Source organism: Ciconia boyciana, chromosome 3 (assembly GCF_034638445.1).
Source record: "Ciconia boyciana chromosome 3, ASM3463844v1, whole genome shotgun sequence".
NCBI classification, from domain to species: domain Eukaryota; kingdom Metazoa; phylum Chordata; class Aves; order Ciconiiformes; family Ciconiidae; genus Ciconia; species Ciconia boyciana.
The window spans coordinates 16,087,716-16,215,809 of NC_132936.1; the positions used below are offsets into that span (position 1 = coordinate 16,087,716).

Sequence of the window (128,094 nt, forward strand, 5' to 3'; positions counted from 1 at the left end):
GTTCTGTGGCCGTCTTCATGGGCTCTTACTTTACAAGTCTAACGCAGCTGCTGGAGGGGAGCAGAAGGGACAGATGAAATGAAAAATAAAGCAAGCTTCCTTCTTCCATCATTTTAACTTCCTTCACTTAATATTACTTTTTACATAGGAGGGGGGGAAAGTATTACTGTGTTTATAACCTGTTTCTTAAATGCATTACCCCTCTTTTATATACAGCACAGCCTCCATGAATCCCAAAGTCTATTACAAAAGATGTTATTAGCATAATCCCTTTTTAACAGATGGACCAACTGAGAAAGTTGCAGTGGATTATTGAAACTCATCAGGCAGCACAAGGGCAAATAGCTTCATCATCCTGTCTTGGGCCAGCGCTGCACTGATTAGGTCAAGAGCTACAGTTTATTTCTCAATCTTAGCTGAGAGCCAAGTCTTACTTGACTTACATTCAAGTTTTGGCCTCTCTTGCACACACAACGTAAAATTTCCAGGGGAAGGGATTTGAGTACCGAAACATTTTTACCAAAGGTCATGTCTGTATTGCTTTAAATTACCTCAATTGCAATGACTGTTGCATTTCCACTGACCTTCCAAAAAATGCCAGGACTTGGCCAGTGAATCCAATTTCACTAAGGATATAAAGACGAAGGACATCTAAATACCTATGGGAAACTCTTCTTCAAGCTTAATCTGTTTTATTTTAAATTAGGTTAATACAAATTAAGGAAACTGTTGTTTTTCAAGAGAGTTTTCATACAAATATTTCTTGCAATTTATTTATTTATTAAAGAGTATATTTCCACTGAATATCCTAAGTGTCCCTCTGCAGGAAAGCCTCCCTGCAGATGCCTTTGACTCATAAAAACCTCTAAGCAAAAGCTGGCAGACTGGAGGTGCTCAGACATTTATGATGAAAGGAGATCCCTGAACTCTAGAGATTTCTCAGAGATATTTACTGGGATGGAGATCCCACAAAGCCCCGACTTACACCTCTGCCTCATGTTTCTCTGCCTTCAAGCATCCAAGAAATCCATGGGATGCTAAAATACTTAGGAAAAGATAGGGCAATCCATCATGATTTCCAGATTTTTAAGGAAAATTAATGATTTTATTAGTAAAGCTATGCAGAACTCCTAATTACTTGTGTAAGTAAAAATTAACCTTGAGATGCTTGATGATATATTATTTGCTTTTTAAAAGGTCACCTCCGTCCTGTAGCAGATTGCTATATGGAGGATGTTAGCGCCAAAGCCGTACTACGTGCGGACGGTGAGCAAAGAGAATGGTGCATTTTACCCCAACATAATGCAGAAAAAACCACCCCTGAGGTGTAAAACACTGATGTAAAGGTAAATAAATGAAAAACTTTCATACTGGTTAGCAGATATACAAAATAGCTGGAGGTAAGGATACATCCAGATTAACTGACTTTTTTTTTTTTTTTAAAGGATACATCCAATTTAATTGACCATGCTTGCTTTAGGCTGTTAATTATCACATTGCCTCATTTCTAACAAAAGGAAGATAAATACTAGGCATCAGCTATAAATAATGTGTGTGACCACTGGAGGTCACTTTTGGTTTAGAAATCTTCCACTTTCAAGGCCTTTTGGCAGCAATACAACTGCAAAAGCAGAAAGGAGCACAACTGGCATCTGCAACTTGTTCATGAAAATTCATTGGAAAATATTTATTTCATTTTAGGATATTTTGTGGCCCAGAAGGGCTTCAGGGAATTATAGCAAATTATCTTTATGAAACAGCTATTCTCACTAAATTTTTTCCATATTACAGAATTTTGCAATGTAGCTATTTTGGCCTGAAAGACAATAACATTAATAAATCCATTAATTGAAACACCTACTATAGGACTGGGTTAGAATGAAAAAGAACTTTTTTTTTTGCCTTTGTGGCTATGCAGACACATTACTGGCTCTGTACTTAAAATAAGAAAATGTTAAAACTATTCACCTGATCCGTGGATCAAATATCTACCCCTTAGCTCAAAGGCTTCATGTTTCAGGCTTTTGCCACTGAAGAAGTAAAGAAGGAACAAAGAGAAGTAGCGATATTCTGTGTACTGGATTAATTTGTAGATTAATCCTGCAAAAATCTTACTCCTCTGAGGGGGTCATCCTCAGATGATTGATACAATTTACTTCAGAGGCAGAGTGTGGCTGAATAAAAAAGGTTTTTTAGACCAACCTCCATGTTCAGCCTCTTTCTTTTTGCAGTTTTTCTTGTTTGCTCAGGCTCTCATGAAAGGGGGCTGCTTCCTGACCTCTCTTGCTTGGGAGCAGCCTTGCAATCCCTTCATCCCTTGTATTCCCTGTCTCTGTTGGGCAGAGGACAATTTGCTCATCCATTATAGCAGTGCATTTCAGCAGCGATGCCACAAAACCAGCATTACTCCAAGATCAGACCAAGGCTTTTGCGAAATTCAGAAGACAGAAGGGAAAAAAGGAAGAGAGGGCAAGAGAATGTAGAAACCACATAAATCCCTCCATCTTGGCCTTTCAGAAGGAAGGATGGAGAATTTATTGTGAATAGGCATCTCTATTGCCTGGTAACAGTGCCTGTAATATAGTGCCTGCTGTGTTGGAGTAAATGATTGCTCTTTTGTGCTGTGGTCTGTGGTTTTGATGATGAACTTCCTGGGAGACTATAAAGATAAAAATCACAGCTTGCCACTTGTTGAAGATTTAAAGAGCTATAACTTCTAAGTGGTACTACTGAGGGATAAACAGGCTCTTGACTCCTGCCCCTGAGCACCATGGCAGTGCTGCAGAATTTTTCAAGACACTGAAACCTCATCTCCCCAGAGGCCTTATCAAAAATACATTTTTTTAACATTTTTTACTTACTTCATTTTTTTACTTCAGTTGCCGAAATCTAAACAAAACTCACAGAATCACAAAATCACAGAATCACAGAATCACAGAATTGTATAGGTTGGAAAAGACCTTTAAGATCGAGTCCAACTGTAAACCTAACACTACTAAGACCACCACTACACCATGTCCCTAAGCACCTCATCCAAATGTCTTTTAAATACTTCCAGGGATGGCGACTCAACCACTTCCCTGGGCAGCCTGTTCCAATGCTTGACAACCCTTTCAGTGAAGTAAAATTTCTTAATATCCAGTCTAAACCTCCCCTGGCGCAACTTGAGGCCATTTCCTCTCGTCCTATCACTTGTTACCTGGGAGAAGAGACCGACCCCCACCTCTCTACAACCTCCTTTCAGGTAGTTGTAGAGAGCGATAAGGTCTCCCCTGATCCTCCTTTTCTCCAGGCTAAACAACCCCAGTTCCCCCAGCCGCTCCTCATCAGACTTCTGCTCTAGACCCTTCACCAGCTTCGCTGCCCTTCTCTGGACACGATCCAGCACCTCAATGTCTCTCTTGCAGTGAGGGGCCCAAAACTGAACACAGTATTTGAGGTGCGGCCTCACCAGTGCTGAGTACAGGGGCACGATCACTTCCCTAGTCCTGCTGGCCACACTATTCCTGATACAAGCCAGGATGCCATTGGCTTTCTTGGCCACCTGGGCACACTGCTGGCTCATATTCAGCTGCTGTCGACCAACACCCCCAGGTCCTTTTCTGCCAGGCAGCTTTCCAGCCACTCTTCCCCAAGCCTGTAGCGCATGGGGAAAAACTCACGCGCATGCACGCAAAATTCCTTCCCACAAGGGGAGTGTCAGGCCCCTATAGGACACAATGCAAAGAGGCTCTGCAAAGCTGACTGGAGACTCTCCTTTGCTGTCAGCTTTGCAGGGAAACCATCCCAATACAGCAACAATGGGAAGTGGCACAGGTGTACAGAGAGCTCAGGGCTGGCGATGAAGGTGCAACAGCAGGTACCAGCTTCAGTTGGAACAATCCAGACCATAGGTTAAATGAGAAATGGTTTCAGGAACTTCTTTTTCCTTCTGCGCTCACATATATGACATTATACTGGTAATCTCTCAGAAAAATGGTGGCTGATTTTCCTGTAAGGGTGGCTACTGTTACCACAAGACAGAAAATTAATTCTGAGGATGGTCTCAGGGTCACTTTCCCTCCTCATTTCATGAACTGCAATCCCAGGAGGGATGTGCCTCATTTTGAATACATGGTGCATTTAAACTGGGAGCGTGGGGGCTTGAGCTGTAAGGCAACATGCCCTGTCATGTTGGGTATACACAAGGCTTTGCGGTAAAATGTGCCCTTCTCTTCTCTCTGCTCCTTTACTCCACAGGCAAGCACAGCTTTGCTTTCTGCTCCCACACTCACTTCCACGCCCATCTCTAGCGCTCGACATATGCAGCTCCATTTGCAATTTCTTAATTATTTCTAGCTCTGTAAAAGCAATGAGATCCACAAGACCATTTACTTCCATTTCCTTAACACCACCCCCATATATATAATTTCAAGCAAAGTAGAAGACAGTTCTGCATTTCCTGAACCATTTTGCCATGAATGCTCTTCTCCAATGATCTCCCCAGCTTGTGCCCATTAAAACCAGAGGATGCACATTCTGGGGTGCCAACACGATGGTCCCTTTTCGTGCTCACCCTGTTATGGCACCCATGGCCTCGTGGTTCCCTGGGTGACAGTGGTGCAAAACTCTCAGCTGACAACAGCCCAGCCCTTATCTGCTCGTTGATTTGGAGTAGAAGCTCTCTGGGAGCCTGCCGTGTAAGCGCCAGACTTCTGCTGCTTTTCAGGAAGCTTTTTCTTATCTCCCAGAGACAGGGGACTTTAAATGGAAAAAAGTTTTAACCTTTCCCATGACTGGTAAGAGCTTGATAAATTTTTAAATGCAAACATCTGAAAGTGGGTAGCAGGAAACAAATATGTATCACTGCTTTCAAAAATCTCAGATTGTAAGGCAGCCCTGGTTCTTGGAGATGTGTTTGTGCTTTCTGCTTGTTTGGACTGGGTTTTTCTTATGTGCTCCACTTTTAGGAGTGTTTTGCACTTGCAGCCCAGATCTCAGTGTAGGTTTTGCTTAGCCGCTCGGTCAGGGCTGCTGACACTCATGCCTGGGCTGACCAGTCCTTAGGCCATGGCCTTGATGTGGTGCAAACTCCTGCTCCAGGTGAGATTCAGCTGTCACAGACCACTACAAGGAGCAGGAGAGTCAGAAACAGAGAGGTTAACACTCTGTTGGCATTTATGGCAGCATAAGATAAATAACTGTTACTAAAGCATTACTCATCATGCAAAGAAAGGTTATCATGCAAAGGCGGTGTAGGCGACAGGAACTGGGGGCGAAGCAGCTGACAGCCTTGATACTATTTGCCTACCACTTATTGCCCTCACAGCCTATCGTCCCTATGGACCAAGCTGAACTTTCAAATCTATATTAAGACAGAGCAGGCTCTCTGAGACACGATCTCCAGATACAGAAGGATTGCTGACCTCCAGCAATCTGCTGTAAATAACATGCAAAAGGACTCAGTCTCCAGTCAGCTCCTCAGAGAGGTGCTCTGGGAGCTCCGGGGTGAAGCACAGCGAAGGGCCCGGGTTCAGTTTACTGTTTGTTTTTCAGTAGGCGGGAAGGCAGCACACGTGCTTGATGCTGAAGGAAAGCAGATCTGCAGTGAATACCTTTGAGACTTATTTACCCTTGAAAAAATACATCCTCCAGTTGCTGAACTGTCAGCCCTCCGAAATGGGAGCAAGGGGCTGCAAGCGGGCAGCACCTGCTCCCCGGGTTGCAGCTGCTGAGCTGCCGGGCATGGCGGGGTAAGGCCACCGTGGGAGAAAGAAGCTCCTGCCTTTGAAAAGCCTGAGGTCTGCTCAGCAGGTGGCTGCAAAAAGGCCCACCAAAATAAAACAGAACAAGAGCCCACACCGTGGACCCTGTGCATAGGGCAGTAGTTGAATCCTTGTGCCTGAAGTGGTACAGATGAGCCGCAGGTCAGAAAGGCGGGGGGAATCAGGCCTCGTGTGAGAGATCCTTCGCTGGGGAAGGTCCATGGCATGGGGCAGTCCCAGGGCCCAGACCACTCCCGTCTGTGGGGACAGCTGGGAGCAGTCCTGCTGTCAGAGCAGCTGGGGACATCCTTGCTATAAAGGGCAGGAGACTCGAGGTGACCGCGGCCACCGAGTAAATGGGCTCTGATGTCCAGCTGGTCTGAGCCGGCACGGCATCGGTGCGGTGAGAGCAGCCACTGGCCCTACCCTGCTCTCTCCGATTTACGCAGGATAAGTTTTCTTGCAGTAAAACTCTCACAGTGAGAGACACACAGATGTTTTTAGCTTTCCAAAGAAAATGATGCTAATTAAATTGTTACCCCCTACTAGAATCTGGTAAATCCAGGACTGCCTGCAGCCCTGGAGAAATGACAGTGTTTTATCAGTGACCCAGTGGTGTGGCCTGGGACTGGGCAGAGACTGATAGAAACTTGCCCTTGAGCAGCCAACCAGTCCCTCTCCCATGGCAGCATCAACTGCAGCTGTAGCACTGGCAGCAGATGGCAACTTAATTGCAGCAAGGCTTTGCATTTCTAGAAGGCTTCTCCGGAGGATCTCAAAATACAATATAACCTTCAGGTTAAATTAACCTAAAAAGGTTCCGGGGAGGAGGGAAATGAAGGTTACAGTTTCCAAGTGTGCCCATTTACTTTGGGTACCCGCTACAAGCAGCTCAGGGGGGATTTTCACAGATGCTCAGCGCTCGTAGTTCAGGTGAAATTTGCAGAAATTCCTCTGAACATGAAGGTCTGCAGCCAGGATCTCAGAGCAGAGCCACCTACAATAAGTGGAAGCACTGGAAAATAAAACCTGAATTTTGCCTAGGGCAGTATGGGAAGTTTGTATTTTATTCAGGAATTTGCACAGATCTCCTTGTGTCTGCTATGCTTTGACAGGCCCAGTCCTGCTCTAAAATTTGGTGATAACAAAGGGGGGTGAATACTTTCAATGTCCCTTCTAGATATTTCTGTAATTGAGTGTGAACAGCATTGACAGCACCTGTTAGCTAAGCTACACAGCCCACAGTATTTTCTTAGTTATCAAGTAAAAAAAAAAATCTTTATGGGGCCAAATTGAAAGAAATGCCACCATGTGGAGAGCTTGGAGGTGTTTTAATAATATTCTCTTTTCTCCAATGTGGTTTTTTTTGCTAAATATGTTACTGGTTTTCAATGCCCACCCACCACAAAGTGTAACTCAGAAAATCACCCCATGGTTCAGCTGCTGGGGCTGCTAGGGGGAACACAGCACGAAGGCAGCAATGCCCAGGGATGCCAGGGGGCAAGTCAGGCCAGGCACCGTGTCTCCATCCGAGATAGTCCCGTCGCCCTGCTGAATACTATTGCTCTTTGCCCCAGGCTGGACGAGCAGAAACGTTCTCCACACATGGCCCAGCAGTGGCCATTTTGGGCAATATTTGGTTGGAAGAGAAGCTGCACAGCCACCCTGGGACTCCTCCACTCCAGTTGGTGGCTCTCCCTGCAAAGCAGCAGCCATACAGCCCGCTGTACAGCAGCCATAGAGCCCGCCGTACAGCAGCCATAGAGCCCGCCGTACAGCAGGCACACAGCCCGACGTGTCTCCCCCAGAGCAGCCTCACACCGTCCTTCACTGCCAAGACGGCTGCTGACCCAAGGCACAGGGATTTCAAGCACGTTCTTAAAAACAAAATAAATAACCCCTGACCGAACTGGCAAAACAATGAAAAAGCTGGAATCCAAACAAACTAATCACTGGAATAAAGGGCCTTCCTCCGTGTCCCCACCACCAGCCTCATCCCCATACATCATGCTTGTGCCCAGTTGCCAACAGCACGTGACACAAGCCCGGCTGCCACCGCACGCCCCACATCTGCCTGTCCCGGTCACAAAATGGGAAATCAGGTTTCCATGCCCAGCACACAGCCGTCCCGACCATGGCACCCCTTCACTGCTGTTGTTATTTATGGCCTGGCTTGGCTTTGTGGTGTTGTGTGGGCAGAAGCCGTAGTGGCTCCACCACCTTGCTGGGTTGCCCCAGCAGAGCAGAGCAAACAGGGCAGCCCTCAATGCAGCAGCGTCTGACCCCTGGGACCGGGGGCGAGCATGGTTTCAGGGAGGCACAGGTGAGCGCAGGAATGGTCCCTGGCCTCTCCAGCTCCCCCAGCCCATGTCGTTTGGCAAATATGCTCAAATGTGGTTGCCAGTCCCAGTGCCAGCCCTATGCTAATGGTGAGGCTGGGACGAGTTCCGCACCAGTAACACATGGCCCAGCTTGTCAGACACTTGCAGACACTGTCACTGCCTGCAGGTTGGTAGTGTCTGTCACCGAGGGTTTGTCACCAGTGGGAAGAGGGGAGTGGGGAAGACCAGCCTTGTCAAAACACCGGTGGCACAGCGCTGCCACATTTGACTCCACCGTCACAGCCAGACCATTCCCCCGAGGTGGACATGCTGTTTCCTACCCCTTTTTCTGTACATCATGACCTTCTCACCTCCTTGGCCGTCACCTGCTCCCACCTTTGCAGGGTGCAGTCTGGGGATATTGCCAGTACAGTGCTTTCAGGGGGCAGGGATGGACTGGGGAGGCTTTAGTCTGCCCTTCCCAAGCTATCCAGAACTGTGAAATAAGCTCTCCCCAACATGAGAGAGCACTGTAGCATATAGCAGCCTCTCCCCAATTTAGATATGGGCTAAACTGGTGCAAGAATGGGCTAGAGGCATCTACCTTTGCATTATCCTTACAAACTTGTGGCAATGCACTATAGCAATTGCAGAGGATTTATAATTATCTTACTTTCACAGGAGTTCTAGAAAGGCAAATACTTAAGGACAGCATAACCTAAATAGTCCAGCAGCAACCTGGGCTTCAGGTCACACTGCTCCAGCAGAGCCCTCCCTTCTGAACATTCCCATTTCCAGCAACACAGGTTAGTCACAATTTTCTATTGAAACTTCACATGCCATCACATTTCCAATGACTGGTCAAAAGTGGAAAAGAAACTGGACTGATTATGCAGGTTTTTAAGGTAATTTTTTCTTGCTGCTTAATTTGTGTAGTTACCATAAAGCTGTCTTCCTAAGTATCTTTCTGTTTCAAGACTAAGTGCACTTGTGTTTAAATTCTAGTACCACCATCCCCACTGTGTAATATCAGCTTCTCTCAGTGGTGCATAATTTATTTGTTATTTTTTCTTTATTCCTCCTCTGAAAAGGACAGAAGTGTACACTCTCATTCATATCCTTAGGGAAAGAAAATGTCAGTATGAAATCATATTTGTGTGGTCCTCTTGCAATGTGATGGTAAATCAGAGGAAGTGTTTTGAGGTCTAGATGCTTACAAAAACAAACTTTTGCTTCTGGAAGCATGTAGTTTTTTAATCACATGCTACATTTCAAAGCCTTCGGCTCATATGTTTATTTATGCATACCTAGGGAATCTTTTTCTCGAAGAGCTCTCTAGTATGAGCTTTTAGTGTTCTCAAATATATGTATTCTGTCATCTTCTCCAAGGACCACAATTTCCTCTGTACTCTCCAACATACTGACATGCAGAAGCACTTCAGTAAATCTATGGAGGGACATGGTCCTTCTTTTCTGAAGTCCCTAGCAGAAGCCCAGAGTTAGCAACTCCTAAAGGCCAATAGCAGCAGTTTCAAATGATCTTTAGCACATCTATTTCTATCAGAAATCCAATATGCTTTATATGCTGAATAACACTGTTTATTTAACTTGTAATGAAACTTACACATTTGTTGCAGAACAGATTGTTCCATGGAGCAGTGGGATCTGCGATTTCCCTTGGCAATTTAAGAGACTTATATGTGAAGGAAATTCCCAGAAGGAAACTTAAGCTAAAGTATACATCATACAAATACAATAGTCAAAATGTTGTGTAGCACATCTTAATTTTTAATAAAACTGATAGCCAGAAATACACTGATGTCTGAAGTTTAAAAAAAAAAAATCCTTGTCTTCTTTGTTTATACTCAGAGTTTGGTTATATTGAATGTAGTTTAGATGTTGCTCAGCACTCCAACCATCTGCTAACTATTCAGTACCTGTCTCTCCACACCCAGCCTGCATTCTGCTCAGTCTGTAGGGAATTTTCAGTGGAAATAGAAAGTTTCCACATATGTTTAATTAAGAAATCAACATCTATAAATTATCTTCCTACCCATCAAAAATAGACATTCACCAACACACAAATACTGTTGCTCACCAGGAAACCTGTGTCCTGATAGTGAGAACAACTGGTATTCCTTTTCATCCTCCCTGCACGTTCCTCCAAAGGTGAGACTATTTTAAATCCACATTCCTATCATCAGCTAAACCAATTTATTCTATGCCTTTTACCTTCAAAAAGCAATTGTCTCCGATAAATCCTTGGGTACCTGCAGGAAATATCAGTTCCATGCTTACACACATATTTGTGCCTGACCACAAACACTTAGAAACCATTTCAAACGTTGACATTTCCAGAAAAATCATAGATGTGTATGTCTATAAAAAGATATGGAAATTTAAGGTTATGAAATGAAACCATATATACTGATTTCAAGACATATAATTGTTTTTTAATGGCTTTAATGCTTTTTAAAAAGTAATTGAAAGCCTTGGTTGTACCCCCCCGTCTTTTCCCGAAACAGAGAATTCCCAGACCATTCAGTAGGGCTGTTCCTATTTCCACTTGAAGCCCTTTCGAAGTGAAGGCATCCTCTATCTTTCCATCAGAAAACCATACTGTCCCACATCCTCTCTAGCGGCATTAGGCATCAAGCCCAGATCTTAAAACACAGGACCATGCAACCACTGTTAGGGGACCGTCAGTGCAGATTGTCTTTCATTAAGGCAGCTTCTGTATTACCAAAAAAATTATGGCAAGAGATTTCTGTATTTGTAATAGGGGTCTCACTGGCTCTTTTCTTAATGCAGACCTTCAGAGCAAACATTTACACTGTTGCTTACATCATTTTCCCTCCATTATACCTAAAAGGTATCTTTCAACAGTGCTGCTTTACACAGCCAGTGAGACAGCAAAGCAAACAGTACAGAGTCAGCCAGGTTTTCTTGTAGCATCTGACATACACAGCAGAAGCAAAAGGAGGTTTTCCCCATTCAATTTTTTTTAAAATGTGCACAGGTAGAACTAGAACAGACAATCTAACCGTTAATGAAACACAAACTTCAACAGGAGAGTAAAAAAGCTGATGATACTCAGTTCTATCTAGGTTCACACAGCACAGCTTGTTACTTTTTTCTAGAGCTTTAAGTGTTATTTATGCAACCTTAGGGCATAAGCTCTTACCCATGACCAAGGGGAGCCGGTAGGGATCTCTGGCTGGTCCTCCTCCTCAGACGACATCCTGAGCTGATCATTTTCCCCCATTCTTTGCATACACTACTAAAACCACTCTTGGTTTCGGCCATATACAAAAATGCTGCCTTCCAGTTTTAGCTGTTGACAACAAAGCTCCAGAGAATATAATTTGCCAGCGATCATGTTTGCTTGCTAATTTTACCTGCTGAAGTTCTTGGAAGCACAGTCAGAGCAAGAAACCTGAGCTCAGGAAACCAGAGCACACTTTCGTTGCAACTGACTCCTCAAGTATCCTAATTAAGTCATAAGGTTCAGTGAAAAGTTTGAGCCTGACAAACACAAATTCACTTCCAAACAGTCAGTATCCTTACTTTTGTAGGAGATTTTTATGGTCAGACAATTTGATGAGTTATAAATTCTGTGAACAGAATATAAGGAATTTTCACTGCCCACATTTTATTACCATCATTAATCATATTTAGTACGGATTTTAATGGTTTAATTTTGTTTTCAAGACAGGTTCCTAATGTCAAAATCTTATCCGCCATTCTGCACAGCCCCACAACTCCATAACCACAACTGTATGGATGTGAAGGCAGCACAGCTTTTCTGTTCTTCTGTGCAATCAAGTTTGAAAGAAGGCCATTTTCTTTGCCATTTGTTCCTTTTGGTCTTCTGTGGGGTCTTTGGTTTCTGTTGGGTTCGGTACCAGAATGTAGAATCCAATTATTAGAGACCTCACCCTATGTAACTTCAGACAAACTTGCCCTGATACCTGAGAGTTCTGGTTCTGTAAGAGGGGACTGCCGAGTCCAGTGTCTTGAAATCACTTCTGGCAGCTGACAGGAATGGCAGTTTTGTCTCCAAGATCAGGCCTAGGGAAGGCTTCGTGCTTGAACTGACCACTAATTCACAGCTATGATATGCTTTCAAATTCACAACCTTTATCTTGAATTTTAGGATTTATTATTCCTCTGCTTATAAGACATCTGGTTGCATAAAATTGGCAGCTGGTGAAATAAAATTGCTGTCAAAAAACCTGAACCCTTCCGATCCATCTCTGACTTTGGGCAAAGGCTTCTAAATCTTTCCACTGAGTTATGTAACAAAATGGCTATTTATAGCACACCATTGCAGGAGCGTCCTAGCATTAGCTATGAGCTGATAATGAACTATCGAGCCAAATAAATGAACCAATATGCCCAAATGAACCAATATGCCCAAATATGTTTGATAGTTAACCTTAAGCTATATGCAAATTCAGTAAGTAGGAAAATAATTAAGTGATGGAAAACAAAAACTTTGGAAATACAGCATTGAGTAGAGAAATAGCCTGTTGCCAGCACGTGGTTTCTCATCACTGTGAGTGTCACTAAGCTGGCCAGCATGTAAAGACAGAGAGGACTAAAAAGTGACAGCCTTCTCTGATAGCTGGCAGCCCACCAGGCATTGTCAGCTTGAGAATTAGAGTATCACAGTCACACAGGCTTTGTGTTTGTGTTTGTGTTTGACAGTGTGTTTTCAACAGCAACATCAGCATCAGCTGTGCTTGCCGCCATCATCCTCCTTAACCCAAACTACAACATGCAGGGCTTTTTAAAGTCTGAAACAGTTTCCTAAAACAATTTATTCTGGGGTCTCAAGAAGAGCTGTGACATCCCAGCTGAGATGGAAGCTCACTGCTGCATGGAGTTGCCTTTAAGCTTTAGGAGTACTGGGAACGAGATGTTACTCCTGTGCATCAACCAAAACTAACCCAGCTGCCAAACTGCTGCAAATGTCTGACATGGCAAAGGAAATGTCCCTTTGCATCACAGGACAGGCATCAGGTGCAAGCAACACACGCATGGCTCACTCCAGTCACTCACTGGGCCTGTGAGAGTCCGCTGGGCTGCCCTCAGCATCCCTCCTGCGCTGGCACGCAGCCTCGTGCTGCCGTCTCTGACCTGCTCCTGCCCCTGAAACTGCCACTCTGGCCCACTGGTGCCAGTCCCCCCGATGGACGTCCCTCCTGATGGGTGACTTAGGATCACAGGAAGACATCTGGAAGAGACCTAATTGTCAGAAAAATTGATGCTTACTTAGACTCTTTCACGTTTCACATTAGAAACTCAGAATCTGAAGTGGCCCAATAGCCAAGTCACTCTCAAGTTGTAGGCTACCACTTCCAAGAGAAAACAGCACAGCGCTTAAGTTACCAAGATGCTCAAGTTACTCGTTTCTGTTGTTCACCAAATGTTAAGACTGTAAGCACAGAAACCCATTTATTAACTATCTGACAGATCACGTTTTCTTTCTGAAACAATTTCAGGGACGGAAATTCAATACAATTCTTCTCATTTCAGCTAAACAGGGAAATGCCACACCTAATGAATTTCAATGGCATTCCTGCTTCTGCTGAAAGGTCTATTCACTAAACTTAAAAGATAGGAACCACTGTTTATTGAAGTAATTTTCCACTGTCCCACCCATTTCTTCTGTTAAATTTGCTTTCAAGCTGTAATGGAGAAGTATAACAATCTATCAGAAATACTGTTTAAATCATTGTAATACATTGCAAAACGTTTATTTATAAAATTCTTCAAGAAGTGGCTGTGCATCTTTCCCGGCACACTGTATTTCTGAAGCCTTTGTCATATTCTGCACCGTCCAACATCAGGACCTTTCTGCTTTCACCAGGAAGCACTAACAAGTACGAGCATTTCTTCTGTGCAACATATATGAACCCAACAACTGCTGTTCCTAGATCAATGCATCTGATAGTCTGGTATCCTGTGTCCAAGGGTGACCATCACCAAACACTTCTGATCAAGATATCCAGAAATGGGATACTAACCAGATGTAAGAAGAACTTTCTCCATAATTTTCATAAGTTAGGACAGTGGTTCCCAGCCTTCTCCCAAGGTTGCCATTCCCACCACCTGCTCCCCTCCCACCTCCTCTGCTGCCATGCCCACACAGCCAGGCCACTGTCTCTTTGCCTCCGTCCCAGTGCTCCCCCAAGACCCCAGCAGCTGCTTTTCCCTCACTCCCTTCCCATTTCCCCACTCTCAGGACTTCAGGACTTTGCTGCTACTTCCCTGGTTGGTGTTTTCAACCAGACACACGTGGAACACGGGGGCTGACACAAAATTCACAGAAGATATTCTCAGACTCACAGTTCACATAAGCTTCATAAGCTTTTTGGACTCCTGCTCAGCTCATAGTCTCTGTGAGATCCTGCAGCAATAAGTTTCGCTGGATAGTTATGCAGTGTAAACAGAAATCTTGATGTCAGTTTTAAACATTGCCTAAGGATTTCACTGCGTGATGCCACAGGGTAAACAGGAGCCAACTTCTTTTTATAAACAGTGTTTGTAAGTGCTGTATCATGAGAAGGAAAAAAACATTTGTCATCATCCCAGAACATTTAAATATAGTAATATTAGCTCATGGTAACCTTTGTGTGAACTTTATTTTGCTGAACTGATAAGATTATGTCATCTTATTTTTAACAGAATAATTGTTCAACTTCAATATTAATTTAAGATATTTTTAAATACAATCACAATTCTACTGTACTGGGACAGCGTCACTCACCTCAACTAGTTTAACTTCCTCCAGCCTTTTCACATTACTGAAGTTGCCGTGGACAAAGCATATGGAACTGCTCTTCTCTATTTTCTTTCTGTAAAGGCTTTTGTCTCATAAACACCCATGGCAATTTATAGCACCTTGGTACCTGAAATAGGGCTATATTAAGAAAGGAAGAATAAAATCTACTTTACACAGCTGCTGAGTTGTAACTCTGTTGTTTTGCATCTCCTGCAGAGGTAAGATTCAAGATGCTGCATGTTCAGCCCAAACATGAGCCTAGCGGGGGATTGCAGACGGGTACACAGTGCTGCCAGCCTGCCCCAACACCGGTGCCATCTTGTCTGGGACAGATCTATGAGATTTATGGCTGATAAATCAACAGTGTTTACAAGAATAATTTAAGTTCAAATAGAAATCACAGCATCACCAAAAAACAGGTTCTGTGTGTTTGCAAAAGCACATTCTGCATAGGTATCATATGATGCAGAATTAATCCAGTGGTTACTGCAATACCCTATGAGCCAATAACTGTTCTCCAAACTGTTACTGGTCCCTATAGGTAGTAACAAGTAAAAACTCACTTTCCTATCAATCCTGTTGTCTCTAAGTATAAAGAAAATTGTTAAGTTGCTGTTAACAGTGCCACATAACATTTTCTATAGCACCTCAGCACACACTGCCAGAATAATACTCCTTAGTATGTTCAGAGTTTAAGTGCATAATCAACACATTGGTCATGTAACAAGTGTGAAGAAATTTCCTTCTGTTTCTATTACTCCATAAATCTAAATCAAACATTTCAATTTTCTTGAGGATTTTAATCAAAACCACATTTACATATAAAGCAGCTTTATAAAGCCTTTCTTAAAATCATGGCAGTTGACTCCAAACATCTTTTTCTCACTGAGCAGAAGTCTCGCTGTTATATCCGACAACCCATCACTCCCTTTCCAAAAAATATGTCAGCAATGGGCAATGCCAGCAATTGGACTATTGCCTTAAAAATCCCAGAATTGTGTCCCCCACAATCATCAATAGTTATTTTGGGGGCTGTCAAAACAGGACTGGAAATGTTATAAAAGCATTTGCAAATGACCAGAACCACTGAGTATTCTTCAGGTGAAGACTGGAGCAGGGATAAGGGGTAGAAGACAGTCAACAGGATGAGGATGTATGGGACTAGTTTTACACTTCATCAAAGAGCTGTGTCCTTAAGGAAGCAGGAAAAAGGAAAGAACACGGATCTTATTTCACACCAGCATAGCCACCGTATTTCAGTGACAGCTGATAAAATATTAAGGCTGGCTGCTGAGGGGTGGGGGACGATGTGTGAGCAGAGGACTCTGGTGGGAGAATGGAAAGGCAAGGTGGCGGATTGTGCATGGTGCGGTGAAAGGCTGTGTCGTGGGTGTGTGGGTGCCGGCCAGCGTGCGGGACTGTGCTGTCTGGGTGAGCGGCGCGTGGCAGATGGATGCAAGCAGAGGTTGGTCTTTAAGATAATTGCAATGCGTTACCACTTTGAGAAACAGCTCTGGCACGGTCACTTCTGCTACAGACGCCGTGGCAGTGGCTGGGCAACAGACCCCAGGAAGGAGTGATGTTTTCTGATCCCCTGCCAAGCCCTACTGCCAGCCCAGCCCAGCCCAGCCCAGCCCAGCCTAGCCCGGCAGCCCATGGCAGGTGGCCGGGACCTGTTGAGCTGGGTGCTCACACCACTCACCTGAATTTCCCCTCCTGTGGAAATCCTGATTCTTTTGCACTGCACACAGCCCCTGCCCAGCGTCCTTGTGCCCCAGCAAACACTTCCTACCGCAGCCAGAAGCCCGACTTGCCCCCCAGCTTCTTCCATGCTGCTGCCTCCATTCATAGCCCCCACTTCCCTTGCTCTCCATTTTCCACCCTGTAAACCTCTCCCCTGACCCTTCCTTTGGGTTGTTTGTCTATTCCTTGTACCTCTTTCTTTTTGTGCAAGTGACACATTTCACCACAGTGCCACAGATACAGCCTTTGAAAAGCAGCCCCCTCTCAAGCAATATTTCGCAGCTGTTTTTAGATGCAGAGTGGGAGCCAAGATCTGTACATTCCCTGTCACAACAGGAGGCACTTGCTAGGGAAGGATGAAACCCCTTACATCCTCTAGTGTTCAAATCATCTGTAATGCCCAGATCATTAGATACCAGACATTAGTGATTAAGTACTTGTGAAGAGTGCTTTGATAGTGGAGAGAGGATGGCAAGAAGGAAAATAATGTCACCTTCCCAGTAACCTTCTCTATATTTGGATACTGTCTTTTGCAGAAGCTGAATCATAAAATACTTCACTCTCTGACACCAAATATAGAACATGCTAACAATACTATCTGCAGGTGATAATAGTGGATGACTAAACCAGCAAGCATGGAAGGCAGTGGAGAAGAAGGCAGAAGCTGTAAAAAGACTGTAAAAGCATTCAGGCAATGCCTTTTATTTTGTTTGCTACTACGTTATCAAGTCAATCCATGTGATGGAGAATTTTATCTTCTTGCCACGTTCAAAGTCAGAAAGGAAAGACTTAAAGATCTGTGTACATAATGGGCACGGGCCAAGTTTTCTTGCAAAGATCACTGGGACTGAAAGCCAGTAATTCCCTCCCACAAAAGGCAAGACAAGAGAAGGGTGGAGCTGGGACCTGGGTTCCCAGCCCAACACATGCACCTGTGGTAAACAACTACAGCACAAAGAAGTTGCAGCAGAGGATGCCAGTCCCACCCAAACAGATTTGCTTTTGTTTACCATTATTATTTATTTGTATTACTGCATCACCTCAGAGTCCTAGTTGGACATGAATCCTACGTTGTCCCTCTCCCTGAAAACTTACAGTCTAAGGGAGCTTAGCTTGTAAACTAGGTCAGGGATGAAGAAACTTTTGGATGGAGCTCTGGAGAGCGGCTCTCCCTGACTGATCTACCATTACTATTTGGCATCTTGTGAACAAAATGCCATGTTTTTCTACCATGTTTGGTACATAGCTGGTCATAGATGAGAAGTAACTGCATTTTGGTCACACAGTAAGTGTTTATCTGGTCTTATAGCAGGATGTGCTCTATCAGACAATGGGCTGTGCAAGCAAGTTTCACCATATACGTGATTGCTTATGTATGTACTCCATGATGGAGAATGATTGCACTTGGTCATGCGATAGACATACGTCTGGTGAGGCCAGGTCCTGTGACCCCTGTCCTGTAGACAGGATACAGTAGGTAGGTACTCACGGGGCAAAAGGTTAATGGTGAAGCAACACTCAAGAGTATGATGGTTTCAGCCCACTAGCAGCTGCATTTTGTCAAAGTTTTGAAGACTTTGTGGCAAAAGAGGATGTTAAGAAACTATGTGATTTATTTTTATTTGTTTATTATTGTATACCTTAAGCGTTTATTCAGTTTCTTGGAGAAAATGGATGTCTAAAGACTTGCAAAGCAAATCTCAGGTCAAAAACACAGGGAAAGTTTACAGACACTTGGTGTAAGTTGTTTAAGTATTTGGTTACAGGAAAGGAGATTTCAACTCACCATCTTTAGTTCTGAGTTCTTGTAAAAACTCTTACATCTTTAAGGCTGCATTACTCTTTAGGCCATTAAGCAGTACTGTATTTTCTCTTGATCAGTTCAGAGCATTCCTTAATTATATTAGCTCCTTTCAGCCAACCATTTTTTTTCCCGACAAAAGCATGCTTGACGGTCCTGTACATCACCAAGACAGATGTCCATGCAGCATGAACTTTATTTATAAAGGATTGATTAGACATGAATGTCACACTTCTTTAAAAAGGTTTAAATTAATTAATCAACTGGTGAAAACTGAACAAGTAATACTATTTACACAGGACAATGCCTGCCTTCCTTCCCAAAACTTCAACGAAGTGAATTCTCACTCTGAAACAAGGACAATGAAATAAAGAAACACACTGATTTCTAGCAGTTATCTTGTAAATAGCGATCTAAGTCTCTCAAACTTACAGAACTTACCTTTTCCCTGTAAATGAACTTAAATTAGCTCTTTGGCACAGTCATACTGATGTCTGCATTTCAAGGCCAGTGCTGTAATGGACTCAGCCACCTAATGGCATTTCATCAGTATAAAATCAATGATCCTCCCATTGGTGTATCCAGCAAGAAAGGACTGCCCAAATATTAGATGTCTTCTGACAATGTCTATACTCATCATTCCTGCACCTCGACTGAGTGAAGTTAACACTGATTCTTTAAAGACAAACATGAAGTTTGCAACTCAGAGAATATTTCCAAAAACCTCGACAAAGACCGTGATCACTGACTTCACATTTAGAGCGTACAAAATACCATGATGCCTGGTGCCATTCTAGAACATGTTTTTAGATTTCCACCTGAATTCTTCAGAGATGTAGTCTCCATTTTCTCACTCTTTTGAAGCACCTTGGCAAGAAAATATCCCCAGAAAGTGTATTGGGAGTGTTTCAGAACCATCTCATCTGCTGTCTTGAGTGCACTGGGCCCAGCGTGAAGTCTGTAGACAGTGCAACAATTTAATCAGAAACCAGGAAACGCCACTGTTCTAGACGTAATAAGTCACTTGCAGGTCAGTCTCTCCATTTGGTCTCTGCAGTTGCTCAAGGTAATTTCAGTTTTAGGTTTAAATGTTCAAATCTCATTTTAAAATCTACTTTCTTGAGTCTCTTCCTTATGCTAATAAAACCAGACATATAATTATGCTTCTATCCCAAGAGTCCTGTATAGTAAAACTATCCAGTGTGGCACCTGTTCCAAAAATTAAGGCTCCAACTGAGTTCCCACTATTTAAGAAATATACTTTACAAATCTTCATATAAAAAGCCTACCTGGATCAATCAGTAGCAGTATACTACAAAACTGTAACAATGCCTGTAAACTTGTGCCAACTGTTAGATAAATAAGACTTGTAAAACAAAATCTGCTCCTAAATTTACATTTTCTATTTCTGGAATGTACAAAAAGTTTTCTAAAACTCTTGCTTATGAACTTGCATGTGGTCTTTTTTGTCACAGAAGAAGTGCACTCATTGACCTCCCTTCTGATCCAAAATGATTTCCGCCATGCAGAGTAGTAAGTTTCTGCATCTCTCCCAGGAATTAGGAATTACTTCCATCAGACAATTAAATTAGAAAAGTCACTTCAATATTTGGAAATATGAGTGTAAATTGTCTGATTAGATATCATTCTAATACACAATGGAAAACAGTCCTGTTTCTGTTCAGAAAGCAGAGCCTCTCAAAAGTCATTTCATGAGATGGTAGCAATTAGTCTCCTGTATCATTCAGGAAATGTGTCTCTTTTCAATTAAATATGCCGTCCAGTCAGGAAGAAAAGTGGTCTGTCCTCTTTTGCATTGGCAGTCTGGAATTCATCCCGCAGTCGGAACTGCCATTCATCTTCCAGCTCTAGCCGGACAACAGTCTGGCGAAGAGAATTGCGATCTTGACAAATCACACACAGGGTGGCACCTAAGCAAACAGTAAAAAAGAAATCCACATGAGCATCCCCTCTGTTCTCATGTCACCCAGCTCCCACCACCCCTTTGCATGTAGAACTCCACCACTTTCACAGCAGGAGTTACAAATGAGCTTGGGGGAAAATTAAGGCACTCATGTAGGACGGAGGAGAGCTATGTTCAGCTCCCTATTTATCAAGATCTTCTTGTGTAACTTGAGGTACCTAGTATTCATCTAGTAAAGAGGACTAACAATACTTTCCCTACTCTTTAGGGTAAGGAAGGGTAAAACTGTCAGGTCTAAGGAGGTGGTGATGGGTCCTGGCAGAAAACAAGATAAAGCCCTGCATCCATTACTGTTCTAGCCCTACTGATCATTACCTTTTTGAGTGAAACCCTCACTCAGCAAAACACTTACACCACAAGTCAATCACCGTGATAGCTGACTAAGCTCTTTGTGCTTTGCTGACCAGAAATGGTCTAAACATGTCCTTAAGACTAATCACAAACATTAGCGCTTTTCAGGTCGGTAAGCTAATGTTCTGGCAAAGAAGAATCTGGTCTGTATGGCTACGGACACAGGCAAATCCAGAATGCCAAAGTAAGAAATATCACATTTTAGTAAACAATATCAACTGTCTTGACTGGCATGCTGATATCATTTTAACTTGCATGCATGATTTCCTGGCTTCTGAGAAAACTGCTCAATTAAGAGGAAATAATTACCTCACCAGCATCCAATAACCTGAATAAGAGATGGTGAGGTAAGTGGAAATGCCCAAGACAAAAAAAAAGCAGACAATATAATAAAAAGAAACAAGACACACAGTCACGTGGTGTTTAATGCTCATGTGGCAGGTTAGAAAATCAAGTAGACTGCCAAGGGAGATGGAGAAATCTCAAATCAAATACACTTTGTGCTACACACTAGAAAAATTGTCTGGTTTATGCAAAATGAAACTGATTGATAGCCTCTGGTCACTCAAAAAATGCAGTACAAAAGCACTGCTTTTATTTGCAGTTACTCTGATAGCCTTGTTAGAGAAACGACAGGCTGATTAAAATGTGGACGGTGCTCCAGAATGAGCATAGACACTGGCACTCATGGCTTCAGTGCATGTGCAGGTAAAAGCACTGTATACCCCAATTTGCACTTTGCTACACATACCTACATGAAACTGTATTAACTGCAACAAAGAACACAGCAGTTCAGAACAACTCTGCCTGTTTTGAGAAGGCATTTGCCCCGGTGTTCTTCCTCCAGTGACAGTTATAGCTGTGAGCAAAACAAATCCCCAGAGTGCTAAATGCCTAAGATAGTAGCAGAACAATCCAAAAGAAGTTTGCAGTGTGACTGCCTGCAATACAAATGGAAGTTATTTGTCTCCACTGCTATCCACCTTCATAAGGACTACATGGAGAAACTGGTTATTAGGAATAAATTTTAAATGAGCCAGCTTCTGTTTCCAAGGATAATAAATAGATTTTGATGGAGGCTTGTCCATCATGCATTTTCTATCAAAAATTACAAAACCTGCAAGAACACAATAGGCAAATGCTTCATACATAAATCTTCTTAAATACTCAGTTTTCAAACATAAGGTGAGGAGTTATGCATATACACTAGGCATAATGATATAGATCCAACATTCCTCCCCACTTAGAAATCTGCAGAACTTACAGCACTGTTATATACCAGTTTACTACCGTACAGAGCCAGCATGATCAAGCATCAAAGATGGGTGGGACGTATAAAGACAAATATGAATACATGCATATACATATATATGCATGTATATTTTCATATAAAATACATTTTTCCCCAGGTTCCCAGAGACCAGGTCATATAATTCTCTGTAATAAAATTATTGCAGCTCACCTTTAAGAAAATGAAACTTCTTCAAAAAGCTAGCTACAACAAAGGAGTCACAGAGGTATAGCAGGAGACCACTGAATGTCAAACCAGAGGAACTGATATTCAGAGAGTGAGGCCGAGAACTCACGTAGCAAACTGCAATCTGATTGGGAGAGGGGAAAAAAAATTTAACGTTTTTCAAGCTTCTATATAAAGCTAAGGCTTGATATCAAGCTTTCAGTATTTGCACCTGATTCAAATTCAGACTTGCTTTCCAACTCCAAATATTGTGATCTTCATAGTTCCTTCCTAAACGTGCCTCCACTTATTAAAAATCTACATAAAAGCACTATTCATAACTATGTATTAGTCGTTACTATTCATTACTATTATTATCATGAGGTTTAGATGTGATAGGGTTTGAAAGCTGCAGTAACAATAGCTCCCCACAACCATAATCCTGTGACCTGCCCAGCACAGTTTATCTACGCATGAATAAATATAGTAACTGTGCAGTCGGACACGAAAAGAACCCCTTTAGAAATGCCTAATTTCATTTACATTATGATAAGATTACTCAAGTCAGTAGAGTTGTGTGTATACATAAATGTGCGAGGTTTCCTCTTGTCTAGTTTGTTTTTATGGCTACTCCCCAAATCCACTAGGAACTGGGAATATTTATAGCACTCTTTCAGGATTTAAAAATTTAAATTAAAGAATTTTCCACAGAAGGCTTTGTTTCCAAAGTGCCATTCCACTACTTAGTTGGGGGAGACCCTCAACTAGCATAACTCAGCATGATTCAGTGGAGGAAGGCTGGCCCACAGCAACTGAGACTCTGGCCCAGGATGCCTGTATTTATCCATATTCCTTCAATCCTATTGTATCATATTGCAGCTCAGGTAACAATTCCGGAACTGAATTGAACTAATTTCATGTGCTGAATGGGTTAGAGCTGAAAAGATGCAATCGATGAAGACAGTAACAGTACAATGCCCTTCCACAGAGTTTGTTTTTCCAAGCATGGTGGGAATGTAGACCTGTAAAAGCTCAGCCAGAAAGGAAATTAAAAGATATAGTTCAAAATGTTCTGGGAGCAGCATATATGGGAAGGTCATTACACAGCTGTTTTGGTAAAGAAGTTTAGTAAATCCAGCAAGACTGAATTTCATTTAGTATTCAAGTCAGGTGAAAAGGTAAAAACAGTTTCTCTCCTGAACACCACCACCTTAGAATCATACTTCTATCTGACCTACATTTGAGATTAAATATGACCTTGGCTTTAGATCCAAACCCATCAGAGAGAGCCAACAGCTCCTGAGTTCTAATGTCAGCTTCTCCCATTCTGACGGTTTCCTTGGTATTTGCTTCTCTGCCTCAGCTTATCAGTCAAAAGTCAACTAAAACATTTCTATTTTGAAGTGCTTTTTAAGGGCTAGCTAGTATTTGTAAAACACTCTTGTGGAAGAAATTTGCTGTAGGAAGACTTTTTCTTAAAGAAAGATGTGCTCTGTGTTAATTCAGAATAATATAATTCTCAGACTACATTAGGATTTAGGACAACGCTGGTATTGTTCTCCATGTACTTTATTTGTAGCCTCTAATCATATCTCTATGGGACTAAGAACTTGATTTTAACATTATAGGGATCTAATACCTGATTCTTCAAAGGCTGTGTAACTATTATTAAGGAATGCATCAACAAACTCATCCAAAACATAGCCTATACATTTCTAGAGCTGCTTGAAGATTATTTTGTTCAGTACCTGTGGTCCTAAGTTAAGGTAACAGTCCACAGATAGCACTGGATGGCTATAATTCTTCAGTGAGAGAGGGAAGAAGCGATGGCTGTGATACTGGAGGTATTTTTCAAGGAGCAACTGAGCAGGTGCTGCCAAGAAGGTATGCTTGCTGTCAGGAGCACAAATGTACTGAGCAGGTGAGATTGAAACTGGAGTGTCAGATACCTATGAGGAAAAATATTTCTGGTACAGATCAATCCTGATCAATCAAGTTGTACTTATCTGAATTTTGGTTTGTATAAAATATATCTATATCCTACAAATCTAAGATTTATGTAAGAAGCAAAGTCATTCAGCCAAAAACATCTGCTATCAAAAAAGTTTCAGTTTCACAGAATTATATTTGTATGTATAGAGTCTTTGAGGTTTCTTGTTTGAACCCAAAGTACTCCTACATATGAAGTCATATGAAGATGAGCAATTCAATAGCTATAGATAAAAAATCTCGTAGTGAATGGTTACCTGGATCGTAAAGAGACACTTCAGGTGTTTTTAAAAGTTTTAAAGGAAAATTATTAAGGAAAGGTGCATTTATGCCAAGAATACTGTGGATTTCAGAAAGAAATAAAAAAAATAAAACATGGAAGACATACCCCATTACTGGCAACTGGTGATGCACCAAAACACCTCAGTTCTCCTGGTTACAGGGCACAAAAAGGAAAAGAGACTTTTAACAATAATGATACAGAGGTCTCAGTTCCCACCTTAGACTTAATGTGGAAGGATCTCTGTCCTCCTACTGCAATTTGCTTTTTCATGACACTGAAGTGATTGAACCGACAGATGAGAAGGCCAGCACTATGGACGCGCAAGTTGAAGTCAACATCGTCACACGTAAATCTGGAAATAATAAAATCATAGCAGTTCAGAGGAATGTTTTTCATCACACACTAACAAATGCAAGCACTCAGGGTCTTTGATCAGCACCATAGAAAGGACAGGTGTCAAACATACTGACCCTCCACCAGTGCCTATCAGTCAGGGAAAGAGGCTTCAGCTTTGTAATAATAAACTGGGCTAGAATGAGTTCAAGAAGATCAGAATGAGGGAAGAAACCACTTAGGGAGGGAAAGGACCAGAAACACAGAGGAAAATGGAAGGAGAAAGGTAGGAAATTGCCAGGAAAAACACCTAGGAGTTAAAATATTTTCTTTGCCTTTTACTGCAATAACGCAGTCATAGAAAATAGCTACATACATTACTACCCCAAATAAGGTCAAGGAAACTAATTCCTTTGACTTCCAAGGAAATGGATGAGGCCCTACATTTGATTTGTCAAATGGACAGAGGTCTCTCACCACTCATTTTTCACTTAGAACACAAATATCCAGTAAATTTTTTCAATATTCCTCTACAGAAAGAATGTAATTTTACATTAAAGACAAAAACTATTTGAAGACATTTTCTTAATACACCAGAACTGCTCAGACATAAGAAAAAATTAAGCAGAATGAGGCTAAACATCCCTGAGCTAAATTTGTTCCATTTAAAAAATAAGATGGAGCAGAATAAAAGGTAAACTCCTAAAGCTGACTAAATTCAAATTCTCTGGCCTTTGGAAAATTCAGATTCAGTTCTCCATTTTGAATGTAGATATTACACAGCAAACAGGATGATGTGCAGAACTGTTGGATTAACATCCAGGGCCTGGATGTAAGAGAGCTGAGCAATTACTGCAACAGTGATCATCAGTGAGAAATGTGGCATTTAACTGTATGTTTCTAAAATCTTGTCTTTGATCTTAATAATATTTACATAGATATTTGGTAGCCCTGAATGTCAGTGTCTCTGTGTTTTAAAATGTACCTTTTTTCTTGCCAGCCCAGGCTTGGAATGTCATACAATACTTGAGGCCCAAGAGCACCCACACAGAGGATTATGGTGAGCCACACATGGTTTAAGGACACAGGCAGGAAATGGGTGGTGTGATCTGGCATTCCTGACATTTTAACATTGCTGCGGGTACTCATATCATTTTGCTTTATTGTCGTTCCCTTCCTTAGCCCTTCATAATGCTTCATAAGGTAATACAGTTAGACAGCCTGGGAGCACAGTTCTGTACTAGGAGATGCACAGGAGCAAGTTTAAAATGCTCTTTTAAAGTGTCAGGCTGGTGATGATAGAAATTTAGGTCATGTGTTTATCCACAGAATAATGAAAGAAGTGCTTCCCTGCAGTTATAAGTACACTTGGACTTCAAAAGACATCTCACTGAGATAGGAGAGTTCTTCTGAGAAGTACAGTGCCTGGTGTTCAGTTATCTAAGTCTAGGTGTGTAGAGCCATTCGAGCCTGGGGTATCCCACCTAGCTTACAGAAAAACACATGTAGATTTCATGTCATACCTGTCAGCCCCATATGGACATCTCGCATATTCTGAGGTGCCTAAAGACCGGCTTTAGACAAGTGAATCCCACCTCTAGTGATAGCTACTTCATTCTGTTGTAATAAATGCTTGTCCCTCAGAAATGGGGCCAAACCCACAGTTTATTTCACATAGATCAGTGCAATTCTGTGAGATGATGTACCTATGAATACAGTTCTGATAACTGTGGTGATACTGTGTATGGCAATATTATAATCTTATATATCCTATATGGCACAATAAATGAAAAAGTGGGATTTCTGAGAGAGATGAATGTGAGAAACAACCACCAATGTCAACGAGGTTTATTTATTCCTTTCTTCTGATTGTCCTGATGAGCACACATGCAGTAGGCTCCAGTGTGCTACTCAGGGTAAAAATCCCAGCTACATCTCAATTCCATGTCAGAACAAGACTTGGTTAGGCACCATTCACCCATACACCCCTGTTTCCTTTGGAAGGGAGTACAGGTAAAGCGGGCAGGAGGGGAAGTGCAGTGTTCACCCAAAGGCCACTAGACAACTGGGGGACCAATACTGCAGGGCACGCTGCTGAATGTGTCTACCCTGTAATTCAAATATGACTGCTTTATTTGGAACTATGGAAATTAATGTATTTTTCCAACTGCTAGCAATTTGGGAAGGATTTAAACCATCGGTAAGAAAACAAAATCTGTCCGCATCACATTAACAACCTCCCCAGAAAACTAACAAGAGCTTTTGTAAAACTTCCTTTATTTGGTTCATTATCTCAGTTGAAAGATGCTACTGATTTACTTACCTGTTCTGATTGTACTGTACATTCTGTGTCAGATCAACATTCAGCATAATGAAATCATGCACATGGCAGCAGGAGAATGGTTCCTTGATCTCAGCACTGTTTGTTTTACTGGACCATTTCCTCATCCCAATTAAGGCATAGTGAGTGACATTGGGAGTTGCTTCAATATGTTGCAGAATTTGCTTCAAGGAAACATTCCTTTCAGTCCACATATAGTCACTAGAATAATTACGAAAATGTGTTAATTTTAAAGTATAGAGAGAATATTCAGAATCTCATTCAGCTGAGGAGCAATTCTTAACAGTCGAAAGTAGTTATGAGTATCAGGTAGATAACTTCAGTATTGTGTTACTTTACTGCAACTTTTTGTCTCTCACTCTAATCAAAACTTAAAATTAACTAGTGCTTATGTGGTGGGGACTGGTATGACAGATCTGAAACTTAGCCTGGATCTTTGAAAATATTCACTCAGATATGTAAACTTTTAAAGTTACCTGGATAATGTTCCAAATGACTCTGGGGGGGTTGCTGACTTTGTGCCATAACTTAAGTGCAAAGTATAAGATATTCCTAGGCCACCCCTAGAGTCCATAAATCTGTTTTCACTGAGTTTAGTTCTCTTTGAAGGTTTGCTGAAAATCCTGCATAGCACCGTTCTGGGAATAGATAAAAATATCTAGTACAAACAATGTTCTAAGGTAATGAAAACAAAAATACTTGTTTGGGGATTTGGGGAGCTAATAAAGGAGCCATACAGACTGGGACTGACAAAAGAGCCAGAGGAAATCAGTTGCACAATTTGCACAGAAATGTCTTTCAGCTTCCTTAGAAAAATCCTGTTAAAAATGTACATGTGTGAATGCCCATGCTTGCCCAGTGTGTCAGGGATTGTTTACAGAGTCTGAAATCTGCAGTCCAAGTAACTCTAGATTGGACCGGAGCCAAGCTGTACAGCAAAGGCTGCAGGGCACTTAAATCCTCAGGGGACAGGAATGAAAAACAGGCGCTAAACTATGTGCTATGCAAAGGCAGATAGCTAGGGAAAATACTTCTCTCGTTAGGCAAATATTATTCTCTGCTTGTACAGGGTAAAAGTTGTAGTATATAAAATGTAATTTGAAAACTGATATGCAGGGAAAGGTTAAAAGAGATCAGCTGAAAAAGCATATATTACTTTATTTACCTCTTCCTGTCTCCTGAACAATCAACTTCTACTGCATTCCACATAACACAGGAGTCATCTGAAATGACAATGAAAGGCCAAATATCCTGGGGTTTTATCCCCAGCTCCTCCTGCCGATTTCGTTCAAGCTCTAAGTTATGATAAGACAACTCTTTTATGAGGAAGTGTGCAGCACCTGAAACCAAGGACATAAACCATCAGATTAAAAGTAGGGGCAGAAATTGTTTGCTTTTAACTTGGAAGCCTTTTCAAGAGAATATTTCTGCAGACCAGGGTACGAATCACTCCAAAGATTTTAACACCCTAACACTCCCCAGAGCCAACTTACTTTGTCACTTGCCAAGCAAGTGACTTACAGGACCCCACTGGGAATCACACAAAATGAAGCCTGACTTCTGTGGTAAAGATTTGCTAGTGTCTTAAGGGTTTAGCGACCGATTCTTTTAACCTGACAGATATTTGGCTCCACTAGCATCTCTTAGCACAAACATCTAGAGCTGTTGATTGAGCAACTGAATAACATGGGAACAATTTCCCCTGACGATCTACTTTGAATGTTTGTCACTACTGCTGTCTATAAGTTGTTCCAGCAGTAAAAGCAAGGAGCTGAATATTTCACAGATATTATATTAGTAGAACCTACCTAAGAGATGTACCCAATCAGTGCATCACTGCCTATGCAAATAGTACATAGCTTACTTCCATGAGGAAACAGAGTAGGTAACTCCATCTGAGTTAACAGCCTCAGCCCCCTTTAAAATCAATAGAGGAGAGTATTTCTAGGGTGCAATTCATGTAGCTTGTTTTAGGTGACCTGGATTAAGAGAATTGCATCTTCAACTGTGACACATTGTCTTCAAAGAGAATCCAGATCACCAGATCAGATATGCTAGCTACAAGGTGTGTGTCTACATTTCACTGTTGAGTAACAAAACCTCAAGGGCCCCAAGTCATGCGTCCGCATTTGTTAGAACTTTTTGTTGTACTTACCTACTCCTGCACTGTTGAAAATGCTTGGAAGAACAAGCATGATGTGGTTGGGCCAATACTTCTTATATATGGCCATTTCATATTCCTTGACAACTAAAACATGCAAATGACTGGCTCCATCCATTGCATGATATAAATTGAAAAGTCCATGTTCATGACGACCAGTGGTGGGAGTAAAAGTGGGGCTTTTTATGTAATCTTCACTCTGTAAATAAAAAGAAGTGTGAGTTTCTGTATTAAGCTGGAGGATGTTTAAACAAAGAGAACCAGATCCTTCAGGAGAATAAATCAGATTCACTGACACTGGACAAACTGCTACATTTTAAATCAGCTTAACAGGAAAATAAGCAACTTTTATAAGAGCTGGGAAAAAAACCCCTATCACTTAGCTTAACAGACTGGTGAGAGTGTGATGGACTGGATAGGACTGCTAACCTTGACCTGCCAAGTGCACAAGGACCTTGAGGCTAGATCTGGAAAAGGATTTAGGTCCATATGACATAAAATGGTAAGAAACACCTTACTCCAAAACTGCAGTACGACCCTTCTGACTGGCTATCACCCAATCTTGAACGCATTGAAACTCACTAGGTGCTTCCAAGTTTGATTGTACCTCTTCTGAAAGCCCTGTTTCTACAGACATCCAGGACTGTTCCAGTCTGAGCAACTGATTTTAACCTGGTTCCTACTGAGGTGATTAAGGATCCAGAATGAAAGTATTCCTCTTTACAGAGACTCTCCAAAGCCCTCACAATTAAGCACTCCAAATTTAAAACTGCCAAAGCACTAAATGGTGGAGTTGATGCCAGTGGAGTTCATGAAAGGGAATTTAAAGTGGATCAAGAAAAATATTTTATAATGGTTTAATAATCTAGGTTTATATCCCACAGCACTTTTTAAGCTTGCAGCAAGGTTGCAGGCACCATTTTGGAGCAAATGAACAGAAAAAGAAGCAAAAACCATTGGAAAAAAAACCAATGGTTTTTTCCAAACCATTGGTTTGGAAAAAAGAACCAAACAAATGGTTTTGGCAAAGCCTCAAAGCAGGTCAGTGGCAGAAGCAGGAAAAGAATCCTGTCGTGGTTTAGCCCCAGCCAGGAACTAAGCACCACGCAGCCACTCGCTCACACCCCCCTGGTGGGATGGGGGAGAGAATCGGAAGAGCAAAAGTAAGAAAACTCGAGGGTTGAGATAAAAACAGTTTAATAGGTAAAGCAAAAGCCGCGCACGCAAACCAAGCAAAGCAAGGAATGCATTCACTCCTTCCCATGGGCAGGCAGGTGTTCAGCCATCTCCAGGAAAGCAGGGCTCCATCACGCGTAATGGTTACTTGGGAAGACAAACGCCATCACTCCAAATGTCCCCCCTTCCTTCTTCTTCCCCAGCTTTATATACTGAGCATGACGTCATGTGGTATGGAATAGCCCTTGGGTCAGTTTGGATCAACTGTCCTGGCTGTGTCCCCTCCCAGCTGCTTCTGCACCTGGCAGAGCATGGGAAGCTGAAAAGTCCTTGGCTAGTGCAGCAACAACTAAAATATCTCTGTATTATCAACACTGTTTTCAGCACAAATCCAAAACACAGCCCCATACCAGCCACTCTAAAGAAAATTAACTCAATCTCAGCTGAAACCAGGACAAATCCACAAGGACCCAGTGCACAGTTCTGATTGCGTAGCCAAGCACAAGTTTACTGGGTGAGGAAGAGCAGGAGGTTTCATCCTCACATTGCACAGTTGCTGCTGTGTTGCTGCCTGGGTTCTCCCATTTCAAACTTGAACTGGACATAAAAGCCCAAACTGGAGGGTGGTATTGATTGATCATTGTTTATTGGAAGCAGCTTATTTTCTCCAGGATAGAAGTGCTACTGCTTACTACTGTTCCACAAATTGCTTCAATAGTCCAAGCAGTGTGGCCTGAGCAAGGCACAGCTTCATCTTAGACATGGATGTTAGTAGTCACTGTAAAGGCCAACATCAGCGTTTGCATAGCCGGTCAGATGGATGACCTTACAAAGTGTTTTCTGCAAGCGCAACGTGTGATTCTTTGGACAGTCTTGAAGCCATGACAAAGATTCTTTGAAAACCTTATTTTTATATGAAAGCAACTGAGCATTTATGCAGAATAAGACACGATAATCCACTGCCCTCCTCTACAGTAAAAAATTGCTTCCTCTTAGTAACTGTATGATAAACAAAACCATGTCTCTCAGGCTCATGTTGAAACCATTCTCACTTTAACATCTTAAACCCATAATCAAAGACCTTTTGCCCCAGGTGAGAGTGTTTATACCAAAGGATCAACCTTGATAATGAGCAAAAGAAACAGCTTATTGGTGGCTTGACAGTTTTCCTTCATGTCTCACTTTCTGGGAGAAAATACAAGCTTAGTATCAGGACATCTTCATTATCTCTTGGCAGCAGGACCAGAAGCATAAAGAATCCTAATTCAACAAATTTTAAAATTGGTGGTGTCTCTCTCCCATATATGGCCATAAATATAGTTATCCATCTACCTTATCTGTGACTAGTGGTAGCCTCATGCTTTCCAATTGTCTTCCTGGTTGGCTAAAGACAAAATGATGCTCCTTTGACTTTGGGATGATAAAATGCAGCTGGATCTCTTCTCCCAGCATAGAATAGGAAAAGGCAAATGCATGCAGAGTGGACTCATAAAGCTGAGGATGGGAAAAAATAGGATAATTCCAGTCGTTAGAGTCAAACTACAAGGTCTCAGTGTAGTTAATACACATTTATAACGTTACCAAACAGACTACAATCACTTAGTGTATTGCATTAGATTTTACCTCATGATTCACTAGGTGTTAAGCGATACCTGCTAGGCTAGAGCATACACTAAAAAATATATAAATTAAACTTTTCCCTCTTTTGAAACCATTGTTTCAGCTTCATCTTGCAGATGGTACCAATACTTACAGGCCACTCTTGGCTTTCAGAAATACTGACACATAAAAACTAGTATTTGCTTTGCTAATACTTTCTTCCTCACATTCTAATAGTCGGGAAACTGGAGGGTTACTCTGAGTAATAACAGTCTGTGTCCCACATACAGACTATACTGGACTACTCCTGTATCAGAAGTAGCATCTTTTGCAGTTACTCAGGTGAATATGTAAGCAAGTCCCAGTGGGAAAAGTTTACTGGGAAAGTAGTTTTAGCTGGTAGTACACATGTAGAATGCAGATTACAGCACTGAATAAGCTAGTGTAAATGAGGCAAGGATCAGTCCTCTGACGTCTGACCAAGGTCAGTCTGATCAAGGTAGGCAAACCTCAAGAAATAACAAAATCTGTAAATCAGCTGGTTTTAACACATACATACAACTTCTAAGCCAATTCAAATACAGTGAATGTACACAAAATTGTGTTTGGGCTGTGTCTGCTTCAGTTTCTGATCTGCAGAGTAATATCTGGAAATCGTTACCTGGTACCTGGGATTGAAACCCATATACTGATGACACTGTTCACAGTGATGGTAAGTGTTATATGCTGCATACTTGGACAATCTCATCCTAGTTGTTTGACGGCGTGTATACATATCCTCCTGTCTCCTGCTCATTGATCTGTCTATTAAAAAAAGAACCAACGTAAATGCAACATATATTCAAGGCCAGAATGAATTCCCTTGTGACAAACTGTTTCTGTCACTGTAATCAGCTTCTAGGAACAATGGCGGGATTAAACACATGCAAAACAAACAATTAATTCATTCTGAGCATAGCATGTTTTATAAATTATGTACAGCAAAGATGACTACAAAGAAGTATTTGCAAATTCATGATTATGATAATTCTGTACAGATTTCACATAAGGCTGAGGTGTAAACAAAGCCAGATTATTAAAATTGCTATTGTTGCTGTTGTTATTATTGGTTGAATGCTTGCAAAAGTAATAAATGGTAAAAAAGAGTGTTATGACAGACATTTGCTGTCCTGTGACGGACATCACAGTAGACTACCAATGAACTTGGCAAATTTAGTGATGTTGCTCTGTAGCGAATATCCACATTTTGAAAAAGGGTCTTCTTTGTGGGAGACTGAAGGAAGATGAGATGTAATTTCTGCTGAAAAGGACTTCTGTTATGTCATCTGGCCAAACCTTTCACTCAGATTTTCAGCATCAGATCAGACTGTTCAAGGTTGTTCCTTGTCCTGTCAGGTTTTGAAAATCACTAAGAGTGGAGTTTCCACAGTCTCTCCAGGCAACCTGCTCCACGGTTTGACCACTTTTATTCTGGAAATATTTTTCATACTATCTAATTGTAATTTCCCATGTTGCAACTTGTGTCTGTTGTCTCTTGTCCTTATGCTGTGTATCTATGATAGTTTGTGTCTATAAGTTTCCCATTAGGAAGCTGATGACAGCAATCAGATGCCCCTGCTAGACTTCTCCAGACTGAACAAACCCAATTCTTTTCAGTTTTCTATGATGTACATCATGTGCTTCAGGCCTCTATCCATCTTGGTGGCTACCCTCTAGACTCAGTTCTGTATGTCAATGTCTTTCTTGTACTGGGAAGTGAAAAACTTGTCAGAATACTCCAGATGTGGTCTTACAGTTGCCATGCATAGAAGAATAATCACTTCCCTTGACGTGCTTGCTAGATTTTTAGTAATCCATTAACCCAATGGAGAACTGGTGACTCATGTTCAAATTGTTGTCTACCAGGATCATCATGTCACCTTCCTCAAAGCTGCTGTCTATACAGCTGGCCCCAAGCTTGTACAGCTGCAAAAAATTATTCCAAGTGGAAGATCTTGCATTTATCTTTGTTGAACTATATGAGGTTCCTGAGGTTCCTTCCTGGAGGTTCCATTTCTCCAGCCTGTCAAGGTTTTTCTGAATGGCAGTGCTACCTTCCCACATATTGACTGTTCCCCCCAAGTTGGTATCATCCATGAACTTGCTGATGTTGCATTCTGTCCCTTTGAGCGGGTTGTTAACGGCAATCTTAAACAGCATTTGCCTCACTATCGGTCTCTGAGTATTGGCATGCATACCCAGCTGTCAGTCAGATTTGTGCCACTCATCGCATTTTGAGTTCAGTGGTCCAGCCAATTTTCCACCCACTTTACAATCAACCTAGCCAAACCATCTCTCTCCAGTTTTGGCTATATGGATGTCACAGAAGACAGTGACAAAAGCCTTGCTGAAGTCAAGGTAAAACCACTGCTGTTCCTTTGTCCATAGTGCCAGTCATCTCATCATAAAGTGCAATCATGTTTACCAGTCACGATTTGCCTATGATAGATCCATTCTAGCTGCTCCCAATCACTTTCCTGTCCTTCATGGGTCTGGACATGGCTTACAGGAGAGTTTGTTCTGTAATTGTTTTGAGGACTGACAGTAGGCTGACTAGGCTGTAATTGCTTCGATCCTCGTTCTGTCCTGTAGAGGAAGGGCATGGCATTTTCCTTTTCCCAACCATCAGGAACCTCCACCAATTGTCGTTACCTTTTAAAAATGATAGACAGTAGCCTCACAATAATGTTGGCCAGCTCCCTCAGCATACCCAGTCCCATGGGCTTGTGTGTGTCCAGCTGGCTAATTCAGAGAGCTAAGTCACACCTCAATAGTCCAGGAATCTAGATCTGGACATATGCATCTCATGCTTTCCAAACCTAAATCAAAACCTAAAAAATAAACCTATAAACACTTTCAAGCACATAAATAACTTTACCCACATAAGTCACTTCACTACTACAGAGCAGGACAATGCTACTACATAAAAACATTCAAATACACAAACTTATTGTGGAATCAGAGCTTTTTTAATGAAAGACTACCTATATAATATTCCATAAAACATTTATAAGGCTTATACTCTGGTGCTTCATCTGGCAAACTTCAAATCTTTTTTCACTATTACTTAGTCAAGTGCAATTCTGGTAATTTCACTCTGTTTAAAAGTTTAACGGATCCTTACGTTACAAACAAATAAACTCATATATGTGTACCAATCTAGATTTTTTGAATTCTAACCTTCACTGTTTATAGTCTGAAGCTTTGAACAAATCAGACTTGCGTCTTCATACTTCGGGTCATGGATAGTATAGTCAAAAGGTATCTTCTTAAATGTCTCCAAATCTGGCCATATATCTCCAGGCTGATGATAGTATTGATCAGATTCTTCTTTTATGTCTATGATATTTTGAAAAATAAGAGTTAATGTAATTACAATACAATTTTTAAAGCTCTTTGTATTGCTATAGAGGTTTTGCTATGCCTATTATTCCTGCATAATTTTTTCTTTCATCATTCTGAGGAAGCAATATTATTGTGCATCAAGAGGTGCACCTTTGAACAAATGTACGTCATACCTCAATGCAATTCTGGCTTTTAAATCTTTGTTATCAATTTAAGACCTCTGTAATCTTACTGAAGCAGTTGGTGGGATGATGATGAAAACAATGTCAAGGGTCTGGTAAGGCTGATCTACCTGCATCCAGGCATTTGGAGTCTTTCCACTGACCACCACATTTGTGAACTCAGTTGAGGAAAGATATGTTATTCTCATGGAGGAAAAGAAGCCCTTTTAAAGCTTCAGAACTTGCAGTATTAAGTACAGTGCAGAGTTAAAGTCAAATGCCCCTTCTAGTGATAAGACCATCAAAGATAATTCACCCTAGGGTAAGAGAAAAATAGTAAATGGTATTGGTATAATGGGCAGTGAAATCATGCCTTTTTCTGAAACGGGTTAACTGACATAAAACCCCAGAAGTAGGTAAGTCCTTACAAAATACTTTCTACCTTTGTCAAGAGGATGAAAGATCTGACAAGAGTAAAACGGACAGTAGCGAGGAGTTCAGTTTGGGGGTCAGCTGTAAGATGCTGTAAAGAGCCATAACTCCATGTCTATGAGTATAGACTAAGTGATTATTTACAACAGGTGAGACCCTGTCTTTTGGGACCCAAAGTAAATATGAAACTCAGGTGGAATTAGTCAGATGGTGAAATTATCTTCATGTCCTGACTGTGAGTTACCTCTAAAATCCTGCCTAAAATACAAAGGATTGCTTGCACAAACCTCTCCCCTAGCAGACTGCTCACCTTGTCCACAGGTTTTGCCATAAATTTTGGGGGACAACTGCTTCTTTCTCAAGCACAGCTCAGTGTGGAGGAAGACTCCTGGGTACTGCCCAAAAAGCCCGCAGAGACAAGACCTGAGGCACAGTCCCACAGTAAAATGACTGAACAGCTTCCAGCCAGGGTCCGACGGAGGCAGCTAGCAGGCAGGTAGCACCCACCTGAGACTCTCCACGGCTGACTGTGGGCATGCTTTTAGTGCAGAATATTTAGACATATCCCATAAAATATCACCCATATTTTTCTATGTAATCCAGCCCTTAATTACAGAAATACATCTGGAAACACAGGGGAGTAATACACTGTAAATAAAGGAAGTTTGGACTAAAATTATCTATTGGAGAGCAGGAACTGTTTTCCTCCCTCATATAGACTTATGTACTTAGAAAATATGACATTGCTCCTCATGGTATAAATCTGCCAGAATTTCACTGATTCTTTTTATATACTTTACCACAAAAGTTCATTCCAATTCTAAACTCAAAAACAATGGCTGGATATCATTTAATACAGATAAATGCTGTTAATTACTTCTCAAGAAAAACAGAGGTATGTGGTTCTCTTACTGAGAGGAAGACTAACCTCTAAATGATGAGTAAAATAATAAAATATTCTTGAGTATCAGTTGAAGATCACACGAAAATTTTCTTAAAATATTTCCAAAATGTAATTGCAAAGGTGAACAGCATAGAATATACAGACAACTACTTTTCAATTTAATGTAACAATTTTCTACAGTCTCCAGAAGCAAATATTTTTATATCAAATACTTACTAATGTTGATTTCTTCCTCATCGTAAACATCCACTTCTGTCAGTCTAATCAGCATTCGGGACAAAATACTGAGGAACTGCAGATAGGCACCTGTTTTCCCTATCTGTAAATAAATAAATTAGAAAATACAAAAGTAAACTTTCACTTTTCAACATGTTACTTTTCCACATATCTGGAAATTGCAGCGGCAGTGAAACCAAATATTAATATTCAGCATATCCCTGTATTTGTATATTCCTTGGCATAAATGAAATGCTTAAAGGCTCAACAGTTTTGTTCTTTCTATACAGGAACCTAGTTTGGAAAATGCATTTTATATCACAGGTCTAATTACAGGCCCACAGATGAGAATTTTCTCTCCTGATGTTATAGTTTCCACATAGGCAATGAACTTTTAAAAATCCATACAAGCTCATAAAATGTTCCAAAAAACCTCCTCAAGCTACAAGATAACTAAAGACTTACCTCAACCCTTTCATATTTGCATAATGTAGCAGTACACTGACTGCTGCTGAAGTACAGTGACTACCCTGAAGAACAAAGCGGCATGCATCTATAGGAGAACTTGGGCAGGCCACTTCCACTCCTGGAGGACAAGGTATATGTAACAATGTGTCATTCCACCTCTTGTGATGAAAATATATTCTTTCCCTTCTACTGTTTTAAAATTACCTTAAAAAGTCTGTTTTAAATTATCTTAAGATTATAACTGTCTCCTTTTTTACCCCACCAACACACTATATACATTTTCTCTTTATTACGCCAAATAGTATTGCCGCCCTTTTATTTTTTTCAGCTGAAAGGTATAAGCCACAGCCAACAATTTACTCAATGGATTGTTCTGTGTCTTCCACATAAAGTTTGCTGATGATAACATCAAGTAAATAATGCCATATCTAAGCAGACAGCTTTACAAACCGTTACACTTGAACAGGAAGCAACACACAATGGCTTTCAATGAGAAAAAAGAGGCCAGCAAGCTCACGTCACTCTCACAGGAGAATGAACACTCCGTGATTTCTTGTGTGTGTGGGTATAGTTCAGCCTCAGAATGGCACTGATGTCCAATTGACAACTTAAGACTAATGTCACACCTGTGCAGGGGAGGTTAACATGTAGATCAGTTATGACACACTCTCCTCCTGCAACTGTCTGACTTCACAAAGTGGTATCAGATTTTGAACTAAGTCTATATTAGTACTGAATTGAAAACCCAGCTTCACTGCCATTACTGCTAGGACATGTCAGAATTGTAGGGCGTTGAATTACTAAAAGTAGTATTGGATTTACTACTTTCCATGTATTTCAAGTAAAACTTTCATTTTCTCTCAACATTTGAGAGAGAGGCTTTGAAGCTGAAGCAAGAGTAGGAAAACATTTGTTTGGCTCAAAGTTCAGTATCTGTTGTTTTTAATAAATCAGAATGCATTAGAAGCAGTTGCTAGCCAAGGGTGGAAAAGGCTACCATTTTCCCTGCTGAGGGTGAAATAAGCCTTTCAGGTACACATGGTAGACCATGTGTTAGCACACAACTCTGTGTTATCCAGGAGTAACACAGAAAAAAAGTGACTTTGAATAGAGGGAAAGATAGCATGGGCCATAATCAGCCCACAGACCAGATGTTTATAACTCCCAGTCTGGGTTTTTATCTAAAATCCATTGAGACTGATGAAAATCTTTCTATTGATCCTGAAACAAGGTTCTAACTTGGCTACAATGGCTATTTATTAGTGAGCTAAACAAAAGCATCTTATCTTCCCACATCTGAGGCAAACCTGGTGATACTTTGTTCTAGAAGAAAATACTTTCAATGTTTTCTCTCAAGTCTGAGATTGCCTTAACATGCCCTTGTGAACATATTTTATAAAGCGCCTCTGATCATAATTTCATTAAACACAGGGTGGTGTGACAGATTAACAGTTCTCTGATTTCAAACAAATGAGAGATCATTTGTCAAAAGTACACAACCTGTCCCCTTGATATCAGGTATCTGTGTGAAAAACTAATTCCTAATCTGTTTGAAGTATATACTTAGAACTGACAACAGAACAGGCTGAAAACCTTATTTTTTCTTTTTGGTAACGGTTTAAAACTTATTCTATCAAAAGCATGTATTTTTCTTTCCCTGGGGGACCGGTCTTAACCAATGGTTTTCAACAATGTATCTGGGAGTGACTAGGCTACTACTATGTGGTACTTAGAGGAAAGGTATCAGTTGTCACTTGCCTCAAGTATACACAAAGCTGTAGGGTCATGAGTCAAAAATGTTGGAAGCCACAGGACAACAAATACTAGTCCCTAACCATTAAACTAAAACATATGTACTTATGATATTCCATGCATCGTATCTTACCCAATCTCATTATCTGTCACATAAAAATTGTCCAATACATTACTGTGAGCTTTATGAACTGTTAGATATTAGCAACGCTGCATGTAAAATGCTGGTGGGAACTTGCAGGAATCTCTCCACGTTTTCAGAATGTTTCTCTGCCAGGAGAGAGATCAGGCTGAGCACATGGCAACATTCATATTTGGACTCCATTCACTTGCACATTTGCCTGCTTTTTCTGCTGAAGAAATGAATTGGTGAAATAGAGAATACCTTTTCCAGGTCATTCTGAGAAGATGATTTTCAAAAAGAAAATGAGAAAAAAAACCTTCTCATTTACAATCAATGTTTACTCCAGAAGGGAAGAACCTTGAACAATTGAATTTGTAGCATGCCCAGATAGGTAAATGTGCCTTTAAAATTAATTGTATTGTTTTCTCTGTGTACCATCTCTAGGCAAAATGGAACTGCACATAGCGTCTTTGCTTGTTTAAAAATACGGAATAGCTATCAATAAACAGAGCTTCCACACCTCTCCAAAGGGTCCTTGCCCCATCTGTCACCACCCCTCTTTTCTATAGTTTGGGCATCGTAGGTAGCTGCAAAGAGATCCTGCATGCAGAATATGAACAACTTTGAAGCATAAAGCCCCATATGTGCCTATCCTCCATCTCCCAGCTGCAACAAAATAGAAGATTTGCACAGAAATTTTAAACTGTATACATGATTGGGCTGTAGCTTTACGTGTCTTTAGAGAAGCCTGGTACAATGCTGTGTTGATGCTAACGAGTGACTCTGGGCTTAAGCGTGATATGATATAATATATTAACAATGATGCTGACTGGTAAGGAAGTTCTCTGAGCAAGGTGTTTTTCTCCATATCCTGTCTTCACTCTGCAATGAAAAGCTGCAAGCAGACTAAAAGAATTAAGGAACCTGGAACTGGGCTGCATTTTTATGATTCCTAAAACAAAATGTACATGAAGGGTGCTGCTACTACAGACAGATCTAATTCCCAGAAAGTGGTTCCTCAAATATGTGGCAGTGCCCAGTGCCTTAACAGATAAGGTCCTCGGGGGCCAGATATTCCCAAATAATGGAAGTATTACTCTAATTTGTTTCTGTCTACCTGAATTTGGAAGACAGAAGTCTGATGAATCAGACCTGGAAGAAGAAAATCCCAGAAGACTAAGAAGTAAAAATCTCAAATCTTGTGAAAACTTATAATAACTAAGGAATGTGGGGCTTGCAAAGATTTAGTATTTTGGTTTCTATTTTCATCCTTAGTGCAAGGGATGATTTGGCCCATAATAAACCTAAGAATATGTTTACCCTGCAGCTCTTCATTCATGAAGAGTGTAGCGGTAGCTGAGCAAGAGGAAGGAATATGAATTCAAATTCTTCCTGCAGAAAATTCAAGAGGTATGAAGGTCTAGTTTTTGTGTCAAAGACACACACTACCTAAGAGGAGTGGAAAGCTCTCCAAGGATTTTGACCACTGAACTGTACTTGCCATAGATATCAAGGATAAGCTGAAAACAAATTGTCTAAGAATCTGGGAGAGATATATTCCAGTCAGAGAAATTATGTGTGTGCCTCCACACTTATTAATGGAAGTGACATCCAAAAGTGCTGTTGCAGCAAGTCTAACAGTAATGAGTTCCCTTTTTTTAACTTGTTCCAGACACTGGACACCAGGACCACTAGAAGCACTTTATTATTCTTACATGTTGCTATAAAGTATCATCTGATTTTAGTCTTCACATTTGGAGAAATATGGCAAAAGGGGAAATAATTCCATAAGGCTTTTCTATTTCAATTTCCAGGTGAGATAGTTCTTCACGTACCACGGCAGTGGTTTTCAAACTGTGGTCTGCGAACTAATGGTGATTCATAGAAAACATGCTGATGGTCCAGACACAGCTGGTCAAATGGTGCTGGCTCTTCTCCTTGTTTCCACTTGCTACATTCTTCTAAAACACAGCTACCAGTAGATACATTAAATATTTCCCAATATTTTTCTTACATAAGCTGAATGGTATATAAGCTCATTGTAATAAGATTTTAATAGGAGTAGAGGAAAACCAAATAATATGGGCAGCAGTTTTCTTCCTTAGAAAGTGTCTTAAGACGTGCTTGCTTCATTCTCTGGATGTGGTGCCACAGGACTGAGCCGTGCAGCTTCCATGCTTAGGGAAAACGCTAGTTCTAAATTGTAATATCCAGTTAAAAAACAAAGGTACAAAACCTTGATTTGCAGTTTGGAGAACTTTAAGATGAATGTTTCTAAGAAAAATATTTTAGTGAATTTAGGCTTCCTTATAGGCATTTTCTTGGGTGCACTAGGTTCTAGACTTCTAGCTATAGATATGATACATGTTGTTCATGGTGGTGCATATTTATTCACACTCACTAACCAATGGCTTAACTTCGATGATGTGAGCTAACTTACAGATAAATATATAGATCTATTCTATACCTATCCAGTTTTTGCTGCATTTCCTAAAGCCTTTTGTAAAAATAATGCATGTATTGCCTTCTAATGTACATAATTGTCCTTGTAAAAATGCATCAAGTCTTCTAGCAAAACGTTTTGACCAGTACAGAGGGTAAAATGTCTCTGTGAGAGAAGGGTGGGTGTACTTTATTACTAATTATGCTGACGGTGAGAATTATAATTTTGGTTCACTAATGTGCCTAGTTTTCTTCCTGTGTTGAGTTCATATTTTTCATTTTAGCCAACAAATTGCTTCATGATTTGAATTTTAGTAAAGTAATTGCTGCCTGATAAAGAAAACAACTACTTCTTAATTTTTGAAAAGATAGTACTCTGGCAGTCTTAGACTTTGGCTGAGATGTTATTAAGACTCAGATAGGTGCTGTCTGATAATTGCTTTTATTTCTGCTTATATCTCTTCATGCAGTAAGCATTAAGTCCATGTAAAATGTTAATATTATCAAACACACATGTGAGTAAAACCTATTTCAGGATGCAAAATTATTTCTTCCCAAAAAGAGAAGGGTAATTCTAATTTCTGTATATTTTGTAACTATTCCCTAGAAGAAACACTGTATTGTTATACCTTAAACCAATAAACAATTAACATACTTTTACAGCTCTTTGTTTGGTTTACAGGAGTTTTTAGTACTTTGGGAGGTTAAAATGGTAAAGGAAGCAAAGCTGCTGCCTTTTCCACATACTGAAATAAATATATACACCTAAATTTTGATACTTAGGAAGAAGACACGATACTCCTAATTTGATGCGTGTGAATTTGTTCTGTGTGAAACAGGTATATTCTTCAGAATAGAGAAGGAATAGAATGAGGAATAGAAAATGAATAAATATGTGAAGAGTGTCCTTGAGGAACTGATCCAACTGTATGACCCAATGCAAGACTAGGAAGTAACCTGCATTGTGGAGACAGCTGGAGAAGAGAAGGAGTTTCAAGTAAAAGAAGTGATATTGAGGCTGAAATTCACTGCTGTACAGAGGGTCAACAGGAGTCCTATTCAATATTTGGAAAAAAAAAGGTTTGATAGTGAAAAGTGGTGAATACCATACTGTGGAACAGAGCCAATGAATAAATAAGCTGCCTGTTTAATTATAATTAGTTAAATGGCAAGTACCAAGTGTGTGAAGCATCAAAACCTTCTCACAGTTGTGTAGTATGCTCTCAGAAGTCTCTGAATGACTCTTCTGAGAATCACAGATTTACATTTGTGACACATAACCAAATGAATACCAAAGAAATATTTACTTATCAGCTAATCTAGATATTTAGGGTGGCTTTGGGAATAGTATCTTTGTGGGGTTTGACGTGTATGCATATAAAATGCTAACAAAAATTGTCACAGCCTGTGTTTTTCTTTGAGATGGAAATGAAGAACATCTCTCTTCCTGAATGTATTCATATTTATGCTGCAGCTCAGTATGAAGTTCATTTTCTTGATCACATAATACCTCAATCTTTGGCAAACATGGACAATTTAGATCAAAGGAATGGACAGTGAAAGACTGCTCATCAGAGTACTCTCTGGAATCCTTTATGAATTACAGTAACATTTGCAGGAAGTCCCAATACGAAAAGCCTATTTATGCTCTTTCTACTCTACTGCACCATAAATTTGGGTGTACAATGGAATACAATCATTTAACAAATAGCAATGTGTAGTTTCCTTTTGCAATGGATGGGCATAGAGAAGAGGGTCATGTAGCAAGTTAAATCAGTAACTATCTTTAGATTAATTCTTTGGGTTGATGTTAATAACTGGAAACATGGGTCTTTGTCTTGGTTTGGATTTATCCTTTTTGACTTCTGAGGTTCACAGGACATATGTATGCTCTCAGTAGGCATGGTGTCTCTTCCTATCTTGTTGCTTCGAACTTCAGCAGAACATGAGAGGCACAATATTACCTTTAGCATGTAACATGTGCATTGAACTAGGAGATACCTTGCTCAGAGCTAAGTGCTAGACATTCTTAGAGAATTTAGAAGAGAAGGAATTTCTTAGGACTATATCCATTTACATATACCTTTTCAAAGTAATTTAAAAACTCTTGGGTCAGTTACTCATCTTCTAAATATGGCTCTGCTAATGTTGAACTGGCCTTCTTGCATGTATTATTTACAACAGCTTCTATTTCTGTCTGCTGTGTGGAGGAAACGGAGAAAGTAACTTAATTACAAACTCCCAATTGTCTTCAGATTGATCATAAGAAAGTGGTTTTGTGAAGATCTTTGATCTTTATTTAAAATGTAAATGCATATTCAACTTTAACAAACTGAAATTATACATGAAATCTATCTCTTGAGCAAACTATCTTTTAAAACATTTTAATGGAGAGAGACTGACAGAAAATGAACATTGCTGCAGCTTCACTGTCGTTGAACTCAGGCTAACAGTAAAGAAAGGAAGATTATTTTATTAGAAGGGATTAGGAAATAAAATATAAGCAACTTTCCACCAAAAAAACCCCTTCAAGTATGAATAATAATAACTAATCTATTTTTTCTGAGATTATGATAAAATTAAACAAATCAATGATAATACTTTGTTCTTATTACACACCTGTGGTGGCCCACTCAGCAGCAGCCTCCTTGGGTGAAAGGCATCCATTCTGCCCTCATTTCTATTGTTGTAGTCCATATGGATTGGCTTGGGAACCGTCCATTGGCGGTAGTATAAAGACTGCTCTGTGCAAGTCATCATCTTACTCATAAGAGGACGAAAAGAACTTGCCCACATAACAGAATGATAAGGCAAGAGGGAAGATGATTTGGGAAGTCCACTGCTATCCGTAGAAGTAATAATGTCATAAACCAGTTTGGGCAGGAAAACTACGGGAGGCTGTTTTGATGCTTTGGTCATGGAGCATTGAGAGGTCTGTAGGATGAAGGAGTTATGAGTAGGTGCAGAGGAGGAAGAAGAGGAGGAGAAAGGTGAGGAAGATGATGAAGTGATGGAAATTTGGGCACTTTTTATGTTTTGTTTCGTATCCAGCTGTTCAGTTACTGGTGGCAAGTGTTTGCTGATTGTTGTTTGTGCCCCCTTGTCTACTTTCTGCTTCTGCTTTTCATAGTTATTTGTAGTTTCTTCAGCGCCGTTGCTTAGGACTTGGTGGGGGGATTTTGCTGTATCCCCTGCTGCTATTAAAGGAGGACATGACTCACTGCAGAATGCTGTAACTGAAAGAAAATTTGTATTTCAACACAGTGCAACTATCTCTGCTAGTCAACACCATAGTTAGTTAAACAAAACAAAACAAATAATCATTTAGATAGAGTATCCATCAAACATTGCAATCCCACTCCTGCTCTTGCTTTCACCTTTCTTGTACAGGAAGTCATAATGGGACTAGTTTGGAGTATTCACCTCAACGCAGAAAGTGGCTTTTAAAGTACTGAAGTGCAGAGGAAAGATGTCAGTGATTGTCCTGTCCTCTACTTCCCTCATCCATTTCTTGCTTAAGGTGTTCATCAGATAGTTTCATCACTCAAGACAAATACAAAATTACTGAAACCATTGTTTAAAAGAGTGTAAGAAAAAAAGTATTCACAGGCTATTACCCCATCAGCCTACAGTAATGTCTACACAGACTGACATCCAGAAACAGCCCTCAGCTCTGAGTCAGATCTGAGCTAACGCTCGTGTCTGTGTCACTGCAGCAGTTAGTCTGATCTAGTAAAACCTGGCTCTCGAGTCTCTGGTGCTACGTAATGCATTAAGGCATTCATACAGTTTTTGGTCATCTCAGAGCGCATACTGAACTCACAAACGTTGGCCTTGAATATGTCTTGTAGATATAACCCACAGCTAATTGCTGATTTCTGAAAGTGGTATATTTTTATGTTATGTATTCTAACTACTAAGATTTTTTGAAAGTTTAAGGCCTCATTTTAAGTGGTTCTGAGCATCTTTAATGCTGAGTGAATTCCAAAGAGGAGATGCAGATACTTCACAGTCTTCAGAGTAGACTGAGAACTGGTTGAGGAATCAGACTCCACATGGTAATAGGAATATCTGTCTGAAGCTGAACACGGATAAGAACAGCTTTCCTCTCATGGTGAAAACAACATCTTGGTTCTCAAAAAAACCCACATTTTGAACTAATAAAAGTCCATAGTTTCTCTTGGTCTCAAGAAATAGTAAGATATACTCTAGCTGCATATTAATTTAAAGTAGCTGGTAAAGAACATTAGCAATAAATACAAAAATATTGCCAGCAGTATGAATGGTTTCAAGTAAAACCACTGTGACATCCCTTAAAATACCAGTGTCCAAGAGCACAGAAAAAAAAGAAATGAAAAAAGATTTCTTTAACCACAGGTAAACTGAGACCAGAAAGCCACAGGCAGGCCACATGGACACTGTGGAACTGATGAGCAGCCCAACTTTAAAGAAGAAAAGAACACTTTGAAAATTAAAGTGTTAATGAAGCTTATCCAAATGTTTTCAAGCTTTTTTTCCTTTTGTAACCACAACTGTGCCTGTAGAAAAGAAATCATGGGCCAAATACATGTCACCATGTTGAAAACTACAATTAGATCAAAAATAATTTACTGTCACTGACAAAAAACAACATGTTTTAAAAAGCTGCATGACATTGCAACTACTAAGAAGTTATGGTACAATTTATATTCCCTACTTTTATTCAACTGTCCTCTTAATAGTATATGCATAAAAAGCATGCAAATAAATGTCAGACAAAAGAGCTGTAGTAGTTCTCAACATTGCCTCATGCTTTCTACATGTTCACAGATTCAAAAGGAACCAAAGATTTAAAAAATTATCCACCTCCAAAAGAGCTTTCAAACAGTGCAAAATTAATGAGTGAACATTCCAGAGCAAAAACAAAAAGGTAAAAATACCAATGAGACTGAGCATGCTTTTTCTCGTACAGATTTTGAAAAGATATTTAAAAAATGTGAAGCATGTTTTCTTTTTCATAAATTGTCATAGCTTCAGTGAACACACTCAGCCACCACAGTACTAACTGAGGATTCATACCTCAGTGCACATATTAAAGAAGTGCCTGGCTTAGGCAGCCCACCCTATGATTATTTTTCAAGCAAGAAAAGATCTTATTTCTTATATTTCAGAAGTCTGATTCTTATTTTTTTTAAAGTTATCTTTAGTGATCCCATTAAAATAGGCCTTACCAAAACCTTAGTGATTATTTCCCTAATAAGCTGAATAAAAGGTCTCTTTTATGTCCTAAATGTAACTTAAGAGAGATGATCTTAAGGTCTTACTGGAAGCTTTTGAAGAGAGAGATGAAGAAGCAGAGTCATGGGAACGAGATCTTTCTCTTTTCATAGGACTTCTCTTTTCTGAAGTAGAACCTGTTTCATGAATGGTAGTAGGGGAAAACAAAAACAAAATACAATTTAAGTAAGCCTGTATGAAGGCACAGCTACATTGTCAAAGCATTGCCAAAGCACACAAGAGTTTGTGTGGGTTTTGTTCTCATTCTGACACTGTTTTCAGTGTGGAGAGTATCTGTTCCTACCACGCAATATTGGATCAGCCTATGGTCTAATCTAACTATGCTGAGCTGCAATAGCTTCACAAAATCAATGCTGCAGCCAGGAGCTGGTAATTTCTAGGCATGTCTCAACCATGCGTTCTCTTTCTACCCATGTCTTACTTTCCTCACTAATCCAGTGTCAGGGAAACCAACAGGCTACAAGCTCTATTTTGTCAGTATGGTATGAAATTACTACCTACGCCATACATTACAGCTTTATAGCCAGATTATATCTCAGCTTTTGGTGATGGAAGTACATATTTAGATGGCCATCAGAGATGTTCACCTGAGGTTCCTAGCTTAGGCTTCTAAGTTAAAATGCTTGTTTCTGTACAGTTTTGGCATGATAAACAGAGACGTAAGCACTGCCAGCAGAAAACTTAGACTGTAAGTCTATCTCAGGTGTTCTGAATTGGACTCTGGAGGAGCATACCATACTTCATGGACTAGAAAAGCAGCCTTACAACGTAGATGCCTAACGACTTAGGTGCCCATTTGACTCAGATCACATACAATCTCGGTGTACTTCAACTGAAGGGACAGAAGTACTTATCACATCTAAAGTAGGCCTCTATTGTAGACAGTCTGAGTATGACCTCAGATATTTCGTTCCTCAGTAAAAAGTAAATATTTGATTAAAGTAAATATTTTTGTTCTGCTTGTTCTGCTATCCTTATTATCAATGAGTAAGAACTTAATAGGTGAACAGTAACCAGCTCTCTTCCTCCTCATAGTATAGAAAAGGAAATTAAGTCAAGCAGTTTGAGATTTAAATAACCTACAGGGATAAAAATCCCTTGTTTTCCACAGTTGCAAGGCACAACAGACAGTAAAGCAAAATGTAAAGAACTTAATGATAACTGATAACGCCCATCAACTATCACTCAAAAAAACCCCCAACAGTCCCTGGGTAAATTATTTTTGTTTGTTTACACATTTGTATGTTCTTAATTGCTCTCAAGAAATTATAAACTCACCACCTCTACACTGTCAATTTGAATTCATGGACATTTTCAAGGAGTACTCAGAAGTTACTATGTTCAGGTATATTTTCCAGCCATACTATTTAATACCTTACAAACTAGAGACTACTCAGCTGTACTATATACAGTTTCCTTGGGAGGAATCTTCATCATTGTCAGTATGTAAGTATGGGTTTGGTAGCATCAGTCAGGGACAGTTTAGGTGGAGTTGCCCCTGCTGTGAGGTACAGGATCAGGTCACTGCTTCCCAGATGGCAAAGCTCACAAGTCTCTGCGGCAGGGAGGGCAACACAGCACAGCACTCTGAGCAGCGAGCGGCATGGGATGTAGCCACTCGAGCTCCACTTCACGGCTGCCAGAACATATGGGGCAAAGGAGGGAGGGAGGGGAGAGAAGGGAGCTAAAAACAGAGAGAGAGAACAGATGCAGCAGCAGGACTGCAAGAGGTTAAAATGCTGCAGCAGCAGGCAGCCTTGGGCAGTGACGGTGGGAAAGCACAGGTTCAACGAGATGAAGCAAAACCGAGGAGCAGAGCTGACTCAGTAAGCCTAACTTCAGAAACCCTCACCACGTAGGTATCCATACAATCCTGCTTTTTTCTAATACAAGTCAATCATTTTACAGCTTCTTTTATTACTACTAATAATACCTTCCGTCGCTATTTCTTCATCTTCATTATCAGTGCTGCTTAGTTTCTCTGGGTCACTTTCTAACACATCATTCACAACTGCTTTCTCTGTGTGAACTTCTGAGCTCACAAAGTATGCTGCCAAACCAAGTTCTTGCTCCAAGGTTGTCCTTACCAAAGAAGATGAATTTATTAAACGTAGGTCACAGTATCTCAGTGATCTGGAGAGAAACAAGTGGGGGTAGTATGAAAAGTCACTGTAATCTACTCCCATATTTCTTTTACAAACACAGCCAAAGGGGAATTTCATGATCTGCTTAAACTATGGATGAGATAGAACACAGTATATATCTTTTGTGCTTAATAAGTTTACCACTGTGGTGCATAGACTTTTCTTTTTCTTAATCCAGTTATGCAGCTTAATCTAGTGCACTGAACATTAGCATCAGCATAAGAAAAAGAATAATCATTTGGGTTCTAAGCCTAATACACAGAATAGGATTCAGCTGAATGTACAAAAGCATTTCGTGCCATCTTAATGGCCCCAGAGCATCCTGTCTGGCTTCCAGCTGCCACTCCAGAAGGCATGGATCTCTCCACACATCCTTAGCACATATGCCAGCATCATGCAGATGTCTCAGCTACCCAAAGGTATCTAATGTAGCTATACTTTTTTTTTACATACCCTTATTCTCCCCCCTAAACTGGGACAACTCTCATAATATTTTCTGAGCTATTTATATCTTGCTATAAACAGGAGGTTATTATTAATAATATGGGGTTTGTATTTATGATATAAAAACTGCCAGAAAATGGAAAAGAAACATCTTGACACTGAAATCTGTTTTCTTCTCCCACAAGTAATTACACAGTTAACCTTCAGCCATTTGGTAAGCAATGGATAAAAAACTGTCACTGAGAAAATACTGGATCTTCTTACCGTGGCAAAGACTCCCCTTGTGGATCCATACCACTAAATATCAATATACAAGGCAAACCTTCCAATTCCAAATAGGTCTGTGGCCTCCAATCTACATCTTCAATTTTCTGCCAGACCTGTATAAGGTAAGAAACACTTTTGGACATATCTATAAGGCACAAATAAAAATAGAGAAGTATATACTTTTATCATCCATTATATGAATCAATTTGTATAGTGGATGGATGTTCCACCAAGGGAAGCCACAGAGCAGAGTGAATTTCAATATAGGTAGATTGCACAGTTCCTAGAGCATTACAGGTAGCAATCTGCCTGCTATAAGTCTGAGGAGACTGGGACAGCATGTTCCAGTCTGAAAAGCCCCCCAGATTCCCAGCTGCATAGCACTGAGGCCACGACATATACGGGTAGGGTGGATATGGTACAACAGACAGCAAAGCGGAGCAGGAGCTTTGGGGGAGAGAGGAGTACAGAGGGGTGCTTCTTGTGGCAGATAACGTATGGATGTCTGAGTCCAAGGAAAAAAATGAGCTAGGAATGAGACTTTTTCACCTTAGAGGAATAGGGGAAAGCTGGAAGTGTTCAACACACACACACCCCACTGTCCTCACTTGCTACCCTCTGAAGTCTTCTGCTCTCCCCCAAAGCTGTAAGTTTTCATAAGAAGTTTGATAACTTCATAAGAAGTTTGATAACTAGATCTATTGTTTGACCGTTTAGCACCAGGCTATACTGCTTTACTCACCCCCGCCAGCCCTTTTTGCTGTAAGACTGATCTACAGGTAAGTAATACATAGTAGTACCAACAGTACAACAACTTGGCCTCTGACATTCATACATGTACCACTATTATGTATGTCAGAGAAGATAACCAGAATGTGATTCAGAACTAATACTGATTTTTCAGAATAAATTATGCCTAATTTATAGCAGAATGAGATCAGCATTAGGCCCTGGATCTCAAATGACTTCATCTGACATGTATTGAATCAGACACAGTACAGAGTATACCATATATATAATACACCATCCTAGAATGTAAATAGATTTTTGCTTTGGTGATCAGATGATGGTAATATTATGAAAAGCAAAGCAGTATCAGAGGCTTTTGTTAAACAGATGACCCAAGACTCTGGACCTAAAGGATATAAATTAATCCATATACCAACATATGGTCCAGAAAGCATGACGTTCTGAGCTGTGAATGCTGGGGTGTTCTAGGACCCATAACTAGCATCACTGATTTGGTGCCTTCATGCCACCTGCTGATGACAAGAATAATATAACTCTCAACTGGTCACTGATTAAAATCTTTTTGCACTATGATGATTTGGTGAGAAAACTCTGCTAAAACTGTGACAATTTTATTTGGCTTTTTTCCTTATTACTCATGGTCCCTGTAGATAAAAGCAGGTCAGCTGTTTGGGAGACTTGCTGCTGGAAGTCAAGTTCTAGCCATATTGGTTAATACTCCACTGAGTATTAACCAGAGGTAGGACAGTAGAGGAGTCACAGACAGTATGTCTAAAAGATAAAAGTTATTCTCCTTATGGTAGTTTTTATTTTTACTAGTAAGAACCGCACTTCAGCTCATGACCATAACTCTCACCCGTAAAGTCTCCCCACCTACCCATCTAATGAAACTTCCCAGTGTATGTCATTCTGCAAGTTACCTTTAGTTGCTCCACAAAATGTTTCCCTATTGTGATTCCAGAATTAGGATTTCCCAAGATTATTTCAAAGTTATCTTCAAGGGCTAGTCTTTCCCTTACATTATACAAACGTTCATATGCCACTGCAGCCAGCGGAGTACATGGAATTCTCAATACTACCATGAGGCCATGACCACTAGGACATTGTCTTGAAGAGTTTATTAGGTTTTGTGTGATTTCCAGAGTTTCAACTGAGGTGTAATTCTTCATCTGAGAAAGACCACACACTGCCATCATAGCTGCAGAGTAGTGTTGTATGAGAACAAAAGTCCTTATCACGGCACTGTGTAATCTGGGGAACCTGAAATAAATGGTGAATTAAATAGTGAAGTATTAAAGGCTAAAGTGAAAAAGCTAATTTTTACAAAATATAGTAAACTCAGGATTTTCTCCTGTAAAGAGTCCTTCATATTTACTATACAACAGAATCTCACCAAATTGCAGTTGGCTAGTCTTTGCAAGGCATCATTTCACAATCAGAACAGACATTGTCTCTCCATTTCTTAGTAAATACTTACTAAGCAAGTAGTCCAGTAAGGTTACATCACTTTAAGTTACCAAGACTTTACTGCTGTTACAAAATTTATCACAGAATATTTGCTAAGGCAGTCAGATCATCAATCAAAATTATATTCTCTTATCAATAAGAATAGTATTCTTCATTATGTGTTATTCTTAAGGGGGGGGGTGGGGGGGGAGGTGTTTCTCTTGTTTTCTTACTGAAGCCTTGAACCAACTTACTCTTGTTTCCAAGAGGACTGAATACATAGGCAGCATCCAATGAGCACTCCAGGTTCCCAAGCCCAGGTATGCCCTATCTCAATCCCCAATCTATGGGAGGGAGAGATGTGCATATGCAATAGCTTCCTGTGCTCTGGTTTTCACAGAAATGAAATCCAAGTGCACAGTAAAAAGAGGAACTATGGCTTGCTCAGAGAAGTGCCTGATATGTGTGATCAGAGCTCCAAAGCACCCTGTAGCAAGCCCCAGCAGTTAAGTGTGGATGTGCTCAGCCTCCCAGTTAGCAAAACAAATTTACAAGATTTTACTTGTCCTGTCTCGTTCTTCTTACAGATCCCAAAGAGTTTATTCACAGCTGCATGTATGCACATCATGTCTTACTACTCATGTGTCACTACTCTTTTGCAGTGATTCTAGATTTGCTCCACAGGGACCAAGGAAAACTGATTATGTATTTTCAAGCTCTGATGATGCTCTGAAGTTTGTATCGCTGATTTAAGTGTACAGTGATACGTCTACTTCTCTTTGTGGTCCAAGTGCAGTATACACAAATTCTATACATCAGAATCAGCCAGGGGCAGCAAGTGATAACATTGGACAAAAATAATAACACATTTGAAATTATATGATGATGCAATGTTAGGTTATTATAATATAGAAGTAGCTACTGGTCACAAGAAGAACACACTCTAAATTGGGCTAAACAGTGTGCATGTTCGTAGTCAGAGGCAGCCTAGACTGATTAGATTACAGGCCAAATACATACAAAAAAGATGGAAGGAGAAAATTAGAAAGAGTGAAATGCCCTTGCATACTCAGGTGATTTGTGGGACAGCGAGGAAAAAAAAAAAAAGAACCAGGCTTCTAGCTAGTAACTCAAGTCACTAGAACACATCTCATAAATTCCCTGTGTTGAACAAAGGAGGGTACCGTACCTCTTTCCCAAAGCCATGACCATTGCTTCAAAAGAGCTGTCGTACCGAAGCAGTGGAATACTATGTCCAGAGAGGGTGGACTCAATGAATTCTGACAGTCCAAAGTATTTCTTGTTTTCATGGTATAAATCTACACCCTAAAGCAAATGAAGCAATAAAAATATAAAGGTAAAGTCTATCAATTATTAATTTACAATTGATTAACCATTGTTATCTGATATATTTGCAGTCACATTCTCTAATAAGCATACATCTGCTCAGGCTTATTAAAACAAGGAGAGAAAGAAACAGGATTGATTTTTTTGAGAGAACAGAAGTCTAAGCCAATTTTTTCCTTATTTCTTTCTCTCTCTCTCCCCCCACACATGCATATACACAGACAGAACAGCTATGCATGGAATAAATAAGCACACATATGAAGAAAATCCATGTACGTACACATATTTATGGAGTAATGCACTAGAGACGGATTTTCAGATGGTTTCCATTTATGTAGCTCAAAGATTTTTAGCAGAGCTACTGCAGTTTATAGAAGATATAAAAGGAATAAAGAAAAAAAGGCAAGAAATGACAGGATAAGCAAAGGAAAAAAGAACTTGCCACAGACTGAACAAGAAAAAGATGCCATGCAAACTTCATTCTTGTTTACAAAAATCATGGGGCCTCCAGTTTCGACAAGTATGTAAATGTAAAATAACTTATGAAAAGCTCACAAAAGCACCTCAAAGCATCCATCTTACATTGCTGTATGAAGAAGGCCAGTGGATCTCATTGTAAGGGCTGATATGAGTATGCTGTGTCTGCAGCGCATAGGGGAAGGAAGTCACATGGAGGGTCACAATATTTGGCGCCTCTTTCACCTCCCTGCAGTTCAACAGTCTATCAACAAGTCCTGTAGACAGTTCTGTTTGAGGATAAAGGCTATGCATAGCACTGCAAAAAAGAAACCCAAAACTCTCCAAAGTGATCAGCACAAGGGAACATTTGTGTCAGTGTAATAGCTTTAACCTGGATGCGAAATCGAAGTTAAGCATGTACAAGGAACGTAGGACTCTATTCTTTGCCCTGCTTTTGTTGCATAGAAGGATGGAAAAAGAAATGCAAATTATTTCACTGCAGCTGAAAATTTCTGATAAGCTCCCTAGCTAGCAAATTACCAGTCCCTTACGGCTACCAGAATATGAGAGATAAAGGAAGAAAGGAAGCCGATGCTTTGGCAGTTACCAATAGACACATAGTCCTGTAGTAACTTTAGCCAGATTGTTAGTGCTGCCCTTAAGAAAATTCTTACCTACAAAAATCAAGACAGAAAATGACAGACAGTAAGTTAGTATGATAGAAAACCAGAGGGAAACTACCTGTGGTAGAGCTATTATGAAAGGGAAAAATAGTTATTGTTAGGGCAAATGCCAGTATCGTGGAACACGTACAGTCAATTCCTTGCTCTGGTGTAAAACGTCAGTCCAAATTCATGCTATTTAATTTTGGGCATTTACCTCCAGTGACTAAGTTACAAGCCTAGTCACTGCAAGCTCCTTCTCTTACCAGCAGAGAGAGATAAGTAATGCCAGAAATTGGTTGTGTCCACCCATGATCAAAGTCAGCCCTCAGAGATGCCCGTGTCTCTGTTGTGACTATGTGGGCAATCCCAGGCAATTACACTCCTGTTTTAGGCACCTCATTTAACTGACTTCAGTTAGGTGGCATGAATCCTGCTGTGCAGAACAGTCACTTAAATATTTGTCATTTACATATCTTTATGAGATAAGAGGAAAAAATATCAGAGTTAAGCAGCAATACAGGTACTTCCCTACCACTCAAGGATGTGATATGAATGAATGCCTTAAAGGCTGTGACAGCTGTAACAGGTCATGTAAGTTCCCAAGATATAGAGGAGTTGAACAGGAAACCCTCACATGCAAAAATAAAGTTTTGGTGAAAATCATCACTCTTAACCAGTGTGAAAGACAAGACCTTCTCATTTCATTCACAAGCAAGATTCCATAGGTTTTGGTTTCAGAAACACTACCACGCTCCCAAAGTTGGAATATGGTGGTGTTTCTGGAATTCAATATGTTCTCCAAGCTCCCCAGTGCCTCAGGAGCCAGAAAGCAAAAGCAGCCCAACTTCTCAGCAGGCAGATTGTTGAGAAGCCAAGGAAATAGGGCTGTGTGAGGGAAGCAATGAGTTATGCACGTGAGCTGATGGGGAACTCTGTAAACATCAGATAGAAACCTCCCTGCTTCCCTGAGAAGTCTACCTGACATTACTGTGTATCCACAGAAGCTTTCAATTCTTACAAATCAGTGATTCTGGATAGCAAAAACATTGTACTGGAAAATTTCCAATCAGTTAAAAAAATAAGCATCAATGTTGGCTCACTAGTTGTCTACTCACTGTGGAGGGTTTTTCAATGTTTTACAGCCCACAGGACACTGACAGAGGATAATGAGCTCTGTGTACTTTCACAGGAAGCTTTCCTTTGAACAAATGACAACCAGCCAAAAAAACAATAGCTGTGGCTAAAAGAAGATAAGAATGGTGAGCAAGGAAAGCTGAAATGTTCCACTGAGGCATAATATAATAAGCAGGATAAGAATAAGTCATGAAAGACCTTAAAAGAAAACATGTTTATTCAACGCATGGGAAGAGAGAGTTAGCAGAAAGATGCAAACAAAGTTGAAGGAAGGGATAAATCAGAAAGCTGATCTTGAGAGCTAATGCAAACAATAACAATTTCTCTAAAAACAAGTTACAGTTTTCTTACCTCATTAGATCCCAGTGTGCATGATCATGGATTAGGACAAACAGTGTATGTGGATTCTGAATAGAGTTTTGCAAAAAGACTTTGAATTTAATCTGGGCTTCTGCATCTAGTTTCATAACATACTGTTCCACCCTCTGCTTTGTAAGATGTTCCTTTTCTAATCCAAGTTCTAATAAAATACCTAAAGAAATGGAACAGATGTCAGTATTTCCAGATACAAATGCATTTAACAATTTCCTGTAAATCTAAAATAAAGCTAACTAATGAACACCTGAGTGCCAGAGATGAAACAAAGTCTGCTGATAAGTCACTTCGGAGGGTGGAACACAAATCAAGAAATCAATTTTCTCAAAGGAACCCAAATCAAGATTTTGAGTGCTGGAGTCAGCAATTGAGCAAATATGAGACAGCAGTTTCTGAGCCACTGCTAGCTGGAATGGACGAAGCTGATGTCGTTCAATCTCATAACCTGGAAAAAAGCAAAATTCTGTTTAGATATATGCCCAAAGTCTAATCTAATGCAAAATGTTAGGGTCTGGCAAAGAATGATTGATCTACACCTTAAGGTACTTTGCTTATGAACAGGAGTTCCAGTTTATGAAAATCCATATGGAATATGCAAAGAAATCTTTCTGCATTTGGGCGTTTTGGTCCCATCAGTCTCTTAAATGTCTGAGAGCTGAAACTGAACTTGTGCAATAGCATTCTGCTACCATAGAAGTAAGACTTAGAGCTTCAGCGACTACAATACCCAGTGGAATGAAGCAGAGCGTCCATCAGTGTAAATCTGAATGTCCCAAGACATGAGTTGCTGTTTGCCTCAGGACCTTCGCCTTCAAGAGCCTAGGGCTCTGCCCAGATGCATCTAACTGCATACCCTGACACCTGGTCTTAAGTACCCTGCTCAGTTACCTCTTTAGAAAATCCTCCTTACTTGTACACGCAGCTGCTCCAGTTCCATTCAGTGCTGTTGGTTTATTCACTGAAGCAGAAAGTGATGAAGAGATGTGCCCTTGGTTTTCCTGATAAAATTTCTCCAGCAAAAGGTCAATGTCACCCTCTATCAAATTGAAGGGATAGTGGAATAAACATCCATGTTAATAAGAGCTGCATTTCATACTGATTTTATTTTGTAGCTCTTAAAGAGCTTTATATATGTTACCTAGTTATCCTGCCCTTGGCTTATTGACTGTTTTATTCAGGAACCCTCTTGTTATTTTCTATTGCATCTATTTTTACAGCATATCACTAATAAAATGCAAATCAGGCCAGGGAATGACAGACCAACTCTGCAGACCACTGGCTAGGACATTTATGGAGGATGGTAGAAAACTAGCCTCAAGGCCCTGATGCAAATCAGCAACAACAAAGACATGAAACTGGCTTAGTTTATGTTCGGACCATGGAGCTATACTGTTCACCAATAAGGATTACAAGAAGCTTTGGAAAATCTGATAAATATTTTTAAATCTTTAACATTTTTGAGAGACAGAAAGAAAAAATAATTCCCTATAAAGCTGAAAGAGAAATATGAGTTTTGTAGCTACACGCAATGCTGAAGCAAGCAAGGTATGTTTTCTTGAACTATGCATATCTGCAAATACATCCTATTCTATTCAGCAGGGGCCCTGCTTACAGATGAAAGCCATGCAGAGAATACAGTATGCCTCTCCTGAGTATTTAGTATTTTCTCAGCAGTTTGAAAAGATGTTTGAATATGGCTGCACTGAGCTCAGAAAGGCAGGGACTGCCCTGTGAAGCACAATCCAGTGGATATAGATGGCAACTATTTTTAGGATGCTCATTTACTTGTTCTGCTCAAACAATAGCAATAGCGATTTTGAGAACCATACTTTGAAGATACTAAGAGCAGAAACACTAACATAACTACATGATGGTTCAAGGAAAACTAGTTTCTCTTAAGTGACCACTCAAAATATCATGACACATCCAGAAGGGTTCTTGTGATCTAAGTACAGATTTACCGACGTGACATGAATGGCGAGGGGGACCGTGACATCCCATTAATACTGACAAATATGCTGCATTTGCTCCAGGTGTGTGATATGGTTTAACTTTCCATGGGGCTGGATCTATCCCCAGACAATCCTGCCTGTATTAATCCTCAGTATACTCAGTTAAAAAATGATCCAGTAACCCTGGGTCTCTGCAATTTTCCCCTCTTTCCCACACATCATGATTGAGTTCACAGTATGGTGAGTTGAAAGGACAAATCCTTCCTTTGATAAAATAACTCTGTTCTATCATGGTCTAAAGGAATTCTGTGCTTAGGGCAAAAGAATTTATACATTCATATGGATATGGACTTGCATAGTATATGGATGGATTTGCATAGCTAAGAGTAATATGCTCAGCTATTTGCTGGCATATTTTTATGAAACTGAGGGATTTTAGAAAAGGACACTTTTGGGAGGAATTTAAATTCAAATGTACTTTCACAACTTTGTCCTGCATTTTTCATATATTTCTAATAATGTCCTGCTTCTGGAAAGGTAATGAGCACATCTATTTTCTCTGACTTAAAAGTTTCGGGGACCTGGAAACATGTCTCTTTATAACCTGTTAGGTACCTGGGCAGAGTGTGCTAAAGAAGGACCCCAGAGTTTCCACTTTCCCTGTGACCAGCTGATAGTTAACTTCTTTTTGGTAGTCTGAAGGAGTGAGCATGCTCTCAGACAGAACTCTTGCCTGATACTTTCCTAAAAGACAAAAAAGTAATTTTGAAAGCACTTCAAACTGAACTAAAAATGTTCTAAGTCATAGCAAAAATACTACCCCGCTAAATGAATACCACACACACAAAAGTGGCAGAGATTAGTCTTTTCTCTCTCCTATGCATGTATGCACCAGACGCCTGTAAGATAGATTCATGTTTTATAATTCTTTGTGTTCTTTCCCTTTTTAGGAAATATTTGTTGATGCAGTATATAAAAAGAGCATATAAATAGTCACAGGAATTGTCAATTATCTTACCCTTATAATGAATCTTTGAATGGTTATGCAAAGAATTTATTTAATTATCAGCATAGCCCTCAACAGGTTGTTGAAGGGAACGACATTGAAAGACCATCTTTTAGAAGCTAAGAAAATGTTTGGCCCTCTGCTCGCAGTAATATCACAGTCACACAGAGCAGGAGAGCTTTATGCACTACGTGCGCTGTAACTCGCCACGATTTGTTTGTAGTAGTGTTGGCTGGGACACCTTGGTGAGAAAACAGGTAACGCAGGCAGAATGTGATTTGCTGGGATGAGACTCAACTGTGCAGCGTCAACTTGGGTTCACCAACACCCATTACTTGTCGGTCAAATCTCTGCTTTCTGAGGCACGTTATTGAAACTCCAGCCAAACTCCTCATAGCATTGAATCACTCTGTTTTGCCTGGAGATACACCCTTGGGATCTCACCTGTTATCACAATGCAGGAATCAATGGCTCGATTTCTACTGGCACATATGATCACCACGTAGTTTGTCTTTATTAATTTTCCTTCAATGAGCAGCTTAAACATTTCTGAAAGCCCTTCAGCCAGAGAGCAGCTGCACTCAATGATATGGACGCTATCATTACAGGAGCTAGCTGCCAGGCCGGCCAGCCAGGGGAGCTGGGCTGAAGTCACTGGTGCGATCTGGCTGGGCACCTGAGGAAACGTTTGTGGGATAGCCTGTTGGTACTGACGGATCTCAGACAGGTGTGATTCCCGCCACGAACGCATGAATATTTGTTCCAAATCCTCAATCAAAGGGACCTGGTCCGAGGCTAAAAAAATTAAGAGGAAAGCATTATGAAACAATGAAACAAAACTGTTGAGTCAAAAACCTTTTTTGTTCAAAATACATACTTTTTGAGATCGTCATGTTTCAGATTTATGCGTGCCTGACTCTATTGCCTTTAGCAGATGTGAACCAAATTGTTTCATTTTGAAGTGCCTTTGTGATACTCAAGTAAAGCTGCCCTAATTGGAACCTGAGTGTCAGTCATTAGAAATATTTAAGAGGTTCAGTGCTGCCTATCTCAGCATAATACTACTTCTAAACCACAGACTGTATGCAAGAGCAGTGAATTACAGCTCTTTTCCTTTTTTTATTTTTAGTTGCTGAGGTCCTAGATTATAGGAGAAGATGAACTTTGTATGATTATATTTCAATCTGCCTGGTCTTCAAGAACTAATTAGTTAGTTTTGTTTCATTACCACAAATGAAATTGTTTAATATCACGTGTCCTAACACTGATATTTAATATTGTCCTGCCCTAATATTCCCGTTCTCATTTGCCGGCGTGTAATATATTCATTGCAGTCTATCTGGATCTAAAGTCATCTTACCTAGTTGAACAAGGTAGTAGACGGTCAGTAAGAGCTGCATTTCCTCTGAAATGGGCTGCATTGTGGAGGCGCCGTATTGTTCGTATGCTCTGGATAAAGACTGTGAATTTCTGTAACAGGTGTACAGCAAAGGACTCACTATCACATCATTAATGTTCCCACAAAGATATGGGAAGTTTCCATGACCTACAAAATAAACAAAGTTTGTACACATCACATTAATTGCATAATTTCCCATGTATGCATTAAACAGTTTTAATAGTAAACCTTCTAAAATTGACAGCTTTAGCAGTGTTTAGCAGTAGGACATAACTTTACATCTCTTACAAAAAAGATATAAGGTCTTGTTGGCGGGTTGGGGTTTTTACCTTTAAAAATAACTGGCTTTGCTTTACAGATTTTCAGCAAGTTGTCAGGAACTGAGACCGGCTCTCCTGAGCCCACCATTGGAGATGAGGCTGGCCCCACCAAAGCAGAATGTGGTAAAGATGATAGGCTTCCTCCATCTAAGATTTTAGACATATTATTACTGGAGTCAGGTCTAATAATTATTTCCTCAAAGAAAAGTTACTCAGCATGATCTCATACCCACTTTTGGCATCAGTGTTAAATGCTTTTTATGGTTACATCACGCATTTCATGAGCTGGTACTACAACCCATGCTATTATGCTAACTTTCTTGGAGGACTAATTATACTGGTGGGCCCTTGAACATCACACATGCATCTAAAGATTTTGAAACGTTTATAAACAAACAGTTCCAGATTTGGATGCAAGAATACAGAGACTGATGTGATATCAATGCACAAATAGTTATGATTTGTGCATTCTGTACGATATATTTAGTTTCACTGATTCTAAACAGGTTTTCTTGCTATAGCAAGAAAGGAAAAATTAAGATTCAATGTTTGCTCAATCGTAACTTCTTTATGGTCATTTTAATTTAAACAATAGCACATTGAAATAAAACATTTTGAGGAAAGCCGGTTTATTTCACTGCATGTCACTCTATTCTGTATCTAGACTATAAAATCCAAGTGCCAAGAACACTGTGACAAATAATTGAAACAATGGATGGTACCTTGACCTGAGTTATGACACTAATTTTAATATCCCAAAGGTGTTTCGGTGTCTAAAGATGGACACAGGCACCTGTTGGGATTTATTAATAAAGACTCAATGACTGAATCCTAATGGGAGTTAAGCTCAGAGCCTCAAAAACAAATCAGTGGAAATGAAGCACCTAAACGTAGGTGGGCATGTAGGTATCAAACACTTTTCAAAACTCTAATGCGAATCCGCATGCATTTTTAAAATATTGCCTCTTTTCCCCCATTATTTTCTGAATAATGAAACAAACGTTACCATTACCTTGCATATAGCTTACCATTTTTAATTCTGTTTGGAACCTGTGGGTTGAGCTGCAAGTTCCAGGTTTCAGTAGATGATGGAGATTCTGGTGACCAACCTTTATGGCGCTTTTTTGGAGGCCCTGAATTTGTTAAAGTGCCTGAATAACAGTAATATTTCAGAAAAGTATTAGAATAAAATGTATTCAGTTTTGCACATGGTAATTCAATATGTTTTAATAGATTGAATGAGTGCATTAAGTACTGTGGTAGACAGGGTCAACTCCATGAATATAATCATTTTTCATGGTTTTTATTTTACTTTGCTACCTCCTGCTTAAATTTCTTGGAACTTTCTGGAGCAGAGAACTTTTAATTATCTAGGTAGACTTCACTTATTTTATACCAAAGTTTACTTTGTACTAAGACTAACGTACTAATAATGAGACGTACTAAGAATGCTTATAAGTGTTAATATTTTGAAGTCAACACTGTGAGCATTTTGCTCCTTTCATTTCTGAACACATGACACTGTTTCATGTAACTTGTAAAATAAAATTCTCAAGGGTTTCAGGGTAACGTTAATAAAGATCTGAGTTCTTTTCAACAATTCTCCCATTTAGAGGATTTTTGCCACTTCTTGCTGGTTACTATCTTTGGTTTTATGGTATTCCATATTAACTCCTGGCAAATTAGTTCTGCACTTTCCTCCTATCCACATGTAACTCCAACACCTTTGTCTGAAAAACATAACTTTCTCAGAGTTTTTCTAGGAGCTCCTGATAATTAATTTCTTGAATTTTCTTTCATTAATTTCTTGAATCTCCTTGTGCACGCCTGCAAACTCATAGAATGATGAGCTTCCACTAACATCAAGTATTTCTAATTACTGAGAGTCAACGGTCCTCCAGGAACTGCTCAGCATCTTGCAGGATTGAGCTATTTCTATCTCTGGACATGACTATGCAGAGGTCGTAGCGCTACTTCACACTGGCAGGGCTGTATCTCCTGGCAGAATGGTTAGTCCCACATAAAATTCAAGACAAAGTAAGAATCTTATATAAAAAGGGGGGCTGAATATTGCAAAAGATATTAAAATTAAAAATAAACCTGAAGTCTTCAGATCTAGAATAAGACCGTTCACTTGCAGAAGACCTTTATGTACAGGTTTGCAATGACTTTGTCCTTTCAAGGTTTACCACGCGAGGGCAGCATTTAGCCGTGTGTGCTACTCATGCTGCCGTTTGGTTTCCTGGCATAATGTTGTGACGAAAGTCACAAGATAGATAGTGCAACACAGAGAATTTTTTTATTTGAAAATGCCGTACTCTTTCCCGCAGATATGTTGATATGTGAAAGTCATCCATCTGCAATGAATTGGCAAGAATATGTTGCTGCATGGAGGAAAGAGATCAAGAACCTGAATGGGCAGAGAAGAAGAGTTTGGCTGTGATGCCAGCAGGCAAACCGGGGAAGACTTACTCTAAAATAGAGCTATAGCATGTTTCTAGCCATAGTGAATTATAACTTTCTTGCTTAAACAAGCCAGTGACCCAGAATACAGTGTGTGCCAGAAAATGATTAACACAAATCATGATAATAATGCCGCAGTGAGGACAGTTTCTTTAATTTGGAGCCAGTTGTCAAAGTCCAGTGCTCCATCCCAAGGTGAACTGCAACATAGGAGTTATCCTATGAGTGATTACTGATAAATCTTAATTCCCTTCACAAAACCCGTTGGTGAGATTGATGCAAACTGACACATTCTTTAACAACCTGGATTTGGAATCTAGTCTGTACTTCTATTAAATGAATGAACTGTAAATATAACAAAAAACTTCCAATTAATAATCTGAACTGTAACAAAGCTATGGCTGAAAACATATAAACATTTTTTTTCCTGAAAATTAACATTTTAAAAAGTGTTATGGGCAGAAAGGACTTGGAAGGGAATAGTAATTTCTATTCATACAGGAAATTACGCTCATGATATCATTTGTTCAATGCTTCTATTACACCCATGGAATATAGAGTTTAGGGTTATTAAACAACAAATCCATACAAATACCTAATACCGAAGGTCTTGTCAGAGCAGCCAGGTTATTTTTCACCAGCTGTTGTTTAGGCGATTCCTTGCCATTATAAACTGCTGAGCTGAAGGCTGCTGTTGAAGGGATGTGATCTATGGCTGCAGCTGGCAAGAAAAAAACAAAGTATTTACATTAACCATTTCTATATCAAGATCCCCGGTTGATATAATAAACTGATCACTTGATCATTTACTTTAATAGAGCCATCAGGATCTGCTCACAGTAAATGCAATGCTGAATAAAGCAAACCCACTTCTGATCTCAGACCAGATTATTTGTGACTCCCAATTAAGTGCCTGGGTAAAACCTAATTCTGCAGTTAAAGACATATGTCAGATCCTTTTGCTTCTTTGCAGGTGGACTCTAGCTCTTACATGAAGTTTACTCAAGAACCAGCTAAGAGAGTGAGAGAGGTTGTTTAAAATTTACTAAAAATCTCCTAAGCCTCCATTCCAATTTTACATCCTCTCTCCAAGCTTCTTTTTAACTATGCTGCATTTAAAAGAGAGGTTTTCTCAAGCCTAATATGCTTATAATTGATGTAGCCTTTTTACATATGTAACCTCTGACAAAAAGAATGCCAATCTGCTATTATAAAGAGATTAATGCTTTGTTCTGGAGGGGTACCAGTATTCCAGATCACAACTATTTAACAGGCTTCTATCTCACAGAGAGAATATAACCACCAACAGATGTGCCTCAGTTCTCCTGTGTGAATCTCTCTAAGTCACAAGACACTAAAGAGCTGTTTTCATTATGAAGGAGCTCAGAGAGATCACTCTAGCCTCTATCATCCATCACCTTTCATTTATGTCAAGCTAATGGAAATGTAAATGTTTCAGAAAGAATTTTTAATACAAAATGTTACAGATATTGATCATTAGTTTGTTTTTTAATATTAAAGCCACTTTTCTCAGCAGAAGAAAAAACTCAGAATCTCTTAAGCTGATGCCCATATAATGCCTGCAGTAAAGAGGATTCTGGTCATAACACAAAATAGTCTGGATCAGAAGAAAAAGCTGAAATGACACTGGTTCCTGTAATGTTTGTCATCTGTGACCAGACAAGCAACAGCTGGAGGAATGTAATACCTATTCCCAGCAACTTTAAAAATAATGGCTTTTAAAAAATGTTGGCTTGCCTTAGCTATGAGCAAGCTGCAGAACACCTATTTTATTATTTGCTAACCTTTTATACATAGACCTGAGGGGAAAAAAATGGACAGTGAGAAGCCTTCAAAGTATGATTGCTTTCTTTATTTGCAATATACCTCTGAACTTATTCAACTTGGTTTATTTTGTGTGGTAGCGTGCTTATTTGTCCCTCCATTCACACAACACACACAAACGCGCGTGCAGAGAGGAGCAAGGCTGGGTGGTAACGCAGCGTGTTTGCCTTCGAAGCGGTACCTGTTTGCTGAGCCCCAGCTGGAGCACTGGGGTTCGCTGCTGGGAGCGGCTCGCTTGAGGTGCTTCCCGAGAGACCCGAGCTTTCCGGCAGTTGGAACAACGTGCTTGAGCAGGTGCTGGATGAAGACTGCCGGCCTCTGAACTCTTAACAAAAAAGAAACTTCTTATCCCCTGACAACAGTGGCATTTGCTTTTTCTCTGCATATTTGATTTGGTAATTTCACCCATGAATTACTTAGAGGCTATGGCACTTGGAAGGGAGGAACCGATGTCTTCAGATGTGCCATCCTCATATTAGGTCAGTCAATTGCTTTTTACGGCTGCTCTAGTAATCACCTAGCTTTAAAGAGTCTTTCTTTCAACTGATCTGTCTTAGGTTTTACACAGACGCCAGTCCCTGCGATAGCTAAGCTTGGATGATGAAAACCAGAGCTCGAGGAAGACAGCTTCATTATCTTACCTGCCCCTTTCCAGCAGATTACAGATCCTTTGGTCAGAGCTCCCTGTGCATTCCTGACCAGATAATACTTTAAGTGTTTCTGTTTCTTGGGCTGAGTGGTCAGTTTAAGATTAATGTGATTTGAGAATTCTGTAAAGTAGCAGAAACCCTTCTTGCCACAGCCAACACAATTGCCAGAGAAGCCTGATAAAATAAACAATACACATAATCCAATGAGATAGGTGGGTCACTATTAATAACATTCAAACATGACTCTTGCCTGGAGAAAAGCTGTATTTATGGTTTTTTTCACTGAGTGAACTTTTTATTAACATTTTCCTCCAAAAAAAAATTACATCAAGTCCACTGTATTGCATTTTGGCCACCGGATTACAAAAACAGACCCCCACGTTTACAGAACATTTAAAATAGGCCATATTTTTCATTTTCTCCCACCAGAAAAAGATCACGATTCCTATTTATTACCTACCTGTGAAACATTAAACCAAGAAGTTGCTGACTGAAGAGTACTGAATCACATGCTTAACCCCAGCCCTATTCAACACCACAGAAAGTACATGCTTCACTCTTGTTTCAGCTTTCACTGAAATTAAATATGCAATTAAGTCTCAAGAAATTAAGTATATTTAATACATTCTATTTAATTAGATCTAAGTATATTTAAGTACCAAGTTCCTACCACAGATGCTTTTCTAGAGAGGAAAAAATGCTAGAGCCTTCCCGGGCTATTAATTTAAAGTAGCTTGCTCAAATTATGGCTGGACTGTGTTAGCACTTCACAGCAGTTTAAACTATTTATGATTACGGAAACAAAGTGTCTGCAACTTTATAGACACGACAGAGACATAGTCCTTGCACATAAAGAAGCTTATTGTACTAAGGCTAGATGGGGCATTTCCAGGGATACTGCCATTTCCTCTCCTTCTGAGATACACACTTTGAGCCTCAAAGAGGGGCTCATGATGGTGATGTCATTGTCACCGTAAATAAAGGGTATGCCTTGCACATCTGACTATCTGCCTTTTGATTCTTAAACAACTCTTTTTGTCCATTTTGCAAAGTATTTCCTAAGAACTTTTCATCTTGCATCAGACCAATGCAACTGTCTGAAAATACTTACTATCTACAAAGAAATCCTATAGTGTGCAATTAGAAGATAATCTTCCCTGTGGAAATTTTCTCTCTGCTCCCTACACGTGACCTGAAGCATGAAGTTTTCTTTTATTTTAGTCATATCTAAGGAACATTTTTATGTGTCATCACAGGAATTGAAATGGAAAGGGTGTGTTCAGTGAATTGGAAGGTGGCAAAAATAAAGGAAATATATTTCACATAACCTATGGACAATAACATTGGAAATAAATAATATAACTGGAGTAAAGGATCAATAATATGGTAGATAAAATTAAGACCCATTTATGAAAATGATTCTTTCAATCATATATTTCAAGCAAATTAGGTTTTAAAATTAATGGTCAGTACTTTTTGCCTTCTGTAAAATACAAGCACTGAAATACAATGCTTTGTAAACACCTGTTGCTTGGTTTACAGCTCAAGCACTTTCATTAGTTTTCAAATGGCTCAGAAGAATTTATTAAAAACCTAAGTTCATGTGGAAATTGTTCTGGTATCCATGAGAACAAGTGGCTACCAACTATTGAAAGCTGCCTATTATCTCTCTCATCCTGGTCAGTGGGATGATAAAGGTCATTATGACTCATAAAATCAGGACAAGTCATGACTCTGCAGAATCCTCTGTGTTATATCAGTCAGCACAAAAGCATCTGTCTAACATCACAGAGCCTTCAGTAGCTGCAATAAAAGCAACAACAAAAGGAAACAAAATTAGAACGGATGTGGCAAAAGCTGTAGAGTTTGCATGCATTTTATGCAGATTAAGAAATCATGAAAAATGCTTCTGCTGGTAAATGAAAACTTCCCATACATTTGGCAGCACACTGAGCATGGCCACTGCAATTTTTGCCTGGTTGCCACTTACAAGCCCTTAGGTGTTTTCAAATACAAGCATGAGGGGACCATTTCCAGAAGTAAAATAGAAGTACCTGTACACTTTTTAGGTTTTATCATTTTGCTGAGAGTGACCAGCAACTTGCCAAAGCCACAAGTAGGAATATTTGTTCAACAGAAGTTGGACAGTGGACGTAAAATCTTTTCATGTGGACTTTAGATCAGTCATTATTGGTAACTTTTGTAAATCATCCTATGACTAAACCAGATTTTGCAATAACTTCTACTTGAAATAACCTTTTGCCCTAATCACCTATGTTTACCTCTGTGAGGTCTACTGGAAAACTAATTGACACCACATACAGCATACAGGTGAGGCCTAGTAAGGATTAAACAGATCTAAATTGTCCACTTGTTTTGAAAAGTCCTTGGAGAACATTTTAGAAGTTTATTTTTTAATTTTCCTTTTAAGTTAAACTATCGTCTTTCACCTCAAGCCTCCCCAGTTCCTCTGAGTCAGACTAAGAGTCCTTTCTTGCAAGGTCCGACCAATACCATTTTTCATCCCATTCATTCTGACCGACTCTCTCATTGATGGCAGCCATTGCTCCGTTAATACAGCTCAGCCCTGACATCACAGATAGAACATAGCATGGCCTTATAATTCCAATACAATAACGTGCTGTTCAATCATTACTCCCTGCAGGGCTCTGCCAACCTTGCTCATAGCCCTTTATGTAGCAGATTGAGTAACACCAAGAACCCAAACATGTCATCATCCTCCTTTCTCTGCATGCCCTGTTCATGTGCCATAGCCTGAGGCAGCAGCTGATAGAGGGGACAGCTTGTTTCATAAACAAGCTGCATTAAATATTCTTCCATACATTACAGAGAGGACAAAGGTCAGGGGACTCGGGGCAGCCATAAGGTGACTCAATATATCTATGTCATGGGATTGATTTCACAAGAGAATTAGAAATCAATGCCTGGGGTTTAGGGGCTAAAAGCCTTTCACTTTTAGGTCACCAGTTCATATCCAACTCAGTTCAGTAGTGACTTAAGGCTGTTACCCTCTGAAGACTGTTTAATCAGAAGGTATTTGATTGTATCTGGAATTTTATCATACGCATTTGCTTGAGTTTGCTCACATCACAATGATCGATTGCCCATAATTTAAAAAGCTCTTCCACAGTAGGCACCTTGTGGTCAGAAGGAGGACCTTGGACTAAAAGGGTATGAAACCTGACCTACCTTCTCACTGGGGAAATGGTTCCTTTGGATCAACAGTGGGCTTGTGCTAGGGATAAAGAGAGGACTTCAGGATGGAAGGATATCCATCCAATATTTCATAGTCTAATATTTCATAATTTAATCTTTCTCAAATTGGCAGAAAATTTTCTTCCTGTTTCTCTTGTAAATGAATAACAGGCTTTTAGTTAAAGTTAATATTTTTGTGGAGAGTTGGCAGCTTGCTTAAAACAAAGAATGATTATATTTTCAACTTTTTAGCACAAATATTTCTTCTTTTCAGTTCTACTCGTAAGAAAAAGCACACAAACACTGACAATGCCCCCCATTTTTCCCACCTACTCAGTACTACTCCATTTGAAGACTGAAGCCCTAATTTAAAAAATAAATGAAATCAATATGGTCAAGCTGGAGAGCTCCATTGTACAGAAACTCATTACTATTACAAAAGTCCAACAGAACACTGTACATTTTAACAGAAGCAGCCACAGTATTTTATACTACAGTGTTTTCATCTTACACACAGCTTACAATGCAAGCAAACTAATCTCTTCCTCTGTCATTCTGACCTTAGAGACCCACTGAAAAAAAAAGGATTTCTTATTCCCTGCTAGGAAAGTGGGCAGCTGTTTGGTCTTTTGGGAAGGAAAATGATGGGTGAATAGTTGCTTTGTTTATCATGAGACATTCTCCTTAAGAGTGAGAACTGGGGAAAAAACCCAAAAGAGAAAAAACCTTTGGGAGTGGTACATGTTAGCTGCTTTTATTAGGAAACAATAAATATTGCACTATCACAGAAGTGCTTCCTCCATCTAAGCATTCCTTTAGGTCGAAAAAAACTCAAGAAACAGCTTCCTGAAGGCAAAAAGCTGAATCTGTCTTGCAAAGTAGTTAAACCTGTGATCAAACTTGATTCACAGAAGCATACAAGCTACATGCTCAGACATGGAGAACTTTTTGCTTGCCAAAAATACAGTCTTTTCCAGAACATGGGATGTTTTTCTATGGAATAATATGTCAACTGTAAAAACAAAGAAACAAAAAAACCTCCAACAGAAATGACTTTCGAATCACCAGCACATATGCCTTGATGGTGGGACAACTTATTAGCATAATCAATAAACTGGCACATGCCCCAGAGGCATATCAACAGCCCCTCATGAGAACAAGACCATAAGTCAAAAGCTGGCCCGGAAACTACTGAGACATTTCCTGTTTTCTTCTGGAATTTTTGTACACTCCACAGGCATCTTCACAACACATGCAGGCGGACCATGAGAAATCAGGAAACTATTGGGTAATTCATTAGTGTCTTTTCCCTTCAAATAAATTCTTTTGGAAAAAATCTACAGTACTAAGTAACAGCTGCCTTACAAAAACACAGTCTATTAAGAGAAAAAGCATGAAATTAAGAAAAAGCAATGGGGTTTAAGGGTTACAAGTGATATGCCTGTATCACCAATAAGCCTTGCCACAAGTATAGGATATACTCTGACTCATGATGACGGATCATTTCAATTAAAAATGAATCCAATTCAATTTCTCTCTAAACTTGAAGGGACCACTTTCCATGTTGTTTCAAAAGGCCATCATGTCTGAAGAACAGCCTAAACTCAGAATACCAAAAATAAGCCTTCTATACCGTCTTTAAAAGCAAGACAATAAAAAGAGCTTCCCTTCTTCATAGGAAATGTTTTCAACTTAAATCTATCAATCATCACAAGACAGAGGTCACTGTGTTATACTAACAGACAGAGAATTTAAAGCAAGAATGGTTCTGTCTTTTATCTCACTGTGTGTCTGAAACCCTGAGACTATTCATGTCTGCTTCTAATTTTACTTACCCTCATTTGACTTGCATCAGTGTATCAAAACCAGAATCAAATAACCATTTCTACCTACAGTATGATCTATTGTACGAATAGTATGCTATCCTCACGTCAATAAGATATAGCATGTTTTTTCATTAGATTAAGGACCAGGAACATTATTTTATTTCCAGCTTCCAGATGAAGGCTTTGGATCTTAAAGTATGTAGTTCTTTCATATTTAAGCTTGTTATAGAATACATAAAAGTCATCCTACAGAATTACTAAAATTCTTTGCAAAATGATGTGATTCACTGGTGTTTAAGTGTATAACAACAGCTAAAAATAAGCATTTAAATCGTTTCAGGAAACTAAAATGTATTAAATAAGCAAGCTGAGGATGCAAGTAGCATACAAACCTCCCAGTTATGTTCCTGTTGCCTTTTTCTGTTCTTGTTTAGCATGCAATTAACAAACACACTACTTCCTCTCTGCTAACAGCCTAAGGAGCTTAAGCTGTTAATAGTGCTAGCACTCAATGACTTGAGTGGTACAACATTCCTGGCTTTATCTTTAAAATGACAACACGTGGGTGATTTACAACCCTCTTAATTCTTTTACAATCACTGGTCAAATGTACTGTGACCAATCCAACTCTGCAAGATCACATGAGGAAAGAAATTACTGTACGCAGAATCACATTATGCACCCTCACACTACACTGTCATCCCAAATGCCTTGAAGAGTTGCTCAAACTGAGATAACAACTGAGTTCATGTCATATCCCTCAATGTTTGTGAAAGAAAACAGTTAAAAGACATGACAAAGGTTTCCTTTTTGCTATTTAAAGCTCGGGCTGGTACACAGGTATATGATGCAGCAATTTTTGGTTAAGTAACTAAGAAAATAATACATAAGAACCTGAGAGTCCCTGACTGAAAAAAGAGCTCTCCCTCCGATTATATACCACTTGCCAATATAAAAACTATTCCATTTTAATAACATTAATATTCAGTTCATTCATTCACATGATTGCAGATCATCCCTATTTGGTTTGATTTGAATGAGGCTAATGGCCATCAGAAAGGCTATAATAGAAATAGATAGAAGGACCTAGTTTTATGTCAGAAGTTAGACTTTTAAATAGATGAAAAGCAAGAAATTGAAGTATCCTACAAACAGTATTATTCAAACACACAGTATTACCTGATTACACATATAGGAAAACTTTCAATTTATAATCATTCATATTTATTTATATTGTGTTAATAGCAAAAAATCATAGGTTAGGATCCAGAACCCATGCTATTGTTCAAACACAGTGGAGAATAATATCCCTATCTCAAAGAGATAAATCAAAAAGGTCATAAATTTTTGTAGTCCAAACTATCGTCAAACTGTTTACATGTATATAATAGCCTGAAAGTTCCACTTGACAGACCTACAGTCTGTCCACGTTAGTATTTGGAAAGCTAAAATAGAGACAGGCCGCAGTTCAACTAGTCCAGTTACCAGACGTGCATTTCCAGCAACTAGGACATAAACTGATCGGACAATGAATTTAGCCTTGGACTAATGGATAGAAGGTGACGAAGCATTTCTAATGAACTGGCTCACTCTGTAGCTTTCCAAAGCAAACACAGCCAGCTCCAAGTTGTTATCTTGTTGTGCATCACCAGTGAGCATTACTGTAGACGTGGAACGGAAATAAGATCTGCTGAACTCACTCTGCAAAAAAAGACTAGCTATTAATTGTAGCCCACAGAAGAATCCACTTACTGCAATCACAGACACTTACCCAACAGGGCATTGCGCCCATTGTCATCTGGCAGGAATCTTTTATCCACAGCACACACTAAAAGGTGATCAGGTAAATTTGGGGACTTTGCACCAACAAGTAAAAACCCTGATGGTACCTCAATATGTTCATTGGAAATTGAAACCAGTCTCAAATCTTTACCAGCCTGGCAGAAACCTAGAAAAAATCAATTCAACATATTTTAAGTTGACAAGATTTTTTTGTTTAATACTTACAATTGTCTTCATTAAAGAACTCCCTATATTTTTAATGAAAAACAAAGTTGTATCCTCTGAGGTCAAGGGCAAACTAAGAGATAATTTTCTTCCCTGCCTTTCAGTCAGCCATAAACAGATGCTACCAGTACAATAAACAAACTAAGATCTGAAAATGTACAGTGAAGTTTCTCTTGATGATGTTTTGCAACCTACATATTTATGGGACTATGTGCTAACATCATCATAACTTAGGTCAGACATTCAAAAATGGAAACAATAGTTCTCCATGTCTGGTGAATTTTACTAGCTTTTCCTGGGCTTTGGAATATTTTTTACAGCAGCACTGAATGAGGTACACTTTAAATAGAAAAGAACAATGATAAAGCCCTAAGAATTACCACATTCATTTTAGCAAATGCCATGCCTGCAAATTCAGCCTTTTAAAGGTCACGTTGCCTAAGAGAACAGAAGTTCTGTCCTCATGCCAGGCATTCCAACACAAATGCTTTTCTGACACACTAGGCAAAGACCCTGTCAAATGTAAGAGCAACCAAGAGCAATCCAGCTTTATCTGGCAGGTAATGAACACTGACATTTTTAGGATTTCTATATCATATAGATTATCTCATTCTGATGAATTATAGGGGAAATGGCCCCAATCCTACCCTTTTCAGTAGGGCAAATGCCTTCTGACAGCATGTTTTGTGCGTTTCTTACCATCAGTAGTGCAACAGCCTTCTGGGGGAGGCTTCATCTGGTAAGAAACAGGAGGACTACTTGATTCTGAGCCTTCTTCCTCCTCCTCCTCTTCTTCTTCCTCATTATCTGCTCTGCTGCCTGCTACAAATTATCATAGCATAAATGACTTGGACAACAGAAAATGCTGGCAACAAACCAATGACTGAACAGGGTGACCCAGTTACAGAAAGTATTACAGCAAACTGGATTCTCTCCTCTTGACAATGACTTTACTGTTGCCAACTCTTAAGATATTTGTTGTTTCCTTAAAGCTCCAACTTCCAGTCATGCTTACAATAGAATGTCTTTCATCAAAAAAATAAAGCTTTTAGCTCCTGTGCAAAAAAAAGTTCAAAAGCATGACCCAACTGCACCTGAGAAAGTAAAAAAAAATAAAGGACAAATAAAAAGAAGCCTCAATTTATTTTTTTTTAAATCTTATTATTTTGAAGCTAACCTCACGATTTTTAGAGGCCCAGCTCCTGGTGTTTGAACTCTTCCTGATCACAACAGTGTAACTGTATCCTTTGTTTATAATATTAGCAGCCAATATAAACCCAGAGTCATTACTTCTTAGCACTTTAGAATGTCCTGGCTACGGTCCAAGTACAGATTTTATTAATTAGGTATTGACCATGTCCTTGATGTTGTACAGGAAACTGAAGAAACGGTTCCTGCTTGAAGCTAGGTTCACCACAGATGATGCCACAATGAGAACAGCTAATTCTCAGGCCGTCTGTCTCCTACCAGAATCCAGAGCTTGGAGTAAGGCACTGCTGCTCCCTGTACAATGTCAAGGAAAGGCAGATATCTAGGAAGACAATTCACAGCAGCCTATGCATGGACTGTGCTAGTCTAGGAGGCAATACTGAATGCTGGAGAGAAGAATACATGATGTAGTCTTAATTTTTTAGAGGGCTTTAGGTGTTTCTTCTTCAGATTCTCTGCTATAAACCACTTTTCTCGTGTGTCGGCTACCTAAATCAGCATTTTTACCTGATAGCTTGCTTGTTAATAGAATTCACCTGCATATTATTGGTGTATGTTTCAGCCTTTCAACTAGAGACTGCTTCTTTCCTTCCCTCCATCCATAGGATAATAATTTTTTCATGCATAATGCAACAGCTCCACCTAAACATACTAAGCAATTACTCCATCCCCTCTTATGGCTCAGACACACTCATGGCAAATGGGACAAAGCTGGCGAGCAGAGGAGTGCCGCTAAATGGTAAATGGGGAGAACACTTCTACAGACAGGACTCAGGAAAATTTCAGACCAGATCCAGCCTTACATATGACAGAGATAGGGCAGTGAACCCAGTGGGGCTTCTGTCTCAGGCTTATAGCTGCTTGGCTTCTGTAGGGACATGTCTGCAGCAAACACAAAGAGCTTTCACTGGCAAAATTGGTTGGTAAAGGGCTGCAGGTACTTGAGGATCAGCAAGGAGCCAAATAGCTGTTTGGACTTGGGCAAGTAAAATAGCAGTTAGGCTCCTACATTATTCTGTTGATCCAGCTTTTAATCTTGAAACAGAAAAACAATGAAACACACTGCAGTCATCCTCCAAAGCTCAGTGTCAACTGGACATACTCTCTTTGCTTCAACTGACTCTGGATCAGGCACTCAGAATCCCATAGGATATTCATCAAGGATTTTTTTTTTCCTATGACCTTCCTCAGAATATCTTTTTTGTTTTATTGACAAATTATTGTAGAATCAGCTAAACGAATACTACAGGATAAATGAGAATTAGGGAGGAAGCTGAAGAAAGGAAATCTGGAGTTTGAAGATTTGTCTCTAAAGGGTATTAAGACTTACACCCCAATCTAGAAGGGGATTTGAAGGGTATGTTTACTTTTAAGTATCTAAACATCAAGCTGCAGTCCTGGTGCACACAGATAAGGACAGAACATCAAACACGACTGTTTTAAGGGCGTAGACTAAAGACAAAAATGCTGAAAGTGAACAAAGGGAAAAGTGAAGCTCTCCGCCTTTGCTATTTAAGTCAGGGGTAAGTTATGTGTTATGACTTAACCTTGACTAACATCCAAATGCAATGTAAAAGGGGTGAGTCTGGCTCTCCTCTCTTTCCCCGCACTGCCAGCCACGAAGTTCCTGCCTTCCTCCCTGTGCCAGCTCTGACACTTACTGGAGCCTGTGCTGAGCCATCCCAGCTTGCTAACCCAGCAGAAAACTAACTAAGCAAACAAAAGTCACCAGGACTTTTTACTGGGTCTATGTATTAAATTAGCCTAGTGGAAGGTCCAAAAAATGCCAAAATTGATGAAAAGGGAGAAAATGGGAACATATGACTAGGAAGAGTGGGGGGAGCAGGATGTGGGATTGTCCCCTTTGGGCAGTGGTAAACTGTCAGGTTTGTTCAGCTGCAACAGGTAATTTCACATAAAAAAAAAAAAAAGATAGAGACAAGATCTGGAAGTGGAGACTAAGAAATAGGAGAGCTACAGTGCTTTCAGGTGAAAAATGAAAAGAGTACAAGAGCAAATATGTACCTCTAATACACAAGACTGAGCTGCTGTCACCTGTAAAGGGCATCATTAGGGTTTCTGCCACTCGTTTTAAAAAACCTACAGTTTCTCCTTCCATTTTACTTTTAAAGCAGGGCCCCTTCAAAGAACTCTATGTTTGCATGTGTCTGTTCAACATCTTCTTTTCTTAATCCCAAGAGAACACACACTCAAGCACTCAAAACCAGAGACAAGATGATGGCAAAAGTGGACTCACAACCACAGTTTTTCTGTTCTATGTTACGGAACTAGGCAGTCAGCTGACATAACTTGGTATAGCACCATTAAACCAACAGACATACTGTGAAGATTTTGTCCATATTTTACTGAATTTAAATTTATTCCTAGATACCATAAACACCATTGTTTGCTTTAAGGAATTCTTTTCAGTTCTCACAAAGGATTTATTAGACCTTTATGCTTATACAGTTGTGATTAAGACATTTCACATGGAAAATTCTTCTCTTCGTAAGGTATAATTTAAATATAAATGAAGTTCTGCAAATATTTTAATATCCATATAATTTTTACTCAGTGGGAGTATTCATAGGGCTGATATTATCCACAAACCAATTGCAGCATCAGGGCTTAAATCAACAGCCACAAAATGTATTGTATCCATGAACAGACAGCCTCCCTCAAATGCAGATCAAGGAAGGAACCAGTGAACCACAGACACAAGTTTGCTGCGAAGTTCACGTCAGAGCATGGTGCTGAATCCAGCAACACCCAATGGACTCCCTCACTGCCGTGGAGCCAACCGCCACGCTGCTGCTCTGCGTTGCTTTGCCACGCCGCTTCCGTCCTTTTCCCACTGAAGTCCCAGTGGTACCAGTGGTACAGGACTTGGATGCTAACGGAAAAATAATGCTTGTCATATTAACTTTCGAAATCAGCTTCACCTCTTTGGCACAAACATAATACACAGGCCTACAAGATGGCACCCAAATGCATCTAAGAGCACAAGAGAAAAACAGAAGTAATATATTTTGTATTTGAGAAATAAGATGCGATTAGAGAATCGAAACTGTGAATGTGATTGTAATTCAAATGGGATTTTGATTTCAGCAGTGAAGAATTAGATTGAAGAGCCTCACTGATTTGCACATACTGACTTCTAATAACTGGCCATCTAGTCCAGAGTTTTAATTTGCAGTTTAGATGGTAATAACTAGGCAGAGATACGCAAGAAATCTAAACCTGTTAGAGCCAAATAACCTTGCCTTCTATTGTAAAGAGTTGTTAATGCACATTCCTAGAAAGTTCCTGAACATCCAGACCATTTATTGGCATTTGCAGATATGTTCTGCAATTACAAAGGCTAAGAAAATTAAAAAGGCTTTAGAAGACTCTCAATAGAAATGTACAGCCAGTGAGACCACAGCAAACTGCAGGCTTTTTGATAAAATGAAAAATCTAGCAAGAGGTTTGTTTAAATAATGATAATGTTTTGGGACTATTTTAAGCACTATATGAATTTGCCAGGCCTGGGGAAGAGAGGAAACACATTCATAATAAAAAGGCAGAAAAAAAAACAGAATGAAAAAACATACGGTTATTGGAGCCAAGGAGATCCGACATTATGTCTAAACCAACTTAGGTGAACGTGGAACTTTTAATTTACACAGCTACAAATAATTTTATAGGCAAATGTAACTGTATAAATTTCTATAAAGGCATACATTTATAATATGTATGCTTTTTTCAAATCTAGAGTGTGTAGACTGGAAAACCATACTCACTGGAAAATACAAGTTTGCAAGTTCATTGCAAAAAATGTAACATCTAGGCCAGAAGGGACCAACACGTTCATTTAACTTCTCTCCAAGCACACTACAGTCTCTTTTGCACAAATTATTTTTAGGCATAAGTTATCGTGACAGATATGTAATGATATTAGGTTAGTCTCAGCGGCTAAGTAAGTTTTTCTGGTTTAGATGGTCATTTATGTATCAAAAGGAGACAGAAAAATGTTTTTTAAACAAAAAAATATAAGCCTAAAAATAATACAAGTTACAACAGGTGATTGATAAAGCTTAAAAAAAATTTCCAATTGTTTTTTCTCTTAAACTGACTATATACTCAATTGTCAGGCTCTCCAGCAATTTTGATATTGTAACATCGTCAGAGACAAAAATCCATAATATCAGCCTTTTTTACCAGTGGTTGGTTTTGCTGCCAAATGCTACTTCGAACATCTATAACGTGTTATCAGTCCACAAAATGGAAAGCCAAAACACTTGGGTTGCACTGACCCACTGCACTACCTTGTCTAAATTATTTATGTCTGCTTCACCATAGGAAAACACTTGCTGCCTTGAGGACCAACAGGCAGCTATGAGCAAGGACAGCCCACTTACATCACCATGTCAGAATGCCAGGGCCAAGGAAAGGTAGCAATGAGAGGGGAGGACAGGGGCTTATACAAGACCCCCAGGATGGCCCTCTGCTTCAGATGCCTCCGGGCCCTCAGAGCACTGGGGTTCATGTAGCTAGAAGTGGAAATTTCAATTTATGATGAGGTTGGAGTACATAACGCCAGCTTGCAGACCTCTCCCACCTGAAGAACAACCTAGGAAAAACTCCATTACAGGTCCCTTCAGAGTTCCCCTTGCCTGAAACTTTCATGAAAGGATTGTTCTCTGCCAGGCTGTTGTGAGATTTTTAATTAATTACAGTTCAATTCTGTTTCCATTAACTGCAAAGAAAACAGAATCAGCCCCTCAAGGTTTGGAAAGTTCTTTGAAAGCCTTGAAAGAAAGAAGTTACAGAAGTGTGAAATCGCACTTTTGTTCCTGAACAATGCATCTGCTCCTGCAGCATCTTTCCCAACTGATGTCATTATCCATTTTGTGACATCACAGTTGGTTGCCATGGAAAAGTTTATTAAACCCTCCTAGAAGGGTTTGATAGAAGGATCACTTTGTGTAGGGAAGAAGCAGCATATATGTTTAAACAATGAATGTATATTCATTATTATGCCCTATATTAGCAAAATAAAAAAAGAAGAAATGGCTAATGATGTGTGAGCTGTGAACAGATTTACTTTTTCAAGAAATGTTTTCTCAGCTGTTACCATGAGGTAATAGTAAAGAGTTTAATCTGTGCAAAATACTTTTATCTATTACTACCTCTTGGGCTGATTTTTTTTTTTCTGTTACTGTGGATTGTTAACCATTATGCATTTTTCATTACATATATATCTAAGCCGTCTTTATGACAGGGGAAGTAGACCTGGTCAAAAGAAATGAAACACCACCCTGGTGACAGAAATGGCTAAATAATGAAATTATTAAACATAACCTTGCACCAACATGCCAGTGTTCTGCACGCACCAGCGAACTCACTGAAAACCACAAGACTACTGCACACAACAGCACACCAAAACACCAAATTGTATCATGAGTTTGCTTATCAGATCTATACAGTTCATTTAAACTACACTGCTTCCAAGAAAAAAGACTGAGCAAATGAAACTCAGAAAGCAGGCTTCTCTAAACACACACAAAAATTCAGTGAGAAATCCCATGTGTTAAATACCAACTTGTGCAGAGAACACATCCTAAATTCTTACCTTTGCAACCACAGAACAACTAAAAATATTATGCCCAAAGTAATTATAAACCTTCTTAAAAGCTAAAAATATTTCTGCTGTACTTATTCCCAATGCAAATCAGTCTTAGCATATATCTTTTATAAATCTATCATGTGTTTACCATCATTTGCTGTATAACTTTCAGCAGTGTATGATAAATTATAGGATAACAGATTTATGTTCCAAATCTCCAAAGATTCCTCCACACATTTAATTGAACTATTCCCAGTACTCAGTTTATGTACGTTGATAAATCTGAGCAAGCAAGTGGCTTAATTTTGTCAAAATAAAAGACATTGCAGTTTGTATTTTTAATCCAATTCTAATACATATACATATATTTGTAGATCATAAAAAACCCAAAGAAAAACTTTAAATACTTTTGGTTTGTATTCTGATTTGAAATGTGTGTGCTGAGCTTTGGGAGAGCAAACAGCAGAATTGTCTTTGAGCAGAAATATAAATTCCACTGCTTCCTACCTTCCAGTGATGACAGTTGCTGTTCAGCTTCCAAATACAACTGAGAAAAGATTGGTCTGGGAACTAAGTTGTTTGAGCGGAGAGAGGCCTCAATAGAATTATGCAACACTTCTTCAAACCGTGTTGTCTTGAGCTGCCCAGCATAAGAATTTCCCATCTTCTCAAAAAAAGGAGACAAGAAGAAAAGAAAACAAAAGATATGTCAATTTTAGCACTCAGAACTCGATCACTGCATGTTGATGTCAGACTACAACGTTTCTCATGAAAGAGAGAAGCTTCATTGTCCGCGAAGAAAGGCAAAGGAAAAGAGCATTGACTGCAGCAGTCGCTGAGCAGATCCTGCTGGTAAATTACAGGAAGCTATCTAAAAGTAACAGCTTTCTGTAATTCAGCAGAAAGGCAGCAAGCTTTGACACCTTCTTGAAGATGTGGCTAGAAATCTGATTCGAGTAATTCCTTGGTTTATATAGCAACTGAGGAGATGCATTTTCAATAGTCAGCAACCTCATCTGTTAAACAGCCTTTCTGTTTTACATGCTTTGAACAGAATAAATGTTAAAGGATCTGGGGAATAGCACAGTTTTGTGTATTTATCTTTGCATGGCCCATCATGGCTGAAAACTCATGGCTAAAGCAGTTCAACATATCTTTTAGAGGTGCTGTCTCATAAATAATGGAGCATTGCTGTAACTTGGACGTTGTGAAATATAATGGCTTTTCCTTCTCACCTTAAGCAGTATTTTTCCCTGTAAACATGCATTTTTTTTTTTTTTAAGAACGAGACGTTATCGATTATCTATTTGATTTTGCATTTAATTATTAGGAGTTTATTGTTAGTGAAACCACATTAATTTACTCATTCTGTCATTGAGGAGTCAGTCTGTTCCAGCTGAATATCCCACGTACTTAACTGCCGCCCACTTTCCACAGTGAATAAAATGAACTGGTATAACCAAAAGCCATGTCAGCTTTCTTTTCCTATTACAAAGTAGCTCTTGCCCTGGGCCCCATGTCCTTTCCCTCCTCAAGTAACTGTGAATAGAAAGCATGAAATGCTTCCTGTTTGTGTTAGTAATTCCTAAACACTGAACAGCCCCTCCTCAGCCCTGGGTACCGCTTGGGAAATGAGCCTGTTGGGAAGCATCCTGGAGGAATCAGTCAAGCAAAAGACAAACCACTGTGAAACCACACGCTGCTCTTGATGGAAAAAGGGGTTTGAAAGGAACAACATACAAAGTTGACGATTTGGATATCCTTTTATGACTTGGTAAAACATACTTTACGTATGTAATTATATTTTGGTATACTTGTTTGCATCATGTTAATACTATATATATAGTATAGTTAATACTATATAATATAGCATATTGATATATATAGTATTAATAGAAGCACAATAAGAATGATAAAACAATGCAGGCAGCATTTAAGAACGTGATCTAGATTAAAAGCATGCACTACTGACAAAATATTCATGTATATACACAAAATCAAAAAGTTGCAGCGAGTAGTCCTGATGTATCCATTTGGCAAAGGGCAAATGGGAAACTGCAAAGCCTGTTAGTGACGTTCAGTGCTAATATGGAAGTGAGGATGCATCTTCTCTTCCAACGCAAAAAGCAGATTACAGTTCCCTTTCCGCATTGATAGGAACCTTCTGGCTCCTCTTGTTTTAAGTGCTGCTTCACCTACGCCAAACACAGCTGAAGACAATGAGGAAAGCCTGACATCAGTATTGTCCTTAAAAAGCTTTGTCAGAGGTGTATGCAGGAAACCCACGGTCAAGCTCCAAAATGAATTATACTAAATGTTGTTTCTACACAAAAGCACTAGAAGATCTTTAGTTCTAATTCTAATCCATCTTTCAACCATTATATGACTGTCAGGTGTCTTGATATTTATTTGTCTTTGTTACATTGATGGTTTATGTTCAATGTAACAAGGACAAATAATTATCAAGATACCTTACAGATACCTATTTAATTATTTTTTTTTAATTCCTTCCCATACTATGAACTCATATTTTCTCATGTTAGGTTGGAGGCATCTGCAGGCTCAGGCACCCATCTCTACTTTTTCAGGGGCAGGTACAATATGGGGCAGGTTCTACATGACTGTTCATCACAGTCTTGAAAGTCCGGTATAAAGAGAGATAAAAATGCATGAACATGCTCTCAACATGTTAACAATCAAAGTTACACCTTCAGGAACGGAAAGAGCAGTCAGCTATCATCCATTCCACACAGTTTCTTACATAGACTGCTTTATTTAAATACAGAGCCAAAACATGAAAAAATCATATAACATCCAGAAGACTTTTTGCATTTTAAAAAATCACTGATACAGCACAAAGAGAATATCCAAAAGTTTGACTGCAGTGGCAGAGGCTTGTCTTACAAAGGGCTGGATTCGACCTGTTCTCAACATGACCATGCAAAGCAGACTAGTCTACCTGATTTTCAAACTTATTTACTTCTTGAAAAGCTTCATTAAAGCACATGAAAAATAGGAAGTTTTAAAATTCATCCAGAGTGAGACAAACCATTCTGAGACAACTCAAAAGCATTATCAGGCACACAGACTGCTTTATGCAATGAAGGCTTACTTGCTCTACTGATCACTATCTGGACATAATTGTGATATTCATCTACAGAGAAAACACTGTAATATTTCTGTTCATAAACTCTATTCCATAGACACGGTCAGCTATTATTCTGTACAGTTTATTAGGAACAGAAATAGATATACCATTTACAGGGATTTAACATACTTGCTCAGGATTTATAGATCCCACTAGTGGACAAAACAGAAATCCTACATTTAACCCTGAGGATGGAAGAAACCAGCATCTTATTGATGTGATGGTACAGATAAGGAATCAGTTAAGATTAAGTTATTTGTGCAAGGTGCAGGCCCTGGAATCCTTTACAACATAAGCATGTTTGTTTATCCATTGGGGTCCTAATTTAGTTATGTGACTGCGTTTGTAAAATGAAACAAAAATATGCTTTCTGGACTTGTACACCTGGTAAGCTCTCGTGTACCTGTGGGACCTTACAGTCACAGTGCCAAACACAATCATAAGTCCAGGAACATACTTTGGAAGATGTGGTAAGTATTGTATAGCCATTTTTGTCATCAAACACACACGACTGGAACCAGAAAATGGGCATTGCAGGAGCTTTTTTGCCAGCATCAGCCTTCTTCATTCAGAGTCCCAGTGACTCTGTCAGTTGCAGGAGAAATTACTTCTACGAAGCAAGCGAGGGAGAAGCTGTTTCTCACTAACTCTACGATGGTTGTCATCCTCTCTTTTCTTTAAAGCTGCTCAGACTGTGGTACCTGAATTGTAAATTGCTGACTCCGTGGCACCAGGAAGCAAAGGCTTTGAGTCCTATTTTCCTGCTTCAATGAACTCAGTGTTCCCAGCCCAGATTTATGTCTCTCTTGGATACAAGTGGGTGGCACAGGCTAAACTTTCAAATGCTTGTGAAATTCCAAGCCATGAACATAGACAGTGACCAGATCTATTAAAAAAAAAACCCACACTGACACAGAAAGATAGCCCTCGACCCCAACTTCTGATAAATCAAAGGGCACCTCCCTATCACACTGTCAGTTTCCATGGAGAGCATGCAGAGAAAAATAGAAAGGGGAGAAAAAAGGGAAAGACCTGAACCTGGAAGAGCTGCCTAAAACCACGATAAAAAGAAGAAAACCACTCTGAGGAACTTGGGAGCCTAAGAAACAATTGCAGATACAAATGAAGCAGGTCAGGCCAATGTCTTAGAAACCCATGGATAATGCTGCCAAAGAGAGATGCCAAGTCCAGGCATCTGAAAATGAGAGTAGAAGTGTGTTAGTCAGTAAAGAGAACAGCCCTCAAATTCCAAACAAGGCACTGCCAGGATTCCTGTCATAAGCAGGGATTACGTGACTAGGAAAAACAGGGATCTTAAGGGTTAATGTCTGTCACATATAGAGTCAGCTTCAAGTTCAGCTGCAGTTGAACTAGTCAGGTTTTGAAGAAAACCTGCACTATTCTGCTATGACCCTGTACTCCAGCTGCTGTGATTTAGAAAAGGAGTTCCCTCTCGGCCAGGAGGGCAGTACCTATCACGAGAGCCATGACAGTGACTGGTCGTGACCACACAGAGCGATTGCCAGCAGCAGATCAAGACAGACTGCCCTCAGCAGAAACTGCGTAGAGTAAAGAATATATGTGGGCTGCGTAAGGAGGCTTGAAAAAATAGTCAAGGGATCTAAGTGGGAAATTAGGAAGACACGGTTAATTACTAACAAATTCAATCTTAGATACGACTTACAAATTATTACAGGAGGAAAAGTTTCATATTAAGTTGCGAATTTTTTGCATTCTAAAATATATTTGACATTGCTACTTTAATATATTAATCCTTCCAGCAAAACTGTATAGCAATGGATACATTTTCCCAGTTTAAGCAGCCAGCTTTCATACTTTTGAAATGGCCTAACAGGGTAATTTCTATTGTAGCATTTCTAAGAGGAGAATGGTAAGATGTTTCCAAGCTCACTGTTACTCCAAAATAATATGTTATTGCTATGGCAAGAGGCAGTTCATCACTTGCATAAAATGAGGGGGATTGTTTGGATGAACTATGGATTTAGGTATCCAAAAGGCTATTTATTAAAATTCGTCTGGGAGGAGAAAGCATTCTTTACTGCAGGATAACAATTTGTTCAAAGATCAGTACCAGAAAAGTTGTTAGTGTGATCCTTTTGCTCTTTGAACATGAGTTAGATCCATCCAGTAACATCCAATATTTCTAAATATTTCTCCATCAATATTTCTAAAGCTCAGTAAAGTCTCTAATAATTCTTGAAAACCTGTATTAAAAACAACAATCTGATTAAGAAGAAAGACATCCTAGGGCAGGGACTTGTATGTAAATGTAACTATAAGAAGAAAAGTAAATTTGGAGAGAGCACAAAACCGATTCTCTTCAATGATAGTGATACATCCTATAAGATCTTCCTCATGGATTCAGTTCAGCCACAAGACTGTGTAATCCTGTTTTAGTCTTTTATTTCCATGAAGCTGCCTGTAATTATAGACAGTGCTTTCTTTAGCTTTGGATTTGGAAGAATAAATTAGTTTTAATCTACTATATTATCATTTGTCTTGTGTAAAAGTGATACTGTGTGCAAAATCTGTTCCCACAGGTTATATAAAATTCTTGATTCATGAGAACTAAGAGAGACTCTTACTGATATTCACTCCCCCACCAGACTCAGCATAGTATTATAGCTTATGTCTTTACTACTAGCCTTAAAACAAGGTTACTCCATCCAAACTGCCTTTTGGGAATGGTCACCAGCCCATCATAACTTCTGAAGTGTGCCTGGGAATTGCTGCAGGGAGTGAGTGCTAGCACCAGAACCATGCCAAGACATTACAACAGAACATTGATTTCTGGCACACACAAATTTTTCCTGCAACTGTTTAATTTTCTAATAGAGCTGTAGCTCATATGGGCAAAGACAAAGAAAAATTTATTCTGTCAGAAAGCAATCTGGTTGTTCATGTACCACAAAATTATCACTTGTAGAAGTAATTTTCCAAGTTTTGTATTCATTGGTACAAAGCCACCTACAGGCATAGTAAATAGGTGGACTATTGCCAATTTCTGCAAAAAATATTAGTTTCTGGAAGTCAAATCTGTTTCCACATAATATTCTGCCAGAATGACTTGGCAGTAAGAGAGAGGAAAAAAAGGCTCCGAAGACTGCTGGTTATGATATAATACTGGAGTGTGGGAAACATGTAAATACATTTTCTTGTCTGAAATCACTTCCAGACCAATGTTTTACTATTCCTATGATTTTCATCAAAATCTTCAAAAAGGGTTCGATTTTCTGCTGTTCATTGTACCCAGAAAGAGAAATTTTGAAGCTTCAAAAGTTGCTGAGAAATGAAATTATGATGCTCTGCTGAGCTCAACTCTATATTACTAATAAGATTAAAATCAGGAGTCACTTATGGATCTGCTGATTGAAATCCACTTCTTCAGTGAAGTAATTGACTCCACAGCAATAAAGCTGTCAGCTCATTTAAAAGTCTCTAGTCGTTCTGTGTTTCATATATGAGTGAAGTTATGGCAATTCAATAGACCCAATTTGGCCATTACATTTTAAAGGCAACATAAAAGCTTTAACTTAAACCACAAGCTACCTTTGCCAGAAATTCCAGGTCCTTTTCTGTTACCAGATCCTAGAACTCATATATCTCCTGTGGAATTATATTAGAAATGTTATCTACAGACCAGACCAGATTAAACTTAATGGTTTCCTAATAACACCACCTCGGAAAGTAGTTCATGATTAAACACAGAGACTCTGATTAAGGTTGATGACAGGTCACAGAGAACATAATCCTACTGCCTTTATACAGCCAAGAACAATTCTGCTACTGTTTCCATAAAGAGAATATCCTGCAAGAAGACTACTCAGATCTCTCTACCGCTTCTTTTTCTTTTGCATTTGCTTTTAATTTTCATCTGATATCTTCTTCTGATTTTGAAAATCAAGGTGACTACAGACATGGGATTTCTCCTGCATTAACAGCGAGATGATTTCCTCCGCTGACTCATGTTTCCAAGCAACAGGATGTTGGAACGAGAGCGCAGATCGAAAGGTGCCAAGCTTTCAAGTGCACTGGGAAGACTGGGAAGTGGGAAGACATCACCGAGCTTTTTTGCAACTTTAGATCCCAAGCCAAATTGCTTCTATTAATCACTGAAATCAGTTCTCTCACTCACTTCAGAAGTAAATAATAGTGAGATGTCTTTATTCTCAAGAGATTGCTGCAGAGATTAATATGGACACCTTTCCAATGAAATCAAATATATGCAATTTTCCCAATTTACTGAAAAATCAAGCCCATTTGTTAACTGCCCTCTGTGCCCTTGGAAAAAATCACACAGATCCATATCAAAAGGGATGAAAACAGACTTGGGCAAATCAATGTTAAACAACCTCAATAAAAACACTATTAAAAAGCTGTTGCTTTCTTTTTTCCTTCAGGCAGATAATAAATCAAACTATTTAATGGATCATTCTTAATATGAAATTATTTCACATGCATTTTGCCCGCTGGAAAGAGAACTTCAGCTAAAAACAAGTATTTTCTTATTTTTGCTGAAATTTTTCAACTGCAAACCAACAAGCATTACTTTTGAGGACAGATTGTTCATTTTGCACTGAAAATGCTATAATTCATGGAGGGTACAGTAGCAAAAATAGCAAATGAATATTTTCTACAGAAAAAGTAAAAAAGAATTTCCAGATATGTCTACAAAAACAAATCATCTTTTTAAATTTCTCATACAAATTCAACTTTACTTTGAATCAAAAAAATAAAGCTTGACTAAATACAAAGCAATCTAACTTGTCATAAACCCATTAAAATACAGCTATGCTTGGAGATCCGGACTAAGGCATGTTGGCAATTTAGTGACAAGGAATCTAAGCTGTGGCAGCCTACATTGTAGTTTTCTGGGGAAACAGAAAACTCCAATTGCAACCAGATTCCTTTAATTATTTAAGGATGAAAGGCTGTTTTGGTTTTAAGACATAGTTCAGTCTTCCTTTACGACTACAGAAAACTTAAACTTCCTTCACCCTAGAAACTTTTATGCCTACTCTCAAACTAGAGTTGAATTTTTCTGACACATTTAAAGGAATGGTTTGTTTAAAAATGGCACTCTATTTTAGCTTATCTTAATATAGAATAAAAAATGCCAGACACAGTTCAAATTGGTCATAGGAGAATGTCCTTGGTGAAAAGTCACACATTGGATTACTAGTCAAATTTTTAAAAAATCATAATCACTATTGGGACCGATGCCTGATAAAAATCTGTATCTGCAAAAAAAAAAATCAGAAGAAATCTTAATTAGACTTTTTACAGATCACTGAAGATCTATTATTAACTTGTTTCTTAATCATAATTTTCACTGGAAATCTATTTTCAGACATACAGAATTATAACACTGGTTTTCATTTACTTGCTTTTTTGATTTAGCGTGAACCTTCTTTTCATAGACAATCATACATGTCATTCCTTAATATCCTGACAACTGGGCTAAGAAGCCACTTCATAAAAGTAAATGTAGAGCTGGGCGATAGCCCAGTGTTGTAATAATAGTGCAGACTGAGCCTAATATATGATATGGCAATAAATACATTTAGGCAATGGCACTTCATCCTGTAAATGCTTTCACATTCCTCTCTGCAGGAAACAACGTATTCTGATGCAGATTTCTTTGATTTTCCTGCAGGATCTCATAAACTTTGCAGGTGTTACTGGAGAGAAAATCCCTTATCAGCAGCTTCCAGCATAGTTCAGCTGATATGCTTTACTATTTCTCCAGCGCAGAACCCTGACCCTATGGCTGGTCAGGCAGCTCTGCCTTGGCTCCCATTCGGCTTTTGTGTGGTGCTTTGATCAGCTCCTGGCTTTGGATGAAAGCAATTCTTTTAGAGACCACCTTCAAACTCTCTTAAAAAAAGAATTACATGCATAAAACCAATTGAGCTTGTTAAGCAGCAGGAAGAAGCCAAGTAGAGGGAGGAGAAAGGGAGGGAAGGAGGTGCCACAAATCAACGCTAGGAAGCGATGATCAAAGTGGCGAGTGGAAAATTAGTAAAAAATGATCCCTACGTTGTACAGGTCTAGGTCATTCCCTTTCCCAGCTCTGTAAGCGCAAAGGCTTTCTCACCCTTACCCAGGAAAGAGATACAACTCTCTTTCCAAGAATTGTCTCGCACATCTGCTCTGTACCTTTGAGTACAGCAGCACTTGAGATCTTAGAGTAAAGCAGTAGGAAGCAGACTGGCAAGCCAGAAGGAGAGAGATTATCTTGAAATGCGTATTTTCCAAAGAAAATTCTCATCAGCACACGGAGTATATTACTCTTTCTTCCGGTTACTGGTGCTAGAGACTGTTTCTGAGAATCTTTTCAGAATCCAAAATGAATATACAGGGAGTAATCCTACACTGATTGCACAGGTTAGCTTTTGAGCCATCCTCAAAACCAGACTTTTGTTTTCCTTACCCCAAGCCTACCTCTCTAGGCTCATTCCTAGAAGCAGTGGGACAGCCACATGAACACACGGAGACTGGGATGTATAGCTTAAAGACACTATGGAGCCGTCTCTCAGAGCAGGAGAGCAGAGCCAGCCAGTCTCTGTGGCGGTTCTCCAAGGATATACAGCAAGTGCACAGGTTTAGAGGCTTTACCTCATTCACAGAGAAGGGCCTCACTGCTTGAAAGAGATCTTCACTGATTTCTTCTGACAGAGCACACTACGCTATATCTGGATCATATTTTCCATCTAATGAACAAAGAGTGGACAGAAATACCATGGGAGCAGCCTAAAATATGCTTCACCATCTGTGGATAGCAAATACATCTCTAGATGAAGGTATTACATTGCAAAATAAAACTGAACATCAAGGTATACTCAGGAGATCAGTTGCATACATATAATATGTTGAAAATGCATTAAATAAGAAACATTCACAAACGTAAATACGCAATCCAAAAGCATTAAAGAAGCACCTTTAGTTAAAGAACCAGTACAAAGGTCAAATTTCATTGACTTAAGAAACTGAACTTAGGAGTTTGAGTTCTGAGCTCTCTATTTTAAGGTTTTAAAAATTCAAGTTCTCTGCTTTTTTTTTTTTTTTTTAATATTTCAAAGTTTTCCTGAGAGGAAATCACTCACCCCAAAGACAGCAAATGACTGACAAGGCAGGAGGTACACAAAATGCAGACAAATGCATATACTTAAAACATGAATATTAGCTGTAAAATGTCTCTCAACTACCATATTTGAACAGTAACCAATATAAGGCAGTGTGACTATGTTATCTTTTGATATCTTAATGTTTTCATTAAGCAGTAACAGTATTTTTCAGCATGGAAATACTAGCTATGTAATAAAAAATATACTGTACCGTAATGAAAGCATGTGCTCCTCAGTGACATCCAGTAAATTACTCCCAAAGTCTCATATTCTGATTGCACTGCTGAACATCTTACACCTGTGGTAACTGCCAGTGATTATATCTTCATGAAGTTTTCCTTCTTGTGATTTAGAAGAGTCTGCTGCTTGGCAAATTGGTGAGGACACTTAAGGCTCCTGAGTCAGCACTGTACGCAACCGAACAACTCAGTCGGGTCGCCATGACACGAACACTCTCCTGTCACAGCAGAGCACAGGAAGGTTTCAAAGCTATCTATTCTGCAACTATGGCAAAAACAAAGTAATGAGACCACAATATACCCTGGCAAGCTGTTCTCTGGTTTGTGTGCTGGCTATACTAAATGATAAATGGTCTGACTTTATGTCTTATTAATACCCAAGTGCTGTGCTGGGTCATGCTGCTCCTGGCCAGGCACATATCAATCTATCAGTCTGAAGCATTATTAACGTCAACGATTTTGCTGCAGGTTTTTGGAAGGACTGAAGGTGGGTTTTTTAAAGAAATGGGGGTGTCCTTTTGCATTATATAGATAACAAAATCACTAAAGAAAGCATAAAGTGTATACTGTGGGTACTTCGTTTTGCTAACAGAAGAAAAGATTAACAAGAGAACAGAAATTAGGTATGTAGCAATATTATCTTTGTGTTGGTACTATGCCTGTATCTTCCGAATAAAAGGATAGGAAAGCAAAACAGTATTTGAGAGACTATGTTCAATAGAATGCTGGATATACAAAGAATCAGCTATTGTATCATGTTTAAACAAACACTGCGTCTTTTCAAGATACATCTAGAGTACATGTACAGAGAACGCTTATTTCTGGTAAACGTATATTTATCAAACGTTTCCTTAGGTCACAAATTGCAGTACATCACTTCAGAAGATGAAAGCAATTATTCTGAAAATTGAATTTTCTTTTTCCTATGGCTCCAAGTCATGAAACATCCAGATATGTGCTTGATTTTAAACTCAGTTAAGTATCACTGAAATTAGCAAAATCAAGCACTTACCTAGGGTCTCGGTTGAATTAAGGTTCTGTATAAGTATGTATAAGGTTCTGTATAAGTATATGCAAAGGTTATCCTGCATATAACCTTTGTATGCAGGATACACCGAACAATGAAAAGAGATTATTTTTCAGTACAGCTTGTGAAACTTCGCTTTCACCCTTCACTCTCAGGATACGGTTTCACGACTGGCTCAAGCTGCTTGAAACTCAAGTTACAGCTGAAAAGGAATGTCTCTCACTCTTGATCGTGTATTCCCCCTCTTTTGTTCAGGGGCATGGATCTGAGCTGATACGGTTGAAAACTAGTAATTTTTGTAGGGTAGTGTTCGGCTAGATCAGATCCCTCATCTAGCTATGCATAAAGTATACGGCCGTTAATATATGCAAAGGAAAAGGACCAGAAAGATGTGGCTAGGGGTGGTGGTGAGAGCAGGATCTTTTTCTCCAGACTATGAAAATGGTTTAAATAACATTTTTAAATCTTGAAACTACACCTTCTGATTCTTCTTCTGTAACACAAAGGGGAAAAAATTGAATTTTAAGGCCTGCTGAGGAATCCCTTGGAGACTTAGGTGATTTAGTGTTTTCACTCAAGACAATTTTCATATTAATGGAAAGCTTGGTAATTTTGGTAATTTGATAATTTTTAAAAATATATACTCTGTACTCTATATATACTGTATATATACTCAGTGTTTAAGAGCATTTGGACAATGCTCTTAACAACATGCTTTAACTTTTGGTCAGCCCTGAATTGGTCAGGCAGTTGAACTAGATGATCGTTGTAGGTCCCTTCCAACTGAAATAGTCTATTCTATTCTATTCTCTTCTTAAATTTTAGATGCAAGCACTGTATGAAGGAATGTGAAAAAGAAGCTGTACAGAAAGTAGTGAGCAATGCTCTAGGAGAGTGACTGGTATGTCTTTCCGTTACTATGGAAGTGAACTAGAAGTTTTATAAATGTTCTATACTTAACGCCAAATATGGGAGACCTCAGTCATGTCATTTTCAAGTAGGGTACAAAATCATTCAGCTAGGGAATGCAGAAGTCACTGTCTGGTTTCCTATCAGCACTGTACAATTTTGTACCTTAAGCATATTAACCTGACAAGATGACACTTAAAAGACTGTATTGACAGCCAAAGTTTAGAGAAATCCAAAAGGAAAACAAACACTGCAATGTTTGTTTGGTGAAAGCACGTTATTTTTGGAAGAGTCACTTTTAATAATTTACCAGGTCAACAATAACACAAGCCAGAAAATTCACATTTTAAAGAGGTATAACTTGGTCGATGCCAGCCAAACATACTTGCCCCATAACCGTAGTGCATTCATGAAGAAAATTTCTCTAGGATGCTGTGTAGCATGCTGTCTAGAATGAAGTCTAGGATGCTGCAGTGCCTATCTCTGACTTTGCTTTGGGGTTGGAAACACCACATCACTCTTAAAGAATACTAGTATAGGGTAGGTGTTAAAGAAGAAGCTGTTAACCTGATATTCAATAATGGAATGGAGGAAGTGAAAGGGGCCTGCCTGCTTTGGATATAGGCATGGAGCAGAGGTTCCAGAGGAGAAGGAGAAAGGGCAAGCAAGTACAGAGGACCCTATTGTCTTTGATTAGTACCCAGAGTAGGAATGCTAGGAATGGGTGATGAGCATGGAGGTTAGGTAGAAGAGATCTTGTATACAGAACCAGTGGGAGTTGGTCAGTGTGCAGCTGCTGATGCAACATACATCAGAAAAGAGTGGGTCTGCCTGCTGAAACGAGTTGCTGAATCTGTGTGAAATGAGTCAGTAGTGTGACGAACTGACAGAACAGTTGTTAGGGGAAAGCTGACTGTGTAATTATCACAACAAAAGGTATGTAAAATATATACCTTGTACCCTAGGCACTTACAGAAAAGAATCTTCTTATTGACAGGCATCTACAGGGCATATTTTCCACAGTTTGAGAACACTGGAATAGAAGTGAAACAAGAGACATAACCTGAGGTTACAACCTCAGGGTAACAAGATTTTCAGACATTCAAAGCACAGACTAAGATACAAGGACAAAAGTCGTAAACAGCATCATGAAAATATGTTACCAGGACATTCGTTTATAAGGAAAAACAAGGAAAGAGTTGGTCCACCATGCAACCAGAAAGGAAAATTAAGATATTATTGTTAAGTTTAATCCTTTTTTCCCCAAGAAGATGAGAAAAGGTTATTTGTGATCAAATGACTGATTTGTCCAGCAGCTTTAGCAGGGAAAAATGGAGACTGTCCCTCCAAAACACCCAACAACTTAGTATTTGAAGCATTCTGCATGCAGATTGTGTATGAAAGAACTAAAACTGCATCCTGCCAATCAGAATGACTGGTTTAATTGCAAGACAACTACTTTTCTTCTCAAAATGTTTTTAAAATGGTTGCAGGCATACCTGCCTTTTGTGTTTATGCAGAAATACTGAAATGTGTATAAAACCTTATATAAAATGCCATATATATAGGCTAAAAATACCTACCATGTTGAGCTTTTCAGGGTACTTATGTCGAGCCCAGATGGTCTTCTCCCTGAGAAATACGCTCAGTCTTGTACTTTGGACATGTACAAAAGGAGACCTTTAAGATCATCGAGAAATACAGAGTGCGATTCAGCTGCCTAACCACAGGCATCTTCTAACTTTGAGATGTCCTGGAGTATCCTGTCTGGATTCTAGCTGCTGCTGCAAAGAAGCAGAGGTCTGAGGCAAGTCCTGTGTCATAGCTGCCAGTCCTTTATGGACATCTCAGGTAAACCAATGAACTTCAAATGAAATGAGGCACCTATATTTAGGCAACTGAATCAGACTGCAGGCATCTACTGGTTCACTAGGCAGAAATTTCCATTATAATCAATGAAATCAATGGAGCTGAGAGAGTGATTCAGCTGACCAGTCGCTAGTGTATATTTACTTCAACGTGAGCTGAATCACTCTCCTGGCTCCATTGACCACATTGGCTATATCTTCATTGACTATCAGGAGTTGCAGCTGTAGATGTCTGCATGAAGGCCTCTATATTTAGGAGTCTTGGGGCTCAATATAGTTGCTTACACATAGATGTTTAGTGGTCTTTGATATGCTCTGGGGTATCTGAGACAGCTGCATAGGTCCCACAAACACAATATAAAACCTGCAGGAGACCAAGCCAGGCAGAATACCCGAGGACATCTCAAATGTCAAAAGAAGCGTGTAAACAAGAAACTTAATCAAATCCTTAATCTCAAACTAAACCACACTCCCAAAGTCAAAAATTCGCATGTCTACAGATACATCTACATTATCAAATGACTTGGCTTCCAGTTTGCTTCTAGCTCCTGATCACGCAATTGTCTACACTGCATACACGCTAGTTTACATCCAGGCATTCTGCACTCAGCTTTAGTTCTGCTAGTAGTTAAATAAGGCACTCCTTTCTCTAGACAGCATGGACAATATTGTGTCAGGTTTGCTCTCATCACCCTACATAGTTCTCCAACAGTTTCCCAAAAGGCCTGCTGCCCTCACCCACCTGTTCTCACTCCATGCTCCCGGGCATGCAGCACGTGCCACACCATGAGATCATGAGCAGTCCATTCTGGCTAGCTGTGAAACATACTTCACAGTATTTTGGCCATCTGAACACACATGCACAAAACGCATGCCTTAGAGGCACAAAAGTCCTGTGAAGAGCACTGGAGACACAGCCCCTCCTTCCTGAAGAATGCTACCCCCAGCAGTGTGGGTAGGAGCCGCTGCAGAGCACGGCCCTTGGGCCATATCTCCCTGCACAGCTGTGGATTTCAGTTTGAGATGTTCTGTGTAAATTCTTCTAAGTTCTTTGCCTGCATTTTTTTGTTTTCTTTTGTGTTTTTTTTTTTTTCTTCTGTAACCTCAATGTCCTTCCACTGTTTGACTGTAAATTGGGGATAATATCACTTCTCTAAGGTGCAGAGAACGGTTATCCTCAAGATTGCGAGCTATTCCAATCATGCTGCCAGAAAAAACATGTCAGGAGACTACTCTTCAGTTTTTGCAGGTATTAAAGAAACAGGAGTTTTAAAGAAGACGTTGAGGAGAATTGCAAAATAATGTGCAGCTTAATAATAAGTTATTTGTTATAACTTAATAATAAGTTATAAATAAAAGCACAATAACTGTGAAACACTAACAAATGTGAAGGAAACTGAGGAAGCGAGTGTAGTGAACAGCTATTTATAAAGTAACAGGATAGCTGGAATAGGATTGTCTTTCATATGAAAGTGTACTAAAGGCACATAAGAACCTTTTTAAATACTGCTTTTTATTTAAAATCATACAAGTACTTTTGTTCTTCATATCACTGAATTGACAAGGATCTTAACCATCATAGTATATGTTTTTAAAAACTCTGAGAAAAAAATGTTATTAAAGAGTAAAATAAAAGGACAATTAAGTTCTATAAAACAGCCAGTGATTCAATAATGAATGAGAAGAAAAAAAAAAGAAAGAAAATAATGAAAGGGAATACACACTTGCCAAAAACTAGAGAAACCAATAAATTGCTATCTTTTGCTGATTCTTCCTTAAACCCAACTGCACAGAGCCTCAAGATGGAAAAATTGAAATAAACAGGGTCACGCTGACCTTAAGGCAAGCAACACTTAATTACTGCAACAGACAACAATGAATCATGCCTCAGCAAAGCTCCCATTCCTTTTCAATAGAATGCATGATTAATCAGACACATTGTTTTACAACTGGTACAACCCATGCCAGAAAAAGCCGTTGTTTTCTCAGTGCACAACAGGAACATTTCAGAGTGTCACAACTGTTTCTTCGTCGCTCTTAACGGTAACCGAAACTGTTGCTGCTTTCATATCTCACCCACGTTTCATTTTTATTCACGCACTGCACAAAAGCACCCACTACTTGTTCAGTCATGCTGTACCTGTGTAAAAATCTTAAATGAATGTTCAAAGACCATTTTGTAAAAACTTAAAAGCTACAGCCTGGCTGATACTTCTGTAGCTATTAACGGCTCTAACTGTTCAAAACAATTCCTTAAGAGTGTTCCTTCATCTCTAGCAATTGTTGTACTCGCAAAAAAACCCCTCCGAACCTCCAGGCTGAGTAACATCCATTTGAGTGCTTAGAAAAACAGCTCTTAAGAACTCTCAACTTTCTTCACTCTCATTGTGAAAGACCTCATATGCCAAGCCATGTGATGCAGGATGCTGTGCAGTACATTGGGTCAGGAGACAAGATGTGGCACCACCTTATACCTGGAGAACAGGCACATTACGTTCTGTTGCGAATGTGAACTGAAACTCATTGAACAAATCTTGTGCTCAGTGTGTGTGATTTGATATGCTTGTGTTAACCTACTACCTTTTCCAACTTCAAAGGCAGTGATGGTGCTATTCCACTGCAAACTATTGAAAATACTTATACAATTTCCATTGTCATTGCCATGTTTTGCACTTATTTCCCAACCTGCCATTTATATATGTTCCCAACCCCTATATGCACTTGGGAAGGAATCATGTCCATGTGCACCAATGGATGGCTTTTCTTCATACTCAATGAATCAGAGAGAAATACGTATCTCTGCTTGCAAGCAAAACAAATATACCACAGCACAACTACACACACAAGTGTTGTACTACAGCACAACTTTCCATCAGACCCTCTTACTTTAATTACCAGGTATCATTAGAGTATTCATCTCTTTAGTTTACCTTGGGTTTAGATACATTTTTCATAAGAATTCTATCATCTGATTGCTTGATTGATACTAAAGAGCTTAGTGCTGCATATTGGATGCATTAATTGAGAATTATCACAACAGCAGTTTTCAATCTCATTTAAATAAAAACTATGCCCTCTTAGTTTTGAGAAGCACCAGAATCTCCAGTTGCTCTTTCTTCAGATCGTGGAATACGTATCATAAATCCTGAACACTTCAGTGGTTAACAACATCACCCTCAGAGAACCACAGAGAAGTCAGGGTATGTTCTTCCTCCATTTTACTGATAGGAAATTACAGTCTGAAGTGATATAGCATAGCTCCCGTGAGCATCTGAATCCCTAATTACAACTGAAATACATGGCAGGTAATGTTATCTAAATACTTTTAAGAGTCTGAGTTCAAATATTTCAATCAAAGTCATATAGGAACTGTGGAAAAGCTCAGATCTGAATGCAGCTCTCCTGGGATACCCCTCTGTACTGGATCATCATCTGTTCTAGCATCTTATTAAATATTTACCTATTTAGTTTAAATGCTGGTAGATGTGTGGAGTTTGGAGGGTGTAGAGGAGTTAATCTTTCAATTTCTGTAATTCTACTTGGAAAGCCTAATGATACAGCCATTTAGAAACAACCTTTGAAATAAGTTTTCCAATAAAAAGTAGATATTTTCCTTATTTAGGTGAATGGTGCTAGAAATTCCCTGTAACTTCTAAATTATTGTAAACTATACATGAGGAAAAATAAAGCATACAGCTTTCCTGTCTCCTGTTGTCTTCCTCTACAGTTTCTTAATTGATCTGCAATAATAGTAGAGATCAAAACCCCGTGAGATCAACAGGCTTTGGGTCAAACCTGACATTATTTTCAACTGTTTTATGAATGATTTCAGACGTTAATCAGAATCTCTGATGATTTTCATTCATTGAAATATTGTATGTTCCAGTGAAAATTCAGCATCATATCAAACTTTCTATAAGCGTTACAGAAATTTAAGAAAAGGTTCTCCTCTATAATGCATTTAGTTAGTTATACAGCTAGCATCTTACTCCTCTGGTTTGCCAAGCTCTCATAGTTATCAGTCACATGGCTCCACTAGCAAACAGAACAGATCCTGCACATTTTTACGCTGAAAAGTACTCACATCTACAAATGTTAACAGTACTGGAACAATGTAATGCTGAAACAATACAAAGCACAACGTCAAAAGATCAGCAACTCTCAAATATCCATGCAAGTGTTACCTGCTTTGGGTGTTAGCTATGCTGGAGGTACAGAGGCTCTCAGTGTCACTCCAAGCAAAGCCAACTTAGATCTCATACGATCTATCAGGTTAAGTACAGGCCGCGTAACCACAGCTATACTACAGTCTTCCAGGTCTATTCCTCTGCTATGGGTTGTACAGATAGGTTCTGCTGAACTGAGAGTCAATACAGAACTATTCTAGTTGATACTACACTGTGTTGGCCAGCATTCCAGTCATATTAATTTCTCATCACCCAGGTATCCCAGCCCCTCCTTACCTTGTATAATGAGGAGTTACCTGTGGGATAAAAATGAATAGGCCAATAATCCAAAGATGCTGAAATGCTGCAATCATGAGCTCACAGTAGGTTTTAGGTACCCAAGTAGACAGGCAAGGTAACAACAGACTCCTTTGAATACTACTCCTTTGAAAATCACTCAAAGATTCCATTTAAAATGTCAATATCAAGCAACTAAGAAATAAATCCTTGTTTTCATCCAAGGAAAGGTGTGTAAGCAGCTAAATTTGCTTTCATTTGCATCTGGAAGGCTATGGAACAAATTCCAACATAAGAAACAGGATATAAATTGGACAATACAAATGCTGATGCCCTCTACGTCCACGATCTGTAGAGCTGCTTGTGAACAATCCTAATGCTAGCTGCCTTTTGGTAAGGCCTGTAAAAGCACAACAGAATAGCACCCACCAGGATCAAGCCCAAAAGCAAGTATCTTTACATGTCAGTTCAGAAAGGTTGTGAAAATGGCTTACTCAAAACTCTTCCGCAGAGTAACTTCTAGCAGGTGGAGACCCAGCTGTTGGTGCTAATAATAGTGAAAACAAAGGCTAAGCAGAACTCAGCTCAACGTGCCTCCTCCAGCCCTGCTGAAATATCTTCTTCCCTTTCCCTAGAGATATGACAAGAGCAGATAGGACAGATATGGACAATTTTACGTAACTATTTGCTAAAAATGGAAGAACCAGAAGACAAGTATAAAGGATTCCATATTTATTTTAAATTTCACATTGCACGAACCAGTTTTACGGTACCTACTTCATTTCCTAGGAAAGTTCTGTAGCTGACAGTGCAGTTGCTTGTACCTAGGGATTTTTCTAGCATTTAAAAAAAAAAATCGAAACAGGTCTAGTATTTGCAAATAGCATAAAATGGTATTAGCAGACTAGAAATCCATCTGCCTTTGTTTTTTCATTACATAAAAATGAGAGGCAGTTATTTGGAGGAGCTATGGATACTATTTTGCAAACTTTGGATCCTTTTTCTCACATTCTGTTCTTGAGAATCAATTAATAATTACAGTAAGTTTTATTATACTTGATTCAAAACAGCACAGCCATTTAAACAAGTTTAGTCTATCAATTGACCCCAAGCAAAAAATACAAAGGAATGATTTTTGCATTGTTTTCTCATATATTAACATCATTGTGCTTTTCAACGGAGTACATAAAAATTATCAGCTGTGAACACAGCACGAACAATGTGAAAATACTTTCATTATGTTATCACCAAATAAATTTTGCTGCAGTTTCCAAGGCCTCAAAACTTAGCTTTTAACAGAATAACGAGTGTCAAACTGCAAAGCAAAGGTCCTATAAAATCTATTTTAGCTTAACATTCTGCATATTCAAAATTTGGTGCTGAAACAGCATAGCAACTCAATGAGGCTCTTGATTTTTGGAAAAAAAAAGTAAAAATTTTAAAAAGCAAGCATTAATTATAAAATGACATGATTATAATGTTTGCTCTTCTATCCTCAGAATTTATCAAAAAGCAATTCTGGACTTGAGTCTGCCAGAATGATAATAAATTCTTGAACAAAATTAGAACTTAATTTGACAGATGTGTGATTTCTGACATTATGCTGAAAGAAGTGTTAAAATCTTTATCGTTTTTCAACACCTCATACTACAGAAAAGAAGCTGGAGAAAAAGAACACTGTCGTTATGACATTTTTGCCCTGTTTGACATTTTGTCTTGCTCTGGTTTGAAATCATTATTGCATGTTATATGACACACACACAAAAAGTATTAGTAGGAGAGGCAATCCAGAGCAACAGATCTATACAAAAAGGAATACAAATTACAAGTAGTAATTTTTTTTTTACCATAAAAATCTTAAGACAGCACAATGGCAATTATATACTACATAATGACAATCACATTCTCTCTGTGTCGTATATTGTTGTATAATCCTAATGATTACGGTGTTTATATTTGTAATTATAGTGATCAAAGAAAATGGCTATTAAGAATTATTTCTTTGTACCTGAAATTATTTTATACTCCTATAGTAAAAAGTGGCCTAGAACTTCGGTGTCTTGGTTGAGAAAAGCAACCTCAGCAGTGTATTAAGTGACTTTCTTAGTAACTTCTAACGTTTGAAATTTTTTTTGTTTTCAATAGCAAGCAAAAAAGCAAATCAGATTTTAAGAATTAAGCAGAAAGGAGCCAAGAGTAAAACACAAAACATGATTATGCCACTGGATAAATCCATAATCTGCTTACACTGGAGCACACTGTGTGCGTTTTGGGTCCACTGTGTCAAAAAAGGCATAGTAGAACTTGAAAAGGTTCAAAGAAAGAAAAGAAGGAAGACTGAAAGGATTAACAAGCTTCACATCTATCTAGTTGGCTGGGATTCTTCAGAATAGAAAAGAGGTGACTTGGAGGCATATGCTAGAAGTCTACAAAACCATGACTGGCACACCAAGGGTGCATAAGGACATATAGTTCACTGTATCTTCAAGTATAAAAATTGGAACACTCTCTCATTTATATTATTTTTAATGCTGTTATTTCAGTTGGTTGATAGTGCCTCATATTTTTCAAAAAAGCTGGGCATTGCTCTCACATCTGAGTATTACCCATTGTACATTGTCCCTGCAGCAGAGAACAATCTCTCACGATCAGGAAAGATTTAAAATAACAGAGTTCATGTGGCTAGATGAAAGAATGGACTAGCACTCTAAACAGACAGCATGAACAGTACAAAATGGTATGTCTGAAACACCACAACTGGACATATTGTACCGATTGACATGTTAGGAACAAGCTTTTATGTAACAGCAAAATTCTTGCCTTAAAGGGCTGACTCTTCCACGTCTGCCAGCATCCATTTATCCTGTAATTTGTATAAGAGGAAAATTCTTTGCTTAAAGGGGTGGCTCTCTCACATTTGCCGGCATCCACTTTCCCCGTAATTATACATCCAGTGTATTTTACACACACATCTCTCTTGTTCAATAGGAGTAAGCATTTCTTATAAAGGACAGGTTTTTTCCTAGACATTTGATAAAGGCTCTTTCAGAAAAATATATCTTAGCTTTACGGTATAATTTGAAAGCATGAGGAAGATGCATTCAGAAATGTTAGCACAAGATCAGCAGGCAACAAGTTCAGACTTCTAATTCAAACTTTGAAAATGACAATTTTCTTTGATTCCAAGCAGGTCGCTTCACCTGCCCACCACAGGGCACCTTGGTCCCACTACTTTGTTCCATATCTCTGATTTTGGGAGGCTTAAAATTATCCTAATTTGTTAAAACACATCCTAATACATTAATGTTATGATCTCAGCTTTTGTTTTCTAAACCTATGTATAGTTTCTCACTGAAAAATACAGATAATTCTACTTACTGAAAATGTAGTTTCTTGAAAATGCATTGGATCCCAAAGTACTGCCTATTTTGTAAAGACTATTACACAACTTTCAGGAAACAGCACTGCATTAGAACTTAACTTTTTGAAGAATAAATAAAAGCATTATATTAAAGGTACCCAAACAGTAGCTCCATGACTAAATACAGGATGAACCATATATGAAGAATGCTAAAGAATTTATCATATATAGGGAAGCATCTCCACAAGTACTGAGGAATAATCATTATAACTGTTGCTCGTCTCCAAGCTGTCTAAGACTCAGGAACATGATCTCTGGCTAAAGAAGAGCATGAGTCAAGCCCAAGGGGCCCAGGTCACTTTCAGCTAGAAATATTACTTTTCTTCATTGTCTCCTGTGCCAAAAGCTGTGAAGAAGAAAAGGGAGGAATAACTGGTTCACATAATTGCAAACCCTACCTGTACTAGAATTCTGTTATCAAAGTCCTTCCTTTTCTTCTAACACTCTGACTGGTAACTTCTTTCAGTGCTTGACATTATGGGCTTAGAAATAGTATATTATTATCTTTTCCTCACCATCTTCTGCATTCAATTAACAGTCTATATACTACATGAATAGCATCTTCCCATTAAGGTGCTTATTCTTTACCAAACTACAGCTTTATAAATTTTTTTCTTATTGAATAGGTTTTTACTTTATAAACCATTTTGAAGCTTTGCTTCCTTCGAATAAATTCTGCTTATCAACTTCTCAATTTTTTTAGACAACACTGTCCTAGTGTGCTATTAAGAAGCTCTTTCTACGCAATAGCTATATCTCAGTGATGGATAAAAATAAATCAGGTGGGTAGGTACTACCTGTACGTACACACATATCAACACATAGACACACACACACACAGAGTCTTATGTGTCCTGAGGTTGAGGCTCAATCATCAATGCATAACATGACACTTGTTTATGCAGTAGTTTTCTTCATCAGTTGACATTCATTACTCTACTTTCATGACCTCACAAGAATTTTGCACAAAAGGCAAAGACAAAATATGCCTCTTGCGCAGTAATATAACTTTTAGTTATTCCTAGTAGTCACTTTTTCTCTATATGTCACATTCAACAGTGCTTAGTGGTAGACTCTGTAGAAATTAGTTTATTGGAAGATCCATACAGATGAAGCCCCCGTCATTAGCGCTACTCAATAAGGCAGGCACTCCCAGTCACGTGAGGTCGCAGTTTCACAGCAACCCCATCCATTTATCAGCTACATCCAAACAGGCAAACAGGGAATGTCGTTCCTTTGCTAGGTCTATACTGCTACATAAAACCAGACCACAGGCCATTCTGTGGCATGCCCATGCTACCTTGCTTGGCTACGTGTAGTGCCCTATGGCTTTGTGGACATAACCATTATGTGTGGTTTGAGACAGAATTTTAATCAATGCCAGTGCTGTGTTGCAAGTCATCACAGCAATGCTTTCACAACATGAAACTGAAGAGCTGCAAAAATGTTTCAGTGGGAAAAAGCCTGCCGGGAGAGTATGTGAGGTCCATGCACATTGGGAACAGTGCCTGGTGCGTGCGTTCCAGCCCAGGCACTCTCTGGAAGACTATTAACTGCCACAGGCCAAAACTGTACCAGGAACCCCTCTAATCAGAAGTTCCAGTGCTCAGGCTCACCACAAGCCATTTTATTTAGTACTGCAGCCTCTGCCTTCAAGTTCATGTGCATCCTGGCCACGGTTTTCCCTTCTTCATTCTACTTTCTCTAATTTCTTTTCTATTCACTGTCTTTTTAAAACTGTTCTTTCTAAATGCCCTTCCTGAAAGTGGCATAAACACTCCACTTCCACCTACTTCTCCTTTCCAAGAACTGAAATATTCAGCAGTGAAACAACTAATACTGCCACTTACACACCATTAGGCTTTAAAAGTATCATTGTAATGAAAGCTTAAGAAAGTTGCATTTTGAGACTCTGTTGCAGACCCAGAGGCACTATACTGGTTGTATTGCAGCTGCACATATACCCATGCAACCAGGAGAGGAGACATCATTTTCTTTACCTTTAAAATACATAGACTCAGTAAATACATGAGCAAGTTGGGTATCTGCCATCTTTATATTAGTAAAGCTTCTACATCAACTCCTGATTTTCTGTGGGTGGATTGACCAAGCTGTGATTTAAGTCTTGTCTTCAGTCCATGCCTTTGGTTATGCACAACACCACGGAGGGTGCTCAGACCACTCAGCAGCAAATTTCTTCAGGCTGCTCCCATTCTCCTCACAAACAGGTTCATGTTTTTCATGTGTATTCTTATTAGTTTGCATATTTTAAAGTGCTTTTACTTCATCTCTATTACTCTGTCCCATCATTCTGAGAACTGACTGTACAATGCTAGCTCCTCATTTTTTGAGGCATGTCCGACTGGACAGGAGATTCAGCATAAATTAAAAAGAATAAAAAGCCACATGATGACAAAATGGCCTGAAAAGTTTCTCTCACTAAAATACATTAAGCCTGCTTTTATGTTTTTCCTGGCATAGTAAGAGAGTTATTTTAATTTAATTTTAACTTAAAATTATTTCAAGCATCTAACCAGCTAAGTAATAACAAGGCTTATTTTAAAATATAGCAAATAAAGGTAAGAACCTCTTTTTTGCAGGGGAGCTGATACAGTTTGCTGCAAAATTTCATCTGAACTTAGGTTGCAACTTCTCTGAGCGTGAAACCTGTATTATCCAACAGCACTTACTTTTCACTTCTTTTCAGTTTACTCAAATTCCTGTGCACCCTCCCATGGTATGTAAGAGGTTTCCCATCTCATTCTTTCTGATAAATTTGGGACAGAATTTAAGATCTCAAACATCAATACATCTCTAGTTACCCACAATCAAAACTTGCCTCGGAAAGACTATTATATCAAAAACTTGCTGAACATCATAGGAGACCGCTTTTTCAGAAATTATTGTAAAATTCAAGCTTAACTATTTCATCTAATTGCACCCATTTTTTATATGTGACATAGTTCAGAAGTGAGATTTAAACCATTCTCTCATGATGAAAATGAGCATATGCATAAGAAAAGTGCTATGGAGAAGCATGGGAAGTCAAACATAAAAAACAGGAGAGAAGAAATAAAAGCAACCCATTTCTTCATTTTAGATTTGTTGCACAATAATTCCAGTGGTTCCTTTAATTCTTTTATTAGGACAAACAGTGAATAAGTATGTCCAGTACAATTTCTTATCTTTCGTTACCTTCTAGACCTCCTAGAACTTCTATCCCCTCTTCCTGTGCTTCCCAAAGCTGAAGAACTCTTGCCCATCCAGTCTGTCCTAAGGAAACTCCTCCGTACCTCCAGTCATCCTTGTCTCCATTCTGGGACTCTTCTGGCTCTACTCTACTCTAAGACCAGAACTGCACACATTTTTCAAGATATGGGTAGACAGCAGATTAATACAGTGGCAAAATACTGTTTTCCTTTTTTTCCTTTATTCTCCTCTTAATAATTATTGATTTTTCAGTTGCCTAACTGACACTGAGTTTTGACCTAACAACTTTAAAACCTGTCCCCTGAGGGAGAACAGTTAATTCAGATCACATCACTATGCATGGATACTTAGTTGCCATATATATTACTTTTCATTTTTTTATAATGCTAGACATTATCATATAATTACTAGGTCATTAATTCTACCCTACAATTAGGGATGGAAATCTACAATGTCTGACTTCCCTTTACAAAAGTTATAATGACTTTTCCAGCAGCTCTTGTAATTCTAATTAGGCTTCTCTAGACTGAATGATATAGAATGAAGGCCAGTACTTAAAAATGGATTATTTAAAACCATTTTGACAAACAGGTGATCTACAGCAGATACACAGAAATATCAGAGAGACAGGCCAGCCCATCTGAATTTGGAAAAGGCAATTTCTGTGCTTCTAAGAATGTCAAATTTGCACTTCTTACTTCAGATGTGAACATTTGTGAACATGTACAAGTAGGTGTCAGAAGGGGGAATCCGTTTTCCCCTAGCACAGGTTCTGAGTAATTTTTTCAGTAGTTTTTCCAGTTTGTGCAGTGAGTACCTCTCCTTTCTGGGCTGACCCAAGCTACACATTTGTGCCTTTTATTTTGTTTGGACACAGGTATTCATACATGGACATGTTAAGCAGGATTAGAGCATGACCTAGCTGAAAAAATTATCTATTGCTTCTTTTTCTAAGTTGATTTTCGGCCAGATCAGTCCCTTAAACTATTCCACCATATAGCCACATGAATGCCTATGCCACCTATGCAGCTGTGCAACTGTTGTGGGAATGACTGGCTAGCAGCAGCAACTGCCTAAGTGATGATGGCCATAGTCATCAGGAGTATTATATAGCAAATCCATTCTTTGAAATAAATTTTTAATGGTGGTGAGGAAAGAAAGACTGTTCATAAATTCATATAGCAGAAAGTTCTGCATGAGTGTCCAGTAGAGAGAAATAAAGAGGCAATTCTGTAAACCTCAAAGGTGGTCTGGAAATCTTTATGAGAAAAATTACATTTTTCTCTTGTTTCCTTGACTTCTGTCATCTTATCCTTATTTGAAATTATGCATTTGTGACATAACAGAATATGCCTTCTGTGGCAAACAGCAGTGACCTATTCATTAGTTAAGTCTATTATCTAAGCCACTGCTGAAATATGATACTTGTAGACATGTATCACTTCTGATAAAAATTTAAATTAATCTACTTAGCCATAGGATCAGAATTTAACTACAGGATCAAGATCTCACTTCTGTAAACACTCCCCTGTTGTGTGGAGTTTGTCCTTCTTCACTCACTGGAACTGTTCTCTTGCGTAAAGCTAGGGACAGAGATGTTTTCAAAACCAGGATACAACTGTGACAAGAAAAACAACGCAGGGGTAGTAAGAAAAAGGATAAAACGTTATAGTAGGTGCAATACTTTGTTCTCCATGTTTTTTTTAAAAGTAATATGATATTATATACTATAAACTATATTAACTATAGAATGCACAAGCTGTAGTATCAATGTTCACTATCCATATTCTGAAAGAGAGAAGCATTTACTTTGGACTCTCAGTGTAGCAATGAACACGAATACAATCATCTAGCCTCTCTGGGGTCACGCAGGCATGCTAGCAAATCTGTAGCTCTTGATCTTTACTAGATGAGGATATAGGAAGGTAAGTAATGGCAAGTCATCTAGCAGCTCAAAATACCAGTTTTCAAGTGCAATATCCATCCAAATAAATAACAATTACCCCAGCACATCTGTTACTTGTTATTGTTTAGTGCACGAACATTGATAATATTATACATGTTCTTCTAGTTAAAGTTAACTCATACGTTTATATCAAAGTTTTATCTTCAGTCCTAAATTACGACAAAATGAAATATGGTGGAGAAACACATTCTCCTTAAACAGTTTAATTTCAGACTTTTGAAAACACATTGCACTTACATTTTTAGCTGTATTTAAAGATGTCACATAACTATGTACTGACAAATCCCAGCTCCAATTTCCTCCTCTTAAGAAAGAGTCATTGATTCAACCACAGGTTTGTTTTATTTTTAATATTTACGTTACCATTTGGCTTACATATCTGATACTGAAGTCACATAGTTTTCTTACGGCAATAATGCAATTATGTATATTGATGTGGCCTAATTTAGTAAAGATTTCAAGTATATTCTAATTAATAATATACTCTTAGCAAAACCTGCGCAGCAATGAATCCTAAGAGCTGGTTTTATTAAATATTCCTAGAGACCCACCCACAGCCAGAAATTCTTCTTAGCCCTCAATCCTGCAAAGAATTTTTTTCACCTTGTGTCTACGTAGTTCAAGAATGACAGCGGTATTGCATACTGACATAGGCACTACCATTGGTTCTGAATCAACTAAAAACCCAGAGTTCATCACAAGCAAAGGCCCGTTCCTAGTCTGACTTCCTCTCTGTCGCTACCTATCTTGGGCTTAATGAGCTCTCGCATGCTGGGGCCCCAGACTATTACCCTGGTTGGTCACCACTAAAACTTGCAATATCTCTTTGCAAAACTGGGGATTTAAAGAACTCTGATTCTAAAAATAAATCCAAAATGATAAGGAGCAAATGATATGTTTTGCTTTTGCACATGGGCAACAATAGAAAATACTCATAATAGACTTCTTTTCTTTTCTCATTACATTTTCAGAATAGATTTTTTTAATTGCATTTAGCACAAAGAAACAGCTAGTAACAGTTATTCCTTCACCAGTGTACAAACAGGGTGAATAGGCAATACAGGAGCTGAAATATATTAGGTACAGGCTTTGTTTTGATACTGTAACTTTTATTTGTTGATGAGGAAAGCAATGCATATTGAAAATGATGGCATAACTCTTCCAGACACGAAAGTCAATGTTTTAAGCATGAATTGCATAAAAAAACCCCAAACTTCTTTGCAAGTGTTAAAGAAAGGTGGGGATTTTGTTGGTTTTTTGGTTTTTTTTTCTCAGAACAGTTCTCCATAATATGTCAAAGCAAGCAGAAAAGGAATTTTTTAGAAAGTAAGGTCTCATAACATATATGTTATGAAAAAACATTAAAGTTGATTCTTGGATGTGCAATGTAATTTACAGGCTTGACTAATCTGCATTTTTAGAAACTAACAGATTGTTTTACTGGTTAGTGCAAATGTTATTGATCTGCTTTCTTGCTGAATTAATAGCACTGGCATAGGACAACTCGCTTTCTCGGCTTTCCCAATGTTTTCCTGAAAAGAGGCCCATTACATGGCAGGGGGCAAAGGACAGGCCTAGATAACACTGTTTAGACATTTCTTTGATGTCCACAGGCATCGTCCTCGACAACTGACCACTAGAGACAAAAGAGCACTCTTAGGCTGCTGGAAATCCCAGCCATTCTTCTCACCACCTTTTGATATCCCAAGGCTTCTATACCCTGACCTCTGCACTCTGACACAAAGATCTTATTTGAAGGATGGTCAGCCATGTCAAAAATTCTTTCCAAATTTAGCCAATAAACTAAGGATTTCTTTTGCTTTTCATAATTGCTTTGTGTCCTAATGTACCAGTGGGAACACTAAGAAGATTTTGCAAAAAGAGCGGAAGGAAAAGTGTCAATGAGAAAAAACTTTCAGTTTTCTGGTTTTGAAACCATTCTCAAACATCTTCTTTCTTTCACAAATGACTTTGTGTCTAAAGCTTCTTGATGACTCCACGTTGTGCACATGTACCCACAGTATTTCCACAGTATTTCTACCTAGTCAGTGTCATACAGAATTCCAGTTTTAACATGCAGATGTATGAGCTTGCTAATGTAATTTCACTCAATAAATGTACACATTTTAAATGGTGTGCATGCTGTCGTTTAAGGACTGATATCAATTTCTTTACATTTGTTCATATTTTAAAACGAAATGTAATTTTAACAGTTTTCAAAATCTTTTCCTCCCTACACATGGTGTGATTGATAATTGGATCCTTTTCCCATTGTCTTCCAGAATATTTAGAGAAAACATTTTCCACAAAACTATCAGAGATGACCATGGGTACTTTTAATCAAGCAGTTTCATTTTCCCACTTTCTGAGGGATTAAAATTGAACAAAATGGTCAAACAGAAATAATACACATCTAGCCAAGACACTGGGAGTCCCCTAACATCATTAACAACACAATACATTCCCTGCAGCATTTAAACAACATTTTCTGCACAAGCTCAGACAGGAAAACACCTAGAGAAGCACCATTCTCCCCTTCATTATTACGGGAAGTCCTGCTGAAAACCCACTCTAGATATGTAAATGAAATCACATATGTACATAATAACTCTAACAAGACAAACTTACTGTTCAATACAATACTTCAAATTTTTTTTTTCAAACTGGCATTGATGCAATTTTTTTGTACACTGACAATATTCCTCCTAATTTATAAGTAAGTCAATAACATATCAGTGATAATGCAACAGATAAAGAAAGCATACATGCCAACATTTTAAAAATAAAACTATTCGTAATTTATAATGCAAACATTGGGATTTATAATGCTTGTTTTAAAGCCAGTTCTAAATCACCTAATATTATCTACTCAGCTCAGCCAATGTTTATTTACTTTAATGTAGATGTCTATCGGAAAAGAGCGAAACTGAATTCACAAAAGGAATGGAGTGTGATTAGAATTCCCAAGATTCTCCTCTATATTAATTTACTACCATAAAAAATAAGGCACATACCAGCAAATAGTAGAAAAGAGGGAAAAAAGAGGGTTTTTTTTAATTTTTAGAATTCAGAAATTTCTCATACAGAATGCTGATGATAGCCATACAAGGGCTGTTAGAATTGATCCTATTGGTTTCGGTGGGTTTTGAACTAAACCAGACCTGAGTATTTTCGCTCAGTGATGACTCTTGTTATTTTAAAAATAAATTGCATGTCTTTAGATAGAACAGGGGACTCGACTCTGAATCAGTACAGAGCCCTCAGAGCAGCTCCAGCATTAATGTAAAACAGATAAAGTTAAACCAGGGTAAAAAAAGCTCTACTGAACTACAAGTCCGTAAATATTTTCATTTAACTGAATCCTGACCATGGATAACCTAAACTACACCCAAACAGGCAACATATAGACGAACCTAAGGTCATATCTATATAGCAACATGAAAAGACTAGAAAATCAGTGGCGTAAAGTCAGTGCACATAAGGCCATCGACAAATCTTCCAGTTCTGGCAGTGTCCACTGAAAAGATTACAATCACTTTTATAGAGGCTCATTACTGTTGCAACATTGGAAATTATTGCCCTGCCAGTTTTACCCGCAGAGTTGGTCCTGTGAGCAGTCCCTTACCCTCTTCAGTAAAAAAAGTTAAAACTGATAAAATAATAGATCTTCACCACCCCCATTCATTTCAAGCAAAACAGATTAGGAACCACGTGCGGGAGCAGCTCAGCTGGCAGAGTCACCTGCGGTAACCTCTGAGAGAAGTGCCATAATGAGGTACTAGGGGCAGTAACCTTCTCAGCCAGCCCAGTTGCAGTCGGAAGAGGATGTGTGAATAAAGCCTTAATAAAACACACTAGATTTTCATGTGCATGCTTTTTACATGACCCTGAGTGTAGGCAAATTCTATGGCTGCAGCTACACTTAGTTCTGATGGAGGAGGAAGATATAAGATTCAATAGATTATTCCTTTGCAGTCCTGCTATTTGTCAGACTATTCTTTCTCCATTGCATCAACTTCATTAGGAGTTGCCAGACTTTCATCACATCATAACCTAACAAACACAATTGTGTAAGCAATTTCTAATTGGATATATCAAAAGATGCACCTTAAAAAAAAAAAAAATTATTTCGTCCTGGATCTACAGCAGCATACAGTGAAAAAAACAAACCTCAGGGAAGCCTTCCCTGTAGATTAAGACCTCATTTGCAAAGTTTAAAGGAATCACTCCACACTTAGTAAGATTTAGCTTGAATTCAAGAGAGTCTGTTTTCTTTAGAAACTGAACACATTGCCAAAGAAACCAAATTACATGCAAAAGCAATGCCACCTACCAGTGAAAGGACTGTGAAGGAGTGTAGCTAATTTGAAATGGGAATAGTGCCAACCATAAAGTTTTGCTTTCTTGCTGCCATCCTCCAGAACGTTACTTCACATCCAGATTGGCCAGTCAGTGTGACCTTACACCTCTACTGCTAAAAGCATCTGGCCCAGGAAAAGATGCCCGGCCTTTACGTCAAGGGATGGAGAATCGTTTGCATTCACACTGCAGGATCATGTTCACATAATTTGATGCTTGGCCAAAGCATCTTTGGACCTCTCTTGGGCCCCTGTGGCCCTGACATAACTATTTGTGTGTGCTCTTTCCCCAGTCAGTTTAATTCAATTATTATACAGGCTGTAGTGCAGCTTTTATCAGAGCGACATTTTTTGGCATGGAACTAAAAGCATGTGATACACAAGCTGGGATGTTGCATCACATTATACACAGCGTACAAGACCTACTTAAATAGTGTTAGAAAATTGTGTGGGATTAAGAAAGTCATAAGTAATTGTGTCATCCATATTGCCTAGTGGGAGCAACCTTTGAAGTAAATTAGCTCCAGAACCACGCTTAAGTTTTGCCTTGGAGGGAAATCACTGAATTACTGTAAAAGAGAACCCAAGAGAGAACACCACACAGTGAACATCATTAGTGGGCTGGAACCCGGGAATGAACTGAGAAGTGAAGTCACCTGCCCCGCTTGCTGCACTCTTTTTCATACCAACTGATACTCTGAGTTGCATCCCTCAGCTGCCTTTGGCTTCCCCTTGTGCAATAAAATGCTGGCTGCATAACAGAAAGAAAAGAACTAAGCTAAACATCAGAATGTGTCAGGAAGCTTCACTTCATAAAACAAAACAAGACACACACACAAAAAGACATCTACTAACAACTTTAGAAGACTACACACAGCCACTGCCTGAGATTTTACAGATGTTAATATCGTAATTCATGCAGAATTGAAAAAGGTAAACTGACTTTTTCAGATTGTAGGGATCCTTTAAGGCACAGTAATAATGACATGCTAAAAATGCATACGTACAACCAAGAATTTGCATTTTCAGGGATTATAAAGTCATTATCTAGCTTTTTAATAAGAACAACTTTTTTAGCAAAATATTGCAGTGTTAAATTCAGTAGAAGACTTGCATTATAGCTGGAGAATATTATCGTCTCTGCACTTTAACTAATGAGCCAAACTGTAAATAAAAACATGTATCTAATTTGATATATACAGTACATGGCGTCATTGCCTTCCCCACATGGGAAGGCAGCCCATTAGATCAATATGGCATCCATACAAAAAGCATCCATATGGATAGTGATGTTATGGTTTGATTACACAGATGGATGGGAGCACAAAATTAATCCGATGAAGCAATATTCTAGATCATACAAAACATACAAGAATTAAGCTATAAAAATATATGGCAGGAGCATAACAGAAAAAGAATGATCAGTGGTGGAGCCAAAGATAGGTCCATTAAAGACGAGCAGGTCCATTAACCGAAGAGCCTCATTAACATAGCTATCTGAACTGGTATGAATAAGACTAGTTTTGCATCAGCAAACCCACTGTCTGTTTAATAATCCCAAGGAAAGGAGAGCTGACTGTACTGCCCTTCTATTCTGCCACCAGTGCTAAGTACATCTTCCCAGAAAACAGCAACGCTGCCTGTTTTCCTAGTTGTTCCTCCTATTATTTTTCTGAACAGGAGCCCTTTTTCTTTTTGTACGAAACCTCCATATGTGACCCTTAAATTGGAAGATGTAGGATTGTCAGTGTAAAAATTGCTTGTCCAGGAGTACATGAAATTAATAGCTTGCCTTTCAAAAGTCCCCACTTTCACACTCCCAGCCCACCAATTGTACCAAGAATTGTACCAAAAGGTACTTATATATTATAGTATTGGGAACTTTAAAAAAAAAAAAAGAAAAGAAGATTATGATTAGGTTTGATGGAAGCGAAAGGAAATGGCAGAAGAATCGAAGAAATGTAGAGCACGAAGTTGGAAACACAGTTTATAAGACAGAGACTGTGGTGAAGTCCTGGTGCAAAGTAACCTAAGGTCTCTTACTGCTTTATTAAAAGTCTCACAGACAAAAGCTTTTAGTCATGGGTAACTATGACAGAGCAGCTGATCAAGCATGCAGCTAAGCCATGGTAACTTACACATATATCCATAACATATGTTGTCTGTTTAGGCTGTAAACTCTTGTTTATGCAGGTACCATTTGTAAAAGAAATAGTTCAAGGTTTCAATAGTTCAATAGTTCAATGGTTCAAGTTGGGGTGATGTGCACTTTAGCAGCAATATTGGTACTAATGTTCATCAGTAGGCTAGCATAGGCAAATGGAAGATACTCTAAAAATGGAAGTTGTTATAATTTCACTCATTTCATGGTTTTGTTGATTTTATTGCTGTTTCAGACATGGAGAAAAAAAGGCTAGTTGCTTTTTCTAAGTTACAGTACTATGAAATTTACAGCTGACAGTTCAAAGGTGGTCAAGATACAGCAACATTATAGGACAACTTCTATTTCACATAGATAAAGAATCTTACTGTCATTTTGAGGACAAACTTCCCAAAAGCAAGAGAACAAGATGAGATGCTTTACTATATAGCTTCTTTCCTGTATCCAGGTTTCCTCTAAAGAGCTCCATAAGCAAGGAAGTGTACGGTATGATGGCTCTCCCCCAACTATTACATAAAAAGAAATGGACTGTCAAAGAGTCTGCTATGAATTTCTCCTGACATCACAGATAAATGTCTGGGAATCTACCACAGTAATCTGAACCTGCCCCATATGGCTGCAGAGCAACACTCAATATTTATTGATGAATTCTGGGGCCTAGTACCAAAACTCAGTAGAAGTCAGCAGGATCTAGCCAGTGGTTCAGAACTCAGCAGTTCAAAGCTGTCAGTAACTGTGCATTGCCATGCTCTCTGACCTGGAGCAAGAGCACACAGCAGCCTCCTCAGTGGTCAGAATTAAAACAAGATTTACCAAATCAAACTCCACAATATAATCTTCCTTGGTGATATTATGATTCGTGCCTAGGACGTAAGGAGATTGACCTTACTATCCTGAAAGCTGGATACTTACAACTTATTTTTTCAGTCTGAGCAAGACTTAAACAAGCATCACTAGACAAAAATAAATTTTCAACTAATTCATAAAATTAACTTTCTAAACAATCCTTTAAATGGCAAGAGGAAACACATTACAATACACTCAGGTTATATGAGACAGTAAATTCCACAATAATCCATCAACAATATTAAAACTATAGCAAGTTTTCCTTGTGGAGCTACACCCTCATTTCACATTGTGGAAGCCTATTTGACCCTACAGAATGGACTGCAGTATCAGTGGAAGACCAGAGTTTTCCAAACACCATCTCTCTGATTCTGCACCCCGATTTGCTCCACAGAATTTAAGGGGACTTTTCCAGGTCTTTGTAAGCTCTTCTAAATACAGAATGTGCACTCTAAGCTGCTTTTTGCTCAGCCACCCTCTCACATGAGTAGGCCTGGTCATGGTTGGACACCATGCTTGGACATGTATCACACACATGGGATTGGACTAATGCCACTGCCTAGGAAATACTCCTTCTAAATGGTCTTTCAAATGGGGACCCCACTGTGAGGCAGAGTACTACAGTACATCACCGAGATTCCTCTCCTGCTTTTCCAGTATCACATGAACTTCAAAGCAGGAGATATATTATAATGCTGTGCTGTAAGTGTGTAAGATGCTTGTATCATTATAGCTGGGGGGCTGGATATAGGGTCAAACATTTGTCTCACACTGAGAAGATAAGACTTGGCTTATCTGCTTTCTTTTAAGGCTCTCTTGCTTCAAGGCCCTTCTGAACAGCAGACATATAATTACCACTGATGAGAACGCTATGCTCTTCTTTACACAAAAGATGACAAATGACAAAAAATGTGGGAATATAGCAGAACAAGGGGGGAAACGACGAAGTGTTTAGCAACATATACACTTGTTGACAGAAGATTTTTAATTGAATAAAATGATAAAACTGAAAACTACTCAAAGTCAGATATATTCTAGCAAGTCTGAACTGGCTGTCATCTAGATGTATTTCCTCCTCAAATGGGAGTGACAAGTGACTTTTTCATGGATGGCAGGAATGATTGAGCCCAATTTACATACATATGTCTATGCCTATCTCCACAGCATATTCATGCATGGGTTTTGAACAATTAGGGCCCAAATCATTTATAGTTCCATATATACAAAAAAGCCACTGAGATCTGGATCCCTCACTTAACTAGAGTATCCTTTCCATTGCAGTCAAGTAAGTCAAGTCACAAATGTTTTCTTTAAAAACAAATGCATTCACATAATAAACCAACCATTTCATTACCTCTGGGGTGAAAATAATGAAGATAGCTGTCAATTAGGATGAAACAATCTTTACAACTTTTCAGCAACTTCCAAATCATTCTTGTGTTCAAAAATATTTTCACTACTGTTATTACAAGTAACATCCTAAATTATTACACCAGTGATATCTACGGTTTTATCCACCACTCTACGCGTATGGTTTGGCCACTTTGTACTTTGCTACTTTAATCTCTAGTTCATACAGAAACTGGGAGAGTACACAGATTTTGAAAACATGTGAAAATGTGGTTCCAAATCAGAAAAGGCTATACTTTCCTTTTTTAATGCATTAAACTTCTAGTTGATAGAAGCAAAACCAGTGCTTTTAAACCTGTCTATATAACCATTCAAGTCCTCTAGCTGTTGATACATATACCCTGTAGATGAGGACCTGTATGATGAAATCATAATAGAAGTGCAGTCATAATCATTAGAAACTAGCTTATCATTTCAAAGCACTGTAGAATGACACTAGAACTTCACAGGACAGGATCAGACGATTATTTTTATTTTAAATAATGCTTATCCTTGGAAAAAGGATAAGAAATGTTGTGGAAATAAAAATTTCCCATCCCCAAAAGATGACATCTATGTATTTTCTCCTTCTCATAAAAACAGAAGACCTAGCCCCACACTTTCGTACTAAGGACCTCTAAAAACTAAGACAGCTAGGTTAAAAACAAGGATATATTTTGCAGGCAACCATTTAAAACAACACAAAAAGTGTTAAGAGTCAATAAGCTAAGTATCAGGATGAATTCTCATACCTATCAATACATCTTTGATGCCAATTCTTTGTCAGTACTGCCTATTTTTATGACTGTGGTGTTAATATACTTTCTACAAGTAATTCTTCATTTCTATCTACTGCATAATTACATAAAATATGCCTCCAACATCATTACAGACTGTTTTAAGTACATAAAGTACTGCTATGCTGTTTAGCTAGAAAAAGGGATATTTTCTTCGTAACACTCAGTCAGTATTTATATTTTACAACAATTTTTTCTACGATCTACAATGTCTAAATGGCAATTTTCTTTTAATATTTCTTCAGAAATACACCACTGGCTATATTACTTCTTAGACTTCCTTTATTCCTCACATAAACATTCAAGCATGAAAGGCAACACATGGATAATGGCAAATGAAGGCAAACTGAAAATCAAACCAACGTACTTTGGAATCCTTAGGTGTAATTATAAAGAAGCAGCTAGAAATGTCTACAAAATGAGCATAAGTGACACATTTACATTTCCTCAGTAAATAACAGTATCTCGTGCCACAGTCTGTGTAACAGAATTTTTTAAAGTTAAGTCAGATTTGCAGACTGACTGAATGTCAGTCTAACCACAGTGGAAAAAAGCAAAGAATTTTCAGCTGTAGTTAAAGATGCAATGCTTTCCCTGTGCATGTGTGTAATACACGAATGCAGTCATGTTTCTGTGTAAGTAGAGATGTTTGTATGTAGATTTTGGTTGTTGTTAGTTACACTAGCCTTTTATGCCCCTTCGCGTAGCTTTTCTTCACATGAAATAAACCCATGGTTGTGCCTAATCTCAGCTGAGAGTAAAGGCTTTATTTTGTATGAGGGTGAAGAAAGCAGTGACAGATCACTTATCATTCGCTGTGCAGACTTTGTATTCATTAGAAGAGCCACAATCAATAAGAACCAAAGGCAATTTTTCCCTAAAGATAATTATGCCCAGCATCACTAGAGTGTTTAGGAGTCTGACAGGCTTTCATTTATTAACAAGAATCACCTTTGAAAGTTTACAACTTCCTAATCCAAATTTGGCCTTACATAACGAGCGCTGTAAAATGCTCCTATTTTATTTTGTTATACAAAACTATACTGTTTTCCTCCTGGTTACTTTTACATTATGTAAGTTGCATAAATTTCAAATGCAGAAAAACTGCAAATCTCAAACTGCTGCTTTTCACAACTTATAGAGCAATCTCATCTGGGTTTTGGGGGGCAGGAGTGGGTTTTTTAACAGAGAAACTATGGAAGCAACTAGTTTCTTATACAGAATATGTTCATTTAGGTTAACAAGAAAAATAGAATTCAAACCATTGTTTTTAACTTGCTATTTCACATTAGAAAACTCTTTCCTTAACTTGGTGCATATTATGCATAGTATTATTGAGGCTATAAAATCTCATCTAAGAGATTCGGAACCGCCATACCCAAAGACTGACTCCCTTAACAAAGTCTTCAAATATAGACACAAATAGACAATAGATCTGAGACCTATGTTAGAAAAAAATCTCTGCAAAAGTATATATACACAATACTAAGGAATACAGACATTTTCAACACAAAATAAATGAAGCCTTGCTTCAAAAACATTGTGCCTAACAGATATTCACAAAGCAAAGACAATCATGGCATAAGTGAAATTCCATCCTTAAATCATTCTGCTCTGCGCCTGTGCTTGTAAGATCTTCTGTCAGGAGCTAATCTCACGTGACAGGCCTGATCCAAAGCCATGGGAAGTCAATGGAATGTCTCTTCCTGACTTCAGGGAGCTTTGCATCCAGCCCATATAAACTTCAAGAACAATACAGTTCATAGAAGGTTGTTTTAAGAGAACAATAGCTAACTATTGTCTAAGTAGAAAAGAATGTTAGCTTCAATTGAAATTTACCTGCAGTAGTAGATTTGTGTTAGGTTTGTTTTGTTATTGTTTTTTATGCACACAACACAGTTAAACCTTTCCAAAGTGAGAACATTCCATTTCTTTAGCAGAAGCCACAGAAAATCAAAACTGTAGTCAAATACAAAAAAAAAAAAAAAAAAGGTGATTTTGCATGTAGTAAGTTTAGTCTTTCTAAAGAAACAAAAGATCACTTTTGAGGCCTCAATTCATTTGAGGTTTTCTTAAACAGCTGTACATTAAGGACAAGACAGAACAAGAGGTTTCAAAAATATATCAGGCATTCCTGCAGTCAGCAAACCAAAAGACAGCTTAAAAAAATAAAACAAGTTGTGTAAGCAAGGGGGTAGGCTGAGAGGAAAAGAAGTTACTTTGGTTTTTCTTTTTTAATAAAAACCCTCAATCTCTACTGACTGATGTCAATTTCAAAGCTAGAGCTGACAGCTACCACACCAGGTAAGGTGACCAAAGTCAGGCTGTTATTTATCGGTTTAAAATAATAACAGAACTGGAAGCTCTGAAATAGCAATTAACATCATTGTAAAAAGTGGTGAAAGAAAAGCCCATTGCTGTGATGTGGCTCCTCTCTTTTGTAAGAAAAACGGGGCAATGATGAAGCAGACAGTACAGTACCTGATGCTGATCCCATGTACCAGTAAATTTACACTGATGAAAAAGCAAATCAAAATCAGGTCCACCATCTCCAGGTTCCTCAAGGCAGCAGAGAATGGTGGTTCTAACTTCCTCACTCACACACCAAATCAACTCACTACAGCTATTTTAGTTACCTAGTGTGGAGATGAAAACACAGAAACTTCCAACATATCCCAGAATGTCCACCTTTGGAGACTGATTCTATGCTTCATAGTGAAAAAAGACATTAAATCCTAAAGAATCTTATTCATAAGACATACAAGACACTGTTAATTTTCTTTGTAGTTGGTTCAACATGTTTAACAACAAACACTGCCATTACTGCGCCATTATTAGTTAATCATTTTCAGAAGGGTCTATGAGGTGTTAGATCAAAACCAAGGTAGCTCATACCTCAAAATGTAAAGTAAATGAGACAAAGCACAAGGAAACAGCAAGCGTCAATTTCTCCAATGTATAGATGCTATACTTCCTGTCTCCTTCATCTAAGCTTCCAGTATCCGCACCTAAAGATAAACAATTCACTTTATAAATACTCCTAACCAAATTGCTGATTTATTAGGCTGTGTGGATGAATCAAACATAATTATAAATTTCATTTCAGGCCAGTACAAAATTATGTTATTTTTTTCTAAATGAAATTAAACAGTATTTCTCAGGTCAAACAGCATACTTTGTTTTGGTACCACAAATATTTTGTTAGAATAATTGTCAAACAGCCCATTTTATTTGACTCAAAAGAAAAAAAACACATTTTATTTGTGTGTTTTGCCTTTTTTTCTCCTTCTTGCTATTAAATGCATCTCTGAACTGAAACATTGTCCTAAAATGAAAAATCAAACTTTCACGTAAAAAAGTCGAAACAATATGCAGACTTTAGCTTTGCTTTTCATTTACGTTTTTTTTTTTCTTCTGACATGCACAAATTAATGAATTGTTTTGTGCACTCCAGAACTACATTTTGGGTAAATAAACCATTCATGTATTTTGCTAAGCCTTCTTTAGCCACGTATTTCAGGTATCGGAGCATTTGCTTCCAGAGTTCCACCCTATCCTCTGCTCTTTCCACACAGGCAGCTGGGACACAGCGAGGCAGCTGGGACACAGCGAGGCAGCTGGGACACAGCGTGCCCGCTGCCCACCGCTGGCTGGCAGCCCCATCCCCTCGGACCGGATCCGCGCCCCTCTTACTCCGTTCTTTGCTCGCTGCTGCTGCTGCTGCTGCTGGTGCTGCTAACACTGCTAACACTTCCTGAGCCTTCAGGGGACCTGGGCTTCCAGCTACCCCCCTGCCCTCTCTGAGCATTCCCAGGTGCTGATAATCTTTTCTCTGCATTGCTACTGCTGCTTCCCCTTATTTTGGCAGACGCTACGGCTTGGCGAGTTGCAAGGACCTTACCTCCGAGACCCTCTTTGTTGCTCTGTCTGTGACCACGTTGGAAGCAGGGAGTGATGGATATTAGGGAAGCATGAGCCTCCCCTCGCCGTTTAGCAGCGTGGTCTGCAAAGAAAGATAGAGATGCTGCTCTCTCCTCCTCCCCCCTCGCTGTCCCAGCTTCCTCCTCCCTCCTCCGTGCTCCCTCCTTCCCATCCACAAACTCTAGGTCTGTCTGCGCTTCAACACAATGCGCTACCTCTCAGCACCAGCTACCTAAGGTCAAGAATACAGCCCCCTCACCCTTCCCCCCTGCCTTTTCCTCTCCGCTCTCACGCATCCTCACCCCTGCTTCTCCCGAATGTGGTATCTCCCCAGCTAGACATGCCTTATTTGGCTGGAGGGTCTAGAGCGCAGCCGATCTCAGCAGCCCGAGGAGAAAAAGAGGTATAAAACAGAAGGTGCACAGGGAAGCCCAGGGATATGAAGGGAAAGTGGAAGTCTTCCGGAGAAACTGGAAGCCTGGGGGGTTTATCTGTGCGTGAAAGAAATCTAGTCACAGTAGCCAAAGCCTGCCACTTGGAGATTAGTTTAAAAGATCTGCACAGATTAAAGAAAAGTGCCCGGGATAGCTAGTTATCTCCCAAATCCAGCTTACCTATTGTTTATGCTCTTTGTTTCTCGATCCTTATTCCAAATAGCTTTTTTAAAGCTATTTCTTTAAAGCTGCTTCTTTTTTTAAAGAAGCTTCCAAACTTTTCCCATGCAAAGCCAGGCCTAAATACCAGTATAATCTGATGATGCAATAGTGAATGAAAGTGAAAAAGTAACCAGTGGTATTTTTTAAGATTATGAGCTATGAAATAATCACCTTTAAGACCACGGAAAGCACAGGCACAAGTCCTCTGACCGTTCGGCTTGAATGATAAATGTGTTCAAGTGGTCTTTTTTCACTTTCAGCAGTTATGATGAACAGAAGCACCTTCAGGTGACCAGCACATGGCTTCCAAAAATCGCATATAGTTACAGCTAGCCAGCATGTTCTTCTTAAGGACCTAACTCTAGACACGCGATAAACCAGTCCTTCTAAAGTGTTTATATTTGTTACAGAGACTAGGGAGAGAGGTAGGTGATGCTGAAGACTTCTAAAAGATCTTGTCTGCTTAAGGTGAAACACTTTAGTTAAGTGGGCAGGATCTCCCTCTGGAGGCCTTGGGAGGCACCTGACTCTCTCCGGTGATGTACGAAGATGTATTAGGCACTCACTTCATGAGGTCTGTTTTACTGACTGCCTAAAATTAAGCAGCAAGTTACTGCACGGCCAAGGCCAGACACAATGAAGGTGTAGTAATTACAAGTTATCTTAAAACTTTAGATATCCTAGCCCATGTTTCTTCATTGTTGGTGGCCTCATATGGCAACTAGGAGGCATGACACACCTAAGGTCAGCAGAAGGTGGTCCACAGGGCAGAGACACAACTGCTCACATTCCCTGGATCATCTCACATATAAAATAAAGATACCTTCTAAGGAGGCTCTTTGAGCACAACAGCAACGTCCGCCATATCAAAACAATCTATTGATCAATCCTCGTAAAACTCTTGATCAATTTGAAAAGAATCAGAACATGGTCTTTATCTTCATTCAGTGCTAGGACAAGCTCAGTAACTAGTGCAAACAATGCAGATTTGATCCAGCTTGAGAACTATAACCTAAATGACTGAAATGAAAATAAGGAACTAGGCTATTTACTCTGTCATAATTGTCTCAATCATTTTGCCCAGAAATGAAGACTTAAGAAAAAACTACAACCCAGACCGGCCAAATCTCATATGCTCAGCATGTGATTCAGTCAAGCAGCTTCTCCCACCTTCTCCTCTGCAGCAAGGCCTTATATCACAGCACAGTGTTATATCCCCTCTTCCTCTTGAGGGCACAGCAAAAGAAGCTCTTGGAAAATTGTTCAAACTTAACCAAATGCATCTGATACATTCAATACTCAGGAACGAGCTGCAGTGTTGTGCTGCAGCAAAAGGGCATGCTGCCTATTTTCATGCTCAAGAGACTTGCACCTCAGCATGTCTCACCTAATTTAAAGAACCAAATTAATCTCATGTCTCAAAACCAGTGCAGAGCTTTTTAAGCTCTGCTCTGCTCAAAAATCAAGGCAAAGTAAAGACCTGAACGTCTGGGTAACTTTTGACAATTAGCCAGACTGCCAGCATCAAGACTTTCCTTCCTGAGTTGTGGGCTGCAATATGCTTTTTAAGAACTAGTGCCATCTTGCACTATGTACAGAAATATTTCCTAGCAACCTTCAGTATATACACTACTTTCCAATAGCCTTTACCACTCCAAAAGGACAAGAGTACCACTCCGAAGTTGTAGCAGAAAGTTGCTCAGAACTTTGTGTGTGCAACAAAGTTTTCAGACCAGAGACAATCCTTACAATCATTACAGCAACAATCTCCAGGTAAATAGGAGCAATCATCTCAAACTGATGCTGTTCATGTTGCAGTTGGTAAGAGGACTAAGTCAGAGCTCGTAATTTGGATGAGTTTTTATTTTAACAACAGGTAAACTTTAAAAATAAAAAAGGTTTAAAAAAGGAAGGAGAGAGAATCAGATGTCTCACCTGTTTTGGTGCTAAAAGATCTCTATAAAATCAGCTAGATGCTTTTTCTGGAACACCTCAGAGATGTCACATGTCAGCACAACTTCTGAAGGTCAGAACTTCTTCCTGATGGTCAGAAAAAGAAGCTTTAGAATGGACAGGTCATTTGGAAGTAACATATCACCAGGACCAGAGGTTTTTTACCCAAATACAAAGCTGCAGAACTACTAGCTATAGGGTAAGACGTGTAAATTACAGCTTAAACCAATTTCAGTAGCAGAAGAGTGGTAACTATGAGTGGGACACCAATGACTGACTGACGGACTGTGTCTCAGCATATTCTCCAATCGTCTGGAGAAGGAGGTGAACACTGCTGTGACAAAGCTTGATACCTTGTGCAGCACACAACAGTGAAATGACAGAAAATTATTCAGGATACCCAAATATAGACTGTGAAATGTGGTAGGCATATCTCATGGTAGTGGATGATTGAAAAGGCAGGTTAAATTAAGTACTAATAAATGAAAAACAATGCATGTGCAATAAAAGATCTGCCTTGTAGCTCTAGCAAGCTATAGTGGCACTCAGGGCAGGAAGAATCATAGAATTAGAGAATAGTTGGGGTTTGAAGGGACCTTTAAAGGGATCATGGTTTAGCCCCAGCCGGCAACTAAGCACCACACAGCTGCTCGCTCACTCCCCCTTGGTGGGATGGGGGAGAGAATCGGAAGAGCAAAAGTAAGAAAACTCGAGGGTTGAGATAAAGACAGTTTAATAGGTAAAACAAAAGCCACGCACGCAAGCAAAGCAAAACAAGGAATTCATTCACTGCTTCCCATCGGCAGGCAGGTGTTCAGCCATCTCCAGGAAAGCAGGGCTCCATCACGTGTAACAGTGACTTGGGAAGACAAAATGCCATCACTCCAAACGTCCCCCTTCCTTCTTCTTCCCCAGCTTTATATGCTGAGCATGACATCATATGGTATGGAATAGCCCTTGGGTCACTTGGGGTCAGCTGTGCCTGCTGTGTCCCCTCCCAACTTCTTGTGCACCCCCAGCCTACTCGCTGGTGGGGTGGGGTGAGGAGTAGAAAAGGCCTTGACTCTGTGTAAGCACTGCTCAGCAATAACTAAAACATCCCTGTGTTATCAACACTGTTTTCAGCATGAATCCAAAACATAGCCCCATACCAGCTACTATGAAGAAAATTAACTCTATCCCAGCCAAAACCAGCACAAAAGTCATCTAGTCCAACCCCCCCTCCAATGGGCAGGGACATCTTCCACTAGATCAGGTTGCTCAGAGCCCCGTCCAACCTGACCTTGAATGGTTCCAGGCATGGGGCATCTACCACCTCTCTGGGCAACCTGTGCCAGTGTTTCACCATGCTCATCATAAAAAATTTCTTCCGCATATCTAGTCTAAATCTACCCTCTTTTAGTTTAAAACCATTACCCCTTGTCCTATCACAACAGGCCCTCCTAAAAAGTCTGTCCCCATCTTTCTTATAAGCCCCCTTTAAGTACTGAAAGGCCACAATAAGGTCTCCCCAGAGCCTTCTCTTCTCCAGGCTGAACAACCCCAACTCTCTCAGCCTTTCTTCATAGGAGAGGTGTTCCAGCCCTCTGATCATTTTTGTGGCCCTCCTCTGGACCCGCTCCAACAGGTCCATGTCTTTCCTGTGCTGAGGACTCCAGAGCTGGACGCAGTACTCCAGGTGGGGTCTCACCAGAGCAGAGTAGAGGGGCAGAATCACCTCCCTTGACCTGCTGGCCACGCTGCTTTTGATGCAGCCCAGGATACGGTTGGCCTTCTGGGCTGCGAGCACACATTGCTGGCTCATGTCCAGCTTTTCATCCACCAGTACCCCCAAGTCCTTCTCTGCAGGGCTGCTCTCAATCCCTTCATCCCCCATCCTGTATTGATACCACCAGGGGTTGCCCCAACCCAGGTGCAGGACCTTGCACTTGGCCTTGTTGAACCTCATGAGATTCACATGGGCCTACTTCTCCAGCTTGTCCAGGTCCCTCTGGATGACATCCCGTCCCTCAGGCATGTCAACCGCACCACTCAGCTTGGTGTCGTCTGCAAACTGATCCCACTGTCTCTGGCATTGATGAAGATATTAAACAGTACTGGTCCCAATACAGACCCCTGAGGGACACGACTTGTCACCAGTCTCCACCTGGACATGGAACCATTGACCACTACCCTCTGGATGCGACCATCCAACCAATTCCTCATCCACCGAATAGTCCATCCATCAAATCCATCTCTCTCCAATTTAAAGAGAAAGATGTTGTGAGGGACCGTGTCAAAGGCCTTACAGAAGTCCAGATATATGACATCCGTAGCTCTTCCCTTGTCTACTGATGTAGTCACTCCATCACAGAAGGCCATTAGGTTGCTCAGGCAGGACTTGCCCTTGGTGAAGCCACACTGGCTGTCTCGAATCACCTCCCTGTCCTCCATGTGCCTTAGCATAGCTTCTAGGAGGATCTGTTCCATGACCTTCCCAGGCACAGAGGTGAGGCTGACAGGTTGATAGTTCCCAGGGTCCTCCTTTCTACCCTTTTTAAAACAGGGTGCAATGTTTCCCTTCTTCCAGTCCCCAGGGACTTCACCTGACTGCCATGACTTTTCAAATACCATGGAGAGTGGCTTGGCAAGTATATCAGCCAAGAAGTCAGAGGCAAGATGCTGACAGTATGGATACTCTACAGAGATTTGGAGATCAGAGAAAGAGCAAAAGCAGCTGGCCAGAAGAGTTACCTATCCAGAGAGCGGGCAAAGAAAGAATGGTATGAGGCTGCTTAGGCAGAAGGCAGCAGCCACCAGCACTGGTCAAGGAACTCAAGCTGGTTCCAGCTCTGCTCAGTCTCTCCAGTGCAGGAGCATACCAGGGGCACTGGACACGCTAGTGGCACAAAGTGCAATCCTTTGCCCTCACAGCAGACAACTCTTTCTCTTTCAACCAGTGTTTTTGCCAGTGCTTCAGCCAACAGCAGCAGCCACAGAACCAGGAAATCCCAAAGATACTTCCTCCTTGCTACCTGCTTTTGTCCAAGTTCAAAGAAGTAACTCCGCACAGAGAGAATGGAGGGATGTTGCTTCCAAAGCCACACTTCACAAAACCACCTTTTGATGCTTGCTCTTCTCTGCTTTTGCTGCAGCTGCTAACTGTATGTGCATAATGATGGACTCTTACCCACTTAGTAAAGAGATCTTTGAGCACTGTAGACAGTTTTCTGAAAACATCAGCTCAATGGTCACTAGTTGTCAAAAAGGTACATACAGTGTTAGGAAAAGAATAGAGAATAAAGAAAAAATATTAGTTTGACATTGTATTAAGTCTACATTTGTAGACTTCTTGTATACTGCCTGCATATCTGGTCATGGGATCATAGCATAGTTCAGGTTCAAAGGGACCACAGGAGGTGTCTAGCCCAATGTCCCAGTCAAAGAAGGGTCAGCTATGAGATGAGGCCAGGTTGCTCACGGCTTTATCCAGTTGTGCCTTGGAAACCTCCAAGGATGGAGACTACACAACCTCTCAGGGCAGCCTGTTCCATTGCTTTACTGTCCTCATGTTGGGGGAAAAAAATTTCCTTTTTCCCCTTTCTTTTTTTTCTTTGAAATTACAGTTTTCTGCCTTTCAAATGCCACAACATTTGAAAAGGCTCTAGCAGAACAGAAAAGCAACATAGAAGAGTGACTACAGATTTGAAATAACTTCCACAGAAAAGATATTACATAGGCAAGGAGTCTTCAAATCAGAAAATAGGTAACTGAGCTGATAAAGATCTATGAAGTTGAGAATAATATGGAAGAAGTTAACTGAAAATAAGTTTTTCCAATTTCTCATAACACAAGAATTACAGAGCACCCAATGACATGATTAGGGAGCATATTTGAAACAAAACTAATTTGTTTCTTCAAACAACTTATAATTAAATTGTAGAACTCACTGCTGCAGAATGTAACAGCAGTCAAAACTATCAAAGGGTTCAAAAATTAGTTCAATGAACACATGGAGTTTGGTCCATTGGTGGGCAGCTCAGATGCAGGATATCTGCAGGACAGGAATTCTCCAAAGTGTTTATTACAAATGGATACTCCAGAGAGGGCACTACTTTACATTTCTGTTTCTTAAACTCTTCCTGAAACTGGATATTCCTACTGTCTGTTGTCATGGACAGAATATAAACAACATACTTTGATACAACATATTCTTAGGAAGCAAAGTTTTCTGCGTAATCTCCTGTGCCCTTTTAATAAAACACATTTCTAGCAATTTTCTTAGTCAAGTGAGATGAAAAATCTTCACATACATAAACCATCAATGCTATAATTCAGTAGCGGCAACCAAGTTTCACAAAGATGCTAAGTGTTTTAAAACAAGACATCACATAACATTTAAAGATACAATCATGTAGTGATTTTGTATTTATTATACCTTGATGTAGCCACAACATAAAGTCTTCAAATATCTGTGCATTTTCATCAGCCATGTTTAGCACAAGTCTTCTGCCACAGACACTTCTAACAGTCTCCGCTGCTTGTGCTCCATCTCCGCTGTTGCTGCTCAGATCTGTGGAACAGCCCAAGGGCCGTCATGGCAGCTATGAAATTCTGAACTAGCCCGAAGACTCATTCTGTGTATGAACAGAGCAAGTGCCTGCTTTACACATCTAACACCAACCAGGAGCCGGATCATTCCAACTCAGGCATCAATTTTTGCACAAGGTTTCCATTCAGCTGTTATCACTAAGCTGCAGTGTTCTCCTGTTTTATGCAAAATATACAACCTTTTTCTGAAAGAGTACAGACACTCACTGTGAATAAAATGTTCAAACAAAAGGCAAGTTTGTCTTCAAGAATTCACTTTC

General features: G+C 39.3%; 1 protein-coding gene across 13 annotated transcripts; it reads right to left on the reverse strand.

The window, feature by feature from the left end:
• Positions 1–18,221: 18,221 nt before the first annotated feature.
• On the reverse strand, positions 18,222–121,266 carry GREB1 (growth regulating estrogen receptor binding 1). Of its 13 annotated transcripts, none has more exons than XM_072858579.1 (34): positions 120,616–120,717; positions 119,610–119,722; positions 80,272–80,428; positions 73,647–73,766; positions 72,712–72,888; positions 65,890–66,072; positions 65,430–65,573; positions 63,999–64,124; positions 61,969–62,091; positions 60,950–61,087; positions 60,582–60,767; positions 59,666–60,016; positions 58,831–58,959; positions 57,174–57,299; positions 56,511–56,708; positions 56,240–56,420; positions 54,213–54,405; positions 53,473–53,609; positions 51,758–52,097; positions 50,085–50,200; positions 49,166–49,365; positions 47,259–47,348; positions 44,575–45,191; positions 37,170–37,272; positions 35,292–35,450; positions 32,734–32,876; positions 31,806–31,967; positions 29,292–29,496; positions 28,302–28,476; positions 27,119–27,337; positions 24,679–24,814; positions 23,939–24,139; positions 22,197–22,335; positions 18,222–20,330 (listed from the first exon to the last, which is right to left on the reverse strand). In XM_072858579.1, exons 3-34 carry the CDS (start codon positions 80,426–80,428, stop codon positions 20,167–20,169), a joined length of 5,838 nt encoding a protein of 1,945 aa, XP_072714680.1. In that variant the 5' UTR covers positions 119,610–119,722; positions 120,616–120,717; the 3' UTR covers positions 18,222–20,166. The 13 variants fall into 13 exon arrangements, with proteins under 13 accessions (XP_072714680.1, XP_072714681.1, XP_072714682.1 ...); XM_072858580.1 differs by having other exon boundaries at positions 51,857–52,097; positions 73,647–73,769; XM_072858586.1 differs by lacking the exon at positions 119,610–119,722 and adding an exon at positions 121,250–121,266 and having other exon boundaries at positions 18,223–20,330; positions 73,647–73,769.
• Between the last annotated feature and the right edge of the window lie 6,828 nt (positions 121,267–128,094).

Coding starts and splice junctions, on each gene's coding strand:
- GREB1 (XM_072858585.1), bottom strand. CDS start 80,428: ATGGGAAATTCTTATGCTGGGCAGCTCAAGACAACACGGTTTGAAGAA. Junction 52,098..53,472: donor GTCATGGCTTTGGGAAAGAG/GTACGGTACCCT, acceptor CATTTATTTCAG/GTTCCCCAGATTACACAGTG. Junction 29,497..31,805: donor TACCACTAGTCACAGATAAG/GTAGATGGATAA, acceptor TTTTATTTACAG/AGTGAAGATTACATAAAAAG.